Raw genomic sequence first — 109100 nt, forward strand, 5'->3', positions numbered from 1 at the left:
CTGCCTGGGCTGCAGAGCGAGTTCAAGGCCACAAGCCTTGAGCTTAGTGAGATTGTTTTGAAATAAAATTTAACAAGTTCATTGGGGATGTAGCTCAGTGGTAGAGCATTTGTCTAGTGTATGTGAGGCTTCCATACTCGATCAGTCCCTAGTAAGAGAGGAGAGAAGAGAGGGAGGGAGAGGAGGGGAAGAGGGAGGGAGGGAGAGAGAGAGAGAGAGAGAGAGAGAGAGAGCGATGAGAGAGGAGGGAGGAGAGAGGAGAGAGGAGAGAGAGAGAGAGAGAGAGAGAGAGAGAGAGAGAGAAGGGAGGGGGGAGAGTTCTAAGGGTGTCAGTTTGTTTGCCCAGCTAGTGACCATATTCATTTCCCATAGAGCAGGACTTATTTCCAGAACCTTTGGTGTTGACGACTGCAAACTGGGTCAAGGATGGACCAGGCACCAGCTCTCTCAGCTTCCTTCCCTGTCTCCTAAATCCAGCAAGTCCTTCCTTCCTCTCTCCCCCCTGCTCTCCCTCCCTTCATTCTTTGCTTCCTTCCTTCCACGTATATGAAACACTGGCCGTGCCTCAGGCAATGTGAACTTCTAGGAAGGACCAGGGACCCAGCATTTGTTCTGACCATAAGGCTCAGATGCTGCTGCTTCCTGAAGTTATCCGCGTTTTCATTCCCAGAAAAAACAGTAACTGTAACACCATTTGTTAACTTAAAAACAAATTTGCACTTAAACAGGAAGACATTATTAGAAAGAGAGACCACTGCAATATGGTGGGCGCTCCCATCCTGGAAACTGGAGAACATCCCGAAAACCAAGTGAGAAAAGGGTTTTGCTTTGTAGGGTAAAGGAGGGGTGAGCAGAAAGGAGCAAAAATTTTGGAAGGAAGCAAGAAAAAACAACCAGCAGGTCCACAGGAACACCCAGCTGGGGACACCCAATTATACAGGGGTCACATTCGGATGTGTGTTATGCAATCTTGCTTTGGGTAGGAGAAGTGGGGGGGGGGGCTGGGAGCCTGGGTGAGAGAGGTCTGCACAGGTCAAGGCAAAGCAGAGGGTGAAAACTGGGAAGTCGTGAACAGTGGGTCAGCATTGGGAACTGCCGCTTTCCACACAAGTGTCGCAAGTGTCCGGTTGGAGGCTGGCAAAGTGGCTGCCCATAGAGAATGTTCCTGAACCTCATTCCAGGAACTGTCCTCCTGCCGCACACCCGCGCACAGACGGGCCCACGGGGCTCCCTTCCTGCTGACATTCTGATTGCTTTTGTTCTGTATTTCATAGTTTTCTAGGCCATTCAGCAGTAGTTCCCTTATGATGTGTGTGGTGGGGGGAGGTGGGGGGAGGGGAGACAAACCTAATTATACCTAAAGCACATCCAATAGCCAGATTAAAAAATGAGGAAACCAGTTCTGACAGCTTCCTTTGTCTCTTGAATAAGAAAGGGCCCAAAGGACAGAAAGAAGATCAGTAGCGATACGGATCATGACGGGGAAGACTGCAATAAACTTTTTTTTCCAGAAGGTGGGAGGGACATGGTAGACAGAAAATTCAAAATATTCCAAATCCAACCCCACATAGCTGTAAGCATAGAACATGTCCATCATTTCCCATGGAAAGAAAAGTATTCCACCTGGATGTCTAAGCTCCAGTTAGACAAGCACCACAGTGTTTCATTATGTATTGCTACCTGACAAATGCTCCCTAAATTTATTGGTTTAGATGGAGGTGGTTTATTACTTCTTAAAATCCCGTGAGTTGGCCTTCTAGGAAATTCTGCTGGCCTTGCTAGGCTGGCGCATAGTGTTTCTGTCAGCTGACCACCCAGCAGGCCTGAGACTCTCAGCTGTCCTCGGTATGTGCCTGGGCATTGGTCATAGGAGCCTTGTTCTCTTATAGAAAATGATGCCTGGGGGTGTCCCCCTGTCTGCTGGGTCAACTCACTGGGCACCGATGTGTGTAGTTTTGTTGAGGGATACCAACACTGAAACATGTCCAGACATGTCTAGGCCTTACTGCCTGGCGTAATGGTAGCCATTTTGTTTTTAAGTCTCCATTTTGATCGTGAGGTGAAATTAAGTTCTGGTTCTCGGGCCCTGCCTACCTGGAAGCCTGAACAGCCTTTTACTTAATTCAATATTTGTTGAATGTTCTGCTTGAACTAATGATATATTCTACTTAAACAAAACCATAATACCCTGCTATGTCCCTTTCTCCCACAACAGTGGGGAGCTGGAAAGTCCCCAAACTCTCCTACCTATAGCTTAGTCAATCAGCTTAGATGTTTTGTCTAGCTACCTAGATACAATGTACTTGGATCCTCCTTGCTTGGCTAGACACGATATACCTGGAATAGAATTGATCCTTCCTGTTTGGTTATGGTTTTTTTTCCCCCTTTAAAAATGACCCCTGGAAATGGCTCAGTGTCACAGTTTGGCTCCCGAGTCCACTCTGTGTCCCTGACTGGTCAGTCTTTGTTCGGCATTCAGTAAACTTTCATCATTCTGAGTCTGGTGTCAATCCAAGTGGTCAGTGGGAGCTATTCTCAAACCCCAACAATTTGACATGTAGAGACAAAATCTAGTGTGATGAAAATTTGTCTTCTCATCATCCAGCTGTCCGGTTAGTCAGGGAAGAGCTCAGTTCTGACTCAGGCTGAGTCAGATCAGGCATCACTTTATCAGAAATGTATCCAGGATTGATAAACAGATGCACACCTTAAGATACTCAGGGAGCATGGCTTCAAACCTAGACTTCCATGCCCAGAAGAACCATGTATTAAATGTGCGGGAACTTTTAAAGAGGGAATCACATGAAATAGTGTTGGACATGAAATAGTGTCAGTCATAATCTCCATGTCTATGGGACACAACACTGTATCTGTAGTAAAAATGCATCTTGTGATGGCATATACGTTTAATCCCAGAACTCGAGAATCAGAGCCGAGCAGAGCTTTAAGAGTTCAAGGCCAGCCTGGTCTACATAGTGAAACCCTTTCTTAAAACAAATACAAAAACAAGAAACAAACAAATAAAACAACACACACACACACACACACACACACACACACACACACACACACACACACACACAGAGGGCTGGAGAGAAGGTTCAGTGGTTATGAGAACTTGCTGCTCTTGCAGAGATCCTGAGTGCCTACAAGTGTCTTAGAGCTGTCCTTAACTCCAAGAGACCTGAAATTGTCTTCAGGCACAGGCACACATGTGGTAAATGTACATACATGTAGCCAAAATACTCATATGAATAAACATAAATAATAAGTAAATTAAAGCACACACACACACACACACACACAAAACCTCTCAAGTTGTGGCTGGGTGTGCTGGTACATCTATAACTCTAGCATCTGTGAGGCAGATAGAGAAAGATCACTGTAAGTTTGAGGCCAGCCTGGTCTACAGAGAGTTCCAAACCAAACAACGCTACATAGTGTGATCTTTCCTATAAACAAACAGTCTTGTGTGATAGCACACACGTGTGTGCAAGGCTTAGAGGCAGAAGGATCAGGAGTTCCAGTTCATCCTTGGTTACACAGGGAGTCTGAGGCTACCTGAAACAAAACCAAAACAGGACAGAGTCATTACCGTTAAGATGCAGCTCTGTAATTTGCTGACTTACTAGGCGGAGCTGTTTCTCAGAGCTCTTCTTCTGGAATAATTTTAGTTGGAGTGGGCACAGTGACATTTTTGAAGGCTGTGGAAGAGAGGTAGCAGCTGCCTGGGTGCTTCCTTGCCAGGTCACCTCCTCAGTGCAGGCAGCAGGAGTCTGAAAATGTTCCACTGTCTCCTAGGACTCTTCTTCAGTGTTCCTGACACTTGGACCAGTTGTGCATTTAGCTATGTGGATTGGGCACCAGCTTCTCCAGCAAAAGACCTATATCATCAAAGCCAGCATGCACTCTTGGCTTCCAGCTAACCCTTACTCTCTTTAGTTCACATATGCACCTCCCTTCACACCCACGCTGCTCTGCACACACCAGGCTCCAGTATAAGAGCCTTGCAAATCACACTGAAGCAGCTTCCATGAGTTGGAAAGGTCAGAGGCTAGAAACAGACAGATGGATAAATAGATAGGTAGATGGATAGACAGACAGGAATATGTCCACCTAGTAGGATCTGTTTCTAGTTGAACCCTGACTAACTCTGAGACCATTAGAGACATAACTAAGATTCAGGGAAAAAAATATAAATTATAACAAAGGTATGTCATGCAGTTTGATCTTAGCTTTCTAAAATGTGTGGTTTGTGCTTGTTGCACATGTTCAGAACTTGTAATCTGCTTTTATTTATTTTTTACTCATGTTAAGGACATATTTTTGTGATGCATAATTTTCTACTTTTGATTGTTCAATATTACATAATTTAAGTCTTATAAAATCAGGATTCTTACGGGCTTCATTAAAGGACAGAGTGGGGACTGAAAGGATAGCTCAGTGGGCAAAGCACTCACCTGGCAAGTGTGAGGACTGAAATTCATCAGACACCCAGGACCCATGAAGTTTTCATTTCTGCAGTAAGTTGGTTACAGTAGTAGAAATAAAGAAAATAAGCAAAGAAAAAAGAAGAGGGTAACCATCAACTGCAAGAACAGAAGGTTGTATAGGAAAGAAACAGGAATGTAGGTTTATATGTGGACCAGCTGTGAATATTGTTTGCATAATTATCATAATGACAACTTTGGACACCAATTTAAGCAATAATTGCAATTTAATTATACTAGAAGGAGAGAGGGAGGCAGAGAGAGAGAGAGAGAGAGAGAGAGAGAGAGAGAGAGAGAGAGAGAGAGAGAGAGAGAATATTAATTCTTCAACCTCCACAGGAATTCAGTATGTTGAATTCAAAACCTAGAAAAAAATCCAGGAAAGCATGTCATTTTTAATATGGATGAAAAGAGCAGAGGTGAAAAAAGTTGAGAAGCGTTGCCCTGGGGAGCTGGAATCAGAGGAAAGGCACAAGAGCTGGATTTTTCCTTAGAGAAATAGTTGATTAAAAATAAATTTTAATAATAGGAAAAGGTATATTAGTCATACATTATAGAACAAAGAAAATTAGAATTGCAATCTTAACATCAGGAAAAAAAGAACAGGTTTATGGTAAAATCACACACAAGAGAAGGTGATGACACATGAGCAGACACTGTGGCGCTCTGGATATCACGGACCTAGACATACACACTACACAGCTTTGCAGTGCGGAAATGTGAGAGTAAAGTACATCTGCAAGCACAGTAAGAGATGTGTGTGTGTGTGCATGTGCATGAATGTGTGTGGTATGTGTGTGTGCACATGTGTGAGTATATTTGTATATGTGGTATGTGTGTGCATGTAAATGTGTGTGAATTCATGTGTGCATGTGTCTGTGTGTGAGTGCATACGTGTGTGTATGTGTGTGTGTGTGTGACCCTGGCTGTTCTGTATAGGGCTCAGAGGACAACTTGAAAGTCACTCCTCAGATTTTATCCTCCTTTTCTTTTTAAAGATTTTCTTATACAATGTATTATTTTATTTGTATTAATGTTTCCAGAAGAGGGTATTGGGTCCCTTGGACTGGAGCCACAAACTGTTGTGAATGGCTATGTGTGTGCTGGTATGTGACCTTTGGCCTCTGTTAGAACAAGCGCTCTTACCCTCTAATGCACCTCTGTAGTACCCCTCCTTCTCTTTTTTGATTTCCTTGGTTCCTTATTGACTTGAACTGGGTGACTAGGGTAGAGTGTGCAAGCATATGGCACCACACTCTGCTTTTTTACAGGGATCTGTGGACCAAACCCAGGTCTTTATGTTTGTAGAGCAAGCATTTTACCAACTGAACCATCTCCCCAGCTTCAATATTTAATTTTTTTTTTCATTTTTCCCAAGTTGCTTCTGAACTTGTTTTGTTGCCCAAGTGGCCTTGAATTTGTGATCCTCCTGCCTCAGACTCTTGAGTAGCTAGGATCTAGGATTTGGGGTCTGCACCACCAGGCTGGCTAAAGTCCACAGATTAGATAGAAAATAAGCAAATATATGAGTGACTCAGTAATAATTAAGTAGCTTGATGTTTTGTTTTTTTTTTTTAAAGATTTTACTATTTTATGTATGCGTGCTCTATCTGCATGTACACCTGCAGGCCAGAAGAGGGCATCAGATCCTAGTATAGATGGTTGCGAGCCACCATGTGGTTGCTGGGAATTGAACTCATGACCTTTGGAAGAGCAGACAGGGCTCTTATCCACTGAGCCATCTCTTCAGCCCAAAGTAGCTTGTCTTTAAAGGTCATCTAAAGTATTTTACTTAATAGATAGAAAGTTTGTGTTCTCTTCAAACGCATGCACATGAAATTAACAAACAAACACACACAAAATCAACTGGTTCACAAAAGCAATCAGTAAAACTCAAAACACACACACACACATAAACCCACATGAATTTTTTCACAAACCCACCAGCCATATATTATAAAATTAAAATTTTCTATTAAAAAAAAAAGGGCTAGCAAGATGGGTCAGTGGGGGGCTGGAGAGATGGCTCAGCAGTTGAGAGCACTGACTGCTCTTCCAAAGGACCTGGGTTCATTTCCCAGCACACACATGGCAGCTCACAACTGTCTATAACTCCAAGATATGACACCCTCACATACACGCAGACAAAACACCAATGCACATAAAATAAATAAATAAATAAATAAATAAATAAATAAATAAATAAAAAAAAAGATGGGTCAATGAATAAAAGTGTTTTCTGTCAAACCTGATGATCTGAGTTAAATTCCAAAGACCCACATAGTAGAAGGAAAGAACTGGTTTCCCAACCTACACACACAAAAATTAACTGATTAATTAATTAACTTCCTTTTTAAAAAAGAGAGATTAGCCCAAAGGTATACCACCGACCATCTTCTGGCTTCTGAGGGCACATAGCATGCAGATATGCATGCAGCTACACATGTGAAATATTTTTTAAAGGACATGCTGCTCTTGCAGAGGACCTGAGTTCAGTTCTTAGCATATCTATCAGGCGGTTCCCGATAACCTGTATCTCCAGCTCCAGAGGCAGTTCACGTCTGTAACTTCAAACCAAGGAAATATAATACCTCTGGCTTCCTTGGGCACCTGCTCTCATGTGCACACACCCACATGCAGATAACACACCTATACACACTTAGAAAATAATAAGGTAAAATCAGTTTTTAAAAATAACATAAAGTTCAAAACAATAAAAGTTTTTATTAGTAATTGAATTCTTAAGGAAGGGAGGGAGGGAGGGAGGGAGAGAGAGAGAGAGAGAGAGAGAGAGAGAGAGAGAGAGAGAGAGAGAGAGAATAAATTCAAAGGCAATAGAAGAAAAATACTGGCAAGATAAAAGCCAGACATTGATAAAGTAGGTTGGGAGTATAACTGATTAACAAAGACAAAAAAATTGGATCTATTAAACAGTCTACAATATGAGAATCTTTTTTATTAAAATATAATAAAGCAAGAGAGAGGAAATATAAGTGAACAGCATTGGGAGAGATAATGAACACACAAGCCCATGGATGAGCGAAATAAGGCCCAGCCCAGGTCTGCCCCTGTGAGTGAGGCGAGCTCTCTCTCAAGAAGCCAAGGCAAAAGCGTTGCCACGTTGTCAGGGCCAGATTGTCTACACTGCAAGATCCTGTCTCAAAAACTAAATGAGAGTTGTCTCCAAAGCTAACATTTAAATTGAGCACAGTGGCTCCTACCTTTAATCTCAGCACTTGGGTGGCTGAGGCAGGAGGACTTCCATGAGTTTGAGATCTGCATGGGGCACATAGTGAATTCAAGGCCAATCTGGGGTAAAGAGAAAGGCTCTGTCTCTAAAACGGAAATATTGCTGGGATTCTGCCTCAGAGAAGAAGAAAAAAAAAAAAAAAAAAAAAAAAGAAACAAAAGCTGAGCATGGTGACATGTGCATTTAATCCCAGCACTGGGGAGCAGAGTTCAAGGCTAGCCAGGGCTACAATAGCAAGACACTGTCTCAAAAGTAAAATAGTAATAACACTAATAATACTCAATATGATAGAATTAAAATATCTTAGAAAATCAAGGAAAGAACAACATGTTTTAAGAACTAACAGTGAGCTCAGCAAAGTTGTAATATATAGAATCAACATGCAAAAAATCATACTTTTATATACTATTAATAAGCAGGTGGAGGCTAAAATGTATGTGTGTGTGCATACACTGAAACTATATTCAGAGCCTTTAATGATGAAAAATTACAAAATCAAAGTTGACTTCAATAAATGGAAAGACAGTATCATGCTTACAGATTCCGAGGTTCGTGCTAGTAAGGATGTCTGTGGGTTAACACAGTTCTGTGCAAATCTCAGCAAGGCCTTCTGTAAACAGACTGCTTAGTCTACAATGTATAAAGGCAGACTCAGCCTTCAGAGTAGCTAAAATAGCCTTGTGGCAGGCAAAATAAGGTGGGAGGCATTGCTGTACCTGACATTTGGGTTTACTTTCTACAGCAATCAATACAGTGTGGGGGATTACAGACAGAGCTTGGTGGCCTAGACTGAAGAACCCGGAAGCTGGTCCACCCACACCAGCCCAACTGATTTCTAACAAAGACACACACAGCAGCAGCAGCAGCTCCACAGAGGACAGACAGCTTTTCAACAGCAGTGCCTCTCACCGCACTGCAAGCCTTACACAAAACCAACCAGAAATGGATTGGGAGGCAGATAAAATCTATAACTTTTATTCAGGGGGAAAAAACACAGAAGGGAAAATCTTTAGGATTTAGAGCCTAGGCAAAGACTTCTCAGATGTAACAGCAAAAATAAGGAAACTTGGTCAATTTGACCTCACAAACGGTAGAAGGGGATCAAAAGACAAGCGAGTGAATAGGAGAAGGTATTTGCACACTGCGCGTCTAACTGGTGTGTGCTTAGGATTTGTAAAGTGCTCTCCGGGTTCCAGGCTGAACACATCATTAACAATCCCATTAGAAAACGACTGCCCAACATAAGCACATTTTAGTTTAGGATGGGTCTTTTGGTCCAGAGAGATAGCTCACCAAGTACAGCTCTTATATGGCAAGGCTGACAAGTTGACAGCAGAGAGACAGAATCAGTTCCTGAAAGTTGTCCTCTGACCTCCATGTGCATGCCACAGCACATGCATGTGCACACTTACACACACACAGAGAGAGAAACAAACATACATCTCATACACATAAGATTTTTAAATATATTTTATTTAATTTTAATTTATGTGCATTGGTGTTAGGATGTCAGATCTTAGAGTTACAGACAGTTGTGAGCTGCCATGTGGGTACTAGGAGTTGAACCCGGGTCCTTTGGAAGAGCAGGCAGTGCTCTTAACCACTGAGCCATCGTTCCAGCCCCACAAGATTTTTTTTAATTAAAAGGATGGAGTCTTGGTTCATAGCCTAGGCTGGCCTTGAACTCAAGCTCCTCTCGCCTAAGCCTCCTGAGCACTGGGGATTATAAGCACATACCATAACACTAAAGGGACATCTAACAGCTTGAGCTACTAATGAAATTAAAGTCAGGACCACAGTGAGGTACTGGTACACACCTACCGAAATGCCTGGTAATAAAAATATGGCAGTCCCAAATCCTGGTGACGATGCAGAGAAACTGGATCACAGGCGTAACAAGGACCCTCCAAAGGTGCACATGTCTTCACCAAGAGTAGTGACTCACACCTGCGAGCTCAGAATTCAGGAAGATCACAAATCTGAAGCCAGCCTGGGCTACACAGTGAGTTCCAGCCAGCCTAGCCTACACAGTGAAATTCTGTCTCAGAAAAATAGTCATCGGGGAAATACAAATCAAAACGACTCTAAGATTCCACCTATCAGAATGGCGAAGATCAAAAACTCAAACGACAGCACATTCTGGTAAGGATGTGGAGAAAGGGGGACACTCCTCCACTGCTGTTGGGAGTGTAGACTTGTACAACCACTTTGGAAATCAATCTGACGCTTTCTCAGAAAACTGGGAATAGCTCTACCTCAAGACCCAGATATGTCACTCCTTTGCACACACCCAAAAGATGCTCCACCACACAACAAGGACATTTGCTCAACTATGCTCATAGAAGCTTTATTCATAATAGCCAGAATCTGGAAACAACCTAGATGTCCCTCAACCAAAGAATGGATAAAGAAACTCTGGTACATTTACACAATGGAATACTACCCAGCCATTAAAAACAAAGAAATCATGAAAATTGCAGGCAAATGGATGGAACTAGAAAATATCATCCAGAGTCAGGTAACCCAGACCCCAAAAGACACACATGGTATGTACTCACTTATAAGCAGATTTTAGCCATTTAGTACAGGATAAACATACTACAATGTACAGACCCAAAGAAGATAAGTAACAAGGAGGACTGAAGGGAGGATGCTTAAATCTCACTCAGAAGGGGAAACAGAACAGACAGAGGTAGTGGTTGAAGAAAGGAAACAAGGCAGAAGAAGCAGCTCAGAGAGAATAAGGGTGGAGATCAGACCTGGGGAGCAAGCGGGTTGTGGGGGGCGAGAGGGTGGAAGGCCTGCAGAGAAAAGAGGAATTGTGGGAAGGAGCATCTCTGGACATGCTGGAGACATAAGTCAGGATAGACCTCTGGGAGGATATGAGGGGGACTCTAGCTGAGACTCTTGTAGGCTCTGCTTCTTAACAATTAAACTTTATTATATAACCCAACCAGCTTACACAAGAGGGAAAAAAGAGTGAACCTTCCGGTATCTGTTCCACGGGACGGGTCCCTAGGTGTCTCTGGCCTGTGCGCTGGTCCAGCCTGTTTGCTGATCCACGTGCGTGCGCTCAAGCCGGGTCAGACCTGCTGCTGCTCTCTCCCCTCCGCTGGTCTGTGTCATTGTCACAAGTGTCACAAGTGAAGGATGGTCTCCTTCTCCCATTGAGGGTCGATTAGAAAAACAATAGTCCAGGTGGAGTCCCCAGGTCTGCTTCCTGAATTCCAGGCCCAGGATGGCTCCACCCAGTCTATCTCAGGGATCCATGGAGTGCCCAAGGGTCAAGCCCACCAAGACTGTTTTCACTTGTGACAAAGCTTACAGTCTTTCCCACAGACTCCTAGTAGCAGGGGTCATGGAGACTGAAGAGGACACCCTCTACCTAGACAGGACACCTAGGGGAGATAGAACACCAACTCACTCACAAAAACTCTGATCCAAATCTTACCCTGACTACAAGACCTGCAGGGATAAAGATAGAACAGATAGAGCAGAGATTGAGGGAATGTCCAAGCAAGGTCTGGCCAAACACAAGACCCACCCCATAGAAGAGAGCCAACCCCTGACACTATTCACGATACTCTGCTATGTTTGTAAACAGAAGCCTATCAGAGTTGTCCAAGCAGCGTAGGATTGAAACAGATGCTGAGACTCAAAGCCCAACATTGGGCAAAGCACAGGGCATCTAGTGGAAAAGTTGGAGGAAGGATAAAAGGACCTAGATAGAGGTGACAAGAGCTCCATAAGAAGACCAATAGAACCAACTAACCAGGGCCCAGAGTTGCCGGTGGAGTCTGAAGCACCAGCCAGACTCATGCCCTGACTGGACCTAGTTCCTCTGATGTAGCTAATGGGCAGCTCAGGCTTTATGTAGGTCCATTAGTAAGGGGAGTGGGGGCTGTCTGACATGGACTCTGTTGCTTGCTTTTCAATGACATCCCCCTAACAGGACTGCCTTGACAGGCCACAGGGGAAGAGGGTGAACTCAGTCCTGATGTGACTTGATGAGTTGGGGTGGGTGGGTAAGGGGGCTCCCCTTTTCCGAGGAATAGGAGAGAGGGAGGGAGGGTAGGACTGGGAGGAGAAGAGGGAGGGGGCCACGACCAGGATGTAAAGTGAATAAATTAATTAATCAATAAAAAAGAAAAAATAAACAAATACAAACCAACAAGCATGGCAGCACATGCTAATTATCTCAGTACTTGGGAGGTGGAGGCAAGAGAATTGGGAATTCAGAGCTGTCCTTAGCTTAAAAGTCATTCAGAAGACTCTTTCTCAACAAACAACAAGCAAACAAACAAATATGTATATCTTAATTCCCAAAACTCATGAAAGGGTTAAGAGTGGGAAAAGAAAATTTTTGTGACAAAAAAACAGTTGGCCCACCTCGAGATTCTTATAGGGGAAAAATTGGCTCCACTCACTACCCACACCAAACAACCTCCAGACGGGCTGTAAATATGAGTGTCAAATAATGCTTTTAGAATAAAATAAAGGAATACTTTAAAGACCTTAGGCAAAGTTGTCCTAAATAGAGGCTGGAAAGCCATAACCATAGGGGAAAAATTGTCAAGTTGGAATACATTAAAATGAAAGCCAACTCCATAAAAGACATCATTAAAAGAGTGAAAAGAGAAACCAGAGATAGGAAAGGGGCATTATAAATTCAAAGAATTCATAACCGGAGCGTGCAACTGACTCCTACAGTAAGGAAAAGATAACGAGGGGCTGGACATGTAGTCGAGTCCGTAGAGTGCTTACCCAGAGTGCACAAAACCCTGTGCACAAAAGCCAGCCTTATCCTCAGCATCAAATAGCATGTTTTGGTCCATGCATGCAATCCTAGTACTTGGGAGGTGGAATGAGCTGGAGGCAGGTAGATCAGAACTTCCAGGCAGTCCTTGGCTACATAAGGAGCTTTAGCTAGCCTGCAATACATGAAACCCTGTCTACAGAGTAAAAGGAAGACGGGACTAGTAAGTAAGATGGATCATCAGATAAGGAAGAGCTTGTGGCCGTGCCTGATGGCATGAGTTTCATCTCCAGAACTCCCATGGCGGAAGAAGTGCCTCCCACAAGATGTCCTCTGACACCCATGTGTGCTCTGAGGCACATACATATGATAGATAAGTGTAAAAGAAAAAAATTTTAAAAAGACAGCTACAACCCAATAACAAAGGAAGAATAATACTTCTTAAAACATCTTTTATTTAGGGCTGTTTGAAACAAAATCTTGCTAAATAGTCCTGGCTGGACTTGAAGTGACAGTGGGCACTTTTCACAACAGGATGGAGAGGAAACAGAGGTCTCATACTTCGTTAGTCATCAGCTAATGGCAATTAAAATCACGACCCAGTTCTGTTATCAACCCAATGGAATGCCTAAAGCTCAAAGCAGACAGGAGCCACAGTGAGGACCCTCAAGGCTGATGCAAGTTAAACCTGAACATTCTGGAAAACTAGGAGTTTCTACCAAAGCTGAGCACAGACACACCATATAGCTTTGATATTCTACTCTTACAGGAATGTGTAGATTTCCCAAAAGATACAAAGAGAACATTAATAGCAGTGTTATTTGTAATAGCCCCAAACAGGGAAACAGCACAAATGTCCTTTTGGATGCGGAACTGAGGTACAGTGTGTTCTAAGGACACTGCAAGAGCAGGTATGGAAGATCCATGTGAATCCCATGGGCTACATGCTGTGCAATGGAAGCTGGGCAAAGGGTGTGTAATTCTACTACTTAAAGTTCCAGTGCAGGTCAAGGGCCTGCAGGACAGAGTTAGGGAGTAGATCAAAGAAGATGAGGCAGAGGCTCAGGGCTGGTCTGTTTTTTTCTCGTTGATCTGGGTGCAGGCTGTGCATGCTTTTCCGTTTGTGGCAATGTCTTTTGCTTACTTGTTTTTTTTGTTTGTTTGTTTGTTTTACACTATGCTGGTCTAAGGAACAAGGCACCTTATGATTGAGCCTTGAGCACGTTCAGTGCAAAGTAACAAAGCCACAGCCTAGCTCCCCAGGGGATAGAGGACAGTGAGAGTGACAGGCTGGTCTCTGCCTTCCCAGCATTAGGATAAAAAAGGCACACCACCATCCTTGGTTTTTGTATGTGGGCTCTGGGAGTGAACTCAAGTATCCATGTTTGCATGCCAAACATTTTAGTGACTTAGCTATCTTCTCCGGCGCCAAGACAAACATCCTTTTTAAACTCGAATGAACATTTCTAGAAATTGGCTATATATTATCCCTTGGAATAGGTTCTAAGAATCACCAACCAAATAATGGGCAATGTGCAACCTCTATTCTCTGACAGCAATTCATCGAAATTAGTATTAAAGACATGATTTTTAAAATGACAGAAAACCATACATTTTAAAATGTGAAAGCATGTACCTAAATTATTCATGAGCCCAAGAACAAATCTTGCAGGAATGAAATATTTAAGACTGAATGACAATGCAAACAGTAGCTATCAAAACTTAGGGGCCTGTAGGAGTAGTACTTAGGAGGGCATTAGTAGCTATACACATGCATATTAAGATGAAGACAGCTTAAAAATTCATGAATTAAAAACCAAACTCAAAAGGTAAACATGGAGAGGAGAGTGAGCTGATGAGACAGCACTTGTCTTAGGTCTCTGCAGTGCCAAGCACGAAGAGAATCGCCACATGGGTACAGCAGGAGCCAGCAGCCTCCAGCATTCTACTGGGGTACTCATGAAGGTAGCCAAGGGCCTCTAATCCTACTGGTGGGAGCTAGCTGAGCCTCCGACACTCCACTTTGTTTGGGTCTCCTTCGGTCTGGTCCTGGTAGAATCTTCACAGAGCAATGGCTGCTAGGCTTGATTGTGCATGCCTGAGATCGCAGCCTTCAGGAAGCAAGGGAGTGGAGAGCTTGGGGCTCCTCTGGGCTACCTAGTAAGGTCTTGTCTCAGAGGGGGAAAAAAAAAAAAACTCCAAAACAACTCTGCTGGAAATTCAGCTGGTACCTTGCTCTGGGACACTCAATAAGAGCAGCACCTAGCAGTTCTGTGTTTGATCTCCATCTGTTTTGTCTCACAGTATCACTGGGACCACCGCAGCTAGAGATGAGGAAGCCAGAATCCCCAGAAACCTACTGGGCTGAGGATGCTTTTGGGTGCACTTGGGGAAACTGAATAGTATTACATGGCTTGGGGTAATGATGTTAATTATTTTATGACAAAAATGCATTCATACATCGCCACTCATGCAATACAGTAGAATGCCTTAGAAGAAATGTAAAGTGATAACTGTGGTTTTTATTGGCTGGGGAAATTATAATTTATTCTTAATACATTTTTGTGTATTTCATGAGTTTTCTTTGTCCCTTCTGTCCAAACCCTAGTAGCCACTGGCTGCACATAGCTGTTGCACATGTGAGATGTGTCTGGTATGATTGAGGGGCTGACATTTTGGTTATATTTAATTTTAACTAACTAAAAGCTAAAAATAGCTACAAGTGGCTGGTGGTGTTGTTTTGGACATTTCAGATAAAAAGTGAGCACAAGTAACTTGGTTGCTGTATTCCTACGGACTTGTTGTTGTTTTAATTTGTTTCATTTTTGTTGAGACGGGGGGGGGGGGGGGGGGGGGGGGGTTCACTATGTAGCCCTGGATAGTTTGGAACTTAGTGTGGAGACCAGGATGTCCTCAAACTCACAAAGATCTGCCTGCCTCCACCTCCAGAGTGTGCTGGGATTAATCAAAGACATGCACCACTACACCCAGTCCCAAGGATTACTTTTCCATTTTTAAAGTTGAGATATGGGATTTGGGGAAGCAGTTCAGTGGGTAACACATGAGGAGTGAGGACCAGTCTCTAGAACCCATACAAATAGCTGGGCAGGCATGGCAGCCACAGGTAGCCCTAGCTACCATAATAAAGACAGGGGCTAACTGGAGTAAACTGGTTTGCTAGTCTAGTTGATCTACAAACTCTGGGCTGGATTAGAAAATCCTGCCTCAGTTAACAAAATACAGAGTAATGGAGGAAGACACCGGACATCAGCTTTGGTTGTCTACCTGTATGTGCACATATGCCATACACATGCAAACATGCATACACACATCCTCAAGCTAAAAATTACAGTGTAATAAATACAACGGAAGGCTTAAATCTTAAGTGTGGCTTGATGGGCATCTGTCACGTAGATCAATGTTCGGAGCCAGCCCGGGTTCATTCAAGGTTAAAAGAGTCTACTGGCTGTGGAAAGATACTGATGCCCCATTCCAAAGCTAACTTCCTCCTTTCAGCCCCTGCAGATGTTGTTTAGCAGGTTAGCTCGGAACTTTCCGAGAGATAGTTAGCTAAGATAAGATAGAAACTGTTCCAAGATAAACCACAGGATGTTCCCCTGATGGTATTATCTAGAGACATTCTCGGGCCCCTCCTACTGCCTAGTTCCTGCCTCCAATCCATATATGCTTCTGTTTTTGATTCAATAAATGGACCTTGATAGGAACGCTACTTGATCTCGCCTCTTTCTTTCCCGTCCCATTCCTCAGGTATGGCTCCCCTCGTGACCCCATAATTACTGGTCCTGCTGGACGGGACAGATCAAGATCTGTGACATTTCTGGTACCTCAGAAGTCCCCAGAGCCCCTCCTAGGGCACAGTGCCATCTGATGTTCTTCTTTCACCAACCTTACCTATTTTTCAATTTGCCGTGAGTGACTCCATGTGTTGCTTGCTCCTTTGTGGCTGGCTCCTTCACTCAGCACTTCATGTTTGAGTAGTATCCCATTAGAGACTACAGGTTATCTTCTCAGCTTTACTGTTTGTAACTATTTCAGAGAGAGACACTATGAGCACTTGTGTGTTTACATCCACCAAAAGACGCTTTTGATGACCATGAGAGGCCATCGCTGTTGGGTTTATATCCAAGAGTGAAGCTGGTTAAGTCAGAAGGTTTCTTTGGCTTTTGTATACTGTCAAGCATTTACCTAGAGGTGACTATCCTGTTCTCAGTAACAATACACGGGAACTAGTTTAAGCACGAATTGCGTGTCTTTTAAAAGAATATTTTGCATTTATTTATTGATAATATCTACCTCAATTCCCCCTGGATTTTCTCTAACATCTCCTCTCTTTCCTCCTCCTCCTCCTCCCTATCATCATCACACACTGAGTCCAGTTAGTGCTGCATGCATAAACATGGACAACCTACCAGTGGCCACACCCCTGAAGAAAAATGGTTCCCCCTCCCTTAGCAGTCACCAAATGCCAATAACCCCTCAGCTAGGGACAGAGTCTTGTGACTCCCTCCCCTGCCCACTCCAAAGTTATTGACTGGCTTGATTTTCATCAGAGCTTATGCAGGTAGCAACAGTTACAGCGAGTTCATAGGTGCAGCATTTTGAGCCACTCCTTCCCATCCCTTGGTTCTTACCTTCTCTCTGCCCCCTCTTCTGGAATGTTCTTGAGCCTTGGGGTTTGAAACAGATGTCCCATTTAGGGATGGACACTCACTAGTCACTCGTTTCTCTAAAGTTTGAGTCTGTATTGACCACTAGTCACTTCCGTGTCTCTGACCAAGGGTGAGAGCAGCACTAATCTATGGGTTCAAACATAAATATTAGGGGACAGTTCGACAACATGTCTGTTTAGCAAAATAACAGTAGCATGTCCTCACTTCAAGGCCTATGACCTCCTCAGGCATGGGTGTTTGACCAGGTTTGGGGTACCAGACAGAAATTCCCTGGTCATAGCAGGACTCAAATCCAACCAGAAAATAACTGGTTACCCCATAACAGTCATGCCACTATTTTACCCATGAGCACATCTTGCCTGGTGAGTTGGTATTGTAGCATGCAGGGTCCACCATTGGTGACTTTTCTCCCCCATTGGCCTGAATATCACCTTTTGGTATTATTACTGTCAATAGGAAAAGAGTTTCCAGGTTAATTCGGAGCTATTTCCTTGTGTGCCACAACAAAAGTGTGTCATGTCCTCAGCAATAGGGTCCTACCATCAAGTTACAGTGGGAAATCAAGAGTAACAACAACATCCTGAGCAAGAATTTTTAAATTTAAACTTAAATTTAAAAATTATTGTTTGTTGTTTGGTTTTGTTTTGATAAAGTCTTGCTTATCATGCAGACTAGCCTAACACTTAACTACATATGCCAAGATGGCCTCAAAATCATAATCCTCTTCTCTTGGCCTTATTAAGTGAGCATTGCTTTTATTGTCATGAATAGAATGCTATTTTAAGAACTAAAAGACAGCAAAATAACCTATTTTTAATATTAATTCCATAACTATCAGTAAATTTGGCAACATATAGGACATAGTATCTTTTGTAAAATCAGATTAATAGGGGAATCAGGAGGGGTTCAGCTAGAGTCAAAGAACCAGACACACTTCAACTCTGGAAATCACCAGCTGTGTGACCTTCAACAAGTTACTAACCCTCTCTGTTCTCTGGTTTCTTTGTATGCCTGTTGGAATAATACTGTTGCTCAAAGGATTGCCATAAGGATCAATAAAATGATTATTATAAAGCATAACGTGGGCCTGGGATATTGGAATATGGTAAATATTCAACCAGCTTTGGCTAGTAATGGTGTTATTATTATTATTATTCATGATTAATATTAGGTAGTGACCACTAGACTACCCAGTCTGAATGCTTAGTGAGTCACTGTTATTAAAACACATCTGGTAATTAATCTCTACCCTTCCTTATTTTTTTTTTTCTCAGTTTCAACACTGATCAGTTCTTAGGAAGTTCTTCCCTCAGAGACTCATTTTGAAGGCCGGTTCAATAAGAGAAAATGCATCTAGTTTGCCAAAACCAAATTAGCTCCACACACAAGGGAGTAAGTCAAGCCATAAACAGTTGATAAAAAATAAATAAATTTTTCTATTCTTCTTGCTCCATATGGACCAAAATTTAGTTATTAAACTTACACTCACATGTCCTAACAAAGAGCAGCTACCGAGCACAGTTTCCGAAGTGTCTCATCTCCCAACTGCTCACTCACCCACTCACTTAACCCAACGCATTAAATTCTGTTCTACTTATCACGGGTGTATTTGAATGGCTTTTTAAAATGTCAAGTCTTCTTAAGAATGCTGGGGACATTTTGAACTAAATGTTAGTACTGAGGGACATTTTGTAATGGAATCTGTTCTCCAGGCCCGTCACAGTAGATCTTTCCCTTGCGGTGTGACGCTATCCCCTGTTGAGCCCTAAGGAAAAATCATGTCACTAAACACACAGGTGTGGGTGGGCGTGCTTCAAACACAGCCAATTAATTGCCGGGCTACAAACGCAATGGCCTTGCTTCCTCAGCTCCCAGATTTCCAGCTTGGTTTTGTCAATTTCCTTATTGTTGCAAGTGTGTAAGAGAAAGGCATCCATTAGGCCAAAGTGGCAATTTCTGGTCTCCACATGGAGCTTTCGTTATTTCCTGACACCTGGGCACAGCTTTCCCCCCAACGTGCACTCAATCTCTGAGACAGGCCTCCCGGTTTCCCTGCTCATGCTGTCCTTTCCCTCCCCCCCCCCCACATACACACAAGTCATGCATCTGTCCCCTCCCCGCATCCCCCCATAAGTCATGCCTCTGTCCCCTCCCCGCATCCCCCCCACAAGTCATGCCTCTGTCCCCTCCCACACCCCCTCACAAGTCATGCCTCTGTCCCCTCCCACACCCCCTCATAAGTCATGCATCTGTTCCCTCCCCGCATCCCCCCCACAAGTCATGCCTCTGTCCCCTCCCGCACCTCCTCATAAGTCATGCCTCTGTCCCCTCCCGCACCCCCCATAAGTCATGCCTCTGTCCCCTCCTGCACCCCCCCATAAGTCATGCCTCTGTTCCCTCCCCCCTCCACATCATGCCTCTGTCCTCTGAAGAGTGTACCATGCCTGAGCTCTAATGTTAAGAATCTTCTTTTTTTTTTTTTTTTTTTTTTTTTAATGTTAAGAATCTTGAGCAAGAGCCTCAGCAAGACGCGCCCTGCCCCCAACTTTAGCTACTAAAAAGCATCATCGCTCTGAGAACTGAAAATGGAAATCAAATGCCTCATCACTGTCAGGAAGTAACAACCTGCACATTTTTGGCCTCCCCTGTTTATCAAGACGTTAACTTCAGTTCTGGTTGCCAACCAGCTATCACGGATTGAGGGCTGCATTCTGAACACAGATCTGGGACCCCATACCAGCTCCTTTTTTTCCCTTCGTGTTAACAGTCCTCAGGGTGGGTCTCATTCTGGCTGATCCTCAGGAAACACTGGGGCTGGCATCCTCCTTTCAAATCACCTTTCTGCAGGCTGGACTGACTTCAAGGCCACATCCAGGGCATCTGGTTTTTATAGTGCAAAGAATTGCTGCTCCTGACATAATGTTCTGAGGCTACTGCTGTCATATTACATTTTTCTGACCATTTTCCAGGTCCCTCAACACACACACACACACACACACACACACACACACACACACAGAGAGAGAGAGAGAGAGAGAGAGAGAGAGAGAGAGAGAGAGAGAGACAGAGACAGAGACAGACAAACAGAGACACAGACAGACAGAGACAGACAGTCTTTCAACTCATTAGATTCCGTCCTCACATGATATCCTTATACATTTTATGACCATACATACATCTTGAGGAAACCAAAGCTACCAGAGAGATGCACACAGGAAGTGGATTGAATGAGGTATCGTGAAGATCTGGAGTGGGGGATTGAGATAAGGACTATATCTCCAACCCCCTACAAGTCCTCACAGGGGCAAAGTCAAGGCCAAAGGGGTGGCAACAAGGAGCCACACTTTAAAAGCCCCTCAACAACTGGTTCATTGACCGTGATGGTGGGTAAATAGTGAGCTCCCCAGCTCTGGATAAGAACAGGTGGGCTTACAAATCGACTGACCCCCCCCACACACACACAAGTGGGTAGCTGAATTACAAGATCTAGTGAGAGAACAAAGGGGAAGGAGGGAGCCCACATGAGAGAGTAAAACTGACGTGGCGCTTTAGCGAGAGGCTAAGGACCATTCTATATGTATGCAAGCGTTAGAACAGAAAACAGAGAGCGCCTGTGAGGCCCCTTATCTACGTGCTCAGCCAGCAGATGGCCCCAGCGTCCTGGCCCCTGGCCTGGACTCTACGTCTACTTATCCTGTTCTATGGGCAGAGCCTGCAGGCCTCTGGCCCAGGGAGCACCAAGTCTACCTGAGCAGTGTCTGTTTACTTGATTGGAAGCTTGGCCCCAGACAAGGGATTGAACTTTCAGCTCTCTCTGTTCCGTCTGCATGGAGCACTCAGGCTTTCTGAGGGTCCTAAGAGAACTCCCAGTCTTTGGGATGGGGAGATCAGGAAGTGACCCCTTTCTCACTGCAGACCCATGACCAGAGGACTTGGAGGGACCAAAACCTTAGGTCATTCACTATCCCAGCCAGACCTGTATCCAGATGCTGTCCTGTGTGTGACTCCTCAAATCAGTCCTGGGAATTAAGCTAGTCCCTGTCCCTACTCAGACAGGGAGCCAGTCTCCATGAAAGATGGTGTCACTGCCAATGAGTGGGCTGTTGGACAGGGATTTGGTAGAGAGTTAGTGGAGCCTGAGGCTAGGATGAAGTGCTGGGTGTCTGACCTGGGCCTGTTCTGCATCCTGCACTGGTCCAAGTAGAAGAGCTGGTACCCATGGTAGCAAGAAGGATGGGGAAAGATGGAATTTTTATCTCTTTCCTTCATGTGTCTTCTTTCCTCCTCATCTCCCTTCCCAATCATTTCCTGTTCTTTCCAGGCACAGCTAAAACCCACGGGAAGCCCAACCTCAGCACTTTGCCTGGGCAGGAGCTTGGCGTCCTGTCTTGATTCCCCCTTGTCCCCCTAGTCTCTGTAAACAATGAAGTTGGTGTGATTCCAGACCTGGTTCTCTGTTGTACCACCTCAGCAACCCCTGGCAGCTGCCTGTGTATCACCATCCCTGATTGAACACTCTCAACCACCCCAGAAACACACACACACACACACACACACACACACACACACACCCTACCTGCACACGCATACATATGCACATGCATACACACAAGCACACTCACACATGCACACACAACACCAGCTGCATGCATACACACTCACATATATACAAACATACACACACACATATACAAATAGGTACATACACTTGCATGTGTATACACATATACATGCATACACACACAAACACGCTCATACATGCACACACAACACTAGCCGCATGTATACACACTCACACATATATACATACATACATACATGCACACACATACAGGAATACACACACACACACACACACACACACACACACACACACACACCAGCCCCTTTCTTCCTAAGAGCGCTCCCACCCCAGGTGGCTTTACTCCTCCACAAGGCGGAAAGCCCTTAAGAGCAGGGGGCCAGGGACAAACACCTGGCAAAATCACTTGACCATCAGGCAACTACCGCTAAAGGAATCCCAAAAGCTGCTTCAACGCTTTTCTTCTTCAACCCCTAGCCTCCTTCCTTTGTTGTCCCTTGACTTCCCACCCCACCCCCCATGCCCCAAAAAGCTACTGAGCCCTGTTCAAATCGATTATTTTATTGACAGTTTACATACAGAAGCATTAAGAAAAAGACGTGGGCTCCGGGGTCAACTCCTCCCGGGGCCACCCACGCTTGTGCTGCACTTCGCCCAGAGCCAGAGCGCAGGTCCGGACGCACCCTTGACGCTTTCCTAAAAGAACTAAAAACTGATCCCGCCCGAGTCCCCTCGCAGCTCCCACCCTCCCCCTCCCTCCTTCCTCGCCCATCAGTCCTCAGTCCCTCCCCCCGCCCCCCTACACTACACCGTCACACTTTACAGACACAGACATCTACAGCCCAAGCTCGGCGAGGACTACACGCTGGGCAAACTCTATTATCCTGGGGGGGAAGGGGAAGTCGCAGGGAACTAGAGACTCCCTCCCTGACTTTGCACCCTGATGCTGCCTTGCCAGGCCCCAGGCAGGCCTGTTGTGGAAATGCAGGAGGAGTCAGAGTTAGCTCTCTGTGCCCCCGGCACGTTACTGCTGGGGTCTGGATCCCATGGAATTGCAAGTGCCACTGTGGCGGGCAACAACCTCTGGCACCTGCGAGACGTTGACAATGAAACTGGGGACCAAGGCTGCACCCTAGGAAAAAAAGAGGTGCGCGGTCCTGCAGCGCTTGAAATTAGGAGAGAGACGAAAGAAAACGGATTCCGACTCTACACCTGACACACTCACACCCTGTTCCCCAGATTTTGGGAAGGGGGTGTTAGCACCAGACCCAGAAACGTCGCTGTCTTTGAAAACGACGAAAATAAGAAAATCAGTGCGCTGAGTTGAAAGGCGTCCCAGGCCCCCAACTTGGCTCTAACTGGACAGAAATGGGGCGGGGTAGGAAGGGAGGGACTGGATCCCCGGATTTGGATCATTGTAGGAAATGGGGCTTTGAAACTAAAACTTAGCGGGCTTCTGGAACATGCAATCTTGAAAAGGCAGAGTGGGGTCAAAGTGAAAGCCACAGCGCTCCGCGCTGGGGACCTGTCCTGGGAATGTCGGACAAACCCCGGAACCAACTCCGTTTTTATTAACCTATATATGTGGTCAACGACTGGCGCGTTCCCTTTGCCTCCAGGTTCCACTGGGTGGGGTGCGCGGTGGGTTTCGCTGATCATCTCGGTGGACCGGAAGGCATAGACAATTTCTCTCCACCTTTGCTTGGTGTCTTAGAGGAGGTAGGAGCCTGAATGTGCTTTGCATGGGGATGGTGGGGATTCAAGCCGGCCCAGAGGATGACGGCGGCTGGATGGGGACCATTGAATTCAGCCCACTCCTAGAAATCTCTAGTAATGCGAGCCTGGAGGGAGCTAAGGAGGCAGAGTAACTGAAGGCTTGGGGGTGGGGTCAGGGTCCTGTGAGAGTGATAAAGTCGATAAAGTCCTGCCATGCCTAGGCTACGAGGTACCCAAGGTGGAGGTGGGCAGGCTAGGCGTGCTGTGGGCTCAGCCCGCTGTCTGCCTGTAGTTGCCGTTTATCTCCTGGGCGATGTTGACTGCTTCCGCTCCCAGGGGCAGCCGGTCGCTGTACTCAGAGCCAGCCTCGAACTCCTCCTGATTGGCCTTCGACTGAGACTCTACCAACGAGCAACCCGCCAGGCTTTCCTCTCTCTGAAGGTCCCCTCTTGGGTCCTCCTGCTCCACATCATCAAGGCCCTCCTCCGGGACCTCCTCCCGCTCCTCACCTCCCGCCTCGCCTCGGGCAGGGTAGCTTTTCTCAGACTCAAGGTAGGAGGCACGCGGGTCGAAGTCGGCGGCGATGCGTTTCTCCATAGGGTCGGGGGCCTGTGGCCGCAGTATTAAACGGTAGGGTTTCCCTGGGTGTTTGGCCAGTAGATGGCAGCAGGCGGCACCCAACAGGGGCACAGTGGCCAGCACCAGGAGAAATACGCTCACTGTCACAATAACCAGCAGGGACGGCAGTTCTTTCTTCGTGGAAAATACCACCTGCACGTGGCATGCCTCGCCCGCCAGTGCCAGGCATACAGAATAGTTGGTACCAGGCCGCAGGCCACGAAACCAGTAGGCATTGACCCCCTCCTCCACGCGCGACCACTGAACTGCGGCGCCACCCCCCGCAGGACACAGATAGAGTAGGCGCAGGGGCCGCCTTCCAGGCCGCCGCACTCCGGTAGCACCATCTGGCCCAGGGCCCCAGCGTGCAGCAAGAGGCGTCAGCTGCACTCGAGCCTCACGCTCGGCTACATCCAGAGCGATGACGCCCAGCTCAAAAACGTGAGGCTTGAGCTCTGAGCTCTGGTTGAATGCATGATTAGACACATAACGTGAGGGATCCCCATGGCCACAATGCTTCTCCCCCATCGGATCTGCGGGGATCTGATCTCCCACTTCCTCTCCTTCATCTGTTTCCTCCAGCTCTGCCTCGGTTTCCCCGAGGACGCTGACCCGGGCCAGACCTTGGCCTTTGGTTTTGCCCTCAGGCTTGGAGGGCAGGACGCTGTTGCTACGGCCTTTAGTGGTGGCCTTGCGCTCAGAGGTCGGGGCCTGCGCATCACGTTCTTCCCCCGTTCCAGCAGCATGTTTTGGCGGCCCCGCTGCAGCCACCGTCACCCTTACTGATGTTGAGTTGGTGCCCAGCTCATTATGTGCACGGCATGTGTAGATGCCTGCCTCCTTGGCACTCAGGAGGGGCACCAGGAGAGATCCATTTGAGAGGGCTAAGAAGCGCGGCGTGGCTGGAGGCGCTGGCCAAGCAGGTGCTGGTGTCGGAGATGGAGCTTCAGTCTGTGTAGGCTGGTCCTCATCTCCGTCACCCTCCCCATCCGCTACCTTACCTCCTCCATCTTCTTCCTTGCTGAGAACCGGCGGCTCTAATACTACAGTGCCACCCGGGATCTGAAGTTGCCATTGCAGGCGGGGTGTGGGGTGGCCTTCAGCGACGCAGTGTAACATGAAAGCCAAGCCTGCACGCAGAGGGGTGCCGGGCGCCTCAGGCGGCGGCTCTGCGCTCAGACGTACGCTGGGCGCAGCGCAGGGCAGGGCGGGCAGGCGATGCACTGGTACTCCCTGCAGCTCAGGAGGCGAGGCGCAGGCAATAGAATCGGGCTCCGGTAAGGAGACTCGGGTGCTCGCGGCCCAGGCCTGCAGCCACACGAGACCACAGCTACAGTGGAAGGGGTTGTGATAGAGTTGCAGGTGAGACAGCGCACTTAGCGCGTCGAAAGTGCCGGGCTCCAGAGTACGCAGCCGGTTGTTGTTGATGCGCAGAGAACGCAGGTCCGGGAGCGCGCCGAGTGCATCCCGGGGCAGCGATCCCAGGCGGTTGTGGTTCATTTTCAGCAGCTGCAGCGCGCTCAGGTTACGAAGGTCGCTCCAAGGGAAGTTGGATATGAGGTTGTGGCTTAGGTCGAGGTTTTTGAGCTGACTCAGCACTGCCAAAGACCCGGACTCTACGGTGCGCACCTCACTGTGAGCCAGCCACAGCGACGTGACCTGCGTGACGTTGACGAAGGCTCCCCGTCTTAGCACCGTAATCTTGTTGGCGGACAGACTAAGTGTGGTCACGTTCGCTGGCAGTCCTTCTGGGACCTCGCGCAGCTCCTTGTAGGCACAGTCTGCAAATTGGTGGGCGTACTTGTCTACACAGGCGCAAGGCTCAGGACACGCTCTGGCCACACCTAGCAAAGCCCAGGCCAAACACAGGGCTCCAAAGGGCCCCATCACAGCTCCTGCAAAGAGAAGTCAAGGTGAAGAGGTGAGCCAGTCACTTATGCCACGTCTTTCTTCCCTCCCCTAACAAACTCTAGTTCCTAAACCTATGTAGGCGCCAGAAACCCAGTAAAAGCCTACAGATTTAATCAACAGCTTTCTTTCAGGATCCTGTCTTGCCTCTCCAGAGGGCATGGAGCACTCCCTCTAACCTCTCCCCTCAGCCGGAGCTGTCCCGTCTAAAGCTCCAGTGCTTTCAGTCTGCCGTGGGCTCCACACCGACCCTTCTTTCTATACCTTCATTTAACCCGGTGAAATGGAGGTGCAGAAAGATTTTCGTTCAGTGACTGACTGTCTTCTTTGGAATCCTTTGTCCCACGCACAGCACTCGCACACACTTCCTCACAGGCAACAACAGTGCAAACAAAAACTCAGGCACCTCCCTGCAGCTGTCAACTACAAGGCCCTGAGACTCCATCAGGAGGTTCACAATGAATTATATAGACACAAAACCACGGGCACCCAGACAGCTATACAATATGCCCTGGAGATCTCATTGTTTGTTCAACTCAGTGCAGTGTCGCCACAGTGTTCTCCACCATTGAAGCAAAGCACTTTGCCTGTGCACAGTGAGAACTGACAGGCACAAGGACACAAGTCCTCATGTGAACTAGCCCACACTCAAGGACATAGGCGGTACATTGCCCTCCTCTGAGCCTGAACAACCCCCCTCCCAGCGACAGGAGAACTTGTGGGGTGTGGGCAGCCTCCACCCACTTATGCCTTCCAGCCTCCCTCCCGGCCCTGGGTTGCAGCTCCCCACAGGGGAAGAGCCACAACTGCTCAATTATCCCTCCATCTGGGAAGAAAATCCTCCCCCATGCCTAGAGCATGTTGTGGAGACCGTCACAGAGAAGCTTCTTCTCTGGATTCCACAGAGCCCAAGCGGAAGCCCCTGCCCACAGGTTCCCAAGGGACAGCCCCTGGCTAATAAACCAGGAGAAGATTCAAGGTTCTATACCTTTCTTCAGAGCCTGAATACACCCCTTGTCTCTAGTCACACAAATACATTAGCACAGATTCCCTGCCCTAACTTGAAGCTCCTGCCAGTCTTGGTAGAATCTCTCCAATACCCAGTCTTTGAGATTAACGGGTCTCTGTGTGTCTCTGTCTTTTTCTGTCTCTCTGTCTCTGTCTCTCTCTTTCTCTCTCTGTCCCCCCTCCCTCCCTCCCCTCTAAGGGAGATATCCCCCTTCCCAGTTCCTCCTAGACAGCCATTCAACCCTAGTCCAAGAGCTAAGCTGGACCGACCCTGTGGGCTGAGGTTGTGGGGTCGATCCGATCCACTGCTTACCTGATGCTCTCCGCTGCCGCCGGGCTGCAAACCCTTCTCCAGACTCAGGGGACAATCCAAGGGAGCTTCTGGCATCTGTTGCTGTGGCAGTGGGGAGAAAGGGGCAGGGACCTGTAAGAACTCCCCTTGACCCTGAAGTCCTATTTCAATTTTTTCCCTTTCTTATTTGTTCGCCCACTTCTCGATGATTGCAGGTTGGAGAGTCGTTGCGTGCCCCCGGGCTCGGCGGGAACGCGCACACTCTCCCACCTCGTGCAGCGTTTATATTTCTTAAAGCCATAGAGATTCCCCCACCCACCCCAGGCTGAGTCCCATCGGTCTCAAAGGTCTCCATTTGCCCAAAGCCCCAGGCGCAGCCCTTCCCAGCCCACCGCACCCCTATAACCTATCTTCTATTTCTCCCGAACGTTTATACATTTGATGACTTTGTTACTATTCATCGGTTTTGCCTCCATCCCCCTCCCCAACACACACAAGCACACACACACACACACACACACACACACACACACACACACACACACACAGCCTTTCCATATGACCTTCACAGGTTAGAATTACCCAACGTGCTGAGTTCTCACTACTTCACACGCGTTTTCACAAGCACACCTTCACTCAAATACTCACGGTTATCTTTTGCGCGCATACAAATATCCACGCTCACTCACCCTCACGCGCCCGTCCCGCCAGCGCGAGCCAGCTTTGCTGCTAATTGAATGCGAGCCGTTCTACGCCTGCAACACGTGAGACAAACCATCTTTGAGGAATTTGGGAGAAAGAAAGGCACAGGGCTGGAGGGGTGTGTCTTTGCCTTTAAACACTTTTCTTTTTTAAAACGCAAAAGCAAGCAGTGGCACAGAAAGACCTCCAGCGGGATCGGCTGAACTGCGCTGCCTGGATCGTCCAGACCCTCCTTCGGGCTGCTAGTCTCCCCCTCCCCGAAGCTTCGTTCAACACGATGCATAATTGATAATGTTAGCAGAGTTGCCTCGCCCTCCCTCCCTCCCTGTCATTTTTGCCTGGATCTGGGCAGATTCAAACCCTGGTTCCCTTCCACCTCGAATGCCCACCAGACTAACTCACCAGATGAGAAGGCACAGCTCTGCAGGGAAGAGACGCCCACCTCCCTAGCCCATCGCAGACCCCCTTTAACCGGAACTCCAGGGCTAGGTCTTTTGTGGCAAAACCAGTGTGTGCACTCCACTGACTGTGCTCACAGTGGGGTGGGTGACTTCTGAGCTCCTAAAACACTAGGTTGAACTCACGCAAGTGCCTCACTCTGCTTTTGCTTGCTGCAGGCTAATAGGGCACCCAGGATGTCACTGACAGTGACAACAGGGAGTGGGATGGTTACAAAAGAAAAATCTGCTCCTCTTGAGTACTGTGGACTAGAGACTTAAGGCCCCTGAGTGTTTCTTGCACCCTACTCCCCAGTAGCCTCTCACTGTCTCCAGCAAGCATGCCACCAACCCCTGCATGCTCACGTACACACAGACACACACACACACACACAGACACACACACAATTCTATTAAAGCCTAGGCAGCAGCCACCGCCCTGCCATCTCACGCCCTCGTGTAACAGCTGGCCTCAACAGACTCTGGACTCACTGTTCTCTTTTGCAACTCCTGGACATTTCTTTTAGGGACGAGCAGGAGGATTTGAAAGGGTGTCTAGGTGGTTGACTAAAATGCACCATCTCACTCTCCTGCCTAATGTCATCCCAGGAAACAAGAGCTGCTAGTGAGAGCTAGTAAGGGGGCATAGGTTTTGAGAGACACATAGAGTCCCCACCTCTTGATCTTTTGTACGCACCATAATATTGGGGTGCTCATGGTCCTCCAGCCCTCATTAGAGTCAGCCTTCTGTGTGTGTGTGGGGGGGGGTTGATGGCAGTGTGTTTGGGGCCTCTGCAGAGATCAATACCCCGATTTGAGTGTTAGGCATTTTAATGAGGCAGGGAGGGATGGTGCAGGGAGATGCAGAAAGAACACTGAATCTAAAGGGACCACCCTTTCTGAGGCTCCTTTGTAAATTAAATATGAACACACTGGTGTGTGGACACGTTGGTCCCTCCCTCTTTTCTACTCCTGGCTACCGACTGCTGCGACCAGCACAAGCTCAGCCGAATTCCGAATCTCGACTTCATCACACCTGCTCAGGCCTGGAAACCCCACAGACATCCAGGAAGAGGGCGCTTGAACTGTCCAGGGAAGATGTCTTTGAGAAGGGAAGAGGGATGAGAACTGACTCCTTTCTCCCTGGGACCCTGCATGTAAGACTGTCCAGCCCGAGGCTGTAAACTGGGCCAAGGCCCCAGAAGTTTGGAATAGCTCGCCTGGCACCGACGTCTTTGTCTGCAAAGCAAGAGGGATGTCCTGTTGTACTGCTCACCACTTTCTAGCAACCTTGGGGAGTGCCTTGCACCAGAAGAGGGTGTGGCGGCAGAGGGACTAAGACTCTGCTCTGGGATGGGGAGTCCTAGGGACTTTCCTGGTCCAGGAGAGGAAGCCTCAAGGCGTGGATGCTCCTCAGCTACAGGACGCCCACTCATCATCCGATTTCCACTTCTGCTTTTTTTTTTTTTTTTTTTTTTTTGAGTGTGGACAGACGCAAGCCGGCCAAGGAATAACTTGGAAGGAGCAAGGGGCCCGAGGGCTGGAAGGGAAAATAGGCTCATGAGCTCTCCCTCAGAACTTCCTCGGATCGCGAGGATGTGCAGGCGTGTCTGGGGTAAGCTCTTAGAACTCTGGCTTTCTTCCCTCAGGAAGGCAAAAACTAGGGGACTCCGGGTGGAGAGGGCGGTTCCAGCGCCTACAGGATAGCTTAAGGGCGTGGCGACCACGCTGGCTGGGGTGCTGATTCCGGTGGACCCCGGCTTCCTACCTATTCTCCTGAAAAATATTTCGGTTGCCCGATTTTGGACTACCTAGAAGACATCCCTTACCCCATCCAGACAAGGTCAGCAGGAATCGCTTCTAGCAGAGTCCGCGGGGGTTTAGGGTAGGAGCTGCAATTCCCAGTTCAACCTCTTGAGTTCAGCTAGAAGACCGCCAGCAGAGCCCTGGCGCCGCCCAGAATTGCTGTCCATTGCTTATAACGTTAATAATGTTAATAATGCAGCCGGGAGGTGGTGGTGCACGCCTCTAATCCCAGCACTTGGAAGGCGAAAGCAGGCGCATCTGTGAATTTGAGGCCAGCTTGATCTACAGCGAGAGGTCCAGGAGCTAGCGCTACAGAGAAACCCTGTCTGGGGCGGAGGGGCAGACAAACCAACCAACCAACAGCAACAATAACAGAACCGCACCCCCCAAAACCCCAAACAATCAAAAGCTCCAGTGGCCTAGGGAAGGGGTGGGGGCGGCGCGTAAAAACAACTCCCATCTTCCACCCCTGTGGTCTTTGACCTGTGAAGGAACAAGTATTTAATCAGGTGAGTGCTGTAGAAGCGGGAGAAAGACGCCACACAAGCTTGTCAAGCTCGAAAGCTGAGGGCTCCAGAACCAGACTCTGCCCAGTCCAGGCACAAGCAGCAGCTCTGATCCTAAACAGATGCAGAGGCCGAGAGCTGAAGGCCCGGGACGGCTCTGCGGATTGACCTTTAACTTCAACCTTGAGGGCCCACCGGAGGTCCGCGTGGTGGAAGCGCTGAAACCCAGGCCCCCAAGGTCTTGCTCCCCGAGCTAGGTCTATGAAGATCTGGGGTCCAACCCTTGTCCCTGCGCGCCCCCTGCTGGATACTGTCTGCAGGGTGCAGAGGCAGGGCCTTGAAGGGACTGTGCAGGCGGGCCTGGGTACCAGGGAGGCTTTGTGATGCTGTTTGTTGGGCAATGCTATAAGCGGAGCGCGCCTAGCCAAAACCAAGGAGTTTTCTTTCAGTGCCCTCAGCGTGCGCCCCATTAAAAACACAACCTGCCTTCCTTAGTCTAAAAAATCTTGCCAGTTCACGGCCCACTGGGTCCAACATTGCCCCTATTCTCCTGGGTCAATCTGTGAGCACAGGTGCATTGGGAAGAAAGCTTCTGGCATACCTCCCTGACCCGGAGCATCTACTCTTGCGGACCTGTCCCTGCCTCTTATTACTTTGCCAGAAGCCTCTAAAATCTCTCTGAGCTGACAAAGAAGACTTATTGGCCCGGAGGGGTGCAGGAGTGGAGGCGGGGGCGGGAGTGGGCGTGGGGAAGAAAACTGAAGTAATAGACTGGCAGTCGGGACAAGTAATGTGTGCGCAATTCTGCAGTGACTGGTCAGCCACGAGCCCTTGTATTTTAATGTGGCACGTGAGTGATTTGATGGACTTGCCAAAAGGGCATGGAAAGAGCTTCCAAGAACAAGAAAGTCTGAGCATCAAACATCCCCAGAACAGTAGCCTGCTCTGGAGACCTTCCCTCCAGCTGCCCTCCAGTTAGAAACTCTGGAACACAGTGTGTAGAAGAAAGGTCACACTACACACACACACACACACACACACACACACACACACACACCACACCACACACACCCAGGGAAGCCAGGCCCTGTTCCTACACCACACTTCTCTTTCAGGCACCAAGCTCCACTGCACACCAGCTATGGGGCCCTGGCTTAACCTCTCTGCATCTCTAAGAAATAAAGGATAGGGGCTGGAGAGATGGCTCAGCAGCTAAGAACGCTGGCTGCTCTCCCAGGGTTGGACGCCTGGTACCCACATGGTGGCTCACAACTATCTGTAATTCTAGTTCCAGGGGATCCAATACACTTTCTGCCCCCCCCCCCCAGGCACCAGACATAGATGTGGTGCATAGACATATACATGCAGCTGTTCACCCCTACTCATAAAATAAAAATTAGTAAATCTTTAGAAAAAGCGGTGAATGAAAAAATTTCCTCGTGAGGATGAAACAGGCCGAGACACTGTGGAACAGTTGGTCTGTGCTTGGTGAAGGCCATTTTCTCACCAATAGCTGGATAGAATCAACCACTATTGTTGTCTTAAAGACTTATGTCTACATATGATGAACACACTGCCGCATGCACCCCTGATGCTTCTGCCCTGCTGCTTCTCCCACAGGGAGAGCAGCTTAGCTCTGCCTCTGCGCATCTTTCTTCACCACCTGTCCCTTCTGTAAAGAGTCAGAATTAGCCATTATTATTTGTACAGGTTTTTGGTTTCATATCCTTAGCAGATTGGGATGCATGTGGCTGTCGCTAGCGTGCCTGCCTGGGAAGGGAGAGTTGCCACTGTAGCATCGGAGACGGTTTTTTAATTAAAACCACATTCTCTTTAAGTATTTATTGAGCTCCGGGACTTTAATTATTTTCTAGAGGAAAAACAAAAGAGAGCCCACGTTTGTATATGAGAGGACTGTTGATTTCTGAGGAAAATAGCAACCTGTGGCAGATAGCTGGAGGCAATGGGGAGGGATTTCCGGAGTGGTTCAAATGAAGCCTGACATTATTAACAAGCCCAGATCTAGCCCACGACCTTCCTCCCGGTGCTTTCATTAAATTAGCTTAACATGCTGGCAAGACCATTTGTTGCCATAAAAATTAACGATAGCTCTTCTGGCAGTAGCTCATGTCATTTTGTCTGGGTGTGCATTTGTACTGCTGATCCTGGGGACTCCTTCCTGGAAGGGGCAGCACTCTTCATGCAAGAAGACAGCCTGAAGTGGCCAGCCTCCCCATGGCAGGACTCAATGTGATCAAGAGCAGGGAGAGGTAGATGGGGTGATGGAGGAGTATGGTCCCGAAGCTAAAGGTGTTCTCCACTGAGCTAGAGGACTTGAGCCTCAGGGCCCACATGGTAGAAGGGCAGGATGTATTCCTATAGGTTATCCCCTAACCTCTACATGCACCACTGTGATTAGGGCGTGTGTGCGCGCGCGCACACACACACACACACACACACACACATTTACAAATATATATATATATTAATATTAAGGGCTAAAGACATGGCTCAGAGGTTAAGAGTAAGACCTGAAAACAATTTCCAGTACCCACATTGGACAGGTCACATGGAGACCCTCTGCAGGGGTACCATGACTCATGTGCACAATCCCACACACAGATACACATGTATACATGTAACTAAGATAGATCTCCTTAAAAAGAGATTGGGGCAGGATGATGCCCAGGGAGGGGTATCATGCAGGATCCATTTGCCAATGGTAAAAGTCCCACCTAAAAGGGAAGAGACCAGTAACTGTGTTGTAATGAGATCTGGTGCCCTCTTCTGGCGTGTAGGTACACATCTGGGCAGAATACTGTATAAATAATAAATAAATCATTTTTTAAAAAGATAAAATTCTTCCTGGTTTTCTATCAGAATGATATTTGATTTGTGCATCCATCATATAGGCCTGGAGCCATATAAAAATCTTGTGGGGTGAAAGGGGTCATGAATAGAAAGTATCAGAAGCCTGGGGCTCATGGACAGAAGACTGGTTTTCTATCCCAAAGCCATGTCTTTCTTTGGATCTTACTGGCACACAGTGGATTAGGATGTTCCATCTCTAAAACAATCCCTGGCCAAGGAGATGGAGTGCTCGGTTTAGAGCAATCTAACCCTGAGTTAATCCCAAGTTTCCCCACAAGCAGGCTCCCCTTTCATTAGACAAGTTGGAATTTGCATGTTCATAATAAGCTAAGATTATGTTGGAAGGGATTGCAGTGGCTGCCTACAGCTATAAAGAACTAGCATCAGTGTTTACATAGAGATGAGGCTGGTCTGTCCACAATCTGTGACCAGCCGCAGGGCTCAGGAAGGGGTCCCGATCAGGACAGTGTGACTGGGTTGGGTAGCTCTCTTTGTTGGGCATACAAACCAAAAGATCCTCTGCTTCCACAGAATTCCTGAAAGGAGTCTGTTCTTGGAAATGCCTGTGCTGGGATCCAAAGCTATTTTGGTAGCAGCAGACTTTGTATATTTATGAGCAGGATATGTTTATGAGCTCAAAGATGGTTCCTGCATGACTTTTGTCACCCATCCACAGAAGAGGAAAAAAAAAAGCGTCACACCATTGGGTGACAAACAGAAAGAAGAGCACACCAGTGGTCACAAGAAGAACCCGGAGGAAGTAGGAAGTTGAGAAGATGTCCCTGGGTTTGGAGCCCAGGGCTTGCCACTCCGTTGCAACTGCCCTTTCTGGGTTTTCATTTTGTCTGTTTGGCTGGCTTTTGTTTCTGTTTGAGAAAGGTTCTCACGCAGTCCAAGACCCAGGCATTTGATTATTTGGTCCCCAGTTGGTGACTATTTGGGGAAAATTAGGAGGCATGGTGTTACTGGAGGAAGGATGTCATTGGGGGCCATGCTTTGAGGTTTCAAAAGGCTCACACCATTCCCAGTGTCCTCTCTGTTTCCTGCTTGTGGTTCAAGGTGTGAGCTCTGGCCTCTCCTTCTTCTGTTGCCTCTGTCCCTCACCATGGGTCCTGTCAGAATAAACCTTGAACAAACAGTGCCAGAAGCTGACCAAGGAACTTTTTGTTCCCCCTCACCACTGCCACTGCCTAACTCAGTCACCCACTATCACCAGCATCCTGGTAGGCAGGGCAAGCTACTTTACAAAGATAAATCAGCCTTGTCTGGTCACTCAGATGGGGAAGCAGAGACTGTGGACTCCTCTGTGGCCCCCTGAAGCTGCATTTAACTTCCCTTCACTAAAGCTCCTATATAAACTCCAAGTATCCCATTGCTGCTTTGCAGACACCTCTTCTCCCACTTGGAAGTATCCGCCTCTCACTGGTTTCTCTGCTGCCTCAGAAATCTAACAGGAACGCTTTGGAGCCTAAGGACAAAGGAAACTGTTTCTTCTGTAGGTTGCCTTGGTTACGGTGTTTTATCACAGATAGGGAAGTAATTAAGACTCTGTTGGTTTGGTGTGTTTGTTTGTTTGTTTTTGAGACAGGGCTTCTCTGTGTCTCCCTTGCTTTCCTGTAACTGACCCTGTAGACCAGGCTGGCCTTGAACTCAAGATCTGCCTGCCTTTGCCTCCCAAGGGCTGGGATTGAAGGCACCACCACCACCTGGCGCGCTTTATACTAAGTTAAGGGTGGCCTGGCGTTTCTGCTCCTCCTCCCTTTGTCGCCTGGAGGGCCATGATGGTGCCTGTTTGGGAGGTGCTTGGGGGAATAAAACCCGGAACTTTGTGCCTGCTAGGCAAACACTCCGCCAACTGAGCTATACCCCTAGTCAGGAGTGATAGAGTGCCACAGCTGGAAAAATAGGATTGTTACGAAGTTACAGCTGACTCTGCTCAAAACCGCTACCAGTGGGCGGGCCCTAGAAAAGAAATTTTTTGCTAAGATAGTCTCTATGTATGTCCCAAGATAAACTGTCTCAGTGGATGGACAATAGCAGGAGGGAGAAACTATACTCTTGCACAGAGCCCCAGCAGCTGCGTTTAATTTCCCATTATCCAATCTTTCTATATAAACTCCAAGTGTCCCCTACCCTTTCTGCAGGCAACCCCCCACCCCCACCAACAGTGTTGCCCTTCACTGTTTTGAAATGAACAGTCTCTTCTGTTGAGGTCAGACTATTCTCTTTTCTACTTTCTGTCTTTGTATGCTACCTCAGAAATGCAACACGGAGATTGAATCAGATGCACCCAGGGTCTTTCAAGTGGCTCTGGGGCTGCTGCAGCCAGGTTGAACTGGGGTTCTTTTGTTTTGTTTTTTAAGATTTATTTATTTATTAAGTATACAGTGTTTTTTGCCTGTATGTACACCTGCAAGCCAGAAGAGGGCATCAGATCTCATTAAAGATGGTTGTGATCCACCATGTGGTTGTGGGAATTGAACTCAGGACCTTTGATAGAGCAGGCAATGCTCTTAACCTCTGAGCCACCTCTCCAGCCCTGAATTGGACGTCCTGATGGTGTGCTGTTATTTTCTGAGCAAATCCTAAATTAATATTCCCTTTCCTCATGTCCTTATCGCTGTGGGCATTTCCCTCGCCTTCTCATTGCAGCCTGGTTTATCTCTCAAGGTCGTCTGTCTGAACACTTGGACTTGGCGCACTGATTTCTTTCCCCATCCCCTCCCCAAATACTGCACATTGCTCTGTGGGCATAGAGAGTCCCAAAAATAGTGAGGGGAACCATTCCCAGAGGTCAGAACCTGATCTGTGAATAGTTGAAGAGGCCGGGACATCCACCAAAGCAGGGGAAACAGGGACGCCTTCTTCTCAGCAGCTCACCATCGCCTGGATCTTCACAGAGGTCACACTAAATAGGGACTCAGTCCTTCCCCTGCAGGCTCCCCAGGGCACGACCTGGGTGTCTCCCTCCCTTTTATTCCTCAGCTTCAAAGCTCTGTCCCATCCACTGGCCCCACCAAAGCTCAGAACTGTGTAGAGCAGAGCACCCGAAGGTATGGGACAAAACCACATATCCTCTTGCTGTGTATGCCAGTGGTTGGTTAAGGAAGAGCGAGATAGCAGCATGGTTTCTGGATCTGCATTCCAGGGAGCTCCCACGCAGAGCAGCTCCTGAGAGCTCCTCCCACCTCCAGAGAGTCAAGCAGAGGTGGCATCAGATGTAGACTGAGGACTGCCAGGGGTTAGAAACTCCTATGAATTCTCCTCTTTGTGACTGTACACAGTTCTAATGGTGTGAAAGGTCTGGGTAAGGCCCATGCCACCTTAGGGGAAGAATGGCCATGGAGCCATGGACCTGTCAGGAGAGACAGTTTATACTGGCTGACCTCCTGTGAGGCCTCCCTTCTAGTCCTCAGTTTCCCCCTCCTGTGCTAAGTACTCCTCCTACTTTTTAACCTGAACAGACACTTTTCTTTCCTACAAAGTCCTTAGAAATTCCAAGCTGAGGAGAGTCCCTCAGCCTAGTCCCTCCCCCAAGAGACAACCGTGTCTCCTCCACCACAGCTCATTTTCAAACTCCCCAAATCAGCTCTGCTGGGAAGACAGCAAAGGGCTGGGAAGGCGGAGCACCTGGGTAGCCATCCTGTGAGCATGTGTGTCTCATCTCCCTTCGGCCTTATCTCCAGACCCAGCTGCAAACTTGATGTATTTATTTGCTCTGATGTGTGTAAGGGGGTGGAGCTCTGTCCAACCCACAAGTCGGCCGCTGTGAGAAAGTGACCTTCCTGCAGATGGCTGTCTACTAGCCAGGTGGGGGCCTGAAGGAGATGGGAACTGCTATAAATCTCCATCCTGCCCCCATGGGGGTGAGGGGTGGTGTGTGTGTGTGTGTGTGTATGTGTGTGTGTGTGTGTGTGTGTGTGTGTGTGTGTGTGACCCTATCAGGGTAAAGGACATTGTGAAGGGGACTTGGAAAGGTGGGGTTGGCACCACCTAAATTCTAAATGGACTAGGATCAGGAAAGGGGGGGGGACAATAAGAAAGGAAGAGAAGGGAAAGGGGAGTGGAAAGAGAGGAGGGTGTTGGGGGACCAAGAGCCTGGCCTGGGGGCCAGCACTAGGCTTGTCTATTGAGAAGGGAGCGGATAATGTCTCATTGTTTGTGTTGTGTTGCCGACTCGCTAAAGGTTCGCACTTGTTTAATCCTTAGGAGTTATATACTCCTAAGTGTACAGCAACTGCAGTTTTAGGCAGCCAGACAAACAACCCCATTTTACACTGGTTTTATCACACTGGTATGACTGGCTGGCTCTTTGGAAATTTTCTGTGGTTAGCTAGCTGGTTTTTGTAATCAGTCCAGCTATCAAGTTGAGGATATTTATAACATGTAGGGACTGCATTGTTCTCCAGGCAGCTGGTCTCAGAGAGAATTCCTTTGAGCTGAGTTTAAAGAAGTTCTCTGACCCAAGACTGAAGGCATTTCCCCCCTCGCTTGACAACAAATGCATTTTGTATGGTTAGATAGCGACTTCCAAACTTCCTGGTTTAGTGTATGTAGATGAGTGTGTGTGTGTGTGTGTGTGTGTGTGTGTGTGTGTGTGTGTGTGTGTGTGTTGGGGAGAATGAGTCCAAATTCTAGAACCTTCTCTCCACAGGCATCTTCTTCATTCAGGCCTAATGGGTCTGGAGCTGACACGTGGGTTCAGAGACAGAAGCAAATGATGGTCTTGCCTACCTTTGCTGAGCCCCAGCCTCAGCATGCCCCTTATGTAGGACCAGGGCCTCAAGCACTCTGAGGAGGAACATCATCGTGCCCTCCGAGGTCTCATCCATATCTTTTTTCATTTCTCTCTAGATGTCCCCACTCCCACAGCCTAGCACTCCCGTGACTTGCAGTTACTGGCACTGTCGCTGGAGATAGGGGCTGCTCCAGAACTTGCATGTCCTCAACAAGAGCAATAGCAAGCTCTCAGGGGATGGAAACTGGTCCCTGGTGGACAGCCAACAACTGTACAGAAACTATCGCTGTTATTTCTGACTGTCCAAACAGCCACATTCCGTAAGTACAGCCGTGTATGAAAGAAGACGCTCTTATTAGAGGCCATGCATCCGGGGAGTTCCAGAGAAGGCACAGCATAACTGCTATTAAAACTCCAGTTAGAGGAATGTGAAAATAGGGCAAAATTATCTTAAAGGATTCCTTGGGGGGCGGGTGGCAGTAATGAAACGAAAAGGAGGTTGAGAAACACTGCCCTAAAATTCGAAAAAATTAGAATTGGGATAAACTTGAGCAGCTGGGAACAGAGGGTCGAGGGGAACGGGCCCTACATTTCTCAACACTTGAGACTGGATAATCAGGAAGCCACTGGGAGGAGACAGGAAACCCACCTGTAAGCTCAAGGCCAGGCCAGGTGCCCTGTGCAGTGAGGCACACAAATGGTGCTGGTCCAGACATGGGCTTCCTGGGGGGAGTGGGCCAATTCTACTTCTGCCATAGGCAAGAGAGCTGACCTCGAGCAAGGCCTTGGCCTTACTGTTCCCTGTGTTCACTGGTAGGATGAAGATGTAATAAACAGTGCAGCTGGAAGGAGACCATGAAGCTGCCTGTGCTAGTGGCTCAGGCATGTCTGCCATGCTCTCTCCCTTCTCGTAGGAGAGCTAGGAGACCACTCACCTGGCCGCCCTGGCCTCTCACCCCTAGAGAGATCTGTGCTTGTCTCAGTCCCTCCCGTGATTGGTGGGACTTGGCCCCACTGCAGCAGAGGCTTTTCTAGACGCTTCTAAAAGGTGGTCCCAGAAAGGGATACAGCACGCACTGGGGTGCCGTGTTGGCAGGTATTCCTCGGAAGCGTCAAGGATTCTTCCCTTCCTAAAGTCACACACAACTTGGAGACTAAAGAGTGACTGGCTCTGATTTCCCCTGGATTCCTAACCTTCACACCAGATGGGCCCCCAGTCTGACTAAGCCCGCACCTTACCATTTATGCTCAGCTGGACCCTCCCCACTGAAAACTAGCTTAACCCATGAGCCTCCCCCTATTCTCTTTTGGGTCCTGACCTGGCTCAGTTCTCGCTCTCCCATAGTCCTCATCCCAATTTCACCGGTTATCCAACATTTCTCAGGCCGAGACCGCACTCTTCCACATTTACAGGCTTGCTGTGCCTGTGTCTCTGCTGGCCTGATAAGTAGACCTTTAAAGAATTCCATGTTAGCACCATTCTGAGCAACCGTGTCTCTGAAATCTGCAAGATTAATAGGGCTTTTGATAGGTGTTCAAATAAATATAAAAAAAGTTCGAAATTTAAAAATTGTTCTCCATGGGTCAGCTACCTAAAGCTGTCCCCTGTAGTCCCAGAAGACTACTCAGCACACTACAAAGGGCTGGGGTACGTTATGCCTGGGCTACCAACCCCAGTCGTGCTGTGCACAACGGTCCTGAAAACAGCAACCTCTGGCCAGACATGTGGGCTGTGGCGCCCTCTGCTGGCAGAATCTGGGAGCAGTGCTATCTTGGCTCCCCTTCTACCTGGGGTGATTCAGCGTCCTGACTTAATACTTAGTGTCCCACAGGAAGGGACCTCAAGCTAATTAGCCGTGCCATTCCCTTAATGGAGAATAAAGAGACAACGTGAGACAGAAACCCCGAGTGAAGGGGAGCCGAACAAACCTAGTGTGTGCTGGGAAAGGAGTCTCAGAAGACCTGGGGTGGGGGGAGGGGTCTGCTGAGACGGAGGTCAGACTTTGAAGGTGGGACGGAGGAGGTTTAGGATGGCAGAACAGCGGGCACCTGGGTGGCATTTGGATGTTGTGTACGTTGGAAAAGCATGCCTGGGGCTGGGCTAAAGCAGACTTTCAAGGGACATTCAAAAGGGCGTGAGTTGGCCTTGGTTCCCAAAAGAGGGGCTCAGGCAAAGCTGAGCCAAGCTGCCCGAGGAAGCCTGCTCTTTTATTCTGGCTCCTTCTCCTATTTGGTGTGTCAAGAACAGAGCCAACTACTGCCCACTTCCTACAAGGTGGTGCCTGACTCTTCTTGGCTCCCACAGGCCTAGACTCCCCTCCCCCAACACAGTGTGCATTATTATTTTGCTAAGACTTGTTTGTTTTCTTATAAAATGATAACTCTCATTTGTTTGTAAAATAAGACCTCAAGTCGCAAACACTGATCATCTCATTGGCCCCAGCAAAGATCTCATGAAGTAAAAATATAATCAATATTATCTTATTTACAGAGGAACTGCCCAAGGACCAGGGAGTTAATGGTGCCAGACCAGGGCCAAAGGCTACTGAGAACTGAATCCCAGTGTCCTAAATTCTGGACCCATAAGGTTTGGTTAGTGTGGGTATGGCAGGGGGAGGGGTAATAAACCTCAACAGAATTTAAAAATGTAGCACACACAGCATATTTAAACTTTGATATATTTTGGTCAAACGGTTAAGCTGAGAGACTGAAGCATTGGGAGTGGAACCTGGGCACTTGGGACAGGAAGTGGGTATAATGGCGGTGTTGCTGAAACAAGCCTGTTACCTGGCTAGTTGTAGGAGCACTAATTCGTAGAATTCTGTGTGTTGACACTTTTCAAGTTCCACGTTAAGTTCCATCCAGCATAGCGAAGACAACGGATGAACCACCCACCGCGGTTTCCTATGCTGCCCCTCTCTTCCAATGTTTAGGATGTAACTGTTGGCAGGAGAGAGTTCAGCAGCGAAGTGCCTGCAGGCCCTAGTCTCTGGCTCCTGCCTCCTTCCAGGAGGTAACGCTTGAAGTGGGTGCCTCTCAGCTTTGGAAACCATCCCGAGGAAAGTCCACCTGTGTTTCCCTGCTTGGAAGTGAGCATCCATACCTTTAAATGCCTTTAGCTCTGAACAAGGGCATGCTCAGCTGCTAGACTTGGAAAGGCTTTCCCTAAAGCCAAGGTGGGCAATTACCCGCTCACTCATGCTGGGAGAGCCTTTCATCCCCAGGAGAGAGACGGTGGGAGGACTCTGCTAGGGAAGGAAGGCTGCATAGAGTTAATGGTCAGAACACTTGGCTTTCAAGATTTAAAGGCCTGTGACAGCAGTGATGGGACAGGACTTCCTTTTGTCACAAGTCCATGATCAGCTGCAAATGAAGACAGCCAGCCTGGTGGGACCGGGACTCAGTGGGCCCTGTCAGGGGGTAGGCTGAGGGGAAGACATGCCCTCAGCACCGTCTTGCTAGGACAGCCAGGCTAGGCTTTCAACTTTCTTTCTGCTCCCATCCTCGGTCCCACCCAGAGTCAGAACATGAATGGGTAGGTGTCAGAGGTCAGAGGTCAGAGGTCAACCTACTGTGGCAGGAATGAGCTTCTATGGAAATGCCTCAGGGCAGCAGATCTCAACCTGTGGGTCACAACCCATTTGGGGGGGGGGGAGGTGTCATACGATCCTTTCACAAGGGTCACCTATCAGATATCTTACATACCAGATATTTACACTATGAGTCATAATAGTAGCAAAATCACAGTTACAAAGTAGTAATTGAAGTGTTATGATTGAGGGCCACCACAACAGGAGGAACTGTATTAAAGGGTTACAGAATTAGGAAGGTTGAGAACCACTGCTTTAGAATGCCATGGGATGAGCCAAGGGTGTGGGCACACAGGCATAACCTATGTAAAAGCAGAGGCCATCAAGCTGTCAAGACTGGTACTCTGGGCTATCTGGAAAATACCCTGGGAGCAGAGAGCACGGAATAGGTCAGGGTGAGGAGGTGGATGACAACAGCAGTTTAGCCAACCACTGGGAACAGCTGACCTCTATGATGACCATAAGGTTGGGAACCAAAGGCTTGGAGTGAGCGCTAGGGCTCAAGGGTGAGCATGTTTCTTATCTACTGCTCCAGCGACCTGCTGCCCATGCCTGAAAGCCCAGAATGGTAGGGCTGGCTGGAGACTGAGATAATAATGTAGGTCAGCCAGCCCACCTCACAGAACAGTGGAGCTCTGGCCTTTTCCTAATCATAATCAATATATACAGCCAGGGGCTTTGTCTGCTTCCTTTTGGGGGGGTGGGGGAAATGTATGGCCTGTGACAGCAACAATGCTCAGCGTTGAGCATATAGAGCCACCTGGAGAACCCATTAACACTGCGGGTCTGCCTACTCCAGAGACCCTGAGTCCGGAGACCTCCAGTGAAGCCCACTGGCTCACCTTCCCAAGTTCGCCATGCCAGTGCTTCACTGGATGTCCCTTGGAAGGGCTGAGTGCATGGAGGAGTCACGAGGCCCTGATGGACAAAAAACAAAGCCTGAAGGGTCGGTCTGTGGAAACAGGAATATGGATGGACTAACAGCTTCTAGCTACAGCTGCTGGAAGGCCTCTTTGGAATGAACGTTCTTGGAGGAAAATAAAAGTGAATACAGTTGGCCTCTGGACCGTGGGGGCTGGGAGAACCCAAATTCATAAGGGCAATTTGGTTTGAAAGGCACTTTGAGTGCCCACGGGGCTGCTGGTATAGAGGTCAGCGTCACCTTAAGGGTTATCAGTTGTGGGCTATCAGCAGGTCACTTGGGACAGATTGAGCATCAGGGAAGAGCTGCAAGGCCACCCGTGGTACTGGTGAGTGGGGCCACATAAGGGCCAATCAGAGCCCAGAGGCCATGCCTTCTTTACATGTCTCCCTGATTCTGGCTTCCAGAGGGAGGTCTAGGTCTGCATGCCTTTGGTGTCTGCTGCAGGAATTTTAGAAAAAAAAAAAAAGAGAGAGAGAGAGAGAGAGAGAGAATCTGGTCCCAGAGAAAGGGCACCTATTCTGAACTAAATGACAGCTCTGTATGAGATCAGGATCTAGGAATGGAGTGAGGGGTGGGGCCTGGCTTACGGGTACCCCTCCCTTTGTGCCTACCAGCCAAGCTGTGGCCAATGAGGGGAGCAGAGTTGCCTTCTGCCCTGGCTGGGGTGTGCCCATGCAACAGTCCTTCCATGTAGGTGCTCAGAGCCTGCAGGCATTGAGCAAGCTGGGTGGATGCTGATGAGGTGGCCTGCAGGCTCAGATAGCAGCCGTACTTCTTCAGCCCCTCCTGCTTGTTGCTGCGGTATGCAGTCAGCAAATCTAGGAAGCTCACATTGTGGAGGGCCAAGAGGCGGGCCTCAGGCAGGGGCAGGACATTTGCCTGAACTAGGGGCTGCAGGGAAGCAAAGCACTTCAAGTTACTGAAGGGGTAGATATGCTGGACCAGCTGCAGTCCTGGGGAGACCTCAAGGAGGCAGCACAGGTCTCGCATGGCCAGCACAGCAGCCAGGGCGCTCCGGTCACTCATGTTTCTCGCCAGGTAGGTCTTGGCTAGGTTCCTGAGTTTGAAGCTGCTGGCACCCGGTATGCGTTCCCGGATGAGAGGCAACACAGCCAAGAAACCCGAGATGGCATCCTGGAATTCCTGAAGCCTGTTAATATTATCCAGGGCCTGGAAGAAGATGGGGAGTCCGGGACCCCACAGCTTAGAACAGGCCAAGATGGGACGGCGCATGGAGACGAGGAAGCTGAGGAAATGCTGCAGCCCCACCTCCAAGGAGACGGCCTTCGAGTAGACACTGAAGGCCTCAGGCTGGATCAGCACTCGGAACTTGTTTTCGCGGTTCACAGCTGCCAACTGGCTAATTCTCTGGGCTAGGCAGGAAAGAAGGGCAGGATGAGGTTTCAGGGTTCAGGAAGCAATGGGCTGGGTGCAAGGGGCCAGGCTGCTGACCCACTGTCTAGGGATCCCACCTTGAGGCCTGCTGGCAGGAACCAAATACCCTTTGTATGTAGTTTTTGCTTCGCCCATCTGCTGGGAAGCTGACTCTTCCTGTCTCTGTTGCTCTAGAGTTGCCCTTAGAACTCTGACCCTTTTGGATTTTCTCAGCCTCTACCTCCAACAGAGACTCTGGAGTGTTTCTTATGGGCTTTCTACTCTCCCTATTCCTACCTCCAACCCCATCAGAGCCCTGGGCTGCACCCCCCAAAGAGCATGGCCCAGAGTCTCCCCCTGAAGCCTGAAGATGGCTTGTCCGTGCTATGGAGACCTGATGTTTCTGGCTCGCCCCAGGAGCAGGGCTCATAACTGACGGCCAGGGGAAAGGATCAGAGCTGAGGAGCCCAGGGCAAGGACAACAGAGAGGAAGACAAGGGACTTCCAGGAGAAGCAGTCACAACTCTCTGTGACCTGGGTTCTATAGGTCTCCCCACATATCCATTTGTGAGATGAGCCCTGTTCTGGGAAATGTGTGATCACAGCCCAAGGTCGAGTGTGGAGTACTTGTCAACAATGAGGCCACACACTGTTCCCAGCCTCTCTAGAGAGAGAGAGAGGTTTTTTCAGAAGTGAACCTGTGAGTTACATGTCTCCTTCCCATGCCCAGGCTCCACTCCAGGCAGATGTGGCATCCCAGGTGGGTCAGAGTCCTCTGTCCACCTGGCTGTCATGGCCTGCCAGTGCTAGGAAGATGGCTGGAGTCTTACAAGTGGCTCTTCCTACATTCTCCCCTCCCCCGCCCGCGGGGACTCAGAGACTAAGCTAAAAAGAGCTGGGGTAGCTCTTGGGGAACCCACTTTCATTGTCAATCTTGAGGTCAAAGAAAACCAGGGTCCTGTCTTCTGAGCGGGGTTCAGAGAGGCTCTCATCCAATGCCTTGAGAGAATTGGCGCCCTCCAGCTGGAGGCCGCTGGACTCACTGCTGTTGTCGTCCAGTTCGTGGGAGGACTGCAACACAAAGAAGTCAATAGGTCAGGAATTCAGAGGCCTGAAGGTCCAAGGCAAGGGGAGCCTGCGCTCTGGAGCAAGTGTGCACACAGGAAGATGTAGGGATGCTACCATCTGGCACAGCAAGAGCCTCTTTGTGCACAAGAGAAGGTAGATTAGTGGTGACACTCAAATGCGTGTGCAGGTACAAATTGGATGCATCATGTGGAAGGGCCACACACATGAACCAGGGCACACAGATCTAGGAACGGACGCGTAATGTAAAAGGGCAAGACCATGCAAACAAGCATGAGTGTATACAGATGTGCATGTGGGCATGCATGCGTGAGATTATATGCGTAGTGTGAGATGGGAGTGGGGTGGCTCTACCTGCATTTTTTCCTGGGGACTCAGAGAATAAGCTATAAAGAAGGCATGGGCATGGTGGCGCACGCCTATAATCCCAGCACTGGGGAGGCAGAGGCAGGCAGAGCTCTGTGAGTTCAAGGCCAGCGAGTCCAGGACAGCCAAGGCTACACAGAGAAACCCTGACTTGAAAAAACAAAAACAAAAACAAAACAAAACAAAACAAAAAAAGAAGTAGGGGTAGCTCTTGGGGAACCTACTTTCATTGTTAATCTTGAGGGCAAAGAAAATCAGGGTCCTGTCTTCTGAGTGGAGGTTCGAGGAGGCGCTTGTCCAATGCCTTGAGGGAATTGGGGGGTGGGGCAAGTTGTGCCTGCTTGTAATAACTCAGGGAAGTGGCTGACAGCTCTGGTGGGCAAGGGCTGCGATAGCTGCTCCTAATTTCATCTCTCTGAGCAGACTCAAAAGAAGCATCACAAGTGAAGTCAAAAGATAGGGGCCTCCTCTGCAACCCCGGGTGATGTTTTGGGAAAGGGAAGGAACCTGGCTTTCCTTGTCCTCAAAGCCAGCTTGACCCACGATGTCTTGCATTATAGGGAAGACAAGAGCTGCTTGTAGGTGGACACATGTTCCCTGGCTGGGAGATGGCCCTTCCCTGAGCAGTTCAGGACCTCAGATCCTGAAGGTGTCAGCTGCAGAGAGGAGCCTTGGAGCTCCGGGACCCACCCTAGGCTTGTACTAAAACTCTACTCTCCGGCATCAAGGTTGTCCTGGCTGGAATACCATTTCAAAGGCCCCAAGGACAGGAAGGGCTCTCTCCACCTGAGATTTTCCCAAGGAGCTGGGGTTATAAACAAGATAGAGCCTCGGAGGATAATATATGTAGTTAGTCATTAGCACGGCAGATGAATGCCCTATGAATAGCCTTTGGACACTGGCTGTAGCCCAGGAGGAAGAGACAGGGCCAGTGTCTCTGGGCCAGATGGGCAACTACTAGGAAAGAGCCCAGATCAGGTCCAGGACCATCTGCTTACAGATTGCTCTGGTCTCAACCAAGCTATCACCCGGGGCTGGGGCTTGAACAACTGGTTGCATACCTGCTATCCCAGCTGGGGTTTTGTTGTTGTTGTTGTTGTTGTTGTTGTTGTTGTTTGTTTGTTTGTTTGCTAACTGGACACAAGCTAGAGTTATCTGAGAAGAGGAACTACAATTTGGGAAAATGCCTTCCTAAGATTGGCTTGTAGACAAGCCTGTAGGGCATTTCCTTAATTAGTGATTGATATGGAAGGGCAAAGCCACCCCGGGGCACCTGGGGTGATTAAGAAAGCGGGCTGAGCAAGCCAGGAATAGCAAGACAGTAGGTAGTACTCCTCTCCAGCCATGGTGTTGTCACCCATCCTTCCCAAAGACTAGCTTTCCACAAACCTTCAACCAAGAGAAGTTGGTCTTGCTCACTAGAAAGCTAACCAGGGCCGGGCTTTCCTACAGGAGACTGCTTTTCACTCAACATACATTTTGTAGCTCTGTACCAGGCACCCCAACTTCCTCCCGGCTAGCCTTACACCCAGAGACCCTACATTGCTTTGCCTTCCCTGTGAGGAGACCTTTCTGGAAGCGTCTTCCTAGTTCCGAGCTGAGAGCAGTAGACTCCGTCCTCTTCTCCACGGAATAATCCAGTCATTTTCTGTCTGTGGCTTCCAGTGTGTGTCCCTTTGTTCAGGGTTTCTGTCTGTAGACTCCTCATATCTGTGCTCACACTTGAGTGTAGGCAGAGTTGAGCTACCTGGCCATTCCTTCTCTGGTCTGCATTCACTCTTGCCAGGTGCTGAGGAGCTTTATCACTGGCCCAGCCGATACTGCTACCAATGACACGGCACATGGGCTTCCTCTTCCTCCGTCTTCCTTGCTTCAAACATTACTGCAAAAGCCCCATTGTGGCCCCAGGTGCTGCTCCCTCACTCTTTCCTTCTGGCAATGTCCCTTCGGGTCTTGAAGGCAGTCTTCAGAGCAAGACTCCTGGAGTGGCACATGGCTGTACCTCCTGGTTACTGCCTTCGTCTTCACACCACATTGGTTATGGCAGGAAATCTCATTTCTAAATCTGTCTTGTCTGAGGGAACCTGTGGGCATCTCACTAACAGGATGAAAGGAATGGCTGGGTCTGTGTTTTACCTTGGACACAGCCCCCACCCCACCACCACAGCCCACTGCTGAGAACTGCTCTGCACCATGGCAGATGCTGGTCTCTCTCCTTTTAACTCTCAGACAAGCTTGGCAGTAACAGACCATTTAAGCAAGACATTCCTAAAGATCAGAGGCTATAGGAAAGGCACGAAGGGTATTAGCATCTTTCCCTCCTGGCTGAGCAAGGGAGCCTTGGGTCATCCTGGCAGCCCTCACTCCTCCTGACTTATCCCAAAAGTCAGAGTAGCTGGATGTGGAGGGAGGGAGGATGGGAGGGAGGGAGAGGGAGAGAGAGGGAGAGAGAGAGAGAGAGAGAGAGAGAGGAGAGAGAGAGAGAGAGAGAGAGAGAGAGAGAGAGAGAGAGAGAGAGAGAGAGAGAGAAACTTGCTTGGCAGGGGGGGGGGGGGGGAGAAGTGTTGGTAGAAGGGGATAGGGCTGAGAAAAAAGAAGTCTCACCCAGGGGTGAGAACAGCAAAGGGAAAGGTGAAATATTTTAAGAAACTGTGGAGCGATGACGAGAGCCCAAGGAACAGGATGGGGAACTTAAGTGACACTGGGCTATAAGCTCTCTCCCTTCCCTGTTATCTGAAACCTTTCTCACTACGTAAACGTCACTTCCTTAACAACAAATGAACACCCCTTTACCCAGATGTACAGGTGAACTTCCTAGTTCAGTGGTGCTTGACTTCGGCTAGACCTTAGGCACACAGGAAGTCCAGGCTGCACATGGAACAGTTCAATTAGAATCTGTAGAGGGTATTATCCAGCAATGTGCAATCGCTTAAACCCTTCAGTGCCTGGCCAGGCTTGAGAACTCCTGGTCTACACAGGCACTCATTCCATGTTTGATCAGCGGCTGCTCAGACATAAGCCAAATCCTTTGGGAAGCCGGCATTCAGCTTGAGGGGCCATCTGATATCTTTCATCAGTGCTTGGCAAGAGATGTGATCCTGATGGGCTTTCTCAGTCCCGAAGCTTCAGCTATAGCTGGCCTCAGTTTAGCAAGACACATGCGTCTCTGAGGCTTACACAAACCCCTAGCTCTTGCTGTCCTGAAGGCCTTGGAGACCCAGCACAGATATTAGCAAACCCGACCATCTGATTGGCTGTTATGACCCTTCTGCCTGCTGCTCCAGCCTTTTTTAAAGTAGGTAAGTGGTTCCACTTTCTCAGCCAAGCACCTGCCTCCTGGTCTCTGATATGCATACTCATCATGACCACGGTCAGTCATATCCCTGCATCAATGCCTGCTCGTGGGTCTCCCTTCCTCTGCCCCGTCATCATTGCTGGGTCTGTCACAGGCTGCCCCGACTCTGGCTGGATCCCTTCCTGTTTGGTCCTGCTGCTACCAAGGTGTCTAGCCACCTGTCACAAGAACAGGTGAGAATAGCTGTGTCATCCGCCCTGACTCTTCAAACAGTGGCCCTGGTTTGGTGCAGGGCTCACCCGCCCTTCCAGAGTTTAAGCAGTTTTTGTCCCCAGGGACTCTACAAGAGATTAAGATTTGCTTTCTGGGCCAAATCTGAGACCCCCCCGGGCTCACCCAGCCAGGGTGAGCTCTTTCAAAACACTCCTCCTCACCAGTCTCTCCCCTCAGACAGGGAAGTCTTGTACCAGACAGAGCTGCAGACCATACTGAGGCCTACCGCTGCTGGCTCATTTGGAAAAGGTGCACTTCAGCAGGCCACTACTGCAGAACAGCCCTTCCTCGTAAGGCAGAACAAAAGTCCTGCAGAGAGGCTATGGGGATGGGTAGCCTGGAGCACTGTCTGCCTCCAAGCTGCAAAGTGGGCATTTGTAGGGAGGTGTGTTATAGTGCCCAGGGGCGGGGTGTTGGAACGGTCCTAAAAAATGAGAGTGAAATGCAATGGAGCACCTAGTTTATTTCTAAGTTTGGGGCTCCTGTGGTTCTTTTTTTTACATATATATACGCAAAAGCAGCAAATTCTTCTCTTCTGCTCCCCAGGCTTGCTGTGCACCATGAGCAATGCCTTCTAGCCGCTCACCTCTTCCTAACCAGACATGTGTATCTCCTTCCTCCCTTGGTGGCCCTGATACCTCACTGGTGGTGGGATTGGCTTCCCTCTTCCTCTCCATACCTGCTATGCTGTTGGTGGCATCTCCTGAGCTGAACTATGCCCAATGTGAAACTGCTGGAACATTTTTCTCCACTGTTCTTTCTAGGTCTCCACTTCCATCCGGGGTCAGTAGCTTGACCTTTGCCAAAGATGATGAGATAGCAAGACGTGTCCGGGGAGCAGAAGCGTGGAAGGTCAAAGGTCACATTTTGGCTCGAGGTGAGAAATAATTAAGAAGGGCACCTTGGGCTCTCAGCTGGTGTACTGAGGCAGATGAAGAGAAGAGAGAAAAGGTGCATGTGGCACCTATGGGGCTTCTAGGCAGAGCTGTTAGAAGGCCCTGACATTCTGGTCTAGCAGGCAGGAGCAGCATGGACATCAGCTCTTCCTAGACAACAACCAGTCAGAGTGGGCTGCGCTTACTCAGAGACTGTTCGGAGCACTCAGGAAAGAAGGCCCGGAACCAAAGCCAAGATGCTTTACAAGAGCAAGGAGACCCGGAATGGAACAACCAGAGATGCAAAGAGAAAGCAGACTTCTGAGGAGGGGCCAGCCCAGTCAAGAATGCTATGGACTATCTAGGACTACTGTGCTGAGAGGCCCGGAGCATCCCTGGTGCTAACTGGTAGAGGGTGTAGGCATGGTGGAGAGGTGCAGTAAGTGGGGTGAGAGGGGTGATGTGAAACACAGGCCCAGGGGGAAGCAGAGGAATCAGAAGACATGAGGATGGGCATGAAATAGTGAGGCTTGCCACAGGGCAGGGGCTGGGCTAGCTGGGCCAGGGTACAGACGTGGGTCTTAAAGGCAGGCCAACTTCTCATCCAAGCAGGCAGAAGGGGCAGGTGAAGGGAAGTGACAACAAATCATATGCAAGTCTGCAATTACATAGCTGACACCCACTATTCTCATGCTGCCTGCCGGAGTCCAGCTCCAGTGAGTTCAAAGACCCCCAAGAACAGAGAAAGAACAGAAGGTAGAGTCAACAGGTTAGAGTGAGGGTCAGGATGAAGCCCAGAGGAGAAGGGTCCCTGGGGAGCCAAATGGAAGGGAGAGGGCAGAAGTCCTTTGCTCTTTGCCTTCCTGTGTGGCTTTTCTCCAATACGTCTCCAGGGGGCAGCAGAGAGTCAACAGCTCACCACCACCACCACCACCACCACCACCACCACCAATGTCGGTGGTTGTTTCTGCCAGCAGTTGTTTCTGCGGTGAGTTAATGATTGAAACGGGACGGACAAGCTGGAGGGAGGTGATGGCAGGTTTGAGGGCTCAGAGAGCATGGCGCTGTGGTCTCAGTCAGAGCAGTCTGTTTATAGATGGTGTCCAGGCACATGGTATGGCCATATGGTTGGTGGCAGCTGAAGTGACAGACCGAGGATCCTTGAGAGGTCAAGGAGTGGAGGTCAGATGGTGGGTGTTGAAATCAACCAGGAAGAAAACATGACATGAGGGGAAGAAGAAATCTAGGGGGGCAGACGGTCCTATCTTCCCTCCATGAATGGGGAGGTGAACAGATGTCTGAGACAAACTGAGGAAGGAGATAGGGCGATGCCCTAAGAGCTGCACCCCAAGGCCACCAAGCGATAGGCTGTTAACAGTACAGGCCTTGCCCTACTTCCCACTTTGGATGCTCATAAGTGTGGAAGGAAGAAAGTCATGGTCTCCCCCCAGAGAAGGACAAAGTTCCATGTAGGGAGGAGACAAATGCCTCTGCAGGAAAGATCCTGCATGGGAGCTGATGTCCATGGAATAAGGGTTCACAATGGAGGTCATTTAGCAACTGTTTATTGAGGAGTCATACCTGCCAGGACTTGGGCAGGGTATCTGGCCCCAAGACTGCAGAGAATGGGATGGGGTGACAAGTGGCCATGGAGGAAGGAAAAGCTCATGTTCTCAGGAGCCCATCTGATAGAGGGCCCAGACCTGGACTGGTAGGAACGCAGCCTCTTGGGTGGATAGGGCAGTGGTAATGAAAAGACTTCAAGGCAGGCATTGAACTTGGGGATTCTCCATTGGGGCTTCGTTAGAATTTCTGGGGGGATCTGCTATATGAGCAACACTTATGGAAGAAGCATTAGCCTGAGAAGCCATGGAGGAACGAGGGAAAGTTGCAAAGCCATCGGTGAAAATCGAGGGAGCCCCAGAGGGAGTGTCCAAGGGACTAGAAAGGCTCTGCGCATCCAGCTGTCTACTGATGCCCCTCTGTGTGCGAGCATCAGCGGGATGCCGGGGAAGCCTTATGATGGCAGGGGCGATGGCCTGAGCTACAAAATGAAGCCTGTGTTGGAGTGTAGTAACTCTGGGGCACAGGCCATCAAGAGTGTGATGAAGGCAGGTGGCTCTCTTTGCTTTGTGTAAGAAAGTGCAGATCTGAGAGATGATGGCAGCATACTTCTGGCAAGTGGTAGGCCGGCTGGGAGATACGGCATCAGACACGGCAGCTTGCTCAGTGGGTTGCTCAGCAGGATGATGAGAAGACCAAACTGGTGGGTTCAGGTGCCTTAGTGCAGACGTCATGCCCTGCTGGGGTGGGAGGTCTAATGCAGGTGGGAGGCTTCTGGGGTGCTTAGCAGGGAGGAGTGGTAAAGAGGGCATTGCAATGGTATCTGGCAGCTCTGCATGCTTTCCAATGAGGAATCTCAGACTGTGTGTGGGCTTGGGGACCTCCAGTCTAACCTCTCACTCTACTCAGGCGTTGCTTTCCCTGGACACTTAATAGCCTAGTCTCTGATAACGTACCTGCAAGTACAGAAGAGTCACAGGTTTCATTATGAACCTGCCTGCTGCCATGCTCCCTGCCATAAAAGGTCATGGACTTACCCTCTGAAACTATAAAACCCAATAACCTCTAAAAAGGTTACTGATGCCTATAAGATGCCTTTGTCATGGTGTCTCTTCCTAGCAATAGAAAAATAAATAAGACATCCCGTTATTTGTTACCCACGGACACACTATCCATCACTAGCCTTCACTGACTGATGCTGTTGCTGTCTTGTTTTTCAGACAGAATCTCTCTACACAGCCCTGGGTGTCCTTGAACTCACTATGTAGACCAGACCAGCCTTCAATTCACAGAGGTCCATACCTGCCTCTGCTTCCCAAGCGTTGCAATTAAAGGTGTGAACCACCATGCCCGGCTCATTGATGAACCAGGAAATGAAATCTTGCCCCACTTGCCTCATGGAGAACTTAGAGGATAGGAAATACATAAGGAAGCTCTAGATGAGGGTTTTGGCTATTCCAGAGGATAGCCAGGCCCTGGAGGCAGCAGTCCAGCAAGCAGCACAGAAGCATCCTTGCCTCATTCAGTGAGAGGGCTAGGGTGCATGCAGCTGGTACTAGAAGAGTGTCCTTGGTACGGCTTAGGCTTTTATTGCCTTCCTGGGAAAATTTCCCTGAGAGTCACCCACTGTGGCTGTGGCCTTTAGGACCTTGAGTGAGGGGAGACAGGAGTCCTAGGCTGAACTCCGAGTTACTCACCAGATTTTCGGCATCTGAGCCTTCCGAGCTGCTGATCACCACGATTCGTTCCTCTGAAATGGAGAGGGAGTGGAAGCATTAAATCCTTCCAGGGATGTCCACTGGCTGAGGTGAAACATCCAAGAGAATGCTTGCAAGCCAATGGGTTAGGGCGGTGGATGCCCTGTTCCGTGTGCGTCAGGAGGAGATGGAGTCTTTATGTCCCCCAAAGCACCATGTTTCGCACTGGCAGCGTTTTGGAGGAAAGGAGGCAGAACTAGGGCATAAGCCCCTCAGGCGTCCCACAGCAAAGTACAGGGTAAACTGCCCCCCCCCCCCCACTCAAGGGCAGCTCAGAGCAATGGGAACATGAGAATCCTGATGGCTTTGAGTGGCCAGGTGGGGCCTGGGGATGTTCCAGATGTCTGAGAGCAACACGAGGGTCTTACCCAGGTGCCTCCCTGCCTGATCCTCCTACCTGTTTCTCGTGTGTTGCTGGTGACATGGTTGTTGGTGGGCAGGAGGGTCTCTCTTTCCAGGATGGGGATCTCAGGGCTGGAAGTCCCATCCAGATGGGGAGGCGGCACAGCCTTGGAGGTGCTGGGCTTGGGCTGCTCAGGGGAGCTTGTGGCCAACCTGTCCTCACTCTCCTCTAGGGACTCCATCTTGATGAGCTTCCTGGAGCAATCTTTGTGGTTGCACTTCCTCTTCGTGGGAGAAACTGTCTGAGAGGCCTCCTGCACAGTGGGGAGTTAGGGGGGGGTGGTGACTCAGGCGCCTCCTGTGTTGCTGTGCTGAGACCCAGAAGCTGAGTGCCAGGGCTCTATGGCAGGTTTTTGCTCCTATCCCCTCGTCTCTGCAAACAGAAAGCTCTCTCACATTGCCACGCACACTGGTCACGGCCACTGGCAACGGTCTCTATCGGTCTCACAGCTTTGGCTGTCCCAGCATCCCAGCTGGCCTGAGAGTGCCTCAAGCTTATTGTGAGCTTCCTAGGGGAGCATCCCAGAGTAAATGGAGAATACGGAACAACCTAACTGTTGGCTGGAGTCTGAGCCTTTCTGGTTGAGGCAGGACTAAGTAGGGGAGCTTACCTCTCTATAGGTGGAGCCCCTCATAGAGAAGGCATACAGTGGCACGGGGTGTGCTCCAGGCACTGACTGTACCACAGCCACAGGTTGGGTCTGAGACAGCTCCAGGGCCTGATCCTGTGCCCTCTGTACTTCGTTAGGCTGTAAAAATCAGGTAACAAGAAAGTTAGAAATGACCAGGGACCCTGGGCTTACAACCTGCCTCGGTTGTAAGTTTCTTGGTTCCAGTAGAAGAGCTCGCTGCGACAAGGAGTTCTTCACAAACCTTCCATGATGTCACCTCCTTCTGACATTAGGTTGCTGGTCAGGCAACCACTTCGTGTGTGTGTGTGTGTGTGTGTGTGTGTGTGTGTGTGTGTGTGTGTGTGTGTGCGCGCGCGCGCGCGCGCGCGCGCACACGCGCACTGACAGCACAGGGAGACACATCAGGGACCACGGTGCCCAACCCCTCTGAGTATGCCTGACGACCAGCCTAGCTTGCATGCCTCTAAAGACCAGCTGCTTGTTGTTGGGAGCGGCACCTCCCTCAGCAGTGAGAAACTCTGAGCCCAGCTTCCCACGAGCTTGCCTCTACCCCTGGGTCTCAACTCTGTCCAGCAGCTATCACACACGCTGGAATTACTTAAACTCACCGGGCCTCAGTCCCCCACCATAAAGTGGGATAATAACAATTGCCTCATATGGCAATGGGGATGGAATGTGCTGAATGCCATCAACATGCTTAGAAGCATAACTAGTACTTTCAGAGCCCCACTAGTGGGAGGGGTTGAGGAATGAATCATGAATACAATACTGGTTTGATTACTATTCCATGTCAGACCTGGTGTTCAGTGCTTTGAGTACCTATCTCAAAATGAAGCAGGAGCAGTTCCTCAAAAAGCGGAAAAGGAGCCAGAGAGACGGCTCAGGGGTTAAGAGCATTGGTTGCTCTTGCAAAGGACCCAGGTTTGATTCCCAGCACCCACAAGGCAGCTCATAACCATCTGTAACCCCAGTTTTAGGGGCTCTGTTGCTGTCTTCCAGCCTCTGCAGGCACTGCATACATATGGTACACTTACATGTAGGCAAAACACCCATACACATAAAATAAAAATAAATAAAAATTTTTTAATGAAAGAATCACCACATGGCGGAACCATTTCACTCCAAGGTACCAGCTCAAAAGGACTAAAGGGAGATGTTGAAATGCAAACTTGTACATGGGGCTGGGCAGGCAGTTCCATGGTAAAGGGTCTGCCCACCATGTACCGAGCCCTGGATTCGATCTTCAGAACAGGGGCAAAAAGTTTAACCATCTTATCTTTGCCTTTATGGCTCTGCAGGGTGCTGATATATAAAAGGGCCGCATTCTGCTTAGGCCAGGAACACCCTGTAGGCAAGGCTGGGTGCCTCTGCTTCTGTTCCCACAACACACCACTCAACAGCATTGATGAAACAGAGGATGATAAGGGGGAGGGGGTGTCACATGCATTTAAAGTTGTCTTAGAGTTTTAAAATCAAAACTACTTTCCCTCCCGGGCAGGCCCTACTGTGAGGGCCAGGGCTGCCCTTCCTGACTTCCTGGTGGGACCGATGATGCGGCTGCATTTCTCATGAGATAGGTCTGTTTCCTCGTATGACCTCTGCTCCCACCCACTGCTACCCACCGCTTTCCTGAGTCCTACCCTCAGCCCCCAAGTCACGACCATGGTAAAAAGCAAGAAGATTTGTAGAAGAGCCCTGCCGAAGTTCAAGTTCAAATTGCTTCACAGCCGAGGCTCTTTGGGTCTTAACTACAACCCCCTGACCACCACCCCCTCCTGGCAAGAGGCCTTAGACTCCAGGCTCTCTTGTAGCTCTAAAATTCTCAAAGTCCTGCCTTCCCCAAGAATCTTTTCCATACAGCAATCTCTTCCCTGTGGCTCACTCCAAGGCAAAGCTGGAAAGGCTTAAACACCCTGGCTGCCCACCAGAAGATCTGCTTAGTCCTGGCCCACGTCTTGACATGCAGCCACACCCAACAGTGACCAAGCTGGGGAGGGGAAAGATGCCAGGTGCAGGAAGGAACGGAGAGAGCATGTCCTACTTCAGGGGAGCCGTGCCTGTGAGTGCTGGTGGAGGAGAAAGGAAAGGATGTCTGTGCATTTCTACCCTGGGAAGCCCTCAGTCAGAGCAATCAGAGCAGGGAGTGCCACTTCAAGAAGGAATGAACTTCCTGTCTCCAAAGGCGTGTGCACGAAAACGACCAAGTCAAGGGTGCAGCAGAGTTGACTGCCAACGTGAGATTTCCTAAGGATGCTTTCCAACCCTGAGAAACTAGTTTTTAGGTATATGATGGCCCTGGAATCTGTGGGGTTGAGCTCTGACTCCTAGGCTTAAGTCCGAGAACCATTTACGTTAGCACGGACATCCACCTATGCCAGCCCCAGAAAATGGCTCACACATTTAGTGTAAGCTTCGGGCATATCCTGTGTCCCATGCAACAGGGCCACTGTTTTTATTCACTTCCTTTGCCTCCTGCCCAGCCCTGGATCTGACCCTTCCTGAACTGGCTCATGGCCCATCAAGAGCTACGTGGGCACTTATGAATGAGCTAGCCAGCCACCGTTCCTTAATACCCTCTTGCTGAGAGCTCCAGCTCAGTCACTCACTGTCCTCTCTCAGGCACTCCCCTGGCACTCACAGGACATCAGGACTCCCAACCATTTGCCTACTGTGTCTGACCACCTCTCCTCACCCATCAAGTCCCTCTCACCTGCTCAAGGTCAAAAGAGTCCGTGGGAGTGCTGGCTGCCTCTGGGATGGCTCTCCTGGCTTCAGCTTCATCTGGAAAAACAAAACAAAAAATAAATAAACCCCAAGTGCGCATCTTTTCATCTCCGGGGAATCATTCACTACCTAGATGGGAAAGATACAAGTCTATTTCCATTCTAGAACCATCCCTTTATGAGCCCATGGCCCACAAGGTTGAGGAAGAAGCATTCCATCCTCAGGAGCCAGGAGGGAACCCCTCAACGGCTGCTCAGAGCTAGCCTTCTGGCTTAAAGATTTAAACAAAACCCCGGAAGGTGTACATGTGCACCCATGGTCTTTGTTTGGGAAGCCCTGTGATGCCACCAGCTCAGTCAGGACACAGCTTCTGGATTCTGATTCAGAGCCAAGCATGTCTCTAGCTATGCGATGTGTCCCGTAGTGCAGGATTCTCTCCCAGTTGGACAAGACAACTTTTGAGGTCAAGGACTAGTCTGCCACTTCTGTGCATAGTAAGAGCCCAGTACCAGCAGCTCTGAGACCTAGAGGCTGGCAGGTGGCTGTTTTGTCCTAGGGGAATTCTTCCTTTCAGTGTCTGACCAAGTACCTCAAGGCTAGGTTTCCGGAGCTGCCTCCACTCCCAGTCACCTTACATCCCAGTTGACTTCTCTTTTCTTGGGCATAGGAGACTTAAGAGATCCCTAGAATAGGATGTAATGATACAACATCCGGTACTCAGCTCTGCAGCTTCTCAATTCCTACATGTTCCCCAAGGCTGACAAAGTCACATCTATTCTACAGAGTTAGCAAATAAGTTAGCAAAGTGCCTGCTCTGGGTGCCTGCCGAACCAGATCAGCATATCCTCTTATTCTGCCCTCCGGATCCTAAGACCTAATACTTGCCTTTCATCTATCAAATGGAGATCATCTTTTTTGTTTTGCCTTCCCCTGGGGACATCAGTGAAGCATGGGGCCTTTAAATGACAAATCAGCTGCCTATGAACGTTCCCTCAATACTTACCTGTCTTCTTGTTGATGCAAGAGATGAGGTCCTGCAGGCACATCTTGAACTCCTCGAAGCCACTCATGCGCAGCTGGACTTTCTGGTTCTGGGGCTCCTCCTGGCGCAGGTGGCCGAGTGCCTTGCGCAGGAAGCCATGCATGTCCAGCACTTCCTGATCAGAGGCATAGAGTTTCATTCTCTTGACCAGCGCCCCACCAGTGCGAATGCGCTGCAGCACAGCTTCCAGGTGGCCCAGCTGACCAGCTATTTCCTGGTAGTCGCGCTGGTAGCGTGCATTTACAGCCTCCAGCAGCTTGCGCTCCTGCGCCTGCACATGTTCTACCACCTGGCGCACGCGTGCACGGATCTGCTCCTCAGTGTCTGCGCGTGCGTGGTCCAGCTGGCCTATGGCCGAGCGCATCTGAGCGTGAGCATTGTCGAAGGTCCTGTCCTGCTCCTGCAGAGCCTGCGTCATGGTGCCCAGCTCCTCATGCCGCTTCTGGATCTCCTCGCCAATTTCGCACTGGAGATGGCTGTGGCTACGGTCCAGGAGCGCGCATGCACAGCACAGAGGCTTGGAGCAGCCTCGGCAGTAGATGCTGCGGACACATAAGACCGCGGACACGTAAAGCCCACATGCTGTTTCTCAGCTTATGCTTTGCCCCACTCAGTGCCAATGGTTATGGTACCAGATCTATCCATAAAATACCAGACAGTAAAAAGATACTACAGGGCCAGCAAGATGTTCAGTGAGTAAAGGTGCTTGCAGCTGAGCCTGACAGCCTGAGTTTGATCCCCATAACCTTTATGGTAGAAGGAGACAACCGACGTGTGTTCCATAGCACACATACACACATTTAAAAAATACATGTTAAAAATTTCCACAATAGCAATCCCCCCACCCAGGCAGCAACGCAGACACAGACAGAATACAAACAGGAATAGCCACTTTCCACCACCTTCTTAACATCCCATAACCCCAGCTCTGCCCCTACCCTGCCCACCCAGGCCCCAGGTGAGCACGGTATATGTCTTCTTCCACATCCAGACTCTGAAGTTCCTGAGGTGCACACCACTCCACCTTTGCAAGCACTGTCTGGTACTTTTATTATTCTCTTTCCCATGTGAAGGAACCAAGACTTACAGCTAAACAACGTGGAGGGCCAATGTTTGGTCTTTAAAAAAAAATAAAATGACATTTCAATCCCCTGGTAACTTCCTCCTCATTTTTCATCCAGGACATTCCTTTAGGTCCATAGGGACAAATGTAATGTGTTCTTTTTATAACTCCTCCATTACAGCTACATGGGCAATTGTTTAGTCCAACAGAATACCTTTTGACAAACCCTCACATGACTTCCTATTTGTGCATTCCTTTTTTCCTTTCTTCCCTCTTTTATTTTTGACGGATATGAAGTGATTTAATGACATAACACCCATGTTAGGCAGCCTAATGTATTGATGCCTTTCTCTCTATGAAAGAGTACAGGTAATATGTTGCTAGATGAATAATGTATATCTCTTAATATTTTATGCATACAAAATGTTAATCAATGGCCAGTATGTGATGCTGTGAATATGCTAATTAGTTGGATTTTTTTCCAGGTCTACAGTGTCTGTCACAGCATTATGGTATACGTGATAAATATATGTAACTTTTCTTAGTCAATTTAATATACATATAGGCTAACAGAGACTTCCACAGCATTTAGTGTAATCATTCTATCTAGTTTTTAAATATGATGCAAGGGAAAGAGACTTTAATATGTATGGTTAAATTAAGAATCTTCAGATTATAGGGGCTGCAGAGATGGCTCAGCAGTTTAGAGCACTTGGTACTCTTACAAAGGTCCCTGGTTTGATTCCCAGCACCTACATGGTGGCTCACAACAGTCCACAACTCCAGTTCCAGGAGATCTGATGCTCTCTTCTTATGTCTCTGGATCCCAAGTACACATGTGACACACATACATACATACATGCAGGCAACACACATAAAAACAAGTCTTTAAAAATGCTTAAAAAGAATTACAATTAGGCCGGGCAGTGATGGCGCACACCTTTAATCCCAGCATTCGGGAGGCAGAGGCAGGCGGATCGCTGTGAGTTTGAGGCCAGCCTGGTCTACAAAGCTACTCCGGGACAGCAAGGCTAACACAGAGAGACCCTGTCTCAGGGGAAAAAAAAATTACAATGGAGAGATTACTCTGAGTTTCCTGGGTGTTATGTCAAGAGCTGTTGTAAGAGTGAGCGAGGGTCCGATGGGAGCAGAGGCTGGAGTGAGGCTCTCTCTCTCTCTCTGGCTTTGGAAGTAGACAAGAACATGTTTGAAGGCGTATGGACAGCACAGAAGCAGAAAAACGGATTGTCCCAGAGAGTATGCCAAGGGAGGCAAACTGTGCTGGAACTCTGACTTAACCTCAGGCCTGTTTCAAATGTCTGGAGTCCAGAGGGATGAGGTAAAGGATCTGTATTGTTTTAAACCTGAAAGTTTGTGGCAATTTGTTAGTGCAGCAATAGGCATTTAACACAGAAGCCTGGAAGCAGTCTCCATCTGAGCTCTTAAGAATGTGGATGCGGTTGCTGCAAATTTTAGAGGAAAGATGTTCTCAGTTACCTTATCTGTAATTGACTCTCACCCCTCATGTTGAGTCTCACTTGAGCTCTGGGGAAAGGTCTTTCTGGGGTCACTTTGGCCTAAGTTACTAAGACCAGCATGACCTGAAACTATCACCAGAGAGCTGCTGGTCACATCCTGGTCCTCAGTGTCACTGGTTCTCAACCCCCACCACTACCACCACCAAGCAACTCAAAGTGATGGAGTCTCAGCACTCCGTCAGACCCTGGAGACTTAGTTCAAGTCAGCAGAGGATTCCCAGAGAGCCCAGAGTGTGGGAAGAGAAGAGGCCCCAAGCATGAGGATCCTGTTGCCACGGGAGTCTGATCTAAGTAGCTGAGTGCAGTTAGTCAAAGATGGAGCCTGACTGAGGTGAGCAGCAATGGAGCAGAGGCTGTACAGATACAGGCCCACCCTCAGGGCCATGTCATTTGCAGGACATAAAGATGGTGATACCAGAATTCTGTCTCCTCACCTCTCTGTCTCTATCTCTGTCTGTCTGTCTGTCTCTGTCTCTGTCTCTCTCTGTTTCTCTCTGTCTCTGTCTCTGTCTGTCTGTCTCTGTCTCTGTCTCTCTCTCTGTCTCTCTCTCTCTCTCTCTCTCTCTCTCACACACACACACACAAAGGAAACAAAAACAAACTGGGGTGGGTGGGGGTTCCAGGCATAACAATAATCCAAAACAGTTTCAAAATACTTAGACATACTAGCAAGCAAGGAATCTGCCAGATTTATATGAGGAAACTAACAAATAATGCATTAGAAGTCTAAAAAACAGAAAAGTGGGGCCAGTGAGATGGCTCAGTAAAAAAAGGCGAGCACACTACCTGAGTTAGATTTCCAGGACCCACGTGGCAAACACAAAACAAAACAAACAAACAAACAAAACTTCTTGGGGCTGTCCTCTGACCTGTGCACATCTGTGCCGTGGCAGGGGCACGCAGGCATAAGCGCACAACTAACCAGTAGGGGTCCTGGCATGGAGGACAGGAAGTAGGCACAGAGCCTGACCTGACCCCTAACCAGGAAGCTCTTCACAACCGCCAGCTGCTGGGAGGGGAGAGTTAACTTTCCTCAGTGAAGTGACAGGGTGTGTGAGCCACACTTCAGGGCAGGCCTTACGCTCAGGAGCAGTTGGTCAACACAGAACAGAGTCCACGTTTTTTGCTTTTTCTGTGTGCTTTTTGAGACAAGGCTCAGGGGAGAACAAGCAATTGGGTGAGTAGGGAGGAGAAGAGGAGGATGTGGGAGGAGCTGGGGAAGGGAGAGAGACTATGATCAAAATATATTGTATGAAAAAAAATTAAATTAAGAAATAGATAAATGTAATATTAAAATTAAAAATATTCTAGGGCTGGAGAGATGGCTCAGCAGTCAAGAGCACTGACTGCTCTTCCAGAGGTCATGAGTTCAATTCCCAGCAACCACATGGTGGCTCACAACCATCTATGATGTGATCTGATGCCCTCTTCTGGCCTGCAAGTGTACATGCAGACAGAGCATTGTATACACAATAATAAATAATTTTTAAAAAATTAAAAATGTTCTAAAAACCCAGAAAAGTAGGTGAAGTTCCTCCTCAGAAAGAGTAAATATTATAAGCTTATCACTTCTCAAGATAACATAAGACGTTTCAAAAGACATTTCAGTTTAATTATGAGGCTTTTAAAACTTAGCCAAATGATTATAAATGTCATATGTAGAAATTAATAAACCAGATAGCTAAGAAATGTTTGAAAAAGTCTGTGGAAGGAAGGAAATGGGGACTCAGGCAGATAGCATGGAACGAGAAGAGTCCGAAGAGTCAAAAGATCTGGCTTCAGACACTGGGCACATCACTCATTCAGCAGAAAGCAAGTCCATGGTGCCATGGGTCCCCAGCTCTTCCTGACATCCTTAAGACAGTGAATGGCACCATCGTTCTCAAGCCAGAGACTACGGGGCATCAGAGACGCCTCCCTCTCCACTACTCCAACAACAGCTCACCAGTAATTCTTACTGACCGAGTCCTACCTCCATCTATCTCAACAATGTTATGAGGCCATGTGCAGCAGAGGCCAGGGCATAAAGACACTGGCAGCACAATTCTGGCTCCTCAGCTGTCCCTGCACTGCTACTGTCTGTGTTCTTGCCTAACTACTGCCGATTTCCTGGGGCACTATCCGAAAGTTGGCTTGGCGATCTTGCTTCCTCCTACACCAGTAAAGACTCCCCAGTGCCTCCACCCTGCCATTCCCAAAGGAGAAGCCGAGGTGGTGGAAGCTGTACCCTTTACAATCTCAATCCAAACAGTCTCACGTCTGTTTCATGTTAATTAAAAAATACTCAATTTTTGGAACAAGGTTAGATCACTGAGGGGAAAATTCACTGAATTTTGTAATAATACATTATAATTATCTACTGATGAACATTAACCAAATTGGCCAATAAATGCTTCAGGAAATAAGATGAAGTTGAGGCTGGGAAGGTTGCTTAGTTGGGAAAGCACTTTCTGCACAAGCACGAGGACCTGAGTTTGAATCCTCAGCACCCACATAAAAAGCCTGGTGTGGTAGCACATATCCGTAGTCCCAGCGCTGGGGAGGCAGAGGCAGGTGGACCCCTGGAGTTTGTAGCCTGTTGGTTTGGCTGAATTAGTGAACTCTGTCTCAAAAAATAAGGTGGAGAGCAACCAAGAAGACTCTAACCTCACCTTCCAGCCTATGAACACACACACAGAGTCATGCAAACACACATAGTCATGAACACACACACACACACACACACACACACACACACACACAAGGTCACAAACACACAGGGTCATACACACACACATACACAGTCACATATGCACAGTCACACACATGTACAGACAGACAGACACATAATCACACATACATACACACACACAGTCATGCACACACAGTTATATACACACACAAGAGTAGTGTACACATACACACACAGTCATGCACACAAAGAAATAAGACAAGCTTTATTCTATAGATAGTAACAGTGATTGAGTTGTTTTTTTTTTTTTTAATCTGATCTATTTTCACTAAACAAAATGACAAAATAGAATATCCAAAATAATCAGCTAAGCCCGTGAGTTAAAAAGTGGGTGGGAGGGGGATAGTAAGTAAGTGCCTAAGATGGTGACAGCATGTCACTTCATTCGATAAGTAACATATAAAAACAGCCAACTCAAACTAGGCGGTGGTGGCGCACACCTTTAATCCCAGCACTCGGGAGGCAGAGGCAAGTGGATCGCCATGAGTTCGAGATCAGCCTGGTCTACAAAGTGAGTCCAGGACAGCCAAGGCTACAAAGAGAAACCCTGTCTTGAAAAAAAAATTAAAAAAACAAAAAACAAAACAAACAAACAAACAAACAAAAAACCCCAGCAAACTCTGCCATTTACTTATGGCCGTCCTGAAATACCATGCTAATCTTAACAGCTTTGGCAGAATATGTTCAAAGTGTAAGATTTGCCATTCTAGGAATTTGTTATAAAATTCAATGGCCAAAATTGATCATTAAACTGTAACAGAATCTGGTGATATACAAAGTAGACAGTGATTCCCTATGCAACATAAGCAATTCTGGAATTATCAAGTAAATTATAAAAATGATGCTTATGTGACTTTGCCTGTATATGGTAGTTCTAACCTTTGTTACCCACTCAAATGTTGCGAAGTAAGTTCCCTGCAAAGCATAATGATACTTTTAGATTATTACTAATAAAACACTTAAAAATAATAAATTAAAGGGCGTGGTATTAGTAGCAAAGCAAGCAAAAAGATAAGGAAGAAAAGGAGGAGAAAGTAATGTAGGAAAATGTCACTGAAATAGAGGTTCTAGATTGTTCAAGAATAATTTGATATGAAACGCTCACTGTCAAGACATCCTGGATGTCTTAGGTTTCTATTGCTGATGAAACACCATGACCAAAGCAACTTGGGGAGGAAAGGGTTTATTTGGCTTACTCTTCCACAGTCATGGTAGGGAGTTAGGACAGGAACTCAGACAGGGCAGGAAACTGGAGACAGAAGCTGATGCTGCCAGAGGCCATGGAGGGGTGCTGTGTACAGCGTTTCCGCTTTCTTATAGAACCTAGGACCACCAGCTCAGGGATGGCACCGTCCATGATGGACTGGGCCCTCCTACACTGATCACTAATTAAGAAAATATCTTGTAGCCTTACCTACAGCGCAATGTTGAGGCTCCCTCCTCTCCAGTGAGGCTAGCTTGTGTCAAGTTAACATATTAGCCATCACGCTGTTTAACTAATAAGTTTCACGGTTAAGAAACATTTTGGGCAACTAAGACAGAAAAGGGGATGCTCGGGAGATGGCTCAGTGCTCACTGTGCAAGCATGAGGACCTGAGCTCGGATCTCCTGTGTAAAAAAAAGAACAGCTGTGTGAAAAGCTGGGCGTAACAGTGTATGGAGAGGCTCAATGACAGACCACGCCTCAAAACGTAAGGTGAAGATCAAAAGGAGACAGCCGGTGTCAACTGCAGGCCTTCATATGTACATGTATGAGCATGCGTACCCTACATATATACATTCACACACTTGCTTCCTCGTGCAAATACATTTGCACACACCCTAACACACACACACACACACACCAAAAAAAAAAAAAATCAGAGAAAGAAAATGCATTTTCCCTTAGCCCTCTGCTCTTTTTGATGAGTAAAATGCAGCAGTGTGTACAACACTCAGAAGGAAAAGAGAGTGTGACCCACGAACACTAAATCTAGCTAAGGCATCACTAGAGCATAAGAGCAGCCATGAATGTTCTCAAAACCAAGAGACTCAAGCAACTTGGAACATGAAAGTCCCCCGTGGAGGAAAATAATTACCGACAACATCCCTCTGGTCAGGAGCTTAACCAAAGCACAGAATGTGGGTGTTGACCGCCGGTAGCTTGGGGGGGCAGAGAGCACTTGTCCTGAACTCCATCTCCAGTCTGGGGATCACCATACTAAACGTAAAATGGCCTGTGCCGAACGCTACAAAAGATCGTCCCTGGCTGAGATTCCACTAATACTATGGAGAGCTTCATTAAACTGTAAGGCTTCAATAGTTTTGTTTTGTTTTGTTTTGTTTTGTTTTGTTTTGTTTTTGAGAGAGAGAGAGAGACAGACAGACAGACAAAGACACAGACACAGACACAGAGACAGAAGAGGGGCACAGCTTGTATATGATCAGAGGACAGCTTGAAGGAGTCATTTCTCTCTACCAGGTGGTCTCTTGGATCAAACTCGGGTCATCAGGCTTGGAGGCAAGTGTCCTGACCCACTGGGCCATCTTCCCAACCCCTCCAATAATTTTTAAAGTCCAGGCATTGAGGTTTAGAATAGATGGAGGAACCTTTTTGGAAGGGAGGTCTGCCTGCCTGTCTACCTGCCTGCTTGCATGCCTTTATTTCTTCCTTCCTTCCTTCCTTCCTTCCTTCCTTGTTTTTTCTTTCTTTCTTTCTTTCTTTCTTTCTTTCTTTTTCCTGAACCCAGGGCTTTGTACGACTCTGCAGATACCCTACCACTGAGCCACATCCTCAGCCCCTGAACATAACTTGAAGTTGGCAAGTCTAATTTGTTTTTCTGTTAAATTCAAAGAAAACGAAACTTTACATTGCTTTAGCAGCATGCTTCCTTTCAACAGTACAGTTCTAAAGGAGATCACACTCTGAGCTCTACATAAGCAACCTGCAGGATCCTTCTGTTAGCTGCGGGCTGGCAGACAGGAGAGATCACACTCTGCAGTCAAAGAGTCCTTCATCCTGGTGGGAGTGGCCTCCTCCTAGGTTACCTCCTATGAACTCCCATTTCAGTCTCCTTGGGCAGTGGAAACAGTCTCTGCCGAGGGTCAGGGATTAAGATAGCAGAGGGAGCCGGGCTCAGAAGATGGGCAGGTGCTCTGCTGTGGGAGGAAGTGGGTAGGTTCCAACCGGAGAACCCCACAGCTGACTCTACAGGAAAGGGCTCCTAAGGTGCTTACAGGAGGCCCGGCTACAACCCTGTCCTTTGTCCTCATTTCCGTCCAGACCTGGCACCTTATTTTCCCCCCTCCTGACAACAGTATGGAATCGGCCTTCCTTTTAAGGAGGGTGCTTTGGGAAAGCATGACTTTGGCCTAGGCCGAACTGAGTGGCTGCTAGCATTGCGAGCAGCTTTTCAAGGAGAGAATTTGACTCACCAGAGATAAATACTGAGATTTCAGCTTTGAATTTGTGTGACAATTGCTTGTCCCACCAGGACTCAAGGCTAGCTGTATGTAACCTCCTTCGTGCTTGCAATCCTCCACCAGCCCTGAAGAGAGAGGCTTTTGTAAAAGGAGAAACGGAGAAATGCAGAAACGCAAAGCCCTCCTGGTGACAATCGGATCTACACGTGTGTCGTGTGTCGGCAGGTCAGGTGCCCGGGTCAGGCACCAGGTCACCTTCCTGGCTCACATGGGCTACCAACCATTTTACGCTCCAGAAGCTAACTAAACATTTCTCGCTCACTTTTACAAATTGTTTTTCACGAGACTCACAGAACTCAATACACCTCTCCAAAGTCTCTTTTTAATCAAGGCTCCCCTAATCCTCTTAACAATCAGATACAAGCTCTCCCCACTTCACAGCCCTCAGCCATCTACTGGGGCCCGTGTGCCTTGCCGGGGAGGACGGCACTGTGTGGACCTAACGTAGCCTTGGGATCCTGAGGCCTCAGAGCCAGCAGTTCTCATTTGATTGGCAATAGCTGTTTCAGTGCCCAGCATGAAGGCCCTGAAATACAATTGTCTCCCTAACTGATCGTAGAGTGGCGGCACAGACACACAGACACCATTCCGGGTAGCTTCATGTCATGGGTCAGGACTCAGTGGGAGAGGCCTGTTAACAGTAAGTCTCAGGCTGGAAAGATGGCTCAGAGGGTAAGAGCACTGGCTGCTCTTCCAAAGGTCCTGAGTTCAATTCCCAGCAACCACATGGTGGCTCATAACCATCTGTAATGAGGTCTCGTGCCCTCTGTACATGCAGACAGAACATTGTATACGTAATAAAAATAAATAAATAAAAAACAGTAAGTCTCACTGTTAACCACTCTTCTGCACTGGCTAAGGTCTCATGCTCCGCCTCTGAGCAGCTAAGCCCAACGTTGCTGCAGAGGACAGATCAGCCTTCCTAGGGGCTCACCTCCACCCCTATCTTGCCTTGAGTTATTTTTAACTCCCTGTTTTTTTCTCTGAAGCATCACAAGGGCCAGGTGTGTAGAGGAATCTCTTTTAGACACACAGTTTCCTACCAAATGGGTCTGAACCCAGGTCTCCTGGGCAAGCGCATTTGAAAATCTGAGACTGGGGCCTTTTACTAGTCTTCCTGTTATGCCGCCCAACTGCTAGCAGGAGTCTTTCTTCTGCCATGTGGCCATGCTTCCTCCTGGTCAGAAATCAGTCTTAGTACTATCACTGAGCCCCAAGAAGATGCAATGACCTAAAGATTGCACCAGGGGTGGGTGAGTGGGTAGGAAGGGTGGGGACAGGCAGGGATGGGAAGGAAGTGGCAGCAAGGCATCCAGGGTGCAAAGTCAAGGTAGATTCTCCCAGACGGTAGATTCAGGCCGGGCAGCTAAGAGTCTCCTTCAAGTCTGCACCCCTGGTACCTGGCTTGGCCCCCTACAGTCCCAATGCTAAGTGGAGCCCATGAGCACAGTCCCCTTCAGCAGCAGCCGGCTCTCCCGGGCTTGGTCACAGCTCTGCTGCTGTGTGTCATTGTTTCCTGCCTGGAGCTGCCTTTCTGTCACCTGTTGCCAAGCATTCTGGCTTGTCTAGGAGGCTTGCCCTGGGCTTCTGATCCTACCACACTTCTTTAGTGATCAATAAGCCTTTCATTTTCTCCATACAGCTATAGTACCAGGTGTGTGTGTGTGTGTGTGTGTGTGTGTGTGTGTGTGTATCAGGAAGGATAGTAAACAAGCCGTTCTCAGTTTTTAACTGCACTTACCCAGGAGACCTGGTTTCAGACCCAGTAATAGCCTTAGCCCACTTGCTAGGATACTGTATGTATAAAAGAGACTTCCCCAGGGGCCTGGAGAGATGGCTAAGTGGCTAAGAGCACACTGACTGTTTTTCCAGAGGACCTGGGTTCAATTCCCAGCACCCTCCTTGAAGATTAGAGCTGTCTATAACTCCAGGATCCATCACCCTCATACAGACATATATATGCAAGCAAAAAACATCAATACACACGAAATTTAAAAAATACCAGTACATTAATATATATATATATAGAGAGAGAGAGAGACAGAGACACACACACACACACACACACACACACACAGAGAGAGAGAGAGAGAGAGAGAGAGAGAGAGAGAGAGAGAGAGAGAGAGAGCGCTTGATTCTCCCATGCCTCTACACACCTGGCCTTTATGATGTTTCAGAGAAAAAACAAGGAGTTTAAAATAACTCTAGGCAAAAGAGACTTCCTTTTCCCTCCAGATTCTATACTTCAGTTTCTGAACATATCCAACAAATGGTAATAAGTCCTGTCAAAATCTTTATGAACAGGGGTGAAGTAGAAATAAGAATGCAGCTAAATGAATAAATACTGGCCTTACAGCTGCCAGCGTTGCCTACTTGAGACCAAGAACCAGAGTGCAGGGAAAGGATCTCACCATGGTGGGTTTCCAACAGTGTACTCCATTGTCCCATTAACAGTCTATAGGTGCTCAATGACAAGACAAGAGTGTATGCATGGAAAAAAGAAGCAAGCTGAGCAGTGGCGGAATGTTCTGGAAAGTGTGGAACGAAATAACTTGGCTGGGGCATAGTGGTACATGACTGTAATCCCAGCACTCAGAAAGCAGACAGAGGCAGGTGGATTTCTATGAGTTTGAGACCAGTCTGGTCTACAGAGCAAGTTTCAGGACAGAGAAACACTGTCCCAAAACAACAACAACAACAAATATCATAACTTCTCACAATCTCACTTGTCTCATCTTTTCTGTCCCTGCATAGTGCAATTTCTAAAACGCTAGTGTTCTACCTTGCACACAAAGCCTTGCTCCTTCTGGCCTTTCTCTTTCCTTCCACGGGGGTCAAGGACAGTGCTAAGCTTCTCCCTGTCCATCCAGGCAGAGCAAGTGGTTTTCTGCAATCTAGACCACTGTGCCTTTCTTCCTTCTTCCTTCTGCTCACACATTAGCGATCAGTGTCCTGAGCAGGTGACACTACCAAGGGAACAGAATGAAGACAGTGTAATCAGAGTCACTGTGAAAACCCAGTTGGGTAGTTGGTGAGACCTTGTCACTCTACAACCTTTGCTGCTCACTGGCTGGCTCTGTTTGTCTGCCACAGATACCCAAGAAGGCAAGGCTCGATCTGCTTAACAGAGAACATGGCACACTCCAGGCGTGACATGATGGTGGGCTGAAATAATCCACTCCACAGGCATGGTGATCAAATGCCAATGACCTGAAGGCAGACCCTAAGCCCAGTTTAAAGTCACCTCTTGGGCTGCTCGCCAGCATGAACTACTTGTCTGCTCAGTGACAAAGGCCAGGGTGGTTGATTTTGACTTGAGGCCAGAGGGAAATTGTGGGTTATATGTGGCACTGAGGTTGGTGAAAAATAACCAGTTTTTCCAAAACCACCAGAAAAAAAAAAAAAAAAAAAAAAAAAGACAGTGACAAATGAACAACAGTCAAAATTGTCTCCTGGCCTCCTCCACATACATAAGCACACGCACGCATACACACACACACACACACACAGAGTCTATATTGTATCTATACAGTCTTTTTAATCATTACTTCCAAATATTAAAGTATAAAGAATATTTACATAGTATTTATACTTTTTAGCATTATAAGTTGTCATTGTTGTTTTGCTTTTGTTTTAAAAGACAGGGTCTCACTATTGGTTCCAGAACTTGCTATGTAGATTAGACTGTCCTCAGACTCACAAAAGATCTGCCTGCCTCTACCAACCCAGTACTGGTATCAAAGACATGCTGGCTTATGAGTAATCTTGAAAAGACTTAGAGTTTGCAGGAAGATGAGCATTGTAGAGGGGAGGGGAATCAATCATCCCCTCTGATCATTATCATGATCAAAGAAATGAAAGATTACAAATTAAAGAGATTATATAAAACATGCAGGAAAACCTAATGCAAAAAACATACATACTTCATTCTAAATTGATTACACTCACTGTTACAGAGAGTAGCCTAAATAAAATATTTCAAAATGCTAGGAGTGAACTTAATAGTATATATACTATTATATATAATATATTATATTATATTATACTATTATATATAGTATATAATAGTTTTTCCTCCTAGGAATCAAAATCCAGCTCAAAGAAAAGACATTGATTTAATTAATCATACTAAAAGCCAAAACATATCAGGGACTATTTTTAGCATAGGCATGAGCTCTTCCTCCAACTGATTCAAAGTCATACACAGAGAGTAGGGGGCAGGGGCCATTTGATCACCTAAAACTAGTTATTTTGAATACAATACCACATACTAAATAAAATAATAACCACAACAAATTCTTACAGAGGAACCAATTCCTCCAAGGAAAAGAAAACAAGACTGCAAACAGGCAATTCACAAAGGAAGAAACACAAGGGCCAATAAACAGACCAAAAAAAAAAAAAAAAAAAAAGCCATTTGATCTTAACAGAGCACAATGAAATGCAAATTAAGCAGCAGTATACACTGCAGAGGAATCCAGCAAGAGCGATGGATTCCCATCCTTGTGAGAATCAGGCAGGAAGTAAGCTCCTAGAGGACAGAGTCAGTAGGTTAAGGCGTATCTCAAATAAGGAAACACTTTCTATTGCCATTGATTCCTTAGAAACCAATAGCCCCTATTAGGAAAAACTGTATGCAAGCAATCTACTTCTGAATGGCCAGAAGTTCATTTATCACATCCTACCTTATTGGCTGAAAGGACAGACACAAGCCCTTATAAGGTTACCCAACCTGTGATATATTTACAAAGAAACTTAAAAGAAGCATTCAAAATTAGTAGTGGCAGCTGCCCTCTGGAGGCAGGAGGGAATGGACTGGAGATGGCATTCTCTTCCAGTTAGTATAAATTTTGCTTGTGAGCTATGTAAATATATTCCCTATATAAACATGAAATTAAGATATGCCGTATAACAAAAAAAAAAAAAATACATAAGTGAGCTTCTCTTTTCTTTTTCTTTGCTCTTTTCCTATAGACATTTTCATACAGCACTCGCCGATGCCGCCGATGCTATAGTTTCGACTTTTCAAACACTTTTGACCTGACCTTTATCCTAACACCCAGCATTACCGAGATTCCCTGATGCCCCCGGAGGAAAAGACCACTCTTAAGACATATAAAGTTCTATGGTGACATGTATTAAGACGTACTGTTTTTACACCTCACTCGCAATGGCCCTCTGAAAATTGTTGCCCTAAAGGCATACTAGGTAAGGGTGAAAAGCTGATTCTGCAGCATTATATAATTCAGAGGGGCATTAGAAACTGCTACGAGCCAGCGGACCCCACTTTGAGTGACAGGTTCTCTAAAGCGCCCACCCCCTGGCTCCAGGATGCTCCTCCACTCACTTAGTCTGCGCTGGGGTGCGGTGGTTGGAATTGGAGCAGAAGATGTTGGACTTGCGCGTACTGTCGAGGAATTCGCCCACTGAGCTACCGCGGAGCTCCCCCAGGGGCCGAGCCTCATGCTTGAGGTACCACTGGTGTGCATCGAAGCACTTGCCGCACATGAGCTGCTCACACTCGAAACACCAGAAGTCAGCCAACTCTTTGCAGCGGGTGCACGCAGCCTGCGCATCTACAATCTGCCGGAACACCGCCAGGCGCCGCTGCAGGCTCTCGAAGAACACGTTATCCAGGGCCTCCCCATTAGCACTGGCTGGCCCAGGCGCCTGGCAGACGAGGCACTGGAGGCCCGGCTCCTTCAGGCATCCAGAGCACAGCGTGTGCAGGCAAGGCAGCAGCTTGGGGCACTTGGCTTGGGCCTGGCAACCCGCACAGCGCAGAAACTGGAATTCCTCCTTCATGGCTTGCTGGTGAACCAAGGAGGGAAGTGAGGCCTAAAGAAAACCCAAATATTGTTCCCCAACTGGCTGCCCATCCCTTCAGCTGAAGACTGGAATGGATAGGACTTACATTCCATTCCGGGAAGTCACTGGATCGTGTCCTGGCTTATTGGCACCCAGTTCCTCATTTATTCGGGCCTTGCAGCTCTCACTGCACAATTTACTCGAGGGCTATCTGCTTAACTATAAGACTCTCTAATAGGCCCCGAGACACAAGATTGGATACATCTTTGCCTTCAAAGGATTCAGTTTGGAACAGAACCAACTTCATATAAAGTGCTTAACAACAATTTGGGGGGCTGGTTCTCAAAAAACATAGGCATGAAATACTATCTTACCAGAACCTCCACTTTTCATTTTATACCCAGAAGAACTGGGAGAAAAAAAAAATCCAAATAGATATTTATATACTAATGTGCCTAGCAGCGCTAACCTCAAAAGTCACAGAGATCCAAGTGTCGATTAGTACACGAATGCATGAACAGAATGTGTCCACACATACAGTGAGACACTATTCAACCCGAAAAAGGGATGAAATCCTGATCCATACAACAACATGGATAAACCTTAAAGACATTGTGGTCAGTGAACTATGCCTGCCATAAAATGAGAATATTGTGCAATTCCATTTATATGAAATATTAAGAATAGTTAAGTTGGGGGCTGGAGAGATGACTCAGTGGTTAAGAGCACTGTCTGCTCTTCCAGAGGTCCTGAGTTCAATTCCCAGCAACCAATGGTGGCTCACAACCATCTATACTACAGTCTGATGCCCTCTTCTGACATATAGGTGTACATGCAGATAGAACACTCATCTATATAAATTAATAAATCTTTAAAAAAAAGAATATCTAAGTTCATAGAAACAAAAGTAGAGGTATTATTTAAAGGGTACAAAGTGCTCAGGACAGTGCCTGGCACATGAAAAGTGCCCATAAATGTTAGCTAGTATTTTTAATCCTTGGTTATATAATGCTAATAACAAAAAGTTATGGCAATGTGGCATCATTTGTGGTTTTGCGAAGGGATAAGGGTTAAAAATAAAGGAATGGAGGTAGCTCCCCAGGGCTAAGTGTGGAAGGTTAAGGTAAAACTTCCAGGAGGACCAAGAATTAGACTTCCTTAAGAGAAGCCATGTGAGCCGGGTGTGGTGGCGCACGCCTTTAATCCCAGCACTTGGGAGGCAGAGGCAGGTGGATCGCTGTGAGTTCGAAGCCAGCCTGGTCTACAAAGTGAGTCCAGGATGGCCAAGGCTACACAGAGAAACCCTGTCTCGGAAAAAAAAAAAAAAAAAAAAAAAAAGAGAGAGAAGCCATGTGAGCTTGGTGCACACCTTTAATCCCAGCACTCAGAAGGCAGAGGCAGGTCTCTACGAGTTTGAGGCCAGCCTGGTTTCCACAGTGAGCTCCAGTCCAGCCAAGACTACAAAGTGAGACCCTGTCTCAAAAAGAAAAAGAAAAAAACAAACAAACAATTCCCTAAACTTCATACACATAAACTAAAGGAAATCTATGAAAATGTGAAGAGAAGAGAAGTTAATACGAGTCGTTGTTGGTCTTAACCAAGACAGCACTTTGGTCTGGGTCAGGTTTTGTTTGTTTTGCTTTGTTTTGTTTTGAAGCAAGGTCTTGCTGTGTTTCCCTTAGCAGTCTTGAACTCTCTCTGTAGACCAGGCTGGCCTGGTACTTGCCACCATGCTCCAGCCCCTGCGTCCCAAGTGCTATAGCTCCTGGTATGTGCTACCACTGCTGCGAACTGGAAGCGAGTGGGGTCGGGGTGTTGTATAGACCAGGGCATGCCGTTAGCTCCAGGTCAGGGCAAAGGGGACTCCTGGCCTGGCCTTCTCCCTGGACTGTGGTCTTTCATCTGAGGTAGGAGCTAAAAGCAAGGGAGTGGGGTGGCACACCTCATTACAATCCAGATATCCCCAGGGCTACCCTAACTCATCCTGGTTCCTCTTTTTAGTCTATACTATCATTTCTACCCCTGCCCAGCTAGGAGAGGTCCGGACCTTGGTGTCTCTTCAGGACACTAAGTCATCTCTCTATGCAGACCTTATCCATTCCCCAACCAGTGTAAACGAATAAAACCCGTTGCGCCCTTCCTCTTCTAACCCAGCAGTACCTCCGCGGGACTTTGGCTGTGTTCATGATCTTCGGAGGGGTCCTCTGGTGGAGGCATGGTGGGCGTGGGGGCCAGAGCAGGATCCTGTTGGAGGCAGGGAGATCCAGAGGATACGGGCGCCTTCTCCATAGAGATCGGTGCAGTTTCGATTTCGGGATTGGGTCTGTGAGGGCGGGAAATGAATACCCGACTTGAGCCAGAAAACTGAGCCGCTAGAACTGTGCGGCGGGGAGGTACTCGAGGAGGGCCCGCCTCCCGAGAGGAAGTGAGACAGGGCTGAGGCGGGTCTAGGGGCGGAGAGGCTGGTTCTGTAGTCACTCTTGGGGAGTTAGAAGAGAAAGGCTAGGGAGCTCTGGAGCCACTTTGGGCAGAGCCTGAAAGGTTAACGAAACAAGTAAATAAACAAGCGCGGCGTGGTGGCACGACTCGGTAGCAAAAAGGTCGCGAGCTTGACTGCTGCTCTACGAGGAAAGATGCTGCGACGCACACAGCATGCACACTAGGAGAGATACAGAACTGAGTACCTGACAGACTTCATTTCGCTGTTTCAGATCTGTCTGTGAGCTAGTCACCTCACCTCACAGCTTTGTGTCTCCCTGGCTTGGCTAAGAGTCAGGTAGAGAAATATAGCCCTCTTTGATAGAGTCTCCAAGTCAGCCCAGATGGAAACTTCGACCCAGTGTTGGGATGGGTCTGCCTGGAAAGCCTTCCCTCAGCTGAGAATGGAGCTTACGGTAGAGAGTCGCCAGGGATTCAGGGTTGCGGAGACACTTATAAAGAGAGACAAGCACATGGGAAGGAGTGGAGGTCTAAAACAGGGCAGCCCGTTTGGGAAGAAGTCAGGGGCACTTTCGGGTTTGAGAGGAGCTCCTGAGAAATAATACCGGAGAAGAAATTTCTTTCTCTTTAAGGAAATCTCTTTCCAATACTGGGTTGAAATCTCCATTTGGGGTGACTTGGAGCTCTCTCAAAGAGGGCTTTATTTCTGTACCTGGGCCTTTAAAAGCGTACCATGTCTCCAAGCCGACCAGTATTCTTTGGCCTTTAAAATTAGTCCATTGAACTAAGAACAGCCAAATGTGGTGGGCAGTTGTTTCAGTCATATTTTTTTAAGAATGTGTTTGTACAAATATTTGTGTTTTCTTTCCTCAATTTCTTTATCGCGTGACGTTATATCAATGCTTATCATATATAAGTTTGAGATACTAAAAGAATATGTTCCTAAAGGGACATTGCTACTTATTCTAAATTTATAATGTTTGCAGTTGTATGAGGACTAGTCATGTTTGCTAGGTGCAGTTAGGACATTGCAATTGTATGTAAGATAATTATATTATGTTTAGGCATTATTATGGCCTACTTATTGTTTTCATTTGGAAATTAATCGTGACATAAGGAAATGTGATTGTGTGTCAAGCTGACAAGGAGTGGTTTGTCGTGGCTGTTCTTGGTTGTCAACTTGACTACATCTAGAATTAGCTAAAACCTCACTCCTGGTACCAACCGCCTTAGGGTTTTTATTGCCGAGATGAAACACCACAGCCAAAAAGCAAGTTGGGGAGGAAAGGCTTTATTTTGCTTACACTTTCACATTGTAGTGCATTCATGAAGGAAGCCAGGCTAGGAACTCAAATAGGGCAGGGACCTGGAGGAATGAGCTGCTGCAAAGGCCATGGAGGGGTGCTGCTTACTACCATGCTCACTGTGGCTTGCTCAGACTACTTTCTTATAGATCCCAGGACCACCAGCCCAGTGGTGGAAGCACTCACAATGGGATGGGCCCTCTCACACCAATCATTAATGGTCTACAGGTTTGTCTACCACTCAACCTTATGGAGACATTTTCTCAATTGGAATTTCCACCACTCAGATGCCTCTAGCTCATGTTAAGTTGACATAAAATTAGCCAACACAGCAGTCACAGGTAGAAGGACTAAGAAGCGGGCTATGGCAGGGATCTGGGGAAGCAAGGTCGGAAAAGCTTCATTCTTTGCTTGCCTTGTAAAATGGCCTCCTGCCAGTCTCCCCAGCATCCTATTGGAGTATATTTGCTACCTTTAGTTGGGTGTTCTAAAGCCATGGGAAGACAAGTTACCTCCAGTATATGGATAAAGGAGGCTGATGTAATGCTGTGACAGCCCTGCTGTCTGATACCTCTGTGGCACCCCCACCTACCCACCCCCACTGCCATGCTTCCTGGGATGTCTGCATGTTGAATTTCTCTTTTATACCAAATTTCAGGGCTTACGACTTCACCTTGCCCACAGTGACTCGGATATGCCATCATTAGGCAAATAAGTACAGCATTCTGTATGACAGGCTCTGTTTTCTGGGCTCTGGGGAAACAAGTTCAATTTGCTGACCATGCCAGGAAAAAGTCTAAATCTGGATAAAGCACATCTCTCAGTGTGTTGAGTTTGGAGGAGTGCATTGAAGCCGATAGCATTTCCTTGATTCTGGAGAAAGGGCTCTTTTAAAGCCAAATTTCTCTACTTTCCTAAGGCCAGGTAAGAGATCAGGAAGGAAGTGGCAGATTAGAACCAAGGCCACATTCCCAAACTGGGCGATGGCAGTTCGGTCCTCCCAGCGCAGAGGGTGCTGTGGGGCGGCGGGTACGGACCCAGCCAGATTCCTGCTCCAGCGTAACCACTGTTCTTGGAAGCGCAAGCGAAGCCGGAAGCTGCGAGTACGAGGCGGAGCTGCAGCAAGTTGGGCTGGGCTGGCGCCGGGTGGAGGCTCGGGGCGTGTCCGGGTCAGAAGTCATGCTTGGCAGGTCCGGCTACCGGGCACTGCCCTTAGGGGATTTTGACCGTTTCCAGCAGTCGAGCTTCGGTTTTCTGGGTTCGCAAAAGGGTTGCTTGTCCCCAGAGCCGGGCGGCGTGGGGCCGGGGGCCGGTGAGTGGCTGCCCAGCACGGCGGACTGTAGAGGGACTGGCTAGTACCCACAAGACCTGTACTCTGCCTCTAGGAGGAAGGAAGCGTAAAGGGGATAGGATATGGAGAGGATGCCAGACAAGGTTTCAGGATGCTACTACTGATTTGTCCTCACTAGGGCCCCCAGCTGCAGCTTTGGAACCAGCACAATCCCATCTTCCCGAATCTCAGCCCACCACGTTACTATTTTTAGGATAACCCATCATGCATAGAAAGAAAGCGAAGTCCTAGGCAGAGGGAGCCACAGGCAACCTAAAGGCACCTGCCGAGAAATGGAAAAAGGTTCACCCTAGGGTAGCAGCAGCAGTGCAGGGACCGGGAGTCTCCTGTGTACTGGTGAAGATGCACAGAACAAGAAGGCAGGGCTGCAAATTGCCCAGCTTGTTTGCTTGGGCTTTCTCGCTCCAAAGCCTGCGGTGGCTCCTTTGGCTCACACTTCTCAGCCTGACCTTGGAGTGTTTGGCCCCCTCTGTGGTTCTCTTGTATTGATAGTACACTGAACGCTTTGGCATTAAGGAATGAATCTCCCATATTCTGGCCCCTGAGTTTAGGATTGCCTCTGCCCAAGGTTACCTTTTCTGAAAAGATCAGGAGTTGGTTTGGGATTTAGAAGGCACTTCAGGTGGGGGCTTCCTAAGAACAGAACAGACAGACACTCTCTTGTCGCCTTCTTATCTAGGGCTGGGGAGGAGAGCAGACAGCAAGCTCACCCCAGATTCTGGGGCTGCCTGCTCAACACCTGTTCTCGATTCTTGGTTCCCAGCAGGGCTCAGAATCCTTGGCTTTGGCCTCATCTTCCAGCTCTTCCCTCCAAACGGCTTGAGTTGAGATACACATTTAATTTTTTTAGGTATTAAAAGTGGGAACAATGACTAAGAAAGGGACACTCTAGTCCCGCTGTAACTCTTAGTGATGAACAGTTAGTTTTATCCTTGTTAGCTGAGGCATTTTCTCCGTAAGGACCCCTTGAAGGCATGCTTGTGGGGGCTGTTGGTAGAATGTGCTAACACCAGCGGTGTTCGTTCCACCCAGCATGAGTGTTCTGTTCCAGATTCCGGTGAGCAACACACATTAGACAAGGATTTGTTGGTTTGTGCCATGTCCAGCAAAGAGAACACGGCGCGGATCGTGTTTTCAGATTTGGTGGCTCTTACCTGTGGTAGAAAAGCCTTGTATTGGGTGTTTCACAAGGTTAGTTATATAGATGCCCCTAACTAACTATGGGGAGCCTCTGAAGCAGGACACAGGCAAAGGATGCACACACACACGGGCCCACTGTACGTACAGGACACTGTACTTGAAGTTGTCCTACCAGGCCCAGCAGGTGTTCTGTGGTTGCTTCTGCTCCTCTGTTCCCAGATGCACCAGAGAGCTGGCCCTCTTGTCTCTGTCATGGCCTCATCAGTTTCCTGGGGTTCTTGGTGCTGCTGCTCACCTTCCCCATTTCTGGCTGGTTTGCTCTGAAGGTAAGGCTGGCTGGATGCTGGGTGGGGGCTGGAGAGTTGGGGGGACACGATGAAAGCATTGACGAATGGATTCCCCTGATCTGGCCCCCTGCCTCTAAATATTATCACACCCCTATGAAGCAGGCAAAGGGAGGGTTGTTCATTTTTTGATGGCTCGACGTGGCATGCCTGTGAAGAGGGCGCCTCAACTGAGGAGTGACCTCCATCCTGTGGCCACATCTTTGGGGTCATTTTGATTGCTTGACTAGTAGGCCCAGAGGGCTCAGACCTCTGTGGTCCAATCCCTAAACAGTTGGGCCTAAGCTAGCTGAGCAAGTGTGCATGGATGCGTGTGCATGTGTGTGTGCTCGTTCATACACGCGAGTGTGTGTGTGTATGTGTGTGTGTGTGTTGATGATCATTCTTATTCTTCTGTGGTCTCTGTTTTATTTCTGGCCCCATTCCCTGGGCACCCCTCCCCCTCCCCCTGCTCTCCCTCCCCTCCCTCTTCCCCTCTTCTCTCCCTCCCCTCCCCCTCCCCCTACTCTCTGCCCCTCCCCCTCCCTCATCTCCCCACTTTCCAGTTTGAGTTCCTGTCTTAGCTTCCCTGGGTAACTTAGCTTCCTTCTGTAACCTGGATACCAAATTAACTCTTTGCTCCCCGGGTTTCTTTTGATCACAGTGTTCCTCACAGCAACAAGAGAAACTAGGATAGTTCCCCTCCTTCAGATGAGTGAACTGAAGCCTAGACTTAACCAAGATCACCCTGGGAGCCAGTGAGGAGCAGAAAAAAAGTTTTCTGAGTCCTGGAGACTGCAAATGGACCTTTGTCAAATTATCCTCCCTCTGGCTCAGGTCCAGTTGAAAGAAAAGCACCCAGCATACCCAGCAAGCAGTGAATGAGGGAACTCAGGCCTCATTCTCATAAGGGGTGGTACTTATAGGAAAGGAGGAGCAGGCCTGACCGCTCCAGGGTAGAGGAAGCCCTGGCAGGCCTTCCCCTGTGCACGGCCCTAGGTGGTGATGGCTCTAGAAAGCCTCTGTGTTTGTGTGGCCTAGAAGGGAGGATTGAGGTGAACCCAGATCCTAATTCTATAGTGTCACTGAAACTAATACCCCATGACCACGGATATGTGGCTTGGCCTCTCTGGCCTTTAGTTCTCAATTTAGACTTAACTATTTTTTTGAGGGGCTCCAGGGATCTGAAGGTGGTCAAGCCATTTGCTCAGGGCATTTGTTAGAGCAGCTGCCCTTTCCCTCAACTAATCCAAGAGCAAACAGTACCCTGGAATGAGTCATGACTAGCTTCAGACCACAGAGGTGAAGTTTCTCTGGATCAAGCCAATACTTGTAACTAAGACATGGCCATCACTGAGCACTGCGTTCAGATCATGCCCCTTTCACTGAAGGGCTGTGTGACCACTGAGTCTGTCTCTGAGCTCAGTGTCTCGGAGCCCTGATTCTCTCATCCAAGTACAGCTAAGTGTGTTAGTATTTTTGTCACTTGACGAAGAGTTCAAAGGGCAGGCTTAGTTGGGCTCTCCACTTGGTTGTTTGACCCAGTGTGTTTAAGTAGCGCATCATAGTGGTGAGTGTATACCACAGGAAGGCCTTCACCTCATGGCAGAGAAAAGTGACCTCTGGCCTACACATACACCATACACACCAAAGGATATTTGGCTGGCAGGGTGAAGTGGGGAGAGCAGAGAGGAACCTGGCAAATGACATTGGCCAGCCTAGGCAAAGCACTTCCCACCCTCTTATTTATCATCATGACCAGATCGTGCCCACCTATGAGAGGATGGTTGTGTTTCGACTGGGCCGGATTCGTACCCCCCAGGGGCCTGGCATGGTTCTTCTCCTGCCCTTCATTGACTCCTTCCAGAGGGTGGATCTGAGGACCCGAGCCTTCAACGTTCCTCCTTGCAAGGTGAGGTTCTTCTTGACTGCCCTGCACAGAAGGAATGGGGCATGCACGTGATGAATTGTGGGCATACTTGGCCTTTAACCCATATCTGACTCCACCAATGTGGAGATGCCATTTTGCCTTTGAGGAGCGAGCTACCAGGCCGGTGGGTCAAGCTGGACAGTCTCAGAGGGTATGACCTCCCAGTAGCCCTTGCCCCTTTTAATGCTATCTCTATTATGGTCTTCTGAAACAGTTGGCCTCTAAGGATGGGGCTGTGCTGTCTGTGGGAGCTGATGTCCAGTTCCGCATCTGGGACCCAGTGCTGTCCGTGATGGCCGTGAAGGACCTCAACACCGCCACTCGCATGACAGCCCACAACGCCATGACCAAGGCCCTACTCAGGAGGCCACTGCAGGAGATCCAGATGGAGAAACTCAAGATCGGTGACCAGCTCCTGGTAGGTGCCATCTTAGAAGATGCGGCTCGGGGTCTGGCAACAGGGTCCGGCTTTCTCTGCCTGGTCACTTTGAAGGTCACAAGGACCAGATTTCTCTGGGTCTTGGCTCACTATGTCTCAACACTGTAACCACCTGAAAAGAGTCTGGGTGACACCCCAAGTTAAGGATCAGAAGGTGGCCCAGGTCATACACGTCTTGAGCATGTATGTCCTGCAAAGAAGTGCTCTAGTGGAAACTCTTGGGCCCCTGCCTCTGACTGCTGAGGTTTTACCCTTCACTGCTGCTGTGATCACAGCCTTGGGCCCCGAGTTATTTGCAGTTTCTGTTCTTGTGGATGGGAGGAACAGGGCCCTCTGGGTGCAGCCATGTGCTTGGGGTTCCTGAACCTGTGTTTCTATTGGCTTTTTTTTTTTTCCTTGTTCGGAACAGAACAGAGACATGGGGCATTTGAGTCTTTTTCTTGTCCCTGCTCTACATGTATGAAAAATTAGGTGCACTTTCCTGACTGCTACACATGCAATAGCATGTCTCCCCCATAACCAGCGTGTGCTTCCTCTCCTGTGTGGCCTTGTGTTTATCCACCTTCTTCAAGCACCCCACACACACGCTAGAGCGGGGCTCAGCCATGACAGTGGTCCTCATGGGACAGTGGTGGTTTTGTCTTGTTGCTTTGTGGCAATGCCAGTTGGGGATGGAACTCGGGGCTGTGAGCATGCTAGACAGATGTCCTACCACTGAACCCCCTGGCCCCAGTGTCCTATGGCTTACAGAGTCCTTGTACCTGCCCACCAGCATCTCAGCTTCCTATTTTTATTCGGGAGGGGGGGGGGGTGTGTGTGACAGCATTTGTCATTTTAATGGAGGAGGGGGAACCAAGGCTCAGAAATGTTCCCACTTGGTTCTGAGAACCATTCATGGTAAAAGGGCATTGCCATCAGCTCCTACCCATAATTCAGGGTTCAGCTAGTACAACTCAGGAACTACTCTGCTACCAGCTCTTTTTCATACAAGCACATCCCACTCTAATACATCTCTAGGAAGATAAAAATCAATCTTAGGCAAAGTTGTGTTGCTTTGGTGTGAGAAGGGGCAGTTAGGGGAAAGCCCATCTAGGATGTGAAAGTCACAAGGACCCGTTGCCCAGACTGAGCTGACTCCTGGTACAATAGAGCTGAAAGGAACTGTCAGGGAGCTACATTATATGTCTCTCAAGCCCTGGTTCAAATAAATGTACATCGCCCCGCCCCCTTTCCCATCTGGACTCCCCTCTCACTCCTTCCTTAGCCTGACGCTGTGGTGGGTAGTTTTTCTTCCTGTCCCCAAGCTCCCAGAATAACAATTCATGAGGCTCTTTAAATAATATCAATTCATGGGACTCTTTAAATATTGTACAGATACCGAAGCCATATAGCTAGGCTCTTTTCTGACTAGCTATAACTTAAAACAGCCCATCATACTCATCACTGTTACCTGGGCTCAGGTATCATGCGTTTGTCTTCTTCAAGTCTTGCTGGCTGAATCTTACCGCATCTGACTCCATCCCAGAATTCTTTCTGCCTCCCGGATATTCTAAGCTATAGGCCATCGTCAGATTTATGATTGACAGGCGCTGCATTCAGATTCCCAAGACATTCCTTCTACTTGCCACTTCCCCACTTCTTCCCCAGTTGCATTCTGGCCAACCGCTTCTTGCCCCTCCCCTGCACTCTTGCAGCCTCCCACTCTCTGCATCTCTGCTTAACTGTGCACTTCCTGCTTCACTCTTGGAGTCCCCCTCCCGCCCCCCCGCCCCCACCTACTGTGCTGGGCCTTGCCTGGTCCCACCTCTCTCCCAGGGATCCCAGGGATCTTCTTTGACTCCTCACTCAAGCTCCCCACCCCCCTCCCCTAACTTCCAGAAGATTCTGTTTCTCTTCCTCCATCCTTAGTCTGGGCTTTGCTCAGACTTAGGAGCTAGCTCTGCCTGTCACCACAGTGACCTCCCTCTGGTCTGACCAGTGGGTGTTTCTCAGCCCTTTCCTTACTTCAGCTAGTGACAACATTCTACTCTGGATCTCTCTGCCCCCGCACACAGCTCCCAACCATGCTTTGTCCCCCTACCCTACAGTGTCCAGGCTTCTGCCATTGGCCTTCTCAGTTTTGACACACACACACACACCCTCCCTGCTGGGGAAGGTTCACTCCAGGGTTTATAGCAATACTGCTCTGGTCTGACTCTTGTGCCCCTGTTCCCCTTTATCCTTTGGAGACTTACTAAACCATCCTTACTAAACTGACAGTATTAAAATAGCTGTTGTCCCTTTCCTTCTCGCCCCCTGTGTGTCCTCTCCAGGTGAATGCTGTCATCATGACCCCAGGTCCCCATGCCAGGAGCCTGCCTTCCTCCACCCTATGCCAGCCATACCCTTGCATAGCCTGTTTCTCTCTCTTGTGACTTTTACAAGAGTTTACAAGGCAGGCCTACCCTGCTGCATCTGTCCCACCACCCCCCTCGCCCTCTGCTCAGTCCACCCCATCCCCCTCAGTCTCTTGCCTACAGTATGAAACCATTCCTCCACTCCCAACCCTCTCCAGCACAGTGTCTACACAGCAGCCAGGAGGGATCTTTCTCCCAAAAGGGGATCTGCTCTGTTGACCACCTCCATGTCTATAAAGTCCTCTCTGGGGTCCCGGTCTGTCTCAGAGCAAATCTATCCGAGCGGAAAGAAGCTGCCTGGAACCCTCAGTTCTCACCAGTGGCCCCCAATTTATACTTGGGAATCTAGGTGGAACTTTCTAGAATCTGCTGTATGGGGGTTGCTGAGAAGTTTCCTTCTACACCTGCCTAGAGTTCCCATCTTCCTTGTCCAGACTCAGCACTTGCCTCGCCAAGCGGTTGGTGCTTCTTGCTGAATTCCCAGCTGGGAGTGTCTCTAATGTGGACATGGGACCTCCATGTCCATGTGTGGCTATAGTGAGTTGCTTGGAGAAGATGTTCAGAGAAGCCTAACCAAACGACTCCCCCCACCCCCACCCCCTTTCCCCTCACTGCCCTCAGCTGGAGATCAATGACGTGACCAGAGCTTGGGGACTGGAGGTGGACCGCGTAGAGCTTGCAGTGGAAGCTGTGCTGCAGCCACCGCAAGACAGCCCAGCTGTGCCCAGCCTGGAAAACACCCTCCAACAGTTGGCTCTCCACTTGCTGGGGGGAAGCATGAACTCGGTGGCAGTAGGAAGTGTTCCATCCCCAGAGCCAGGTAAGGAGTGCGGCATGCTCACCAGCTCACTCCACAGCTGGCATTTCTTCTGGTCCTTTTAGCTTAACTGATTCAGTCTACCCAGTTTCTAGAGCTGACCAGAGTGAGGGCATGGGGAAGAGCCCATGTGTGCTAGTGTGGAGAGGACCTAGTAGTGTGGAGAGGACCTAGGTAGCCTCTGTGAGGAGCTACAGCCCTATAGAGTAGCTATAAGGAAGATTGTGTGTTCCAGGCCAGAGGAGCTTAGACATTTGGGATGTTTGCTGGGAAGCAAGAGGCAGAACTCTGACCCGTTCTCTTGTCTCCCTCTCCAACCCTGTTGGCCACCAGTAGACACCTTGGAAATGATAAGTGAAGTGGAGTCGCCTGCCTCTCATGCCGGGGCTGAGGCTGAGCCCAGCCTGAAGCAGCCCGTGGCTGAGGGGCTCCTCACTGCCCTGCAACCCTTCCTGTCCGAGGCGCTGGTCAGCCAGGTTGGGGCCTGCTATCAGTTCAACGTCATCTTGCCCAGCGGTACCCAGAGTGTCTACTTCCTGGACCTTAGTACAGGTGTGGCTGTCCTTCCCGGTCTCCTCTTCCCCCCATAATGACATGCTGGGCTTTGGTCTCCCTCCGATCGGCAGGACAGCTCAGCCAGATAACCAGGAACCCTCATACATAGCAGGCCTATGGCACGACAGGCTCTGCACTGAGCAATCCTGTCCCTGTGAACCCGTGAGACGCACATATCATATGTGCGTGCGTGTGTGTGTGTGTGTGTGTGTGTGTGTGTGTGTGTGTGTGTGTTAAGGGCAGGGACTAAGTCTAGGCCACAAACCTGAACTAAGGAGCTCTTGCTACGATTAGTGGGATGTACTACCGTCCCCTCCCCACATGGTGTCCCCCTACTGATGCTGATGCTACCGCCCAACAGGACGAGGCAGAGTGGGACACGGAGTGCCTGATGGCATCCCTGACGTGGTGGTGGAGATGGCGGAGGCAGACCTACAGGCTTTGTTGTGCAGGGAACTTCGGCCCTTGGGGGCCTACATGAGTGGGCGGCTGAAAGTGAAAGGTGACCTAGCCATGGTCATGAAGCTGGAGGCTGTCCTCAAGGCCCTGAAGTAGCAGTGTTGGCTGTCCATCTGTCTTCTATCCCTGAACCTGGTGCCAAGCCAGAGAAGCTTCTTGGGATAGGAGGTGTTGCTTGAGGCCATCGAAAATTGAGGCCTGAAGAGGTTTCAGGCCCAACCAGGAGCGCAGGAGGCCCAGAGACATCTGTGGCTGGTCACAACGGAGTCAGGTGTCCTGCACTTTTGCCTATGGTAGTTCCCTGGACAGGCCTTTGCTCATTCGATCCCCAACAAAGTGCCTAGTCCTGAGCTTGTTACACAGAGTGAAGACAGACAGAGCCTGCCCTGGCCTGCCGTACCCGGCTGGTAACCTAACTGGAAAGACAAGAAGCAGCTTGTATGGCACCCATGCGAAGGACCAAAGCACATGGATTATGGCTCTGACATCCAGAGAGATCAGAGGGAAAGGGAGGGAGGGGGGAGGGTAGCCCCCAAGAAGGGGTTACTGCAGTGGATCCAAGTGGCCCCACCTTCCTGTTGTCAGGCCAGGAGGGGAGAGCATGGGGCAGAGCAGTTTGCTTTCCCTGTGGGTCTGCTCCTGATGACTCCTGGCCTCATCCTCCAGCTCCATCCTGCATGTTTGAGAAGCTGGGCTTAGGGCAGCATGTGGGAGAGCCCTACTGTTCTGTGCTTACTAGAGGCTTGGGAGCCTCCAACAAATAAATGTGGTGTTGATGGCATGGCATGAAGAAGTACAGCTGGCTGTGGAGTGTTGTGGGCCAGGGAAGGTGTGCAAATTCCTGTGCCCAGCCAAGGGCCAAGGCTAGAGGCTGACACAGGCCCTAGGAGCATTTGAAGCTCTTCCTCCTGGGTGTCTTATAGCCCTGGAAGTCAGGGTGAGGTGGCTGTGGGTTACTCTCTGTTTCTTTTCACAGTGGGGAAACAGATTCTCCAGGGAAGTAGGGCATGACTACAAAGACTAACCTACTGAAGAGTGCGATGAGGGGCTCTTAACGTGTTCAAGGGAGGAGTCAGAGCCACTGTGAGCGGCCCTCTCGCTCCCTCCGATACTGTTGCTTCCCTGGATGATGTGAGAGACCCAGCTGGAGGCCTGGTTCTGGGCTCAGCTGGCTTCTGCTACACTGATGGAGCCCCAACTCAAGGCTAAGAAGTGAATCTCAAGCCCAAGAGGCTCATAGAGAGAAACCAAGCCAATCCATAAGCCTGCATCCCTCGCTTCATCTTCTGCTCTTCCCTGGGCCCTTTTTTTACTGGTATCAGGCCCACAGTGTGTTCCTGTCTCTTCTGATGCCAGATACTGTCTTGTTTTGCTGTAGGTCCTCCATCTGGCCTGGGCACTTCCATCAGGGCCAACCTGGGCCCCCCAGACAGGGCGGATCCTCTTGAGGATGGTGGCCTTGTCTCTGTCTATTCAGCTGGAAAGCTCTCTTGAACTCTAAAGATTTCCCGCTGGGGATGTGTTCCAAAAAAGCCTTCTCTCTAGGCCTCATTGGCTGTCCAACGTCCTCTAGAGCCTTTCCCTCCCGCCTGAGCTCCCTCTCAGCCCTTACAGAGCCATTCCTTTTCTTTCTTTCTTTCTTTCTTTCTTTCTTTCTTTCTTTCTTTCTTTCTTTCTTTTCAGAATGCAGCTATTGTCACTTTATTCTTTTAAACAACTAGAAATATTTTTTTAACAAAATAAAATATACTAAGGTAAAATGACAACCACCATATCTAAGCTGGACAAGCCAAACCAGAAGAAAAATAAAAGAACCCCAAGAGAAGGCACAAGAATCAGAGACCCCACTTATTTATACATTCAGGAGTCCTATAAAAGGACTAAGCTGAAAACTACAGTGTATTTGCAGAGGACCTAGTGCAGAACCGTGTAGTCCCTGAGCTTGCTGCTTCAGTCTCTGTGAGTTCATCCAAGCTTTGCTCAATTGTTCTGGCGTTCTGTCCCTTCTGTCTCCCCAGCTCCTTCTACCTCCTCTTCCATGGGGTTCCATGAGCTCAGAGGGGAGGGATTGGGTAGAGACATTCCATTTAGAGATGTGTGTTCCAAGGTCTCACTCTCTGTGTAATAGCTGGCTGTGGGTCTCTGTATTTGTTTCCATCTGCTGCAGATGAAAGGTGAATAAGGCACTGGTCTATGAGCATAGCAGAATGTCATCAGGAGTCATTTTGTTGTTTTTTGTTTTTATACCAGTGGTTTTTGGTCTCTGAACTATCTAGACTCTAATTCTTGGTCACCCAAGCAGTGTCAGGTATGGGTTCCACCTCGAGGCATGGGCCTTAAGTCAGTCAGACACTGGTTGGTTACTCTCACAAGGTTTGCACCGCCATTGCCCTAGCATATTTCACAGGTAGGGCAGATTGTAGATCGATGGTTTTAAGTTGAGTTGGTACCTTTTTGTGTCATAGACATTAGAACTTGGGGGGTGAAGGTTCTATGCAGGCACCAGCTGGAGCTCTCCATGTTTAACAAGCAGTGTAGCCGATATCTTAAGCAATGGGGCACTGCTGTCAGTTTGCGGAGAGAAACCTACTGTCTTGGCAACAGCCTGGGTTGTTTGGAGACTTCTATGTGTCTTGGTTATGGTTTCATTGCTTCGAAGAGACGCCCTGACTATGGCAAGTCTTATAAGGGAAACCATTTGATTGGGGCTGGCTTACAGTTTCAGAGGCTTAGTCATTTATCATCATGGCGGGAAGCATAGCAGCATACTGGCCAACATGGTGCTGGAGAGGGAGCTGGGAGTCCTGCATCTTGATCTGCAGGCAGGAGAAGGAGCCTGTTCCACACTGGGCATAGCTTGAGCATATAGGACCTCAAAGCTCACCTCCACAGTGACCTATTTCCCCCAGCAAGGCCACATCTCCTAATAGTGCCACATCCTATGGCCTAGCATTCAAACCCATGAGCCTATGGGGGCCATTCCTAGTCAAGCCACCACACCATGGGACCCTCTTGGCCAACAACTCAATTGGATGAAAGCCAGTCCCAGCACTGGAAGCTTTGTTTGGTGACAAGATGGCAGGTAGGGGTTCCATATCCCATATTATTTAGAGTCTTCATTAGAATTACCTTCATATAACATAGGAAGTTTCCACTACACTAGGTTTCTATACCACCTCTCAAATGCCCTTCCGTTCCAGTTGTCTCTCCCCCTTGTCCCCTCCGTCAGTCCCATCCGCCCACCATCTTCCCACCTGATCCTCCCATTCTTGTCCTCTGAAGCCCCCGCTCCAATCCACCCATGGAATCTGTTTTGATTCCCTCTCCCAGTGAAATCCATGTCCACTCTAGTCCCTTCATCTGTGCCTTACCTCTCAGGATTGTAGCTTGGGTATCATTTATTTAATGACTAATATGCAGATACAAGTGAATGCATAACCATATTTACCTTTCTGGGTCTGAGTTACCTCACTCAGGATGATTTTTCCCCCCCTAGCTCCACCCATTTGCCATGACAAAGTTCATAATGTCTTCTTAAAAAATATTTTATTATTTTATTTTATTTGTGGGGTGGATTTCAAGACAGGGTTTCTCTGTGTATCCCTGGCTGTCTTGGAACTCACTCTGTAGACCAGGCGTGACCTCAGACTCACAGAGATCCACCTGCCTCTGCCTCCCAAGTGCTGGGCTTAAAGGTGTGCACCACTACTCCCGATGGTGTCATTTTTAAAAAAGAACCAAGTAATACTTCATTGTATAAATGCACTGTATTTTCTTTAGCCATTCTTCTGTTGAGGGACATCTAGGCTGTGTCCAGTTTGTGGCTATTATGAATAGAGCAGCAGGAATGCCATGCTTCCCCACTGGGCCATGAGCTACCTGTAAGCATTCACCTGCAGTGCCCTGAAGGGCTGCATCACCCAAGGAACCCAGGCCTCTCTACATGCTCCCTCGAGCATAGTACCGTGGTGGCTGGCACCGTACCCTAGGAAGGTGTCGGCAGGAAAGATGAGACCATAGCATAAGAAGAACAGAAACTCCCTTTTCTTTATGAACTTCAGAAGATTAGCATATGTGTTTCGGGGAAACAGAAACTTCTGTGGGTATCTGATATGTATAGGTAAGGCCTACACCAACCAAATTGTATCCTGAGGGGGCCTGAGGGGGTGCCTCTCGGGTGTGGCTAGCACTTCAGAGGTGTAGACCACAGGCTCTCACACCTCTGGGCTAGGAAGACAGGGCAAACTGGGCAGTCCACAGAAGAGGAGCAGAAAAGCACCTAAAGAGCCAGTCAGAAATCTTCCCTGAGACTGACACTGGGTAGGGCGCTAAAAGAGGGAAAGATGGGACACGGAGACACCCTGTCAGATCACAAATAGAAGAAACAGGCTGGCACCTCTAATTTGACTAGATGGAGTTGAAATATGAGGACTATGTCCAGAGATTCTGAGGAGACAGAAACAGTTGCTATTGCTGTGTGTCTACTAGATCCTAGTATGCACTGGGCGGACCCTTCTGGTGTGTTTCCCTCAATATAATCTAGTAAGTAATGTTAATGGTTCTTGCTAATGGATATGTAAATATAATGTAGTAATTTGGTGTCATTTTAAAGTAAGTTAGCTAGTCTCTCTCTCTCTCTCTCTCTCTCTCTCTCTCTCTCTCTCTCTCTCTCTCTGTGTGTGTGTGTGTGTGTGTGTGTGTGTGTGTTGGCAAGACAGGGAGGGTTCATATCTCCAACTAGCTTATATCTCAATAATCAATATGCATCCCAGGCTGAGCCTCAACTTTCCATCCTACTGTCTCAACCCTTGTGCTAGGCTCTTGGGCATATTTCAGCATACCTGTCAGTCTTTACATTCTGAATATGTGTCTTAGTTATTTTTATACTGCTGTGAAGAGACACCATGACTGACTTACAAAAGGAAGCATTTAACTGGGGACTTGCTTATAGTCTCAGAGAGAGAGTCTTTGACCATCATGGTGGGGGGCATAACTCCAGGCAGGCATGCAGGTGGGTGGGCGGGCAGGCATGTAGTTGGAGCAATAGCTGAACAGCCTATCAGCAAGGAGGAGGCAGAGAGAGACACTGGGCATGATGTCCCACCCCCAATGACACACCTTCCCCAACAAGTTCATACCTCCCAATCTTTTCCAAACTGTCCCACCAACTGGGGACCACGTATTCAAACAATGAGCCTATGGGGCTTTCTCACTTATACCACCATAGTAGCTAATATATCCACATGGCTTTTTAAAAAAATTAAGTACCTGGAGTGATGGCTCAGAGGTTAAGAGCCATGGCTGCTCTTCCAGAGGACCCAGGTTCAATACTCAGCACCCGTATGGCAGCTCACAACTATAACTCCAGTTCCAATGGAACTGACACAATCTTCTAGCCTCAAGCACCAAGGATGCGTGTGGCACACAGACATACATGCAAGCAAAGCAAAAAACCTATACACATCATCATCATCATCATCATCATTATAACTTAATTTGTTAAAGGTTAAAGAGAAATACTGTGAGGACTGTCCCTAAAATGCATGACTCCATCTAAGTGTTTTCCACACTTTCCTCCACCCAGCTTGGTTCTGCTCTTAGCTTCTTGGTTATTCCTCCAGATGGCTTTTTTTTTTTTTAAAGATTTATTTATTTATTATTATGTATACAGTGCCATTTGCATATACTCCTGCAAGCCAGTAGAGGGCGCTACATCACATTACAGATAGTTATGAGCCACCATGTGGTTGCTGGGAATTGAACTCAGGACCTTTGGAAGAGCAGGCGGCGCTCTTAACCACTGAGCCATCTCTCCAGCTCCTCCAGATGGCTTTTTATATGATGATGGCAATTATTACCATAGGTCTTGCCCTGTAGCCTAAGCTGGAAACAAAGTTATAGATTTATCCCACTCTAGAGTACCAGGCATTCACCACCATGCCTAGGTGTACACCACTCCACCTCCATTTGTTTGTTTGAGACTGACTCTTCCAAAGCAGCCCAGGCTGGTCTTGGACTCATGGGTCTTCTGCCTCAACATTTTGAATTTTGAAAATCAGGTGTATGCTGCCACACCTGACTGCATCTCTTATCCCTGATACTTTAAAATGTTCTCTCATTCCATTGTTCCAGCTAGTGTAGGGAGGGTATTTGACTGAAGTGGTTTAGCCTGCGATTGATGGTCATTTCTAGAGAAAGAGAAGGGAGTAAGTATAGTTGGAGGAACCAAAGAGTAACTGAGAAAGAGGGAAGGAAAGACAGCAGGTGAGGGACTTGAGTGCAGGCAGGAAAATGTCTGCAGCCCAGCCCCTCCCCCAAGGCTCTAATGGTGGCAGGAGAAGGTGGCACTAACGGTTAAGTTGGCCACTGTGTCATTTGCATGGGCATTCCTGGGCCAGGCCCTCTGCAGAGCCTCCAGACCCCAAATTACACAGCAGAGATGGAGGGGTGCTAGGAAGATTGTGTTGTTGTTGTTGTTGTTGTTGTTGTTGTTGTTGTTGTTAGATGGGTAGAGACTGCAGGGAGACGGTGTCAGCTGCGGCTTCTGGATGCTTCTCAGTTCCTGTCCTGAGAGTCCAGTGGAGTCCATCCAGGACAGCAAATCTTCCTTAGTGATGACCAAAGGCCAGTACTTTCAAGGCTGCTGAGGAACAGCTGGTGCCTGGCCAGGGTGGGAACAGTGAAAGAAAACCTCAGGGTGTACGACAAGAAAGTGGGCATTGGGGAGCCCAGATTCTACCAGCTCACTTCTTAGACGAGAAGACTGAGGCAAGAAGGCCCCAGGGCTCATGGTTGCCTGCGGGGTTTGTGGCAGAGCTAGTTCCCTGGGTCTCCTGGCTCCTCATGAGGAGACAGGGTTGTCTTAGAGTGTTTCAAGGCCCTGGGGGCTTTTTAGTCCTGTCAGGCCTGACTCTGCTGTAAAGATTTGGGGGTTGGATGGGCAGCGACCCACCCCTATGGACCCAGGCAGAGCCTCTTCAGCATAAAGACTGAGGCAGAGAGGACAGCCTGGGAGAGAGGAAGGAGGCTGAAGACCAGAGAGACTGAGGGGTCACCCGTGACAGGTTCCTGCCAGTATGAGCTGCCTGGCTGTAGTTGGAAATGCGGCCTGCATTCATGGGATTTCCAGCACTGGCCAATGTCTATTGTTTGATAGACACCGGCCGCTGGCTTTGAACGTTAGCTTATTGAATAAAATGAAGAAGTCTTGTGGCAGGAGAGATGGTGTAGTGTATATTCTCTGCCATATAATCATGAGCACTGGAATTTGAGTCTCCAGGACCCACGTAAAAAAGTGGGCAAGCATGGGTGGAGACCTTCAGTGTGATTCCAGACATAGATCCCTAGACCAGCAAGAACCGATGAGTCCCTGCCTCAGTAAATAAAGTGGAGAAAGATTTAGGAAAACACCCAGTGTCAACTTCCACATGCATGTGCACCCTCACAGGTGTTGCCCGCTGCCATGTGCATACATGTGCAAAAGATTAATTTGGATTTATTGAGAAAGGAAGGGAGACAGAAATACTGAGGTAGCACAGAAACAAAAGGATGGAGGAGTAAAATAACAGGAACACACAGCAGAGGAAAGAGCAGAGCGTGGAAAGCACCAGAACACTAGAGAAGGAAGGGGAGGGGCCAGGTGATCTCAGAGTTGCCCTAGGGACACACACAGGTCCCTGTCCCCACTTTGACTGTTTTCTAACTTTGACCTTGGAGGTGAGAATGAGAAAACTGGCCTTGTAGCATCTAGCTGGCTTTAGACCCCGTGGGTACCCAAACCACTAGATTTGCTACCAAGATGAAAATAAAGCCTGCTACTCACGCTAGAGGAGCCAGAGTCACCTAGAAGAGGGAAGACTAGGGAGGGACACCCAGAGGTCTCCTGCCTTCCGCCTCCTGGAAACCTGAAGTAACCAGTCTGGAGTCTGTTGCGCCATCTAGTGGTGCTTGGCGACAACAGATTTTCTTCCAGATGTGCTTTAAGGATGGTGAAGCACTTCTCTGAAGGAAAAATGTGGGGGACCCAGGAGAGTTCACCTGGCCTTATCACTCTTCATCTTAATAACAAGTAATGCCTGCCATCCCACCCCCCTATACCTGGACCTGTATGGGTTTGCTGGGACTGAGAGTAGAAAGGTAAGTGAGGAGCAGTTTAGCCAGGAGAAATAGGACAGTGTTGACTAGAACAATCCAGAAACTGCAGGTTTGGGGATTAAATCTGAGAACTGGGCTATTGATATCAAAGGCCATTTCCCTGTGTGTTATGAACATTAAAACAGGATCCCTACACCACACTTAATACTTTGTAAGATAATACGATGTGAGTTTTGTAGGCTTTTCCATAGAGATAATCCAGCTAAGAGCAGTTTTTAGCCTCCTCAAGAACTCTCTTCATTCCTGCTGTGTTCACAGAGTTTAAAAATCTTCTAACTCTACAAATAAATTTCAAATATAATGCAACTCATACGATTGCTACATTTAATAATGAAAACACGCAGGCATAGAATTGATGACATACATTAATAATGGATAGCATCTTATAAACGCTTGATTAAATATTAACTAATGTGTATTATTCTTTAGTTTTTCCACTTTACAATCAAGCCCTTATCTCAGGTTTTAACCATTTATGTGGGTCCCTGAGACTCTCAGGGGATCTGTGCATGCCCATATTGGGGGGGAAACCTCCTTATTTGATGGGTAGGTAAGTAGTCCTGATGGTACCCTCCTTAGGAAAGTCATAACATTGAAAGTGAGGCAGGTTATAATGGTGGCACAGCCCTTTAATTCCAACCTCAGGAGGCAGAGGCAGTTGAATCTCTGTGCCTTTTGAGGCCAGCCTGCTCTACATAGTAAGTTCCAGGCCACCCAGAGCTATATAGTGAGACCCTGTCTAAATAAAAGCCTGGAATAAAAGTGGCCTAGCAGTTAAGAGTGCTTACTGCTCTTGTAGAGGACCTGCATTTGGTTCCCAGCACCCACATGGCAACACAGAACTGCCTATTACCTCCTATTCCAGGGGATCTGAGGCTGTCTTCTAGCAGGCTGCAAGCACATGATGCTGACATCCTCACGCAGTCTCTCACACATAAACATTAAATGAAAATAATATAATACGTCTCTTTTGTTTTGTTTGTTTTGTTTTTCAAGACAGGCTTTCTCTGTGTAGCCCTTGCTATCCTGGACTTGATTTGTAGACCAGGCTGGTTTCAAGCTCATGGCAATCCACCTGCCTCTGCCTCCCAAGTGCTGGGATTAAAGACGTGTGCCACCACACCAGACTGAAAATAATAAATCTTTAAAAGATAAAAATAAAAAAGAATAAAAATGGATAACAGATGAAAGGCCAGCATGTGTTTGGTGTACTCTCAAGTAACCCATAAAAAGCAGTTGGTGTTATTAAACATATCCAGCGAACATTCATTCATTCATTCATTCATTCATTCATTTATTCATAAACTGTATCAGGAAATGCCAATGGCTGGGAAACCACTGCTGTTTTGCTAAACGGACATGATAAGCCTGCCAAATGCCCTTCTAAATCGCTCTGCTTATGCCCGCAAAATGGTGCTGCTGTCAACCTTGCTAGAAAACCTTCTCTTTGTGGTGGTCAGGAGTGACTGTAGAGAACCATAACTGGTCAGCGTTCAGGGAATAAGTGACCGCTGGATGCCCAGCCATAAGTGGAACATAGTGTTGCCCCCTTCAACGCTCAGGGAATATTGTAGAAGGAGGGGTTGAAAGGATGTAAGCGCTAGAGGAAGGGTAAAGCGAGGTGTGGAGCGATCACTTGTAGATGTGACGCGGCTGTTGCACGCTTGAATACACAGCAGCTGGGTTACCTGCTCCCCTCTCTTTCACACACACACAAGTAAAAGGAATGTTAGTTGGGAAACCCAGAAAGATTAGTGGGAGTGGAAACAGGACAAGAGGATAATGGGGAGGGGGGTGACTGTGATCGAAATATATTTATGTATATGTATGAAAGTGTCGGAGTAAAACCTGCTATGTCTAATTTATATATGCTAAAAACTAGACGTTTTATTGGGCACTGACTCTGTGCTGGGTAAGACAGCGTTCTAGGTGGCACTGTAGGAACAGTGAACCAACTCAACTACGATCTAAGTCCTGTGGAATTTCCATTCTACTTGGGAAAACTAAACATGAGCAATAGTATTAAAAGCTGAACGTGCCTTGGAACAGGGCCTCGGTGCATTTCAGAGCAGCAAGGAGTCTGTGTACCTAGACTAGAAAGAGGCGGAAAGTGGCAGATGAGGCCAGAGGGGAAATGGGACCAGGTCAGGTGGTGCATAGGAGGCCATTGCAAGGACTCGGTGTACACTGGGAGATTCCGAACAGACGCCCTGAGGAGACTGAACAAACAATGGGACAGTATGTAAAGTAGAACTCCTACCCACAGCCTGAACCATCTGCCCAGGAAACCACTCCCCTTATTTCAATCAACAGCCAAGAGGCCAGCTTGCTGTGAGCCAGATGGGAGCTCAAGAAACCACCCAAGAAGCAAGTCAGCTTCTGCCGCAGTGAGCCCGAGGGCTGGGGCTGAGTTAGTAATGGGGCAGGTCTCTCACGTGTGCCTTTGCCTTCATGTTAGGATCAACCAGAGAAAGACAAATATGTCCCTGTTGTGATTATATTATGTCAGAAACATAGATATGTTTGTCTTTCCACGATGTCAGAATGTATTGAATCACCAATAAATTCACAAGTTACATAGTTTTATTGGTTATGATGAACAAAATAGTCCCAGTTGCCCTCCATAGCTACCTTCTGGCAAGCAGGGATTTTTTTATTCCAACTTAGTTATTAATATTACATTTACTTGCTTTATTTCTTTTCTCCCTGTGTGTGTGTGCACATGTGCATATGGCATACTATGTGTGTAGAGGTTGGAAGACAGCTTGTGGGAGCCCTTTCCCTCCTACTATACGGGTTCTGGGAATCAAACTCAGGTCATCTACCCACTGAGCGAGCTCCCTAGCCTTTTCGTTCCTAATATTAACTTTCAGACCACACATTAACACTTTACACAATAATATACAAATGTGCACTTTACAGAATGGCTAAGAAGGGGCTGGAAAGGCTGCAGAGTTCAGAAAAGTTGTCCTCAAGGGAGCTGGAGAGAGGGCTCAGCAGCTAAGTGTGCACACACACTCCTTTTGTAAGGCGAGAAGCATCTCTCTACACTTGTATGACCTTTGTTCCCAGACCCTGAGACAGAGCTCTTCAAATCCAAGGAGTGTCTTTGGTTATTCATAAGAAGCCTCTTCATATTGGAGTTTAACTTAGTAAAATGGCTATTAATGGAATCTAGTGACAGGATGCAGGATGCTCAACCAGGAAGAGGAAGCGTTTAGAGTTAGAACTTTCACTATGACCGCTAGGGAAAGGAGACAGATAAAGAATCAGTTCAATTGCCAATGACAAATGTTTTATGTGATCATGCAAACAACATAAAAAAATCTCTCCACAAAAAACTCTAAATAGGGAGCTGGAAAGATGACTCCATTAGTTAAGAGCACTGGCTGTTCTTCCTGAGGACCTGGTTTCGGTTCCCAGCATCCACATGGCAACTCACAACTGTCTCTAGCCCCAGTTCCAGAGGACCTGATACCCTCACACAGACATACATGCGGGTAAAACACCAATGTATATTTTATTTAAAAAAAAAAAAAAAAAACTCTAAATAATGAGATCTGGAATGCTTCCAGGTCAGTAGACACACAGTGATGTTGGGAGACGTTACGCCTTGGACAGGTATGCTGGCTGGCTTTATGTCAACTTGACGCAAGCTAGAGTCATCTGAGAGGAGAAAAACCCTAGTAAGAAATCCTCTCGGGGCTCAGAGCTTAAGAGCACTGCTCTTCCAGAGGTCCTGAGTTCAATTTCCAAAACCACATGGTTGGCTCATAGTCATCTGTACTAAGATCTGGTGCCCTCTGCTGGTAGGCAGGCGTACATGCAGATAGAGCACTTAAATAAATAAAATTTTTTTTAAAAAGTTAAGAAAAAAAGAAATTCTCTCCGTAAGACCAGGCTGTAGGTAAGTCTGTAAGGCATTTTACTAATTAGTGATTGATGTAGGGGGGCTAGCCCATTGTGAATGGGGCTATTAGGGATGGCTGATGGTCCCGGGTGCTATAAGAAAGCAGGCTGAGCAAGCCACAAGGAGCAAGGCGGTAAGTGGAACTCCTTCATGGCCTTTAGCCCTGTTTGAGTTCTTGCCCTCACATCCTTTTGATGATAAACAGTGGTGTGGAAGTGTAAGCTGAATACCATTTCCTTCCCAAGCTGCTTTGGGTCATCATATTTATCACAACAACAGAAACACCCCCAACCCCACCCTCCCACACCCCACCCCTGCTACCATGACAACTGAGACAGCCAAAGAAACCTTTCATGCTCAGGTCCCCCATTTGGTTGTTCAGAGTCATGGCCTCTACACAAACCAGTAAACAGTGAAGAACATGTTTTGTTTTCTGTGAACCAGTCTAGCAAATGAACCAAGTCTGAAAAGCAGGATTGGGATTGGCTGGGCAGAAATGCAGGAACTAGGACTAGGTATCTGAAACAGGTTGTCTGGTGGGGCCAAGCCTTTAAGACCTTAAAGCTGGAAGCTGACTCTGGTAGCTAGCTAGCATTAGAACGGAACAGAGCTGCGGGAAGACAAGCTGTCCGAGAGTCAGAAGATCATATGTTGGAAATGACAGTGCTCATTTGGCCCAATCAGCCATGTCACATGTGAAGCCAGGAGCTCCCTCAGGCTGCCCCTTTAAGGTTCCCACAGTGTCTCCCATTCCGAGCCCCTGAGAGCAGCTCACCTGTGTCTGTGAATCTGTCATTTCACCCCACTGGTGCACAAATAGACTCATGCCCACGGCGGCATTTTGAGATAGGCAGTTTCAGCCAGCGTCTTCTCAGGAGGTCCGCACACCAAGTCAAGTTCCTGGATGTAACTGTAGTTCATTCTTAATTGCTGAGTAGCAGTCTGGGATATGGATGAGCTGGTTGTTCAACTTTTTACACTTGGGAAGATGTCTGAGTATTTTATTTATTGGGGCCCATTACAAATAAAGCTGCTATGAACAGTTGCGTACAGGTCTCACTGGGAAAACAAATGTCATTTTCTCTGGGATAAATGCAAGACAGTGGAACTTCTGGGCCTTCTGGAAAGTCCGGTTTTAGTTTTTTAAAAAGGACCGGCTTTCTTTTGACGCTGGAGTTGAACATGGAAGATGGGATGGGAATATGATTGGAAAGAGAAGTGTGAGGCGGGTTTTGACTAAGGATGAGGGATGTTCCTGGATGCTACTGGAACAGTGCATGAAGGGGGTGGCAGCCAGCCACACCAGAGGAGGCAACTCAGGCTACCGAGAAGTGAAAAAGCCACAAGACACTGTCAGTTGGGGACATTGCCTCAGAGGGTGTTAGGAGTCACGCAAAGGACATGTGGTGTGTGGAAAACCCTTTGATTATTTGCATATGTGAAAAGCCATTCTTAGCCCGTAGAAAGCCACAGGAGAATTGTCAGTTAAACCCTAACAGGAAGAACCAGATAACCTATGAAAGTATGATTTACTAAAGCTGTCAGAGTTGAGGTCAGAGGCAAGTAAGAAGCCGAATTCCAGTGACAAGCTCTTCCTGAGAAAGGCAGGACCAGCTGTTCTGCAGGGCGGGAAATGCGGGGGTGGGGCAGGACTGTGCCCTCCCAATGAGCTCGAGAGGGCCTTCCCTGGGCATGCAGGAGAAAGGCTGGGAGGCAGGGGGCTTCATACCCTACACACACACCTAAGCACACACCCTACAGCTACTCCTGGGGCAGCACAGGCAGCACACCCCACTGCTTCCCTCACACAGTTGCCAACACCGTGTGTTTCCCAAGCCCCAGGGCTGTGGCGGAGGAGGCAGGAAGCAAGACTCCCTGCTCTGGAGGCAAGATAAAAATTTTTATTCCTTTGTCCTGTAGATGAGGCAGGAACGCTGTCCTAGACACACTGGAGATGGACAAGGCAGAAAGACTGTGTGGAGATCCCACCTTCTGAGACCAAGGATATAGGCTCTGAGGAGGCGAGGCCAAAAGACCCAGCCACACCCTGCTGGCTTCAAACACACTGACCAACAGTCATAGTCAGCTTCTACAATCCTTGCAGAGAGTAACAAAGAACAACACAACACTTACCACTAGTGGGAGAGCAAGAAGAGAGAGAGAGAGGGAGAAAGAAGAAGAAGGAGGAGGAGGAGGAGGAAGAGGAGGAGGAGGAGGGGAGGCAGGGAGGGAGAGGAGAGAGAGAGAGAGAGAGAGAGAGAGAGAGAGGAGAGAGAGAGAGAGAGAGAGGAGAGGAGAGAGAGGAGGAGAGAGAGAGAGAGAGAGAGAGAGGAGAGAGGGAGGAGGGAGAGAGAGAGAGAGGAGGAGAGAGGGAGAGAGAGAGAGGGAGGAGAGAGAGAGAGAGAGAGAGAGAGAGAGAGAGAGAGAGAGAGAGAGAGAGAGAGAGAAACACCAAATTAACTTCAAACTTCCGGCAAGAGGGTTGGAGTTTGAGGTCAGTTTGAGTTGTGGTGACACCTTGTCTTGAACCATAAAGTTATATAAATAATAGCCCAAAGAAAAGACGTTCAAAAGCAGTGAGAGGAAGTAGACTTTGGGGTGAAGAAGGGCAGAACATAAAGGGGTGGGGTCATCAAGAGGCGGTAACAGTTCCCTAGGGCATGCCCTGGAGAACAGGGTGCAGGATGCAAGCAATCAAGGCTATGGAGAGCAGCACAGGAAAAAGCAAGCACAAAAAATTAGAGCGGATATGGGTAACTTGAAGCACACTAACCAGTTTAATCTGATGAGCATTTATTTATGAGATGTTCCACCCAGCAACAGCAAAGCCCACATTCTTTGCCAATGAATGTGTAACTTCACTAAGACTGTGGTCTGAGCCATAAGTCAAATCTTGATGAATTAAAAAATAATTGGAATCATTCAAAGTATGCTCTATCTTGATAGCCTAAGCTATAAATCAATAACAGAAAAATATCTGGAAAGATCTTCAAGTATTTGGAAAGCAAACAACGGGATTCTAAAATAACTGATGGTTCTAAGAAAAAAATTAGGAGAATATTAGAGATATTTTAATTAAGTGAAAACAGTCAAAATTTGCAAAACACAATTTAAAGCAGTGTTTAAGAAGAATACTCAAAAATAGAAAAGACGGGGTGCTGGAGAGATGGCTCAACATTTAAGAGCACTTGTTACTTTCCTAGAGGACCCAGGTTTGGTTCCCAGCACCCACATGGCAGCTCACAACCATCTCCAACTCTAGTTCCAGAGGATCTGATACCCTCCTCTGGCCGTCTCCGGCACGTGCACACACATGGCACACAGGAGTTACATTCAGGTAAGAAAACTGTACACTTAAAATAAGTCTACAAAGGAAAGTAAATATCTGTGATTTTGTTTAAATCAATACTTTTTTGGTAGGACAAAAAAAGCAAAGCCCATAGTAGAAAAAAATATTCTGATACATTACCTTTCACTAAAGTTAAAACAACTGTGCCTCAAGAGTATAGTTAGATAGCCAGGTGGTGGTGGCACACGCCTTTAATCCCAGCACTCAGGAGGCAAAGGCAGGTGGTGGATCTCTGTGAGTTCAAGCCAGCCTGCTGGTTTACAGATGGAGTTCCAGGACAGTCAGGGTTACACAGAGAAACCCTGTCTCAAAAAGGGGGGGGGGCTGGAGAGATGGCTCAGTGGTTAAGAGCACTGCCTGCTCTTCCAAAGGTCCTGAGTTCAATTCCCGGCAACCACGTGGTGGCTCATAACCATCTATAATGAGATCTGGTGCCCTCTTCTGGCATGCAGGCAAAACACTGTATAATTATAATTAATAAATAAATTTTAAAAAAAGAAAGAAACAAGAAGTCTCATTGAAAAAAAGAAAGAAAGAAAAGAAAAAGAAAAAAATTATAGTCAGAAAATGAAAAAGACAAGCTACAGAGTAGGATGGGGGTACCACTAGCACAATAGCAAATAAACTTAATAATGTACAAATAAAACAATTAAAAATGGGAAGGGATTTGAACAGAGACTTCATTAAAGAAGAGACACAATGGCCCATATGAACACAGACAGATAGCTAATAATATTAGTCAGCAGGGAAGTAAAAGTTGAAAACCGCAGTGAGATGCTGCTCCGCACCTAATAGAACCTACTAGAAGGGCTTCACAAGGGTGAACCCTACGCTGGAGAGCTTGGGGCAGTAGTCTCTGGGGAGGCTCCACAGTAAATCTACCCTCGTCATGGGACTCAGTGACCTCATTCCTAACTAACCAAGAAAAAGTGAAAACACGTATGCCTACCACAGAAGCTTGTGAGAGAATACTGAGAGAAGTTTTCCCATAATGCCCCAAATCTGGGGGGGGGGCGGAAATATATATGTGAAGCTACCAGTAAATGGAAGACCATATTGTGGTATGTCCATGAAAATCATGGTACATCTATGGATATGGAATATGACTAAACAAGTGAAAAAGTCCTGCGGCTGGGAGCATAGCTCAGCTAGCATAGGGAAAGTCATGGGTTCCATTCCCAGGGCTGCAAGAAAAAATAAAAAGTAAAAAAGCAACAAAGTACGGGGTCCACACAGTGATATAAATGAGTCTCAAAAGCATTATGCCAAGAAGGAATATGGCTTTACTTTGTGATGATCACATAACACAGCAAATACAGTAAATAGAATGGACATTCCAAAATCATGAAGAACTGTGGCTCAGCTGGGAGAGTGCTTACCTAGAACATAGGAGGACCTAGCTTTAGTACCCTGCGTTGCATAAGCAAGGTGTGGTGGCACATGCCTATAATTCCAGCACTAAGAGGTGGAGGCAGGAGGACTAGAAGCACAGTGTCATTCGTACATAGTAAGTTCAAGGCTAGCCTAGGCTAGACACCTGCACTACACAAGCAAACAAAGTCACCCAAAAAAGTGCATTTTGGATGCACTTATTATTTGGGATGATAATTATGTTAATGAGTTTGATTCAATTGCTCTGTCGTGTGTTCATAAATCACAACCTCCCTTTGTACCCCATAAGTATATACAGCAACATTATTTCAACTTACAATATAACAATAAAAAATTAAACTAAAAAGCGTATTTTGTGACCCAAGCTAGAAACACACGGCTACATACTACATGACTCTATTTACATGAGATCCGGTGAAAGGCAGAACCATAGGGACAGAAAACAACTTAGCAATTCCTGGGGTCTGTGGTTGTGAAACTGACTACACGGCAATGCTTTAGAATACGATAGAAAAAACAATGGTTAGATATTGATTTATTGATTCATTTAGTGTTTCCCTTAAAGCACTGATTCTTGCCAAGCATTGACCTGGAGAAATAGCGGAAACAATGGGTTGTTGCCCTTGACAACCTGATGCCTGCCACGTAGGCTCCTTGCTGCCTGTCATGTAAGCTTTTGGTAAAGTCTCGCTCCCTCGCTCCCCACCTTGTGGTTTTAGAGTTCAAACGAATTTACAGACAGGGCCAGTACCATGGCTTTTCAGGAGCTGACCTGGCGTTGGTCCAGACAGCTCCTCTCTTCCTCTCTTACTGCTGTGCTTATTGTAGAAAGATCCCCACAAGAGAAGCAAGAAGGGAGTAGATTGTTTTTGTTTGTATTTTTTTGTGTACGAATAGTTTGCCTGAATTGTACATGTGCCACGTTCACACAGTGTCCATGGAAGCCAAAAAAGGGGCGTGGCTCCCTGGAACTGGAGTTACAAAGAGTGTGATCTGCCATACGGGTGCTGAGAATAGAACCTGGGTCCTCTGGAAAAGTAAGTGCTTTTAATTGTTGAGCCATTATCTCCAGCCCCAAGAGGGAATTTTGAGGGCAATGAACTTTCCTACATTTTTATTGTGGGGGTTATTTATGTATTTACATATTTTTTCAAAATTTATCCAACTCTGCACATAATGGGGGTGAATGAAAATGTATGCAAATTATTCCTTAGTTACACTGAAAAAGCAAAAGAAACAATGCTGCAACTTAGAAATGATGTCATATATCAAAAACACAAAAACAAAAACAAACAAACTAACAAAAACAGAACAAAACCCACTCCATCTCTGAAATATCCCGGAGGAAACAGTCCTGCTTCCCCTGGTGGCCTCCATATGCAATGACAGTCTGTTCCCTGTTCCCCAGCCCAAGCTAAGACCTTATATTGCTGCCAGAGACTGGAGCTCCTTGAGGCCATAAAGTGGCTGTCAGTGTACCACAGGCACTGTCCTAAAGCTTTGGGGCTGCCTTAATTACCTTTCTGTTGCTGTGATACAACACCATGACCAAAATCAACTAGTGAGGAAAGGGTTTATTTCTGCTCACAGCTCTCACGGAAGCAAAGTCAGGACAGGAACTCAAGCAGGGACCTGGAGCCTGGAACTTAGGCACAGAACATGGAAGGACACAGCTTACTGGCTTGCTCACTTCCCGTCGCCTTCCTCAGCCTGCTTTCTTGTACAACCCAGGACCACCTGCCCATTGGCCAATCTTGTGGGGGGGTTTTCTCAACTGAGGTTCCCTCTTCTGGAAGGCCTCTAGTTTACATCAAGCTGACAAAATACTAACCAGGACAGAGGATGTACACAGCAAAGGCAGACCTCTGTCAGGAGTTTTAAAATCAGCAGCAATCAAGCCTTGTAGGAAGAAGGCGGGAAGGGCAGACTATTGAAAAACACAAAACAAGACAGGCTTGGTGACATGTGCCTGTCACCCCAGCTACCCGGAAGGCCGAGGCAGGAAGGTGCCAAGTTCCAGACCTGCTTAGGCTGCGAGTGAGCTGAGACTGGGGAACTTAATACAACCTTGTTCTCACTTTTTTTTTTAAAGTAAAATAAAAAGGGAAGAAAATACAGCTCAATGGTAGAGCATGCCAAGACACTAGGTCCATCCCAAGTATCACAAAACACCCAAGAGCTTCATCAGTCTAACGTGGTAGCCACAATCTATAATCCTAGTATTTAGGAGGCTGAAGCAGGAAGATGGGGAGATAGAGGCTAGCCTGAGCTACATGCTGAGTTCAAGGCCAGCCTCAGCTACATAGAGAGCCTCTGTCTCAAAAACCAAGCAAACAAAAATTCCCCAAAAGGCAGAGAAATGTCAAAGTATCGAGCCAGCGGGCTCTTTCAGCTAACCACAAGTTGCCAGGGAACAGCAGGAGTCCAAGTGGCAGCCCTTCTGAATGGTATTTTTACAAGCTGTGCACACTGGCTCTGCTGGCTTTCTCTGCTTCCTGGAGGGGCATTTAAGACCACACAAAATAGATGCTGTGTCCAGGGACTCAGACCTTGGCTCTTTACGTTGCCATAGCACAGGTCTGAGGTACAGGAGAGCAAGCCAGATACCGATCGTGTCAGAGCACATTATGGTTCTGAGTCTCATCTGCTGGCATTTTATCCAGGACTCTGCTGTCCACCACTGGGAGTAAACCAGGTCTATGGCTGTCATGTGAGCATGGGTGGGCAGGGTGGCCAGCTCTGTCAGAGTTTTGGTGTCAGGATTATATTTACTTCATACAATTGGCTAGAGAGCATAAAATCAACCCAGTGTTTGCACAGTGCTCTGGAAGAGTTTAAATAACATAGACATTAACCATTCTTCCACTTCAAAAGAACTCATTCTAGAATTCTCCTAAGTCTGGCATTCTTTTTAGAGATGACAACTTTTAAAATCCTTCAGTGGGTAATCGGTCATTTTTCTGCTTTGTACTCCTTGGTATTGATTTTGGCAATTTAAAAATATATTCCTAGGGAAGTATTGAATGTTGAAACACTTTAACTTATAAGCATGTATGAATCTTAACTTTTAAAACGGTCTATTTCTCTCTCTCTCCTCCCCCCCCCCCCGAGTGTGTGTGTGTGTGTGGGTGCGTGCGCGTTCCAGTGAGCTTTCCCAGGCTATGCAGTACCTTCCATCCTCTCTGGCCCGCTGGGACAAAACCTCACCAGCCTGCCCATAGGCACCGCCTGCATGACTCCATTTGGGGGTTGCAGGGAAGTGTGGGTGCTGTGGCTGTGGGGTGCACCAGAATGTGGCATGAAGGAGGCTGTTGGGTGAGAGAGTCTATCCTCACAAGGGACCAGGAGAGGCTCAGAGCCATGTGTGGCCATCTAAGGGGCATCCTATTCCTCTGTCCATGTTGGGGAGAAATGCTTGGCAGAGGCTGGAAAGGAAGCCCTTAGCCTGGGTGGGTGGGTGCTACCAAGAATCTTCAGGAGGCACTGAGACATCTCAACACCGTCTGGCCCAAGGAGCAGCTATCAAGAGTAAGTCAGCACACCTGTGGGCTGGTGGAGAATGTTCTAGAAACAGAAACCTCCAAAGCAAAGGGTGAGGAGTTGGGGCCCTGGGCCTGTCCTTCCTTAGGGGTAAATCTCAGAGGCTTTGTTTGCATACAATCTGTAAGCATCTTCAAAGCCCCCCAGACCTTGGCCAAGCAGCCCAGTAAAGCCCCCTTGGAGACACTCAGGATGATAAGGCCCTTTATCTAACAGACAAGAAGTGGTCAAGGGCTCCCATTCACGGCTACTATCGGCCACCTTCTACTACAGGTCTCACTGGGTCCCTCATAGGGATTTCTGTGGAGTGGGTGAAGACAGGAAATTAGCCTAGGGTCTTGTGGAAAGGGTGCTACCCCCTTGGTAGGGGCTGCAGCCTGGAACTATCGGCATCCTGGGGTCTTGGGTGGTGAAGTCAGGGGTGTGGTCAGGACAGTTAACAGCAGAGACATCTAGGTCTTACTGACCTCAATCATGGTGGCATGTTGGCTTTTGTAGCCTAGCTGCCTTGCGGGAAGCCCTGAACACCTCAGTCTCAGTTGGTGTCTTTCTGAAGGCTCCAGACCCATGTCCTGGTGCGGGGGTCTGATGCTCCCATTGCATGTCTCTATTATGGTGTCCTCTAAGCCAGGCAATGCCACAGCCTGTGCAGGCTACAGGTCCAGCAGTCTTTGGCTACTGTCCTCACCTGAATCCAACAAGCGGTCTGCCCCTTCCCCACTGGCTAGACTTTGTTCCCAGTCCCTCCTTCTTCTCATTCCCTCCTTCTTCTCTCTGTTCTCTGTTCTCTGGCCAGGCAAGGAGTCCAAAAAGCCAGGCCTTCAAATACAGGTGGAGGGACGGAGACCAACCACAGGATAGTTAAGACCTCTACTCTGTTTTTCTTAAATTCCTTCGAAGACCATACCCATGGTACCAAATATGGGATCCTGCAGGCCAAACCAAAGGGAGGATGCAAGACGAATGCAAGCCAAACTGTTCCAGCAGGTCTTGGGGGAGGCGGTGAGCCCTCAGTACCAAGGCTGAGCCAGGGGTGGACCGTGCAGACTGCTGGGCAGGAGACTCTGCGGCTCTTGGGTACCGAGTGCCCAGGACCCTCCCAGTCAGGGAAGCATAGGTGGGCTGGAAGTGGAATGTTGCTGAGGGAATCTACAGAGCCCCAATGTCTGTTCACACAGCAAGAGGGCGGGAAGGCCATGAGTGGGGACATCCAGTGCTCCCCAGACTCAGAAGGAAGAAAGGAAGAAGGCCAGGGCTTCAAGGAACCAGACTCAGGCTGGCCTTTGTGGGAGACTGAGGTTGTAGGGGAACCAAGCCCCTGATCCCTGCCGCCTGTCCTATGGGTCTGACATAACTCGCTCTGAGTGAGGCTTGGGGATTGGTCCTGCTCATCTTCTACTGGGTGTGCCCCGGGTAAGGGTCAGAGCCAGGTTTCAGTGAGACAAGGGCAGTGGTGGCTACTCTTCCCTAAAGTGCCATCGTAAGATAAACCCTCTTCTTCTGGCTCCCTCCCAGCTTCCTACCTCTGGACTACAGCACATTTGTCCAGCCACTTATGACTCTTTTTCTCCCCACTTGGCCACAGGCCCTGCCATCCCCAACACAGATAAATGCCCCTATGAGCCACTTTTCTGAGGTGGGTGGAGCCCACCTCTTCTTCCAGAAGGAGGAGCAGTACTGACTGAACCCTCAGACCACAACAGCTCTTAAGAAAGAACAGTGGTCACCTTGGGTGCCTGTGCATCCTAGCTGTCTCATCTGATGGGCAGAAGCTTCCTTTCCTTTTTGCCTCCACTCTAGACTGCTCATCTCAGAAGGTCCTGCCAGAACGTGGGGACCGGCACATGTGCCCACTCTACCTTAAGGGCAGAGCTGCAGTCATCCGCTCAGCCTCTGGTGCCCTGAGGCTCCATCCAGGCTTAGGGGTCATGTGCACATGGTTTGAAATGTGCCTCCTTTGGGAAAAGTCACTCCCATCTCTCTCCTTTCACCTAGACCAGTTTTCTGGCCTGGGCCTCCTTTAGCATAACTGAGGGTAGGGGTCTTCTCCCCAGAAAACTGCACACGCTGGCCATCTAGCCTGGCTGGGGCTCAGATATCTGCGCTCTGCGTCCTGTTCACCTATGGTCTCGCGTAGACTTCCATTCTGATCTGGGAAGTGAGGACCTTTAACCTTACCTTCTAGGGTCCTTCTAACTTTGTTTGGGTCCTGGCTTGCTCTGGGGGCATCTAGAGAGGATGGCAGAGGCAGGTATGGGATACCATCTTTGAGGCTCATCTGGGCAGAGGGTGTGATGGGACAGTGATCCAAAGCCTAGGCTGCATCTGAGCTCCTGCTCAGCCTCCTGGTCCAGCCCGGATGCAGAATGGCTGGCCAGGATACCTCCCCATGCCAGGAGAGTTGGGTCCTGCTGCCTGGGCTGATGCCTGACCCAACCACTCCAGTGGGCTGGGGCCAGGCACTTTCTGGGAGGTCTTCCCACCCACCTACCAGGAGACTTCCTGGCCGCCTGGCTCCCGAGTCAAGAATAGCAACAGAGTCCAAGGATGGGGAGTGGTGGAGGCTTTTAAGGGCGAAGGGCAGGTGCTGACACCGTAGCTCGCCTTGTGCCTCCCCTGCAGCAATGACCGCTGCTTCTTCGGGACAGTAGCTTTGCCAGGCAGGAGAGCAATTCCATTTTATTAATGATGAACTCTAAAGCGCAGAGGTACAACATGCCTGGCG

General features: G+C 48.3%; 4 protein-coding genes across 6 annotated transcripts; 1 reads left to right on the top strand and 3 right to left on the bottom strand.

Moving 5' to 3' along the window:
• Positions 1-23690: 23690 nt before the first annotated feature.
• On the bottom strand, positions 23691-26503 carry Islr2 (immunoglobulin superfamily containing leucine rich repeat 2). The gene is made up of 2 exons (XM_051156558.1): positions 26276-26503; positions 23691-25998 (listed from the first exon to the last, which is right to left on the bottom strand). Exon 2 carries the CDS (start codon positions 25988-25990, stop codon positions 23756-23758), a length of 2235 nt encoding a protein of 744 aa, XP_051012515.1. The 5' UTR covers positions 25991-25998; positions 26276-26503; the 3' UTR covers positions 23691-23755.
• A 15788-nt stretch (positions 26504-42291) lies between these two features.
• Positions 42292-45352, bottom strand: LOC127197911 (protein PML-like; the record flags this gene model as incomplete). The annotated part of the gene is made up of 3 exons (XM_051155738.1): positions 42292-42326; positions 43498-44259; positions 45181-45352. Coding segments are annotated over 3 exons (969 nt in total), but the record flags the coding sequence as incomplete, so codon positions are not given.
• Positions 45353-53329: 7977 nt separating this feature from the next.
• Positions 53330-75272, bottom strand: LOC127198557 (protein PML-like). Of its 2 annotated transcripts, XM_051156559.1 has the most exons (7): positions 75038-75272; positions 72417-72880; positions 58237-58817; positions 57220-57290; positions 54489-54626; positions 53873-54131; positions 53330-53468 (listed from the first exon to the last, which is right to left on the bottom strand). In XM_051156559.1, the coding sequence occupies exons 1-7, from the start codon at positions 75164-75166 to the stop codon at positions 53338-53340; spliced, it is 1773 nt and encodes a 590-aa protein (XP_051012516.1). In that variant the 5' UTR covers positions 75167-75272; the 3' UTR covers positions 53330-53337. The 2 variants fall into 2 exon arrangements, with proteins under 2 accessions (XP_051012516.1, XP_051012517.1); XM_051156560.1 differs by lacking the exon at positions 54489-54626 and having other exon boundaries at positions 75038-75271.
• A 2422-nt stretch (positions 75273-77694) lies between these two features.
• Positions 77695-86836, top strand: Stoml1 (stomatin like 1). 2 transcript variants are annotated; one of them, XM_051156561.1, is made up of 7 exons: positions 77695-77932; positions 79331-79437; positions 81197-81346; positions 81579-81782; positions 84821-85019; positions 85350-85568; positions 85933-86836. In XM_051156561.1, the coding sequence occupies exons 1-7, from the start codon at positions 77800-77802 to the stop codon at positions 86124-86126; spliced, it is 1206 nt and encodes a 401-aa protein (XP_051012518.1). In that variant the 5' UTR covers positions 77695-77799; the 3' UTR covers positions 86127-86836. The 2 variants fall into 2 exon arrangements, with proteins under 2 accessions (XP_051012518.1, XP_051012519.1); XM_051156562.1 differs by having other exon boundaries at positions 77701-77810.
• The last annotated feature ends 22264 nt before the right edge of the window (positions 86837-109100 follow it).

Source organism: Acomys russatus, chromosome 14 (assembly GCF_903995435.1).
Source record: "Acomys russatus chromosome 14, mAcoRus1.1, whole genome shotgun sequence".
NCBI classification, from domain to species: Eukaryota; Metazoa; Chordata; class Mammalia; order Rodentia; family Muridae; genus Acomys; species Acomys russatus.

Excerpts from the sequence above, each read along its gene's own strand:
- Islr2 (XM_051156558.1), bottom strand. The coding sequence starts at position 25,990 with ATGGGGCCCTTTGGAGCCCTGTGTTTGGCCTGGGCTTTGCTAGGTGTG.
- LOC127198557 (XM_051156559.1), bottom strand. The coding sequence starts at position 75,166 with ATGGAGAAGGCGCCCGTATCCTCTGGATCTCCCTGCCTCCAACAGGAT. Across the intron at positions 72,881-75,037 it reads ACAGCCAAAGTCCCGCGGAG|CAAGCCATGAAGGAGGAATT; the intron begins GTACTGCTGGGT and ends TTGGTTCACCAG. Across the intron at positions 54,627-57,219 it reads ACTCTTTTGACCTTGAGCAG|CCTAACGAAGTACAGAGGGC; the intron begins GTGAGAGGGACT and ends TGATTTTTACAG.
- Stoml1 (XM_051156561.1), top strand. The coding sequence starts at position 77,800 with ATGCTTGGCAGGTCCGGCTACCGGGCACTGCCCTTAGGGGATTTTGAC. Across the intron at positions 81,347-81,578 it reads TCAACGTTCCTCCTTGCAAG|TTGGCCTCTAAGGATGGGGC; the intron begins GTGAGGTTCTTC and ends CTTCTGAAACAG. Across the intron at positions 85,020-85,349 it reads TGTTCCATCCCCAGAGCCAG|TAGACACCTTGGAAATGATA; the intron begins GTAAGGAGTGCG and ends GTTGGCCACCAG.